Source organism: Ambystoma mexicanum, chromosome 7q (assembly GCF_040938575.1).
Source record: "Ambystoma mexicanum isolate Mex_15411 chromosome 7q, UKY_AmexF1_1, whole genome shotgun sequence".
Taxonomy (NCBI): domain Eukaryota; kingdom Metazoa; phylum Chordata; class Amphibia; order Caudata; family Ambystomatidae; genus Ambystoma; species Ambystoma mexicanum.
In genome coordinates, this window is record NC_090941.1 from 576,976,215 (window position 1) to 577,120,393 (window position 144,179).

The window sequence follows — 144,179 nt, forward strand, 5'->3', positions numbered from 1 at the left end:
CAGACTGTTGTGAACTTTAGGCAAAAAATAAATTGTTGGAATGGTGGGGAATTTGGGTTGTAAGCATGTGCAAATGTCTTCGTCTAACAGGTCTCACTCCTTCCAAGTCTGTAAAAGATTAGATAGTAAAACACTCATAACTTGTGAAGGATCATCTTGTAATTTAGCGTAGCAATTCTTATCCATTAGTTGTCTGTGGGCCTCCTTAATATAGTCATTCCGATTCATCATGACTATATTAGTCCCCTTGTCAGATGGTTTGATTATGTACTCCGTCATTGCACCAATTTGTTTCAATGTGCGTTGTTGTACCGGGGTGAAATTTGTTGTCGTAGGAGACCGTTTCTTCCAGATCTTTTTAAGATCATTAATTACCAGGTCCTGGAAAGCCTCAACATGGCCTCCCAGATTAAACATAGGGTTAAATCTGGATTTCATTTTTAATGCTGTTTTGCCTGGCCAACTGGTATCAGCATTCATTAGTTCAAGTTCTTGGTCTGTATTGTTCATATGGTTTACATTTTCAAATTCCAAATCTTCAAGAATACGTAAGGTGAGAGTGTCCTGGATGGAGATGTCTGTATGTCCTGGATAACAGGCTTTGGGTTTAGGCGGAAACATGGCAAAGAATTTTTTTTGTCTGATTTTCCGCATACATTTATCAAAGTCTATGCGGGTTTCCGCATAGTTGTAGACAGATGTGGGACAGAAGTTCAATCCCAGTTTTAAAACCTGATTTTCAGCCGGGGTCAACTCATGGGTGGAGAGGTTGATTATAGACATGTCTGGTAGTTCAGTGGTGGATGGATTCATTTCTTTGTTCCAGAGCGTGTTAAGCGCTCCGGTTTGTCCACGTTTACTGAAGATCCAGCGCCTTCCCCTCCTTGTCTTTTTCTTCCTCTTTGACTTGAAGCCTTGCCTCGTCCTCTGCCTCTTGTTTTTTTGCCGTTGTTTAGTCTGCCTTCCATACCCAACAGCCTCATCTCTTCTAAAAAATTAAGTTTTCTGGAAGGTTGTTCACTCTCGCCTTCAGTTGTATTGATGTCTGAGGACGATGGTTCTATCGAGCTTGTGTTCGTGGAAGCAGAGGCTTGCGTAGGGAGTTTTTTTCTTAATGTATCAAAGCGTTTGGCAAAGGTCAATACTCTCCCTTGTTCGTAATCGTTCTTATCACGAATACATTTCCTCTGCTTGCGTAGTTTGATGTCTTCCTCAAACGTTTTATATCCCCTTTCCATATTGATGCGTATATGTTTACCCTTTTCACTTTCCTCTAAGTTCTGCAACTGTTCTGTAACTTCCTGTATTTTATCCAGTATTTTATGTCTGTCCATTCTGGCATATTTGATCAAAATATTGAGGAAGTTGACAGAGCAAGCATTGCTGGACTCCACCCATTCTTGTAGCATGGCAGGGTCTTGTTCTTCGAATGAGGGTGTGGTGAGGATACGTAGACCTCTGGGAATGCGTCATACATTGATATAGTTTTGCAGAGAGAATACTTCCCACCATTTACTAATCTCTCTTTTTTGTAGCTTCTCCAATTCTCTTAGAGGTTTCACTTCATTATTGGGCTGTGCCTCTGATGTCTGCTCCTTAGGTGCGTCTTTATTGGGTATGGGTTGCTTCTCACAGAAAAGTGATGCAGCTTGTGCTTTTCGAAGGTTTTCCTTTTCCTGTTTTGTAGCCATAATTGATACACGTTGTGTTGTCAGTGAGGTGTTTGCCCCTTAGAAACTTGAACAAATGTTCGCTCTCGTGACTACAGCCAGCCACAATGTGAGAATGCTGTATTTTCTTTAATGGGCTGTCTTGGAACCACACAAAGCTTTGGTAAAAGAAAGCAGAAAGGAATGGCAAGTTTACAGACCTGCTGCAACCGATGTGTGCTCCACGTGTCCTCTGACGTGCCAAACTCATTATCCACAGCGCAGCATGGTACTGGCCCGCTCCTCCTCTCTGAGTCTTCGTGATGCGTAATCGCTGCAGACAGTCCGGAGCGCACAAACAACTCCACGGTTGGATCAAGTGGACAATGTTGTGCGCTTCTGTAAAATGACCGGGTGCAAATTCCAGCGCTGTTGAACCTCCGGCGCGATAATATGTCAAAATGAAGCTTTTCGAAGGAAAGGCAACCAGTGGAATGCACTCCAGAGAGCAGCTGCAACAGGAGAAAAATTTCCTTGCGGCGATTAAGTGTAAAAGACACCTCAATATTTCCTGGCAGCACATTTTCTTTATTAATATAAATGCATCAGGAAAAGGAACCGAAAAAGAACAACGCGTTTCGCGGTATGCAAACCGCTTGATGACGTAGGTTTTCAAACAACACAGATGATGTACTGCAATTTAACCCCTAACAACTCTCTGATTATGCATAGAGAGTGTCTACCTGCTAGAAGCCGCTTATTTAGCATGTTTTGTCAGGCAGCCATCTTGGAACAATTAGATAGTATACATTTCTCATAGGAGAATGCAGACAACTTCCTCTAACATACGAGACATAGATAACAGTACCGCAATGTTTTAAAATGTATTCACAATTTCAAAACCCATACCGAAAGGGCAGTAATGATGCTGCTTAAAATAAAGCAACTTCATTTATAAAAAAAACCATATGTTTTTCAGATTCCATCTTTTTGTGTGTCCATTATACTCGAGCAGGGATGTGCTGCACTACATGTATGATACCTAATTGTTAAATACTGTGATTGTATATATCATACAGCAAGCTAGTGTGATGCTTAAACGGAATGCATGTAGGTAATAATACCTATTTGTTGGGGCTTGTGCAGATATGCAAAAAGTAAAAATTCAGATATATGTGCAAATAGCATTTTAGCAGCAAAAATATGTATTTACATAGCAGCAATAAAATAAAGTGCATAGTGCTCTCCGTCCATGCATGTACTTCTCCTATGAATATAGGGCTCTGTAGTCAGTTCTTTAGTATGTGGATTAAAGTATCCTAATTGTATAAAATAAAGAGTATCTCTATTAATTTATATTTCTCACCGAGTCTGAGGTACATGCATGGGCTGCTAATTCTTTTTTAAAAACTAGAGCGCTTAAAGTTTCCTCTTATAAAGTGCAAAGTGCGTACAAACATTGCTTAGTTATAAAGTGCTAAGTGCATAAAATATCCAAATTCATAAAATGACCTATAAGTCATATTAGTAGGAAGTTAGCCCATGTACATGCATCCTTATGTTTAAAAGAAGGAAGGTATTACAAATACAGTATAAAAACCTTAGGTATTTTGTCCATATAGAATTGTCACAGATTTAACACAATAAAGCAGGTAAAAACCAGTTCAAAAATCTTTGTGTTGTAGGAGCCACTTAAAATAAGTACCAAAACCTATACAACTACAAGTTAAAAACAATAGTTTAAAAACAAACTAAAACTGTGAGAACAGAACCCCAGACCATTGTTACATATATATACGTATAATAACACCTATATCGTCAAAACTTTAAGGAGTGTGAAAGTTATTAATATGTGAAAATCAGAGACACAATGTACATTTCATTGCTCAGGGCATGGCACGTGCTGTATACGTAACCTTGTCTATACTTGGAAAGAAAAAGGTAAGCATATGTTACATGTGAGACCTGGTCAGAGCGAACCTGAGACAGTATCTACAAAAACCTCATGTGCCCAGGAAGGTATATAGCTCCTCATCGAGGTTATGACCCCTGGGCTTTTTTGTCTCTAGGTCTAAAGTACATCTGGTTTCCAATTGTCGTACTGTTAATTCACGATTGCCTCCTCTGAGTGGTTTGGTGATTGTGTGCATACCAAAAAAGGTTAAACCCTCTAATTTACCTCCATGTTGGTTCTTAAAATGAAGGGCCATAGGGTAAGTCGGGTCAGCATTCTTGATTGCCCTAATATGCTGTAACACCCTTAATTTTAGTTTTCCTTTGGTGCTACCGACATACCACTTGTTACATGGGCAGTTTAACACATATACCACATATTCAGTTTCACAAGTAATTCTAGACACAATCTTAATGTTCTCTCCTAGAATGGGATGTAAATAAATTGATGTTAACAGCATAGGTACATGCTTTACATTTAGAACATTTTTTGGAAGCCGGTCTTTTGATGTTCATCCAACTGGCTCCTGATTGGTCAACTAGAGGACTCATGAAGCTGGGTACAAGGGTATCTTTAAATGAAGACGATCTACGGAATGTGATGTTAGCTTTAGGTGCCAGTAGCTCGCCAAGATGTTCGTCCAGTTTTAAAACATGCCAATGTTTCTGAATTACTTGGCGAATATTTTGGGCACCATTGCCAAAAGTCAGAATCAGACGTGTGTCTGCATTATCTGTGATCTTCGTTTTGACAACATTGGAAACCAATAGTAGGGAACGATCCATGTCCCTAGCTTTTAAAAACGCTCTTTCCAGTACTTTGATTGGATAGCCTTGATATATATATTGAGTGAAAAAACTTTGTTAAAGGGATGGTATGGTTCCAAGTAAAACCGAAAACCCCCTGAAAGTCGCCAGTTATGGTAAGCTAAGCAACCATAACTTGCGCCACCATCGTGCACTGCTAAGACTAACACCCACGACATCAAAGATGACATCACAAATGTCATTGATGACCTCGCTGATGACATCACATGTCTGGCTCACTCTTTTTTCTTTTGCTGACATATCTAGGCCACGTGGTTTTCTTCAGTAACAGTCAGAAACTAGAAATTGTATTTTATTTGTAGACGTATCGTACAAGTAGGTTCTTATAGTAATTCCCTTAGAGTCCAGTCACATCATATGAAACATATACATAGGGCAAGACACAAGCTTTAAAGACAGCATTATTTTCATGCAAATAAATGATTGCTCTGTTTCAAAGCTGCTATTTACCCTATGTATATGTATATTGTTATGTGTTCTTGACTCTTTGTGTTTTGTCTATAGTAATGCAATTATGTAATACATGGGTTTTATTAGCTACTTATTACATATTTCACAGTACACAAAAATCTATTAAGAAAACAATTATCATTTCATTATTCAACATATTAACATTACGAATATTATACCTTCATCTTGTACGCTGCACACAATGCTATGTTTCTGCATTAGTAGCTTAGTATACTAGATAGAACCCCATAATAGAATGCTATTTATATTAATGCATCGTTCAAAGCACTAATTAAGGTATATTTATTGCAATGATCCTTGACACTTTTTTCGCAACATTATAATAAGAATCCCTTGTACACATATTTCATGAAAAGTACATACACATGTGATGTCATCAGTGATGTCATCAATGACATTTGTGATGTCATCTTTGATGTCGTGGGTGTTAGTCTTAGCAGTGCACGGTGGTGGTGTGAGTTATAGTTGCTTAGCTTACTATAACTGGCGAATTTCAGGGGTTTTTCGGTTTTACTTGGAACCATAACGTCCCTTTAACAAAGTTTTTTTACTGAATTTCATAGGTTTTTAGTAGTGCAACTTCACCATAAACTCCCTTTAACAAACTTTTTTTATAGCACGCAGACAATATACAAAGATGGAGTGTAAAAAGCAATTTCTCAGAGATGGCTTTACACAGAATGTTGCAATGTAAGAATTTATGGTCGTTCACAGTGAAGGTCAGCTGCTTCCATTTTTTGCTCACTTGCCGGAGTGGCCCACGACTTGCACTATAAGGTTCTATTGTTTTTTGACCTTGACAGACAGGGATCGTGCTAAAAAACTTCTTTTGAAGGAGGGTTGCAAAAACGTAAAACACGATAAGGATGAAATTTCTGAAACGAAACCACTTTTATATATTATATCACTATGAGAAAGATCGTTGGCACAGACAGAGTCGTATTTTGGGACTGCATTATGTGTAGACAATGGAAAATGCCAATATAATGTAAGTAACCCTTTAGATTATTTTCTACCGGAATATAACAATAGCGTGGCGTTAAAGCCCAGTTAAGTTGTACTTGTTCGTTCAATGTGGCATACTGTTTTGTACCGCGCACTATCACTGCCGAAGTGGTCCCCTGTTGCTTAGAGGGCTCTGAAAAAGGCAGTAGAGAGAGGGTGGATTAATGGGAATAAGTTAACATACTCCGTTGCACTATCCTCGCTAGCAAATAGTTTCACGCCCTAATAAATAAACTGAATATTTTTAATGAAGATCGGCTGGTGACACTAATTTATGTTTTTTAAAACAGGTACATTCTTCCCTACTGTCAATGCAACGATTTTCAGACCCCAACCGATGGTTTTTTTAACTGCCAGGTGCAGCTCCATGTAAGCAACTTCATAACCCTCACCATTTTATGGGACAATCGCCAAGGACCAATATGCCCTTACGCGGTACTAGCGGCTAGAAGCAACATACCAACCATTATGGTGGTCTAATGCCTCGTTGTTGGAGCAGCCTTCCGATTATCAGTGCAACCATTTGCTTCTTTTATCATAAACCAACAGCCTGTGTACCGCAAAGGAACAGCGCGTGGCTTAAGATGAACTTTTGCTGATCGACAGCGAAGACAAATGCAAATCACTGAATATTCTCTAAACATTTCATGTGAAATAAATGTACTTTACCAAATGCACAATCTTGCTGTTTGCTTTTAAACCACAGTTTCATATTCCAAATTGTGGCGCACTGTGTTGTGAGATGATCTAACACCCTCTGTACCACAAAGGAACAGCGCGTGGCTCAAGATGAACTTTTGTGGAATGCAAATCGCTGAATATTCTCTAAACATTTGATGTCAAATAAATGTACTTTACGAAATGTAGAATCTTGCTGTTTACTTTGAAATCACACTTTCATATTCCGAATTGTGGCACGCTGTGTTGTGAGATGATGTGTGTTGTTTTCTGGGTTCTGTGTAAAGTCGCGTAGGACTGGAGACGACTGGGCGCGTTTGACTACACACCCTGTAACGTCACGGAGAGAGGCGGGGAATATGAATGCTTTGATAATGTCAGGCATAGGTGCACGAGATATGATTTAGTGTCGCAAAAGCAAGTCAGCCAGGTCGATGGGGCAAGTGATAGGATTATCACATAATGTCGGCGTACAGCAGCCTGATTTATCATTTGTTTAGTGGACAAAAACTCGGGTAAGGCCCATAGGAAATTGTAATATCAGCAGACATAAGGAGAGTTCTTAGAACACTTTCAACCTGACAACGAACAATACGAACAGCGTTCTCAGAACACCCCCATTTTGTTTAATTGCAAACATTTCGGGACACCGCGAGTGTTCTTAGAACACATTCAACTTGCCAGAGTACAATACAGACAGCGTCCTCAGGAGACCCCCATTTTGTTTATGCACGAACATTTAAGGACACCGCAAGTGTTCTTAGCTCAATTTTAGCTTGCTTGCGAACAAAACGGACACATACTCCGTCCTCAGAACACCCCACCATTTAGTTTATTTAGAAAATTCAGAACAGCCGTGTTGTCCGCAGACAAATCGAACACAACAAAAGCGTCTAGCACATAAAAAAAACAGAACATTGAACCTATCTCATACTCCCCCACCCTCCTCAAACACCCTGACACACCAACACACTCCACTAAATACAATTTTTAATCCAAGTTTCACCGCGCTGTCCGCGGTCGTCAGCGAATGCAAGATGGTGGGCGCCACAGAAAATCTGACACGCTCCAAGCCCCACGCCGTCCAATCAGCAAAAACGTTGCATGTCCGCGGACATCACGCAAGCCGCTCGACCAATCGGGGCGCTGTCTGCGGAGCGAACCGGGAAGTCAGTTCGCGGAGCGAACGGAGATATCACAAATTTTTTTGCCTTACGTTTTGGTCATTTTAAAAAAAACTACTGGATGGACTTACACCAAACTTGCAAAAGCACGCTTTCGGGACTCCTGCTCCTGCCGCAAATGTGGTGTAAATCCATCCAGCGGTTTGGGCTGTTAGGCGTGCGCACATTTTTTTTACATTATGTCTATGGGAAAAAATATAGGTTTTGGGACCCCCCTATAACTTTGCCCCCCCTGGACCAAACCTCTACAAACTTTGCAAATACATTCAGAGTGGACCATATACTTATTTTGCAAAGTTTGGTAAGGATTCGTCCAGAGGGAGCGAAGTTATAAGCCACCCAAAAAATGCTCTTCCTATGGAAACTGGAAACACCAACTTAACCATAACTACATGTGGACGCTACCGCGTTCATGTAATATATATATATATATATATATATATATATATATAAAAATATAGATTTTGGTGGCACTGCCTGAATTCTATTCAATAAATACAGCCAGCCTTCATGATTACTTGATTACTTAGTCTACTTGCGTTGCAGCATCTGTACAGTTATAAAGCGATTTGCATTTTCTTCCGTGCTCTTCGCACGTACAATCATCATTCTGCAGATGAAATGTTACTCAATTATTTACTTTGTCATCAGATTCTATAAGGTTCATATACTTACTTCCTTGGAATTTGTTCTTGGTGCGTCACCTCTGCTTCATACGACATCACCAGTCTCTTGCCTTTATCACTTCACACTTCTTCAAGAACCTCCTTTAAGAGACTGTCATTTCTCCGCGGGTACATCATAAAGGGCTTTCTCAATGGATACCTTGTTTCGAGGATTTTTCATGGGATTGCTACTATTATCAGCGTCGCGCATGACGCAACTTCTGGTTTCCAACATATAGGCAAAATACGAGCGGGACTTCTGGTAGAGGCATTTGGTTCCTCCTCTGCACATGTTATTTATTTTTTACTATTAAGATGTGGTTTATTGGAATTAGGGCAAGTTTGTTTTTCCTGCAGTGATTTCAGTGGGGACCAAGCAGAAAAAAAGGAGGGGTTGTAGGACGAATCTAGGCTCTGCATTTTAACATGTAGCTCTGGAGTGGCAGGAGGTTTTATGAAAAGGGTTGGCGGCAGAGAGGTTGGGCATTCTATTCTTGCACTCATTGATGAAGGAGGCAGAAATGCTGGTTCCTTGGCAAGCTGAGTCCAGTGATTGCAAGATGTCTGAGGCTGAGGCTGTCTATCTCCTGGGTTGGCAATCTTTAGAAGTCTTGAGCCACCTTATCTGTGAATGACCCTGGGTCACTGCCAAGCTGAGTCAGGAAATATCGTCAGCTTAACCTAGGTAATGATCTGTTAATTGAGACATGTGAAGTGGCTGTTTGAGACCATGTAGCATAGCTTAAATAGTTCAGTTCATTTGTAGGCACTGCATTAGTGACATGAATTTTGATGTGCATGTAAAAAACAGTGTTTATATTTCTCAAAGTTTTGCTGTTATTCAGAGTGTATTTTTCCTGCCAATTTTGTTGCACTTTAACCCAGATAAAACCTTGTTCATATTGTGAATCACAATGTGGGCGCACATCTGTGTAAATTGCATAATTCTCGTCTATGGTAAAGAATAAGTTTGAAAAGGTAATTTAGTTTCAGTGTATGTCTTCTACATTCAGTGTCATTGATTTGACAAGCATAGAGAGATAAAAGTGGGATAAGAAATGTCTCCAAGAAAAGTTAGCTTGGGTAATTTTTTTTACTTAGAGAGGCCAACTGCATGTTTTATATTTGTTGAACCATAGCCAGAAGGACATACGTGTGATGTTGTAAATAAAACATCACAGGAGAGCATAATACATTTATTCAGAGTGTATTAAGTCCAGTATTTGTTTATTGTTAGGGACCCTGGTAAAATAATGATCAGGCAGTATTCTGAAATTAGTCTCACCACTACAAAATACTACAAAATACCATGAAATACCATGAAATACCACAAAATACCACAAATAATAGATATAACCCAAAAAGTCTCCTACATTTGGCATGAAAATACTGGCAGTATTACATTGAACTGGTCATTGGGAGGAAATAGATGACATTTTAGTATTTTAATTTTAAAAATATAGTGTTTTATCTTTATTTCCATTACAAATGACTCAGAAAGAGAGAGCAGCACATTAGTTTATCACAACCAGCATTGTTAGTTCCCATATGTAGCGTCATCCATTAAACTTTGATCACCAACACAAAATGTAAAAAGCTACCCTTTCTCAGAGGGGACGCAGTGGCTCATAGCTCAGAGCATGAGTTCACCAATGGCAAGGTTGCTGGTATATTGGTATATTGAGCTGTGTGTTTGGAGGAAATGCATACAATTTAAATGTGCAACCTTTTTTACTGTTATAAAAACATTGTTTTATATTTAGTTCCATTGCAAATTGCTCAGAAAGAGAGACCAGCATCTTTGCTTACCCCAACCAGGATTGCTAGTTCCCATTTGCATCTTCATTCATGACACCTTTCATCTCCATGTCATGATTCAAAAAGATATACTATCTCACAGTGCACCCAGTGGCTCAGAGGGTAAAGTCTCTGTTTTCCAATGACAAAGGTGCAGGTTCATGTTTTCTCATTGCCAAATAAATACTCAAAATGGTTGGTTGATCTCTATGTTGGGAATATAACATTTTTCATTGTCTACTGTTATTAAAATGCTGTTGTTGTCTATTTATTTCCAATACAAAAGGCTCAGAGAGAGAGACTGGCAACATTGTTTATCCCAATCAGCATTGCTAGTTCCCATTTGAATCTTCATGCATGACACCGATGACCATCATGACATAAAGCACAAAGCTACAGGTTAGAGGAAGGGCTTACCAATGCCAACGTTGCATGTTCAAGACACCTTTGTTGCATAAAATTGTTAAAACTGGAAGGTTGTCCTGTGGGTTTGGAGGACATAGGTAAGATGTTTAATTTGTGTTTTTTTTTCTTGTTATAAAAATATGACTTCTCTTTATTTCCACTGCAAATGTATCAAAAAGAGAAAGCTCAGCAGCTTTGTTTATCCAAACTGACATTGCTAGTTCCCATTTTATTTTATTTTTTTATTTGTTTGTGGTTTTTACAACCTTTAAAAAAGACTTTTCATATAAATGTAATTTCATTACAACATAGAATATAAAACAGAGCGAACACAAATACATAATTTTAAAAGGGGGGTAGGTAATCGTTCATAAAAAAGAAACATTAATTCAACTTTGTCCTAATCATAAAAACATACATATATGACCAATAATCAACTTATATCAGATAATATTTACAAAAGTACATTCATTTTTTTTAAAGAAAAACAATTCAAAACTCAAGATGTACAAGATATATAAGGAGAAAGTATACATTTCTAAAAAGCTGGATAGTCATCAAAGATACTCCATTAATAACTAACAAAAGAAATCTTCAAAGATAATACATCTTAAGTTTAGTTTTTCCATTTTTTACGAAATGGCATTGAGTTATTTTGTATAATACGTTTTTGCACAATTGTAGTTTTTCAAGGATATTATTCCTCTATTCGAAGTTGTTTGATTTACGTAGATCAAGAAAATTACACCAAATTGAGACAATAAGGCAGAATGTACTAAATGTAAAACAACACATGAAAGACCTCTTTTCATAAACGGAACTGTCAGACACCTATGGATGTCTTTTTCCACCCTACCAGTTAGCCTTTCTATATCATCATACTTTGAATCTTTTTCAAAACTACCAGTTATCATAACTATCTCCTCGTAACTACTAGTGGGAAATTCATTGTTTGTGAAGTTCAAGCTGCAATTCCAAATAGCTTAGCTAGTTAGCTAAAGCAAAAATTGATGGTTTATGGGTGCCTGTCATCATTCTAATCCATAGATGGTCCAATCCATCTTCAAAAAATGGATTAACAAACTCCTTAAATAATTCAGTGTGTTTTCCCTTGAAAATAGTACATTATAGCACTAAATGTTTGAGCGATTACTTTTTCTTGTAGCAATTTGGAAATCTACACTGGGTCTGCAATCAAGCATCAGTCTCCTTAGACCAATTTGAAGTCCGTTCAAGGGTATGCAGTTGATTCGATTTGAACCTTAAATAAGTGCCCCGCACAACATTACTCGGAAACGAAATAATACAAGAAGGGTATGTAAACCGGTTCCCTAAATATATTGCATACTCTGTATAGGTTTTATAATGAGAGAATAGTTCTATATTAGAGATCCAGTCTTTTTCGTATAGTCTCTTTTCTGATTTGTATAAGAACTAAGACATTTGCAGGAGTTATTGTATACCATAACTTTCAATTCAGTATATAGAGAATTTTTTAGAGGTTCTAGGATTTTTGCATAGTTACATAGAGATCTCCATTTGTGACGACTGGCTAAAGAAATCATCCCAAATTTATGTCGAATGACCGTGTTGGGGATAGACCATGCCAATCGTAATGCCGCTTTCAGAAGCCGTCCTTGTAGCGTGTACAAGCATGCATAAATATCACATAGACACATGTCTGTGCAATACAAAATAACTGGTTCCACTTTTCTAGTAAGAAATTCTATTAAAGGCAATAAAGAATATTTACATTTTTTTTAAATATCACCTTCATTTGCGAAAGAAGGGTCTGCACCTTTTCATTAACAATGTCAGCCCAATGTTTGAAAGATGAACAATTGCTTAAGGTATACCCAAGATAGTTCAATGTTGGAATCTGTTTTATTGGCATATCATTTATCTTCCATCTAAACGGTTTCAATTTATTTCCCGCCGTAAAAATAAACATCGTAGTTTTTTCAACTTTTGGACTGAGATTATGTGTATTCACAAAATTAGCAAAAATATGCTATTTATTTTGCAGACCATAGCGTGTAGAATGGAAAAGGATGAGATCATCAGCGAATGCGAGCCAATGTACTCGCATAGTGCCCAAATGTACCGCATAAGTATCCAGAGCAGCCATAACATATCCAGATTCCTAATATAGAGGTTTAAAAGGGTCGCTGCTAATATGCAGCCCTTTTTCAAACCAACAAACGTGGGAATGTTAACAGTAGTAGCACCTTCTTTGGTAATCCTTATCTGGTAGGATGTGCTCGTATGAAGTTTTAAGATCCAAAGGATAAGCTCTCTAGGAAACCCAAAGCCGTCCATTTTCCGACACAGAATGTTTCTGATGACTTTGTGAAATGCTGCTGTCAAATATATCAGGCCATATAGACCGGAGAAGAGCCCGCATTTTTGGTGTTTGCTATAAGATGAGTAATGACAGTTGCATTGAGAGCAGTGCCCATTCCTTTTCGAAATCTGACCTGAGATTTGGAAAAGATGTCATGCCCGACGATATTTTTTTCCAGTTGGAACAGTAATAAGATCGTAAATACCTTAGCGGCAGTATCAATTAATGCTATGGGGCGAGAGTTCTCAGGTCGCATAGGATCGCCCTTTTTATAGATAGGTACGATGACTGCATTTGCCCAAGACTCTGGTATGGTAAAGGTTGCCAAGATGAAGTCACATTTTATTTTTAGAAACCGGCCCAGAGAGCAGGGTCGGATTTAAAAACACAAGTGGGAATGCCATCCGGGCCAGCAGCTCCAGATGTATTGAGTTTTCCAATAGCCCATACTATATCTGGAAGTGAAAACTGCAATGATGGTAAGCAGGCATCACCTGGAATACAATAACATATTTACTTAAATTTTAATAGTAGGCTAAACTTGTTTTTGATATAGTCGACCCACACTTGCGCTGAAATACAGGATTCTCCCATTTGCTTTTGCGGATCTGATTGCTTCAAAAGCTTCCAGATGTCTTTAGAATTCTGGGCACATATAAATCTAAGCATTTTAATATTTCCTTGATTATGGGCATCAATATGGAGCCATTTGAGATTGTTCTTATCCACTTGGAGTATTGACTTTATTTGTCCAAATAAAAAGAGAGCTGATTAAACTGTTTTAGTAATTTTCTCAGTTCCCTATTTTTTGAGCATTTCAGACTTTTGATCTTTAAATCAAACGAATGTTGGTGTAATACTACATTTTTTCTTTGCGTCAAATGTATCCCTTTGATTATATTAGCAATAAGTCTAGTAATCACAGCTTCATAATGGATCATGAAATTCAGATCTAAATTAGTAACATGCTCAAGCTTAAGTCGTTGGGAAACCATTTTTGAAATTTTGTTACCCAGGGTTTGATTCCAGCACAAAGACAGATTTGTTCTGTCGGTCCTCAAAAGTCCTAGTTGAGGATTTCATGGCAACAGTGGAACAGAGTGAGTCAAATTGAGTTGTATAATTGCATGGTCGCTACCATCCATAGGATGGATGATTATGTTAGAGACCAAATGCCGACTAGTTCTTGAAACCCCAAAAAAAGTCTATCGCTGAGCTCGAACCACCCCGTTTCCATGTATATAAAGGACCATCATTGTCAAAAGGCACCAAAACCAAGTCCCAATTGACAAAGAAGGAGACCCATCGGGCTCCTCTATCGCATGAAATCTGATTATGTGCTGTTTGGACATTCATTGGTCTAATACTGATGTCGGAATTGCAACAGGAATTGAAGTCATATCCAATTATAATATCGCTAGAAGAGTGGGAAACAATAGCATTTTCCAATATTGAGTCCAATTCATTAAATATCATATCTTGTGAGATTTTAGAGGGATTCCAAGGGGTTCCAATACATGTTAATCAAAAGAATTCTGAAACTACAGTGAAATTACCATCAGAAAATCTGAACAAACAATCTGTTTAGCAGTACATGATAGAATATTGTTGACTCCGTTTGCCAAGCCAGCTGAAGGGCGACCAGATGACCCCTGTGAGGCATTTACACAAAACATTTCATAACCAGCCAGTATGAAGTTAGTTAATTTCATGGTCTCCTGAATAAAGACCACATCTGGTCTAGCAGAGGAAGGAGGACGACCAAAATAACTAACCAGGTTCTTGTGAGAACATGAATTCTAGGAAAAAAAGGAAAGCTTTGAATGCAAATCAGGCTATGTTTATTTAGAATTAGATGACATAGATGTAATCGTTTTAATTATAGGCTCCACCAAGGACCAATCTTTAATAGATCCTGCCGTAGTAAAGAAAATGTGCAATATTAGAATTTGGTCCTTGGTCAACAGCGACACCTGGTTGGTTATGTTTGTTCACTCTCTCTAGTTCCAAGTCCTGGTAATTCAGATATTCCAGGGCATGAGGTTTGGTTTCAAAGTGATGCAGTTCATATCCTAGATCAAATAGATCAGACCTATGGAACCATAACAATTTCTGAATAATAGGTGAAGCCAAATAGCTTAACATTCAATTATTATTTTCCCTTGGCAATGAAATCCGATCGAAATCTTTTGATAGCAAATTGCGTAATGCAGGGACCTGGCTAATAACCTCCAGAATGTGTAGACAATTCATACAATTCTTTCCCAGGGTGTCACAACAACCTATCCATCCAATAATATTGTTTGGAATAGGGGGAGTTTTTAAACTGGGTTCAACATCCTTCGAAAAGACCTCTAGTACTGGGTTTCCCTTCAAAGAAGTTTCTAACAGCAAAGGGGCACCACTTGTTACTTTGTCTGTCAAACTCAGAACACTTAAAATAGGAATAGGTTGAATTGGAGGGGAGTCCCCTGTGACCTGGCTCTGAATAATGGAGTTCAAATTATCAATGGGAATAGAACCATTTTGAAAGCATGCCTCATTGAGGATAGTATTATAGAATGTGAGTCAAGTTGTAAAGGACATTCCTATGTGTTAGCACTTGAGGCATGAGCCATAACCTTTAGAGATTTTGAGTAAGATTGTGGATGGCACTCCTGCATTGAAGAACTTGGCACATTTACCAAAGCTGGGGCGTAACAATTTTTCGTCACTTCCACCATTGCACTAACCTCTGGACGGGAGGTTAAATTCCACATTCCTAATGAGGGTTTGCCATATGTTGCGACTGATTGAAATGAACAGCTTCAGCATATGATCTCTCAGCCAATTGAAAATTCAAAAGTGGCCTTTGTGGAACGAGGGATACCACTTGCCTAAGTGAGGTAGAAGGGATAAATGGTCTTGTAAACACATGTTTAATGCCTTGACTGGGATAAATGTTAGACAATAGGGATTGAGAAATGGGCCCTTGCAGTATTTTATCCTGCCCTATGTCTGTACTAGCATTAGGGAAAGATTCATGGATATCCGCTTTGATCTTAATCTGAACACGTCTGAACAGGTCTCAGGGCACTAACAGGTTTTTCAAGCGGTGGAGCTTTAGGTCCCTTTGTGTCATGACCCTCGCCCAAAACCCCCTCTGGCAAACCCATTGGCCAGGTGGAGTCAGGACTCGGGCCTCTAGAGCCTGGCATCCTCTTCAAAAGCCCTCATGTGCCACTCCTGGCACCTATGGCGCCAGGCTCATACACCATGAAAAACAATGTGCTTGGGAACTACTTTATTGTATTGTCAGCCATCATGGAGGCATCCACATAGCTTGGTTCCTAAGAACCAAGCTATGCGGTCTAGTGTTTTGGGTGTGGCAGCATAGGGACTACTTTTACCTGGACTATTTTGTTGGGGCTATTTAAACCACACCCGAGCAAGACAATACGCTTTGCGTTACTTTGCAGCTTTCAACGTGACGCTCACTGTGTCCAGCTATTTCCTCGAACCTCGGAGAAACAGAACCTGCAAGGAGACAAAAGGAACATCATTAGCAGCAGCATCTTACTTGCAGTCTTCATCTTTAAACACTTGCCGCTACTGAGAACAGCTTCCTCGAATCTGCACGCCTCCCGGACAGAACGACCTGAAAGAGGAAGATGGAGGCAACATTAAAGAAAGCGGTAGAGACATTTACAAATTACGAACTGCTCAAAAGGCTTCCCTGGCTGGTCGCCTCCCGGACATTCCACCCAGGCTGAAGAACACCGCGACCTACAAGGAAGGAAAACACAGGTTAGCAAAGGCAAGACTTCGCAGATCTGCGCATAGCGCTTACTTACCGCATCATAGCGCTCTTAATGCGCCATAATTTACCAGCGGGGCTCAACTAAGTTTGCCGCGCTGAAGCTCTACATACCTAAGGGAGAAAAAAGAGACATTTTAAACAAAGAAAGGCATGCAGGATAGCAACAAAACTAAAGAACAGCAATAACCTACCTGAACAATATCAAACGGGCCGGCGTCAGTGAAGTAACTGGACCGCACTCACCCATGAAAGACAACGCGCCCCTGCAAAGAAGGCAGGATGGAGAGCACGCCTAATTCTACCACAAGACAGAAACTTCCCCGCAGACCACATCAGGGCAAAGCTGAGAAGCATACCAGCGGGTAACCCGGCTGGGTGGCGTCCCTGTGGATACCAGGTGAGTGTAACACTTTGGCAGTAAGTTTAGACGTCTCTCTTCTGTTAGTTGGGTCAAGTCTATTATTTCCTCATCAATGGAAATAACATGTGAATCCTTCAGTCCCTTCTTTTGTTGTGGTACAGCAGGTATTGATGATGTATTCTTAATAGCAATATCTTTGCACTTTCTTCTGGTCGCCCCCTGCTTGCCTGTCTTCCTCAGAAGGTGGTTATGACAACGTGACAATGGTATCACTGACTCACTCGATTATATTAGTGAGTGCTGTGGGATTGTTGGGATGAGACACTTCATTACCTGAGGAAGAACTGACATGTCCTTGTGGAAAATTAAAGTCAGAATCTTTACTGGTTTTCCCCTCCATGAAGTGGGAATGTATTTGTGCTTTCATATCTTTCATAACCTGGATTGTGTCTCTCATTTCCTGTGAGAGATCTGCCACTGTGGCCATGAAAGATGTCATCTCCAATAGTTTACCCTTGTTGTTAGACATCATTGCCGTCTTAATTAAAATAAGATGCTGCACCATCTACCAAAATAACGGATAAGTCAGTCTGTGATTTTTGATTGGTATAGGATGGCCTAGCTGAAACAGCACAGCAAGCGAGGATTTTTCCTTTAAGATCCTCATGTAATTCATTGTCCATTTGATGGCAGGTTTCCCTTGTCATCAAGCAGCCCTCTAAATGGTTAATTTTTGAAAGAATAGACGAGATAGAGACTTTTGATTTCTGTAATTTCTAAGTGAGTTACCACATGGCCCTTGTCAAGCGAATCTAATATTCTTATAATTACAGGAAACGTATTAGGTTCTTCCAGTTCGTGCATAGGGGACTGTGCAGAACTCAGTGAGGGAATCAGAATCTTCTGGAGGTTCTGATGAATATCTTTTCCATAATGATCAATCTCCCCAAGATTAGAATTAATTGGTGCAGGAGAGAAAGAGACAGAGAAAGAGGAATTTCGAGGACCATCATTATTAGGCAGGGTATTATGGCCGAGGTGGATGGGAGACAACTTATCCGGAATATACCTTGCAATAGGCTTCAGGGGAAGTTGTTTGTTGCCATCATTTTGTCCCAAGATCCTTGAAGCAGTTGTTAATCTTGGCTTTTTTACACAAGGGTTTCCCTGCGAGTAAAGGGCCACTTCATCAACCCCGTTGGAGGGAGCCTGATACGGGGTATAAGAACCCACAGAAAGCCTAACACGTTTATCAAATTCCTCTACCACTGCTGGGCCAAGGATAGAGAAATCATTAATATGATTAAAGTGAAAGTCCATTGATGTTTGGGAGCGATGTGAAACAACAGATGGCATATCATTATCTCCCATCATGTTCGTTATAGATTGTTCTTGTAAATTCACTTCTTTGAGTGAATAAGTGTAAGCCTGCGGGTTCAGTGGTGAATTAATAGATGTATGAGCGTGTGTTATGTCATTCTGAGCATTCCCTAACTCATATGCATTAACATCGCTAGGGATGAGTTGAAGGGCAATAGATTTACTCCCACATAGAGTATGCAGTGACCTTTCCTTTATAGGGACCTCCCTTTCTATGGCCTTAGATAGATCAGGGAGCTCAGTTATTACGATGCCACCATACAGGGTAGTTTCACCCCGCCATTATTATTCACAACCAGTGTTTCAATGCATCTGCCACTTCGCAGAGTAGCAACGCCCACCATTTCCCTCTACGAACAAAGCAAGGTTGTTAGAAATGTTCGTTAAGAATTCACAAGTTCTACAAACAGGAACACGTGAGTTAGGCAGTGAATTTAATTTAAGCAACAGACGCTAACTCTCTTGACTAAAATAGAAATTTGTATGAATATTCTATCAAAATGTAATTGAAGACAGGATAGGTAAAGTACAACTAACTTACTGGAGCACCCTCCACCCTCAGCTCCGTCGAACAACCTAACAGCCAAAGGACACTTACAGACAGTTCCGGTGCGTGTGCAGTGCGCGTGCCAGGGGTTAAAGTAAGTAAACTAATCCAATGGGAATGCAGGAGAGGCGGGGCTGTCAGTGGGGCTGGGAACGGCACTAGAAGGAAGAAGAGAAGCAAAGCTTCAGTGTTGTAGCAAACATTAATGGAAGCACACTGCAGCCTTAAACACGGACACAAAGAGAGACACAAAGAGTAACTCTGTCCTTACACTATTTACACATAAGAGTCCAGCACAATAGACAAGTCAGGGCGGTTTCATGTCCACGGCACTTCCTCATGCAGATGGCAGTCCCAAAGTTCAAGATTACAAGTATTTGTAAGTTCTTGCACAATACGGGCAGCAAGCAGGAAAGTCCAGCGGCAGAGCCAAACAGCTAAGGGACACTTACAGACACTTCCGGTGCGCGCGCGGTGCACGTGCCCGGGGTTAAAGTAAGTAAAGTAATCCAATGGGAATGCAGGAGAGGCGGGGCTGTTGGCGGGACTGGGAACGGCAACTATTTACACATAAGAGTCCGGCACAATGGGCGAGTCAGGGCGGTTCCACATCCACAGCACTTCCTTACGCTGACGGCACTCCCAAAGTTCAAGATTGCAAGTATTTGTAAGTTCTTGCACAATACGGGCAGCAAGCAGGAAAGTTCAGCGGCACAGCCAAACAGCCAAAGGACACTTACAGACGCTTCCGGTGCTAGTTATCATTACACCTTTGAGCGCGTGTCACAATACAAAACCTTATCCTTTTGGATGGAAGGCTCAGAGATTAGAGCATCGGGTTACCAATTGCAAAGTGGCAAGTTCAAGTCCCATAGTTATCATGAAAAAAATCAAACGAGTAGTCTGAGTTGTGCAGTGGGAGGAGATAGGTTGCCATTTAGGGGGTAATTCATAGAATTTAGCGCACAAGTGGCGCACGCGGCTGCCGCACAGTATGCGCGTGCGATTGTCTGCGCCAGCTGCGTGCGCTAAAATCCATTTCCGCGCACAGCGTATTCATGGATTTCCGCTACCAAAACCAGCCGTGGCGCAGAGTGGCGCAGCAGTTACGCCCCCAAGAATGCCCCTCGCGCAAGGAAAAGCCATCAAAATCCCCAATCCAGCGCAAAGGGCTGCGATAACCCTGGACCAGTATACAGGGCCGCCACACAGCACACGGCAAGCGGGGAACGTGTATTACTGGGGTTCGTGGGAGGTTTTACATGCGAAAGGGCCCTGTGCGAGTGGGGTACGTGTATTCCTGGGGTGGGCGGGAATTATCACACGTGATTGGCCCTGTGCGAGTGGGGTACGTGCATTCCTGGGGTGGGCGGAAAGTATCACACGTGATTGGCCCTGTGCAAGTGGGGTACGTGCATTCCTGGGGTGCGTGGGAAGTTTCACACACGATTGGCCCTGTGTGAGTGGGGTACGTGCATTCCTGGGGTGTATGGGAAGTTTCACACGCAAAAGGGCCTGTGCGAGTGGGCTACGTGCATTCCTGGGGTGGGCGGGAAGTATCACACGTGATTGGCCCTGTGCGAGTGGGGTACGTGCATTCCTGGGGTGGGCGGGAAGTATCACACGTGATTGGCCCTGTGCGAGTGGGGTACGTGCATTCCTGGGGTGCGTGGGAAGTTTCACACGCGATTGGCCCTGTGCGAGTGGGGTACGTGCATTCCTGGGGTGTGTGGGAAGTTTCACACGCGATTGGCCCTGTGCGAGTGGGGTACATGCATTCCTGGGGTGCGTGGGAAGTTTCACACGCGATTGGCCCTGTGCGAGTGGGGTATGTGTATTCCTGGGGTGCGTGGGAAGTTTCACACATGATTGGCCCTGTGCAAGTAGGGTACGTGTATTCCTGGGGTGGGCGGGAAGTTTCACACGTGAAAAGGGCCTGTGCGAGTGGGGTACGTGTATTACTGGGGTTCGCGGGAAGTATCACACGTGATTGGCCCTGTGCGAGTGGGGAACGTGGAATCCTGGGGTGCGCGGGAAGTTTCACACACGATTGGCCCTGTGCGAGTGGGGTACGTGTATTCCTGGGGTGCGCGGGAAGTTTCACACGCGAAAGGGCCTGTGCGAGTGGGGTATGTATATTCCTGGGGTGCGGGGGAAGTTTTACACGTGATTGGCCCTGTGCGAGTGGGGTACGTGTATTCCTGGGGTGCGCGGGAAGTTTCACACGCGATTGGCTCTGTGCGAGTGGGGTATGTGTATTACTGGGGTTCGCGGGAAGTATCACACGCGATTGGCCCTGTGCGAGTGGGGTACGTGTATTCCTGGGGTGCGTGGGAAGTTTCACACGCGAAAGGGCCTGTGCGAGTGGGGTACATGTATTCCTGGGGTGCGCGGGAAGTTTCACACGCGATTGGCCCTGTGCGAGTGGGGTACGTGTATTCCTAGGGTGCGCGGGAAGTTTCACACATGAAAGGGCCTGTGTGAGTGGGGTACGTGTATTACTGGGGTTTGCAGGAAGTTTCACACGCGATTAGCCCTGTGCGAGTGAGGTACATGTATTCCTGGGGTGCGCGGGAGGTTTCACACGCGAAAGGGCCTGTGCGAGTGGGGTACGTGTATTACTGGGGTTCGTGGGAAGTATTACACGTGATTGGCCCTGTGCAAGTGGGGTACCTGTATTCCTGGGGTGCGCGGGAAGTTTCACATGCGAAAGGGCCTGTGCGAGTGGGGTACGTGTTTTCCTGGGGTACGCAGGAAGTTTCACAAGCGATTGGCCCTGTGCGAGTGGGGTACGTGTATTCCTGGGGTGCGCTTGAAGTTTCACACGCGAAAGGGCCTGTGTGAGTGGGGTATGTGTATTACTGGGGTTCGCGGGAAGTATCACACACGATTGGCCCTGTGCGAGTGGGGTAAGCCTGGGGTGCGCAGGAAGTTTCACACGCGAAAGGGCCTGTGTGAGTGGGGTACGTGTAATCCTGGGGTGCGCGGGAAGTTTCACACGCGAAAGGGCCTGTGCGAGTGGGGTACGTGTATTACTGGGGTTTGCGTGAAGTTTCACATGCGATTGGCCCTGTGCGAGTGGGGTATGTGTTTTCCTGGGGTGCACGGGAAGTTTCACATGCGATTTTGCTGTCAGAGCGGGGTACGTGAATTCCGGGGGGTGCGGGGAGTCCTACGCGTGAATTGGCAGTGTGGGTCCTCCCAGGTGTTCCCTCTACACCCTCCACGGCCCCTGCAGGCATTCCACACCACAGGGGACTACCCTGCAACCCTGGGCATGACCTGCAGGCAGCCCATCCACCATGGGCATGCCCCCCAGCCAAGCCACATGTCAGCTTGCACTACCTATCACCAACTCATGTCCCCCTGCACCCCCACCCCCCAGCAGTCAGGGGCACCTTCCAGCAGGCCCCCACTCATGTCCCCTTGCACCCCCACCCCCAGCAGTCAGGGGCACCTTCCAGCAGGCCCCCACTCATGTCCCCCAGCACCCCCACTCCCCAGCAGTCAGGGGCATCTGCCAGCGGGCCCCCACTCATGTCCCACTCATGTCCCCCCTACACGAAATAAAGATGCACAATCATGTCCCACTTCTACACAAAAAAACACATCACGCCACCCCTTTTTCCAATCCACCTCACACTGACATGCCTATCTCAAGACACAAACCAAAACTCAACTATGTACATCAACACATGTCCATCACACACATACACTGGTTGGCATTGCTTGTGTAAACCCACATTTTCACATGCATCAACCCAATGAGCGAATCCCACACATGGAACTAAAATATGAAAATGTATTATGTACATAAATAAATAAATGAAATGAAAGCATACCAAAATATAAAACATGAAATGAAAAGCATGTGAAAAAGAAGAGTGAATGAAAATGATAACCAATCCAAAAAACATTGAAAGAAAAACAGTCCAAACTCTCCCTCCACCAACACAAATCCAAAGGAAAGGTAAAAAAAAGATATCCATTGTTTCATGTTCATAATGAAAAATAAAAAAGAGAAATCAATCCATAGTTCAACTATTTAAAATACATTGTCCTGAAAAAGAAATCCATTACTCCATGTCCATAATGAAAAAAAAAATCCAAATTAATCCATGATCTAACTATATACAATCCACTGTCCAAAATAAAAACCCATTAATCCATATGCGAAATTACAAAAAGAAATCAATCAATTGTCCAATGATGTAAAGGGTCCATGAGCCCAACCAAACAAATGAAACCTACCTAAGAAACTACCTAAAAATAAAACTATATACTAATGTGTGTGGTATTGTCCATTGACCACAAATAAAAGGAAAAGGAAAAGGAAACCTAACTAAAACTATTTACAATGGCAGCGGGCTAGTCCGACGGCTCACTTTTGGATGTCCCATGCCAGGGCATCATCAAACTCCTGCTCAATGTCCTGGAGGCGGTCCTCTTCCAATGCCCCGAGGGTTCGCAGGGACAACGACATGTTCTCCTCCAACTCCCTGCGAATTGCCTCGAGGCACTCGGCCCGCCTCAGAGCCCTACGCATGGAGTTCTCCGCCCTGACCATTGTGTGCCGTGCCTCTTCTGCCTGCTGCCGCTCCGCATCTATAGCATGGCCTAACCGCTGCCACACGGAAGACACTTCCAGTCCTGGGTCCTCCTGCCCTCTGGCCGATGCCTGCCCCTCCGATGTTGAAGGCCCCGAGCCATCATGGCTCCCACCTTGTTGCTGCTGCTGCTGTGCCTCTGCCTGTGCCCTGGCTCTTGCTGCCTGCACATCCTCCTCCGGCTGGGGTGCAGTTGTTGAGGTGGCCCCCCTGCTGGACGTCCGACTCCCAACTGTGGCAGGGATGTGTCCTCCACCAGCCTGGCCGCAGGGTCAGAGGCAGCTCCACAGGGTACCCAGGTGATACATGGGTGGGAAGATGGCATGGAGGACGACTGGCGCGTAGGGGGTTCAGGTGAGGAGGGGGTTGCAAGAAGGCCCAGCACATGGAGGAATCCAACACTGGTGACCCATCCCAGCCGGTCAACGTGGTCAAAGAGGCACCCGAGATGACGTGCAGTCTCTTCACGAAAAGACTGCACGTCAACTCGCATGCCCCGTTGACGCAACGCTATCCCGGCCAGGACAGGCTCAACACGGTCCCGGATAGCCACGTCCGCAGGGAGAGGAAGGCCAGTTGTTGTGCGCTCATTCCCTCCCTGAAAACGGGTCTGGACGTAGGCATCCCTGCTGGTGCCAGATGATGCAGTGACAGGATCAGGGACTGCATTGCACACAGGCACCTCCGCGGCAGCCTGTGCTGCCTCCTGTCCTTGGTCCTGCACTGCACCACTAGCACCAGTGGAATCCCCACCTCCAGACCCCATGTGTGTCCCTTCCACAGCCTCCTCCTCCACCAAACCCCCCACCAACCTGGATGACTCCATGCCATCTTCCTCCGTCGGACCCTGTGGGGTCTCAGCTGCCCCTTCTGCTGGCGAGGAGTCCACCTCCAACCTCCGCCTCTTGGACCTACCCTCGGCAGCTGCTGCCTGGGACACGGCACCATACTCCTCACTCCCCGAAGAGATGACAATCTGGGAGGGGAGCCGGGCCTTGCGTCTCCGGCTGGTGGTGCAATCCATGCCGCTGTGCTCCAAAACACCCTCTCCGCCCTCTTCATCAGTCAACGCTGCAGACAGGGAGAGATAGAACACAGGCATCAGGGCACGGTACATTAGACTGATACACACATGACAGTTGTACATGAGTTGCATTGTCAAACTTCAGACACGGCATCACACTCCACGAAACACATGTCATTTTTACTCACACACATGAGCATTTCCACAGCAATATTGCACCAGGCAGAACCATCCATACACATACAACAGCATGTACAGCCAAAGGTGAGCCTGACATAACATGAGACACTGGGATTGCACTAGGCAGACATGCACACACGCCACCACACTTACATGCATGTATACATCTCCTCCAACTGTCGCAGTGATGAGATCGCCATACATGTCACATCTGACATTCAGCCTTCTACATATCAGTGCCACTTGCATCCATGTTGCATCACAGTTGCACACTAGTCAAATACACGCACATGCACATGTACACAGTGCAGATACATGCATTATGAACTACCATCCATACCACAACCATGCCAATGTACATACACAGAAATTCAAACATGTGTGCTCCCACACCTGCATTTGCCCAGCATGCTTACCAACACATACACCATCAATGTGTCTCACACCTGAGAGGACTCACATGTGGCAGCCTCACGCCCATGTTCATACACATCCCTACAATGCCCGACAAAAACACATGTGCAACCTGCACACTACTGGCACACCACGACACGCACAGCATGCATGTACACTTACCGCTTGACTCCAGACGGGTCTGCCTCTCAAGAAACTGGACGTAGAGCGCTGGGCATATGCGTTCCAGGACCCACATTTGGTGGTCCGACAGCTGGCCCCGGCGCCCCTTGGCATCCACTGCCTTCTAGAGGCACCGGGCCTTGTTGAGGGTCCTGGACCTGAAGTCCTCCCAGCGCTTCTTGACATGATGTAAGTCGCCAACTGCCACCCCCTCCGCGTTGATGGCAGTCACGATGTCCATCCAGATCCTGGTCTGTCCTTCATAGTCAGCGCGCGAACTTCCAAAGAGGGCATCATACTGCCCCAGGACTTGCTCCACCAGGACACCAACTTCCCTGACACTGAAGCTGGTGGCCCTCTGCCTCTCTGGCTGGGGGTTGCCAGTGGTGCCAGATGGTGTTGTGCCCGACATGGCAACCCCAGAGGCAGGAGTGGGTGGGCAACTGGGTCCTGGGGCTTGGCTGTGGAGTGATGGAATCCCAGTCGGGAGTCTTCGGTTCCAGCAGGGGTACTCACAGCAACTGCACGCCTGGCTGACGTGCAGGCAGCAAATATCAGGGCACGTGGGCAGCAGGCAGTCAGGCAGCAGCAGATGGCAGGTGGGAGCGTGCTCCGGGCTCTGGGGGGCAGTAAATCGGCCTTCTGGGCAGGAGCGTGGTCTTCCGTGTGTTTTCGCGTGGCCAGCTTGATAGAGAGTGATTTGGCACGTGAATAAATTGCATGTCAGCGTGTAATTGGAGGAAAGGCCCTTAGCGCGTAAGCGCGTCAGCACACGTGCGCATTTTCATTGGACCAAAGTCCCTTAGCGTGTAAGCGCATAACTGACATTACGCGCGCGGGCGTTTCCCACAACACGGGTGCATACTAATTCAGCACGTGAGAAAACTGCACATCACCGTGCCATTGGAGGAAAGGGCCTTAGCGTGTATGACGCGCAAGGGTGTTTCCCTCAACACGGGTGCATGTTCATCGTACACGTGCAAAAAAAGCGCGTCTGAGTGTCAGCTCGTGACCTTGGAGGAAAGGACCTTAGGGCGTAAGCGCGTAAGTTACATTACGCGCGCAGGTGTTTCCCTCATAGCACGTGATGACAGAGCACACGTGGAAAAACTGCACGTCCGAGTGTCATCGCGTGTAATTGGAGGTAAGGGCCGCGTACACGCGTATGTGACGTGTACATGTGGGCCGGTTTAAAAGCTACGTGTAGGACACCATTTCCTTGTACGTGCTTTTCGTGGAGAGTGAGTGGGTGAAATCTGTACTTGTCGGTTCACACGCGATTACTTCACCGCGTTTCTAGTTCTTACTCCCTGTTACCTCTGACAGCTCTTTCTGATTTTTTGTTGGGCCTGTTTCCTCAAACAGTGTTCACTTCTTCTTTTGTCCTGTCTCCTCAGACAGTGTACAATTCTTCTTTTGGCGGGGGTGTTGCCAACGCGCACCCGCATGTATTTTTCATGTTCTTTTTCCAGGCAGACTGTGAGTCGCGCACGTATTTAACAACTGTGCTTGCCCCGTGTGTCGCGTACCCTTTCAGAGGTCAATGTAGGCTGCGTGTATTACGCGTATGCTTATTTTTGTGTTTCTGGGTGCCACAGCAAAGTGCGGATTCATTATTTCACACACGTGGTCTACGAGAGGTTGCGTGCACGTTATTTTTTGATTTTGGGCTGCCTGTGCGTTGATGACCCGTCATCTTCCCCCAGGGGTCACAGACAGCCTTGTTAGAGCACTAGGGTACGAATTCCATCTAGTACCCTACCCCTTTGACCCCCAATTGCCCAGGACAATAGTTTACTGCAACTCCCATATGCACAACAACATCAGTGCCATGGTTGGGAGGCGACCAAGCGGTAAGGGAGGCAAAGGTGGCTGACCTTCAAGAGGTGGGCGTGGTGGGCGTGGTAGGGGATGTAGCAGGGATTTGCAGGGTGCCCCTATACCCCCATGTGTGGAGGACCAATCAGGGACACCCATGCCCCCCCCCATGGTTGAGGGAAACGTGGCTGACACCATCCCAGCTCAGCCCCTTTTGGACCGGCCCATTGTGGCACCTGACCTGGCACAGGATGACTCCCAGGCTGACTTCCAGGTCAGCAAGTCTAGGCCACGTGTGGCGGTGCAAGTTGTTGTCACAAAGCCACGTGGATCTGGGGCAGCTATGTCATCTGCTGCCCCAAGTATGCAGGGTGGGGAGGCTACAGGGGCAGATGCAGCTCCATCCGCCCCAGCTCTGACTCTCCCAGCCAGGACAGTGTCGGTCCAGGTCCATCAAACTGACGTTCCCCCTGCCAACATTACCCTGCAACCAATGCCTGCACCAAGACCTATGGTCATTGTGCATTCCCACACTCCTACTACCCAGTCCACCGGTGCTTCTGCCCCTACTGACCAGAGAGGCGTAAGCCACTCTGGCTCCACTCCACCTTTAAAGAAGAGGAAGAAGGGTGCTCTGGCATGACAGGCTGAGACCCCAGACACGGCTACACACTCCGGCACGTCAAGGAAGCCTTGCTTTAATGATGCAGAACTTGATGCACTTGTGTCCTATGTGTCGGCACATAGTCACGAAATGCTGGTGACTGCAGGGTCCAAGACCACAACTGGTCAAAGTAAGGCACACTGGCAGATCATCGCCAACCGCATAAGTGCCCTTGGATTTGTGAGGCGCACAGCTGATGATTGCTACAAGCGGTGGAATGACCTGAAACGCAGAGCAAAGAACAAGCTGGCCTCAAATCATGCCGCTACTCTGGTGACTGGCGGTGGGTCTCCACCATAGGACAACAAACTCACTGAACATGAGTCTGTTGCTGGGGCCTTCTTCACAGAGGAACAGATCCAAGGCGTGGGAGAACTACCTGATTACGATGCATGGTCCGGTGAGTGCCCATGCATGTGTGTGTAATCCATGTGTATGTTGTTTGGGTGACGGGTTCAGATTGAGTGCCAGGTGAGGGTGTGTGCACCTGAGTGGTATGGGTCACCCATGTGCTTCCTCCCATACATTCAAGTGCCTTGGATTTGGGTATGACTGTATCCCTTCTGGCCACAGTTGCCTATTAAGACCACATTTGTGCACTTTACCTTGAACTGTTGTCTTGCAACTACATTGGTCTGATTCAGTAAGTGTTCAATCTTGTTGATTGTTTGCACTCTCCCCTTTTTGCTAGACAATTTTATGCCCTATTGCGACATATGTGATATGCTTCGGTCATTGTTTACAGGCCACACTGGGGCACTATTATTACCTGGTTATGTTAATGATTACACCATTCAGGCTGATGGAGTATTAGCCTGCATATAAATTATTGTAAGGGGCTGTTTGGAACATGACAGATGTTTCGTGTGTTGTCAAAGTGACCAACCATTGATCAGCCCACAATGACTGTATTTTTGGACACAGGATGTGTTTCAGTGTGTGGCACATGCATATTTTGAAACAATATTCAGCATTAATCTTGTCATCATGTCGATGTCACATGGATGTGTGACAGTACTCAATCACTGACATATTGCTGTAGTTTAGTACTTTACCGTGGCTATGCTACATGACATCTGTGTGCTGCCATGTGTCATGTATGTGTATTGGACATGCCACTCACAGCCTGATGTGTGATGACAGTGCTACGCAACATGCTACAAATGTGTTGCTTTTCCATCTTGCTCTCCCCAGTGTCTGCCTTTTTGACTCCACTTCCAACTCTTTGACAGTGCATGCATGGCAGGGTTATAGTCATGTGGGACATGTGTTGATCATGTACTGGAACTGTGGCTTGTCACGGCCTATGTGTGTGCTATGGTGCTAATGCCTGTTTCCATTTGTTGTCTTTCATGTTTTTGCAGGTGATGACGCACTTGATGCTGTTGAGGTTGAGGAGATGGTGCAGACCCAGGAGGAATCTCTGGGACGACCGGGCACCAGTGGGGGACGTGGTGTGGTGGTGGGTGAGAACCCAATGTTACTGCAGACCATACTCTCCAGGGGTGTCTCTGGGTGCACCTCCCCAGACCTCTATTCGGGTGCTCAATCGGATGATGAGACGTATGTGCCGTCGCAGGTAAGTGTTTCTGGCAGGGATTCTGTTCTGTCCAACCCACCTGCACCAGGGGGAGAACCCTCTATGGGGATGTCAGTGTTGGTAGGTGCGCCTTTGGCGGTTACAGATGCCGGGTCACACTCCACAGCATCTGATCCTGTTCCTGGGCCAGCAGATCAGAGGGGGAATGCAGTCCTGCAGCCTCAGGCAGTGCCAGCACAGCAAGGTGCAGATCGCCTTGCCCCAAACAGGTCTGGTGCCCGTCGACGTGGTGGCCATGCGCCACCAGGCAATACTGTATGGGAAAACTCCATGTACGGTATTGCAACCCAACAGGCAGCATCAGTAGAAATGATGTCTCAGGCAATGGAGAGGGTGGCCACTTCCATTCTGCCCCCCTGAAGGGCAAATGGAGCAACAACAGCAGGCAACAGACTCCATTTGCCAATCTCACAGGGAAGACATGTTGGCGTCCAACAGGGACCGACTGGCGGTACTGGAGACTCTGCGCCAATCGATATCAATAGAGTCCCAGGCCCCCAGGAAATCCCTGAGGGAAGAACTACATACCCTCAGGCAGACTCTGGTTGACCTTGAGGCTTCCACTAATTTTAGGGCAGAACAGCAGCTGGAGCAGCTCACACGTTCGCTCTCAGCTGAGATGCAGGCAACACGTGAGGAGATCCGGGCATCACACGAGGCCATGCGTGCAGAAATGCAGGCAACCCGTGAGGTCCTGCATGGGGATCTCCGCACATTAATCCTCCAGAATGAGACCTTCCAGACCCGCATGCTTGCTGCCCTGGAGGACCATACCAGGGCTTTGCGTGGGCTGCCTCCCATAGTGCCACCACCTCCTGATGTAGCGGCAGAGGGTGAGGAGAGGGACAGCAGTTCTCCCACAATGGCATAGCCGTGCAGGCCATGAGCCCAAGGAGGTCTTTTTTTTTCGCAACATCCACGCAGGTGGGTGTTGGTGTGCACCCTGTCCTCGAACCTCCTGGGTGGCCTCTCCCACACCCTCTGGCCCCCACATAGCCATTTTGATTTTTTTTGTTTTTTTACAGCGTGTTGCCTTGTGTGGCTCCCATGGGCATCCACTGTATTCCGGCTGGGCACATGCAGGCTTGTCCTGAGTTTGGGTTAGATGCTTGGGTTCGTGAGACGCACACCCCTCCTGCTTCCCATTTCCATGGGCTTGCAAAGGGTGTGACCAAGTGACAGTGAATTACACAGTGACGTTGGGCTCCCATGAGCTATGTGGGCAGTCTGTAGTCAATACTGTGTAGACATTCCTAGTGGATATTGTTGTTGTTTTGTACACTGCATGGTGTATTGATATGTGCTTGTGCATCCATGTCTTCCTCCTAATTTGCAGGTTCCTTCCTCATGTCTTCACAAGGCCGTCTACTTTGCAGATGGAGTTCATGTTCTATGCAGTACACTGAGACATTTGCGTGGCAGTAACACTGTACAGTTGGAAGGGGTCGATGTGCTGGCGTATTCAGGTTGTAAGACTTGCACTACTTTGATTTTGTACTGTCATATTTTGCCACTGTTTCATCCTGTGTTTCTGTATTGTGTTGCTGGGAAGTATTTGTTCATGTGTGCTATTTCTTATTGATTACTGGGAGCATATTGTCTGTGGCCTGTTTCCATTTTGGACAGTGCACTTTGTGACACTTGTGTCATGTGTTGTGCATTCATTTGGTTGCTTTCACATTGCATGACATGCCATGGTGTGTTGGGTAGCTGAGATGGGGAGGGGTTGGGTGACATGGCACTAGTTTCATGTTGTATTTTGCAAGGGGGTAGTCATTCATGCAGCATGAATATGTGTGTCTTTTTATCACACATCATTGGTTGTCTTTAAGTAGGTAGGGATGCACACAATGTAGCACTTCCAGGTGACCAATCTCAGGCTGGTATGGTAGTGACAGTTGACTGTCCCTTATGTCATCATCATTGATTGTCAGCTGGTATGTGCCAGGGCTGTGTGCACTCTGCAGGGGTGTGATTTTAGGTGAAGTAATTAGCCACCAGCTGCGTACGGGCTGCCTCACCACGTGCCCTTTCCCCTCCCATGCGCAGCGGGCGTGAATGTGGTTGGGGATGTGGGGGCACCACCATGTCCACCGGCAGGCCCCGGCGTGTTGCAACGATGTGCAGGACACATGCTGCCACTATGATCCTGCACACTACTGGGGGAGCGTATAGTAGCTGCCCACCAGAACGGTCAAGGGAGCGAAAGTGTGTCTTGAGCACTCTGAATGTGCGCACCACTATGCCCTGGGTTGCAATATGGGCTGTGTTGTATCTTACCTCGGGTGGCGTGGTGGGGTTCCGAATTGGCGTCATCCTGTGGGTGCTCAGAGGGTAGGCACAGTCCACTGGGGAGGTGATGATGGGTATCATTAATGGGGTTGTGACATTACTCAGTATGTGACATGCATGCATGTGCAGAGGCATTTATACTCACCAAGCAGCCATGTTTCGCCATGCCGCCCAGCTTCTAGGTCCCGGTTTAGGGTTGGCATTCTGTAAATGAAACTGTCGTGGGTGGACCCTGGATAGTTGACACATACTGAGGTGATGATTCCCTTGGCATCACATACTACCTGGACGTTGATGGAATGCCAGTGCTTGCGGTTTCTGTAGATGTGCTCAGATGCCCTGGGGGGACGTAGAGCCACATGGGTGCAATCAATGGCACCTAGCACTTTGGGGAATTGTGCCACCCCGTAAAAATCCTGGACGGCAGCCTGCCTTTCTGCAGGTGTTCTGGGCATATATATGTGCCTGCGGACTGATGGGCGTGCAGTCATGATGGCCAACACCTGGTGTAGGCAGCTTGATTGCGTGGCCTGTGACACCCCCCACTATAGCAGTTGTCCGCTGAAATGATCCAGTGGCCAAGAAGTGCAGTACATTGAGGACCCTCTCCAGGGGGCTGAGTGCTTGGGAGCACAGGGTGGGTGATGTGAGGTCATCCTCCCACTCACTGACCAGGTCGAGTATTATGTGAGGTGGAAACCTGTACCTCCCATACACCTGTTCATCAGGCATCCCAAAAAGGCTGGTTCTGGGTGTAAAAATTCTGGGCCTGACTATCCTCCTCCTCCTCCTGCGGTATCCCACGACCACTGCTGCTAGGAACGGTATATTCATCCTGGCGTCTGAGCTTGTTTGTTGTTTGCGCGCACTTTTATGTTGAGCGGGTCCACGTACGCCTGCTTTCTGCTGGCGTACGTGTTTCCGGATTAGCGCATCTTCTTTGGCGCACGCGTTAGCCCCGTTCGATTCCATGAATACGTATTTTGAACGTGCGTGTGGGCGTTCCGCGCATTTTCCTTCTGTACTTCCTCCGTGACGCCCACATTTTCATGCGTTGTTCCCCATTCCGCGTGTCACGCCCCCTGTTCCGCCTACTTTTGTTGTGTGCGCTGCGCTATGTGCGATTTCGCTGTGCGCGTAGCGCACGCTGTTTGGAGACGTGTGCGCCAGCGTGCGCCACGCAGAATTTTGGCACACATCCGGGGATTTACATGCGCACGGACTTCCATGAATCACTGTGCACGGGTTTCTATGCGATTTTCTCACTTGCGCTGCGATTTGCACGCTTTCACACGCTTACGCCGAAAATTTCAGCGCACATTAATTCCATGAATCGGCCTGTTAATGTTTATTACTGTTATAAAACTATTTTTTTATCTTTACTTCCATTACAAATGGCTCAGATAGAGAGACCAGCAGTGTTGTTTATCCTAACCAGCACTGCTAGTTCCATTTTGCATCCTCATCCAGGACACATTGAAGTGCCTTGTCATAATGCAAAGAGTTGCTCTTCTAAACTGAGGGTAGCACAGAGCATTGGTTTACCAATGGCAAATATGTTTTCATTTCCAATACAAATGACTCAGAGAGCAAGAGATTCGAGCACATGTGTTTACCACAACTGGCATGGCTTGTTCCCAGATGCAAGAAATGGTTGAAGCCCCTTCTCTTATCTCCACACATGGGAATATGTGAGCTTGTCCCACTGAAACCTTGCAGACTGCAGCAGGAAGAAGACAGTCTCTCTCAATACTGGATCAGTGCAGGGGTCCGGTTTCCTCATAAACCCCACCCTCATTTCCACATTGTTCCCAGATGCATCTTCATACAGCATATCTTTCTTACATCAAGTAGCTAAAAGGTTAGAGCGTAGTTTTACATGACAAGGTTGCAGGATAGAATTCCATCATTCATATGAAAAGAAAATAAGTTGATAGGTTAATTTGTGTAATGAGAGAAAATAGGTAAACATTTATATTTTTAACTTTTTCATCAGTTGTAAAAAATATGCTATCTTTATTTCCATTACAAATGATTTGGAGAGAGAGAGAGACAAGCAAATGTGTTTATCCCAATAGACATTGCTGGTTCATTGATGCACCTTCATCCATTACACCTTTGACCACCATGACATAATGCAAAAATCTTTAATTTCTGCTCCTTACCTGTGGCTCGGAGGTTAATGCGCAGGTTTACCCATGGGCAGCTTGCAGGTTGCAAGCGAGATCCCTTCATAGCCATGAACCGCAACATGTCTCAAATCTGGCCAGGGTGTTGCTTCATGGTGGGAAATCGAGAGTAGCAGGGCTAATGTTTTTGCAGCATTAATAAGCCCTCGACTTGTATTTATCTCGTCTGTGCAGAAGTTTGTAATGCTTTTACATTTCTCTACAAATTCTGGGATTACTGGTTCACTTAGTTGCTACTATTTTTCCTGCAGCTTTTCTCATTCCCAAGGCCCCGGACCGTATGAAATACGGGACGATAGAGGGCCTGGGAGTTTAGGCGCAGGGTGGGGGGGAAACGGCGCGGAAGCAGGAGGGAGGGGCGTCCAAATGGCACCCCTCAACGCAAAAGGAACAGAAAAGGCAGGAAATGGCACCTGGGAAAGGTGCGAGAAGTAATCAGCAGGGGGCCGGGGGAAGCCCGGCCCCCAAGGGCAGAACAAAAGGGCTCAGGGGTATAAGTAACCCCACGAAAGGAGAAACAGAACAAACCAGGTAAGGAGCTCACCTCTCTCGGGCAAGCTCCTAGGACCTGGATAAGGGGAAAAAAGCAACATTTACCACCCAACCCACCCTACAAAGATAAGGGACGAAGGAGGAAACAGGCAGGAGCCAGAACGCCGAGTACTTTCTTCCGGTACACGGTCCGAGCAAGTCATAGGCGGCATGTGCCCAGGAACGGAGGCCCAAGGGTAACAAAGGCTCGGGAGGAGCCTTGGGCAACTCCAAAACTGGACACAAGGTGCCCAAAAGCTAATAAGGGTGTTACTCTTTTTTGTTATGTATTTTCTGTAAGAAAATAAAAAATGCCTACGTCCTATAATTTTTCCACAACAAAACTGGTCTGCTATGTTATTACTTAGGTAGGGGTCAGGTGGAGGGAGCAAAGGGAGCCCACACTACTCAGCCTAAGTGGCCTTGGCCTAAATGATGATCAGGCTCGCCAAATGCTTTGTGAATTGGACCCACAAACTCATACATCAAGAGTGAAATAATTTTTGGGAAAAAATAAATTTCGGTCATTATTTTTATTTTTCGGAAGTTAAACAATTAAAAAAACGTTGGCGTCATGACAAAAACCCTCATTAGACAGAGACAATATTCTAGACCCCGCAAATGTTTAGGACGTACCATGACTTTAGTAAAGGTACTGCTTTTTTATAGGTCAACAGACATTCGCATCTGCGTGAGCGTAAAAGTCAGTGCGGCGGTGCCACACCATGCTTGTTCAGCTACAAAACGCTTACACCAGCGTCCCCTTTTTTTCTGATGCTTAACTTTTCTAATTCTGTGTGGGAGGCTATTTGCAAGCTCTTTCAAGTTACATCAGTTTTGAGGCTAATGAGGCGGCAGAAAGCAAGCTGGCCCATTCAACGTTGCTAATGACTCCATTCCCTGGAGCCTAATCAAAGACTTGTACATGTAATTGCTGTCAAGTCAGCTCTCGCCACCTGCCATCTACGCAGCACCTGAGCTCCCGTTTCACAGGCGGTGCTGGCAAATGCACCCATCACCATTTCTCGGCGAGGGACTATGGAACTGCCCAGCAACGCTGAACAGACTTTTCCAGACAGAGTACAGGTCAAACAGGCTTGTATGTAACCGGCAAATCGTTTTCCATGGCTACGTCTTTGTTTATGACAGTTGTTAATATCTGAGAGAGCAGTTCAGCTTTTTTGCATGTGTTTACCTGGTGTTTTCCAGGAAAGCTGCGGCGATTTATGCTAACATTTCTTACCGTTGTAGATTGACAGTTAACCTTTAACCCACGGTTTTAAAAGTCATAAAGAATTTTCAGGTGTGCTGATTGAAGTGTTGTTACCTCACTGTTCCCGCTTGTTAAGATCTCGATTGAGTCAGTTGACTGGTACAAGCGTCCACTCTATGGACTCTGTAGTTATGATTAAATTGGACTCCAACTTTGGCGCTGTTCGACGAAACACAACTCAACAAAAAATATATACAGCACTCACAGGGCTCATCCTCGATCACAATAACTGAATAAAAAAGTCATAAGTCTCAATGAACCCGTGTCAGCCTGATAGTGCACTGGGGGGAACGAACAAGTCAAGCCCAACAAGCTCCCCATTGCACACATGTTCACGAGCATTGGCAAAGCCATTCGCTTTGGCTTTTACTGCGGTTCTTTGCATTTTGCCTTTATAGGCACCAGGATGCAAGGGATAGAGTGCAAGGTTTAAAAGGACGATGTAATGAGGGGTGCCCTGTGCACGAGAATGTGAAGGAGAACACAGCAAGGGAGGAAGCGATTGAGAGTGGGGGCCATTGATGCACAATTGAAAATAGGAGCGAGAATGGTTGAGTGTGAGAGGGTACAACATAGAGTGAGAGCATGAGAGAAAGGTGAAGGGGGAAGAAGGTGGGTGTGGGGTTTGGTTTTGTAGTGAGAGTTGGGTGGGGGTAGGGAGAATGGGGTTTGGGTGGGTAGATGGGTTAGAGAGGGCGAGGGTAGGGTGCATGAGTGAGGTAGAGAGGTTGGGGGATGGGTGGGTGGGGTAGAGATAGTGGGGATAGGGTGGTTGGGGGTAGAGAGAGTGGAGGATAGGCTGGGTGGCCGTAGAGAGAGCGGGGGTTGGGTGGATGGGGTAGAGAGAGTGGGCGTAGGGTAGGTGGGTTTGAGTAGCGAGTGTGGAAGTAGGGTAATTGATTGGGGTAGAGGGGTGGGGGTAGCGTGGGTGGGGTTAGAGAGAGTGGAGGTTTTGGGGCAGAGCGAGTGGATGTAGGGTGGTTGGGGATAGACAGAGTGAAGTTAGGGTGGAAGGGTGAGGGTAGAGAGAGAGTTGAGGTAGGGTGAGTGGGAGTAGAGAGAGTGGAGGTAGTGGTAGGGTGGGTGTGTTGGGGTAAACAAAGTGGGTTTGGGGGGTGGGGAAAGTGGCAGTTATGGTAGGGTGGGTGGAAGTAGAGAGAGTGGGGGTAGGCTGGGTGGGGTAGAGAGAATGTTGGTAGGGTGGATGGTGGTAGAGAAAATGGAGGTAGGGTGGGTAGGGTAGACTGAGTGGAGGTAAGGTGGGTGGGGTAGAGTGGAGGTAGGGTGGGGGTTGGGGTAGAGAGAGTGGAGGTAGGGGGGGTGAGTGGAGGTAGGGAGGGTGGGTGGGGGTAGAGAGAATCAGGAAGGGTGGGTGTGGTTAGAAAGAGTGGGTGGAGGTAGGGTAGGTGGGTGTACAGAGAGTGGGTGTAGGGTGGGGAAGGGTAGAGAGACTGGCAGTCTGGTAGATGGGGGTTGAGAGAGTGGGGTATGGTGTGTGGGTGGAGTAGAGAGGTTGGGGGGATGGCCGGGTGGGGATAGAGATAGGGGTTGGGTCGGTGGGGGTAGAGAGAGTTAGGGGTAGGATGGTTAAAAAGAGAGTGGGGGTAGGGTTGGTGGCTGGGGTTAGAGAGAATGGAGGTATGGAGGGGATAGTGAGAGTGGAGGTATGGTTGGTGTTTGGGGGTAGAGAGAGTAGAAGTAGGGTGGGTGGGGTAGATACAATTGAAGTAGGGTGGGTCGGTGTAGAGAGTGTGGAGGTAGTGTGGGTGGGTTTATGATGCGAGAGAGTGGAGGGAGGATGGGTGGGGTAGAGAGAGTGGAGGTCGGGTGGGTGGGATGGCTTAGAGATAGAGGGGGTTGGGTGGTTGGTGGCAATAGAAAATAGGGGTAGGGTGAGTGGGGTTAGGAGTGTGGGTGTATTGTGGGTGGATGGGGTAGAGAAAATGGGTGTAGGTTGGGTGTACAGAGAGTGAGAATAGTGTTGGTTGGTGGGTGTTGGTAGAGAGAGTAGGGGTAGGGTTGGTGGGTGGCAGTAGAAGTGCAGGCAGAGTGGGTCAGGGTAGAGAGAGTGGGGGTAGGGTGGGTGGGGTAGACTAAGTGGGGGTAGATTGTGTGGGGGTAAAGAGAGTGAGGAGAGGGTGGGGGTAAAGAGAGTGTGGCAGGGCAATTGGGGTAGAGAGAGTGGGGGTAGAGACAGTGTGGGTAGGGTGAGAGGGTGGTTGGGGTACGGTGGGGGTAGCATGGATGGGTAGGGGTAGAGAGAGAGGGTGTAGCATGAGTGGGTGGAGGTAGAGAGGATGGTGCAGGGCGGATAGGTTCGGGTAGAGAGGGTGGGGGTCGGTCGGGTAGGTGGGGCTAGAGAGCTTGGAACTAGAGAGGTTGGTGGGATAGAGCAGGCGGTAGTAGTGTGGGTGGGCGTAGAGAGAGTGGGGTCGTGTGGGTGTGTGGGGTAGAGAGAGTAGAGGTAGGTTGGGTGAGGGTAAAGGGCATGGGGATTGGGTGGGTGGAGGTAGAGAGTGTTTGGGTCGATTGAGTGGGTGGGGGTAGGGTGAGATTGCAATGTTATTTGGTTGAGGGCACAAAATATGAAGAACAAAGCAGCCTTGAGAGGAATCATCAAAAGTAGACCAGAATAGCCCAAACAAAACCCAAGCATCACTGTAATAAGGGTTGGGTTGGTAGGTGTAGAGAGAGTTGGAGTGGGTTGGATGGTGGTAAGGAAAGTGGGAGTGATGGAGGTGGAGATAGTGAGCATGTGGTGGGTACGTGGGCATAGAAAGACATCCTCAGAAGGACAAAAACGTCATTGAAGTCATCAGATGGATTGGAGGAGTTGGTAAAGGCAGAACCACTGTGCCCAGTTGGTGAAATGTCTAGCGCACTTTGGAGATGACCGCCATACCCCAAAGCACTGTTACCTGTAGTATCATCTTTGTCTAAACTATTCAGGAGAGATTCTACCATTCTGTTGATTTTGAGGTCAACCTGGAGTGGTTGTATTGTGATACTGTGATATGTTCATGGAACTCAAGGTACTCAATAAAAGCAGACAAAATCGTTGGGCAAAATGTCTTGTGCAATATTATCCATTGGGACCACTGACTGCTCACAGACACAAATTGAAGTCAAACTCTAGGAATGCAAGTAGCTAAAGCCCTTGTTAGGGAGAATTCTCTTAAAGGCTAATTTCCCTTACCTATAGAGTCCCCTAGCAGCTTTGCTGGATTTGAAGAGTTTATTTTTTTCTCCTGCTAAGAGTGAGACTGTTTTTCCCACTCTTAGACAGATGGCGGATGTGTGTTTTAGGCTATTTCTGTGCTTATGGTCTATGGGGTTTTTCTCACCCTCATAGGTATCATCTTTTTACATTTGTGTTACACAGCACCCTCAGTGCAGTAACGCAGGGGTGTCATAGTGGCCCCCAAACATAGACTCCGTACCCTGGGACTGACTACTGTCTCCCAGGGCATGTAAAGTCCCCATTGACTTTACTAGTCAATAGTTTTGAACAAAACCAGTACAACCCATCTTACTATGGAAGTACTGGAAAGGGTTAATAGTTTTTCCCTGGTGTTCATTTTCGAGAGGGTACCGTCCAGTCCCTCCCTCCAAAGTTTCTGGCTGGTGGCAGTGGTTACTACCATTAATATTCGACCGCAATTATTTTCCTATGGGATTTTCCCATTGTTCGAGGCTGCCACTTTTACTGACAGCCTCCAACAAACCGCTGGTTGATTTTATCATTAATTTTACTCCGGTATGGTTTTATTGCCAGATCTTTGATAACATTTCTTTCTCATGTCTTTCTCTGAAATCCTAATCCAGGTCGGGGATTCTTTTTTCGTCCTTTTGGTGGGCTTCTGCACAGAAGCCCTCCTTTCTGCGCCACTGAGTCTGGGGTAGACAGAATGTGTGGGAGGGGGAAAAGGCACCCTGGACAGGGTTACCTAGGCAACCCAAGTCGCACTCTGCCCTGATCGGCTGGGGGGTTATCCCGCCAGGATAACCACCCTGCTCTGTGAGTGACAGCTAGGCTGTATGAATGGGGGTTTTTCTGCATAAAAGCAGAGCTCTGAGGACTGGAGGACAAGACGTCGCCACTGGACCTAAGAAATCCAGGGAGGATAGAAGCTAAAGACATCTGCAACGACTGAACCACCGGTGAAGCCCTGCTGCAGATCCTCACCACTTTTCTCCAATGACCCAAGAAGATCTTCACCTGCAAGAGTCTTCTTCCTTTGAGCTGGTGGGGCCAAGCAGTTCGCCATTCGCCTTCCAGGACCTGCCTTGGTCGAATCACCAGTGCCAAGCACTAGGAGACCGGATAGTCAGGCACCCGTCCACCACAACCGCGATTTAAAGGAGCGTACCTTTTATTCCATTTTGGCATCACCACGGCTGGCTTCATCTGTGGGCAATGCAGTGACTCGAACCTTCCTCCACGACGAGAGCCTCTCTTTCTCTGCTGGATCTCCCGAACTGCAGGAACTGCCAGGAACTACCGCCACCGCAGGAGCCTCATCCACTTTTAAGGTACATTGTTCCGCCAGGCCTCCCATTTCGTTGGGTACTGCTAAAGGTGTTTGAAATCCTTTACTTACCTTCTGGGCTGGCTGCCCCTATCGTCTAACATTATCTTTTGACTTTCTGCACCCTCCTTTCTGAACCGTTAAACAAAGACTTCACTGCAGCTATTAGAACAGTTTGATCCTGGGCACTTTGCCTTGTACCACTGACACAGGCCTATTGACTATGGCTAAATCTGTTACAACTGCCTTCTCTAGATTGCTTTTCCTCAAGAAATGTGTTGGTGCACCTAAACTCTTATAACCTCCTTTTCCTTCCCCTTTAAATATTGTGAAGTGCCATTTTGCTCGGTTTTCACTCTTGCTCAAACTTGTCTATACTTTAAATAGGGAGTTGTGTATACTTTTCTGGACTGTTTTAACTTGCTTTAATGATAGTGATTTGTGTGTTGAACTAAGAATGTGTAAAATAAATATATATTCTTTTTGATACAAAGCTTTGGTCAGTGTTTCCTTGTTCCATAGTATTGTAGTCCTATTGTGTAAACCCTGAATACTGGTCATCTCCCTCGAGATAAGTCTGACTGCTCAGCCACAGCTACCAACTAAATCTGTGTGGTACAGACTGATACCAAAGGGGATTTATTGCATATACCTGTAGTCCTAATCTTCTGTAGTGCTCCCCAAGGGAACTGCATAGGATTCTGCCTAACAGCCTTGATGAAAAATGGATGCCTTTCTTGGATTCTGCTCCTACAGTGGACACATGCGGAAGGGGCATACGCAGTCTCCTAGGCAGCCGCTGAGCCTCGTGACAGCAAGGGCATGGCACAAACAGTTAGAATATGTCCTTTTTAAGAAAGATAGGAGACCAATTTGGCAGTGCTTTTGCAGACCTGGGGCAGATCTGTGGACCTAATTGCTTCCATATACGCAACCCCGTGAAACATTTAAAAAAACATACTCAGCACACTCTGATCATCACGACCTGGGACACCTTAGCATTGATCACATTGCCCATTTTGCAGCACTTTTTGCAGCATTTTTTTAATGGGGCAATAGTACCTCATACACGCCCTCTCCTCCTCCACTTCCTTTGAGATCGATAATAAAAATGTCCCTTACCCCATAACCCTTAAATATATTCTGCAAAAAAATACCACAGCAATGGCAGCCGTCCACCAAACGTGGAAAATGGCAGCAACGGAGTGGGCAGTGTTAAAGACTCCAATCAAACAGTCCCACTAAGTCAGTGCCTTGTCTGGGATTGCTCAAGGGAAGCCCTTATTTATAGGTTTTTATGTCCAGTTCGTGTACTCTGGATGACAACCCTTATATAACACCCCTCTCTTAGAATCCCCTGACCCCACTGAGCCAAGACGTAAGTTTGTTTTGCAAATTTAAAAGGTTTATTTGAGAATTAAACAATATATATATATATATATATATATATATATATATATATATATATATATCGCACTTTTATAATAAATTAATAACTGATATCACACTTGTGAATATGAGCAGTAGTCAGCAATAGGTAATCCTACAATAGCACAGTTCTGGTGACTTATGACTAGGAACAGGGGAATAAGGTATCAGAGAATGCTTCAAAAGCAAAATCAAAAATGGCACACATGTACACCGCCTTTCTACCCATATTCCAGTAAATTTTCATTTTTCTAGCGTGAACCCTGTGTCTGCAATCTCCATAATTCATGGGGTTTTGCCTCAGAACATCGTACGGAATTGAGTTTGGACTCAAATTGTAGGTACAATTTTCATTTTAAGGATCTCCAAATTGTACATTCCTGTCATCTGGTTACAATTAGTTATCAGTGTTTTTATAAAACATATATTTGCCTTCAATTCAATTCACTTCAGTGTTTGGGTCTGCCCCCAGAAACTGGGGGAATCAGGGATCACATGTCTCTTCTTCCAGGCAGAGCTCTGTTTACAGTCAACACTCAAATCAGCATACTCCATTCAATTGAAATAGTCTATTGTGTCGGCTGAGGTCAGCAGGCCAGGGGGTTTCCCAGCCTCTTCCAATGTTAATTGAATCAGCCTATCTTCAGGGAACAGCAGGTGTTTAAATTCTTAATTAACCAAAAAGGCTTTGAAGTTTCCAGCTGTCTCAGGAGGCTGGCAACTCCTGAAGTAAAGTTCTACTGTCAGAGTATAGACCGCTAGCGCTGGCTTGTGTCCAAAGCTGGTACTGCCCCCATTTTTTTAGGAGTTGTCTTGAATTTGACAGGAGGATTTTGCTTGACAGCTCTAATCCTTGCTGCCATTGTTTTGATGGGCATCCTTACAGTAGAGTGGTGATGTGGAACCCCCCTCAAGAAGGTTGAATCTTTAGAGTGGTCTTGTGCCCCTGATTTTAGCAACTTGTTGACATCAATTAAAAACGGATTTTGAACAAATTAAAATGGACATTTTGAGCTTGCACTTCAGAGAAACAGCAGTGATTTCAAGGCGCTTTTGATCTAACAGGCACTGCTATTTTTCCTTTGGCACCACCTTTCACCCCTGGCACTTCCGGTCCATCACGCTTGCACTGGTGGGTGGCAGGTTAGGCGACCATTTTGGTGCGCGCAAAACTGCGCGGTTCTCCTGGTTCTGGGATAGAATGATGGGCGGCGACAGCTCAATCCCCACATCTACCCAATCTATTGATTTAGTTTTGTTCTGGGATAGAATGATGGGCGGCAACAGCTCATCCCCACATCTACTCAGTCTATTGATTTAGTTTTGGTCTGGGATAGAATGATGGGCGGCGATAGCTCATCCCCACATCTACCCAGTCTATTGATTTAGTTTTGTTCTGGGATAGTGTCATGCCGCTGAGTTCCTGGCGTCTATGGAGCCACTTGCGACGCAGAACTTAGTCCCATCCGCCAGCAGCTTTCTGCCACACCCCCTTTTTCCTGGTTTCACTTTCCTTCTGTTCTCATTGGTTGAGCGCTCCGCGGCCCGGTGTTTTAACCAGCCACTTCCGGGTCACGGACGCGTCGCAACGCTTCCGGTTTCGTCCCGTTAGCCCTGAGTTGCTTGCTCGCTGTTGCTCTCTACCTTGGTTACTCGTTTTCCGCCGGTTGGGTCCTCGCGCCCAGTCCGGCTCCCTTTCTGCTCATCCTTCGTTCGTCCGCTGTTTCTGCCTGCCCTTCTCTCGCTCCCTTTGCTTTGCTTCACTCGCCCGCCTCCTCTGCCCTCCTTCCAACTTGCTTACCCTCCCTCCTTCCCATCTTCACTTACCGCTCTTCTTCCTCTTGACTGTTCCGCTTGCTCCGTCCTTCTGTATCCTTCTTCCTCTCGCTCTGCTCCGTCTCTTCCTTGTACCAGTTCCCTGCTCTGTCCATTGGATTTACTCTCGCCTACCACTCGGATATGTTGCTGTGTCCATCCCGTGTACCAGTCTCCTGCCTGTTCCCCCGGACTGCCTTTGCTTACTGTTTTGTTACCTCCACTCATAGCCTCCCGTGTACCAGTTCCTCGGACCACTTACTGGACTGCCTGTGTCCCTGGGGGGTTCACTCCCACGTGTTGCCTCCAGACACTTTCAACCAGCACTCACCCTACAAGGATTCCTGGTTCCACTCCTCCAAAGCACCCGACGATAGCACAGGGGTTTTTTGTGCCTAAGGGCTTTTTCCTCTCCTGGTCTTTCCCGGGGGAGGGGCCCCTTGGTCTCCCTTCTTGGGGGGCACGGTGGCTTCCTCACGGGGTCGTCCCTATCTACATAAAAAAAGGTGCGAGCACGAAGAAAGGAAAAGCAAGGTTCTTGGAAGGAAGAAGAAGGTGAGGAGTCAGTGGAGGGGGAGATCTCGGAATCTACACTGTCGGACGAAGATATCACCGACCCCGGTGACAGATAGAATGATGGGCGGCGACAGCTCATCCCCACCTCTACCCGGTCTATTGATTCAGTTTTTGTTGTCGCCTAATAATTCAACATGGGTCAAAATCCTTGACAAGCTCCCGCCCGACTGCGCTTTGATTTTGAGTCGAGGGGGAGTCGGGTGCAACTGATGTTTTGATCCACGCGCTGGTATGTCCGTATCATCTTCTTCCAATTCCGTAGATGGCACAGTTCAGCATCTTTTCCTCCCTCCAGTTGGATCGATAGGTTCTCCTCGCCGGTCCTGATGGGAATATTGGGTGGTACCCTGGGCCCCTCAGATCTTTGCTCCCGGTCCCTGGGTCGTCTTCCGTAGTCAGTCTCCAGGTTTCATCTCTCCTAGGATGATAAAGCAAAGCGGCAATACACATTCCTAGACATTTCTCCCCCACTATTGATATAGTGGGGCGGCATATACATTTTATAGTCAAAAACATGAACATATACATTTTTTTTAAATCAGGAGGCAAGAACATGTTCAAGAATCATAGAATTTTATAGGCTATATGTGAAATATTTTAGGGTGGAACTGAATTAATCTGGAGCAGTCCCCTCTGGTATTTCAGAGGACTCCTCCAGTTGCTGCAGAGTGTGCCTGGTATGGCAACACTTTAGCTGATTTATATGTACCCACTTGTCTTCCCCTTCCGCCAGACTACCTTTGGGGATGCGGATCTTATACGTTACTGGGGAGACCTTGTCTATAATTTCAAACGGTCCCTTCCATGTAGGCAAACATTTTCGCTGTTTGGCCTGGTTTCTTTGGAAATTGTATAGATAGACCCGGTCTCCCACATTATATACTTTCCTGGAAGTTTTCAAATCGTAATGGGTCTTCATGCTATCAGCTGATCTTTCTAGATTCCGCTGAGCATAGGCAAAAGCATGTTGAAGGTGTTTCCTTAAATTCTCCACATACTCATGAGTTGTGGAGGCATTTATCAACGTCTGCTCTTGGGTCTTGTAGAGCAAATGCTGGAGAAGCACCATCTTGCGTCCAGTCATCAGCTCAAACAGTGACATTTTAGTTGCAGATGAAGGGGTAGATCTGATGGCCATTAGGACCAGAGGTAATCGGATATCCCAACTTGGCCCAGAATCTGCCACAAACTTTTTTAATATGCTCACAATGGTTCTGTTGTATCTCTCCACTGCACCAGAAGAGGCTGGCCGGTAAGCAATGTGTAGCTTCCTTTTTACCCCCAGTATCTCCCACATCTTTGTCATTACCTCGCTGGTGAAATGGCTACCTCTGTCTGACTCAATCCTTTGAGGTAGACCAAAACGGTAAAAGATGTGGTTAATCATCAGGGCAGCTGCTGTTTCTGCCTTGCAGTTTGTGGCCGGGAGACATTGCACCCACTTGGTAAACAAGCATGTGACGGTCAACATGTACTTGTTTCCTCTAGACGAGCGAATTACAGGGCCTACGAAGTCGATTTGCAAATCTGACCATGGCAGTGTCATCCCCCTCTTTTGGAGAGGCGCACGGTGTGTGAGGGATGATGGCTGAAATTGTGCACACACCAGACACCCCTTCAAGTATTGCTCGAGGTCCTGCCCCATGTGTGGCCAGTATGCAACCTCTCTTAAGATTTCCAGTGTTGTGTGAAACCCCCTATGACCGGCGGTGGCCGCATCATGGGCGTGACTTAACATCAGGCTTCGGAATGAGGTAGGAACCACCCACTGATCATGGCCAGCTTGGGATTTCCTTACCAACAAACCATCTTGGATTCGGAACATTTTTGGACATTTCACCAACACGCTTAGGTCCTCTTTCCCAACGTAGTCGGTATTCGTCAGGGGAAAGTTCTCAGGGTCCTCAATGTGTTGGTAAAACTTACCAATTATTGGATCCCCCTTCTGAGCCGTAATTAAATCAGAATCAGGGGTCTCCTTACTCCATTGTGCAGTTGAAAGATCATTGTGAGCATTTGTCTGGGACCTAGTGATAGCAGTGGCCTGGATTTCCCCCAACAGGGACTCTATTTCTATTAGATCCCCTTGGATGGCCCCGGTTTTGGCCAGCTGATCAGCTAAGTCATTTCCAGTTTTGTCTGGTCCCTCTACTTTGGAATGACCCTTGATCTTTTTCCAGTAAATGGTCATCCCATTCGAGGTGACCAGGTCATCAATGTTTTGGATTATCTTCCCATGTTTCAAGGGTTTGTTATTAGCACATAACATGCCTCTGGTTTTCCAATTAATCAGGTGCTCCACGAACCTGTTCCGTACATAATCGGAATCTGTGATTATGACCAGTTCGTGGAGTTGATGTTGGACAGCAGTGAGGATGGCTTGATGCACAGCCATCAACTCTGCTACCTGACTACTTCGGGGACCAATTTTGTACCCGGCGGAGGGTTCTGGGGACTCATTCACCCATGCATTCCCTACGCCGGCCACCAGATCTTTTTCCCCATTGTTGTCAACATGTTAAGAGCATCCATCCACATAGACAGTGGGCATTCCCTCACACTTGTCTTCCTCAAATACTTTGTGTGGGGAATTAAGGTATGCCTCCATGTTGTCCTTGAGTTTTAGACTTTCGTCCTCGAGACAGTTTTCTCTGACACAATCATGCATGTCAGCCAGACCTTGCGCGAGGGGACTCTTCTTGTTTTGGCCATATCTGACCTCGACAGGAAAGACTTGCATTGACAGAATCCAGGAAGTAATTCGGGAATTACTCACATTTCCGGCCCGGATTCTGTCACTTTGGAGGTATTGCATAGGCTGGTGTGGAGTCTCCAGTATGATGTGTTCCCCCTGGATGAACGGGCGGTAATTCTTCAATGCCCACACGGTTGCCAGGAGTGCCTTCTCACAATCATTGAATTTTTCCTCCACAGAGGATAAAGTTTTGCTCGCAGAGGAGATTACTTTATTGACCTTGTCATGTTTTGGTAAAATACTGCCGTCAAGCACGTATTAGAGAACCCTGTCTCCAGGAAGAACTCCTTGTTTCTGACAGGATAAGCTAGGCAAGGCGCTTGTGAGAGGCTTCTTTTGAGTTGTCTTACTGCCTCGGATTGTTCTGGACCCCATTCCCACTTGACCCCCCCTTCAAGAGATGAATCAGGGGTCTGGTGATCTCTGCGTAGCCCTCAATGACCTTTCTGCTGTAAATAGTCAGTCCAAGGAGGCTCCTTAGTTCCCGCAGAGTGGTGGGGTCTTTCAATTTCAGAGGTGCTTCCACTTTCTTTTCCTGGGGACAGAGACCCTGAGGAGTAATCTCATGCTCCAAGAAATTAACACGTGTTCTACACCACTGTGCTTTCTGAAAGGAAAGTTTTGCTCCGGTGGCCCTCAACTGTGTCAGAACATAACGGATCTCCGCTATGTGTTCCTCCACAGATGAACTTTTGATGGGGACATCATCTACATAAGCCAGGTTACCCCTCGCACCCAGGTCGGGCATGGCCTCATGTAGGAAAATGTTGAATTCATTGCCGGAGTTGAGGTATCCGAAGGGAGTCCGGGTCCATGTGTACTGCTGGCCCGCAAAGGTAAAAGCCAGTTTGTATTGGTCCTCCCTACTGACAGGCACGGTCCAGTATCCATTGGTCAGGTCTATTGCAGTGAATACCTGTGACCCCTGAATCTGGGCCAGCCCTTGGTCAATGTAGGGCAGAGGCCATCGGGAAGTATGGACCCGTTTGTTGAGCTCCCTAAGGTCAGCGCAGAGTCTTCACTGGCCGTTTGGCTTCAATATTCCCAGCACTGGATTATTGAAGGTGCTGTGTACTGGACGGATTATTCCCCGGGACTCAAGGTTCTTAATTATTTCAGTAAGGGACTCCATGGATGCGAGAGGCAAACGATATTGCTTCACAAACACTGGAGTCATGGCAGGGTCCGTGGGAATTGTCGTTGTGTGGATGTTGGTGCGACCACAGTCATATGAGTCTATCGCAAAGAGATCTTGGAAATCCAAGAAAACTTGTTTCAACTTTTGCTTCTGTTCCAGAGTCACGCAGGCATCAGCTAGTTTGACTCTCTCTTCCACCATCTGCCTGAAGCCTGGAAAGACTTCTGGTTTTGCTATCTCAGCGGGCTCCTCCAGCTGGGCGGAGACATCCCTGGTCAGAGTGCTGATTTGGACTGGAGGCTTCAGGTGGGAAAGGCAGCCCTCATGGACCTGGAAAATCACCTCATCCCTTCTTAAGTCACAATTCACGTCTTCCTTACCATAAGGGCAAGAAGTGTACACCAGGAAGTTCCCCCCATGCCGGGTAAAGATCCTGTCTGGTGTTGTATTGTCATCACTGTCACTGTCAAAACAGTCCTTGGGGGTTGGTCCTAACAGTTCATTTCCTAAATCAATTCAGAAATCTCAGTCATCAACCGCCATTCCAATAATGGTGCCTGCGGCTAGAGTAATACTCTTTAAGTCGCTGTTATCCACCTCTATTGGAATGGTGTCATGTTCTATGTTGACTAATGTTGTTGGGTTTACCCCTAACCCTTGCTGTTGAAGGCAAGCATTGAGATGAATATAAGCATTTAGGTTTTTCAATTTGTGTCCTCTTTTAACTTTCACTTCCAGGGAGAATTGTCGGGTCCTTTCTGCCTTGCAGTTTGTGGCCGGGAGACATTCCACCCACTTGGTAAACAAGCATGTGACGGTCAACATGTACTTGTTTCCTCTAGACGAGCGAATTACAGGGCCTACGAAGTCGATTTGCAAATCTGACCATGGCAGTGTCATCCCCCTCTTTTGGAGAGGCGCACGGTGTGAGGGATGATGGCTGAAATTGTGCACACACTAGACACCCCTTCAAGTATTGCTCGAGGTCCTGCCCCATGTGTGGCCAGTATGCAACCTCTCTTACGATTTCCAGTGTTGTGTGAAACCCCCTATGACCGGTGGTGGCCGCATCATGGGTGTGACTTAACATCAGGCTTCGGAATGAGGTAGGAACCACCCACTGATCATGGCCAGCTTGGGATTTCCTTACCAACAAACCATCTTGGATTCGGAACATTTTTGGACATTTCACCAACACGCTTAGGTCCTCTTTCCCAACGTAGTCGGTATTCGTCAGGGGAAAGTTCTCAGGGTCCTCAATGTGTTGGTAAAACTTACCAATTATTGGATCCCCCTTCTGAGCCGTAATTAAATCAGCATCAGGGGTCTCCTTAGTCCATTGTGCAGTTGAAAGATCATTGTGAGCATTTGTCTGGGACCTAGTGATAGCAGTGGCCTGGATTTCCCCCAACAGGGACTCTATTTCTATTAGATCCCCTTGGATGGCCCCGGTTTTGGCCAGCTGATCAGCTAAGTCATTTCCAGTTTTGTCTGGTCCCTCTACTTTGGAATGACCCTTGATCTTTTTCCAGTAAATGGTCATCCCATTCGAGGTGACCAGGTCATCAATGTTTTGGATTATCTTCCCATGTTTCAAGGGTTTGTTATTAGCACATAACATGCCTCTGGTTTTCCAATTAATCAGGTGCTCCACGAACCCGTTCCGTACATAATCGGAATCTGTGATTATGACCAGTTCGTGGAGTTGATGTTGGACAGCAGTGAGGATGGCTTGATGCACAGCCATCAACTCTGCTACCTGACTACTTCGGGGACCAATTTTGTACCCGGCGGAGGGTTCTGGGGACTCATTCACCCATGCATTCCCTACGCCGGCCACCAGTTCTTTTTCCCTGTTGTTGTCAACATGGTAAGAGCATCCATCCACATAGACAGTGGGCATTCCCTCACACTTGTCTTCCTCAAAGACTTTGTGTGGGGAATTAAGGTATGCCTCCATGTTATCCTTGAGTTTTAGACTTTCGTCCTCGAGACAGTTTTCTCTGGCACAATCATGCATGTCAGCCAGACCTTGCGCGAGGGGACTGTTCTTGTTTTGGCCATATCTGACCTCGACAGGAAAGACTTGCTTTGACAGAATCCAGTAAGTAATTCGGAAATTACTCACATTTCCGGCCCGGATTCTGTCACTTTGGAGGTATTGCATAGGCTGGTGTGGAGTCTCCAGTATGTTGTGTTCCCCCAGGATGAACGGGCGGTAATTCTTCAATGCCCACACCGTTGCCAGGAGTGCCTTCTCACAATCGTTGAATTTTTCCTCCACAGAGGATAAAGTTTTGCTTGCAGAGGAGATTACTTTATTGACCTTGTCATGTTTTGGTATGATACTGCCGTCAAGCACGTATTAGAGAACCCTGTCTCCAGGAAGAACTCCTTGTTTCTGACAGGATAAGCTAGGCAAGGTGCTTGTGAGAGGCTTCTTTTGAGTTGTCTTACTGCCTCGGATTGTTCTGGACCCCATTCCCACTTGACCCCCCCGTCAAGAGATGAATCAGGGGTCTGGTGATCTCTGCGTAGCCCTCAATGACCTTTCTGCTGTAATTAGTCAGTCCAAGGAGGCTCCTTAGTTCCCGCAGAGTGGTGGGGTCTTTCAGTTTCAGAGGTGCTTCCACTTTCTTTTCCTGGGGACAGAGACCCTGAGGAGTAATCTCATGCCCCAAGAAATTAACACGTGTTCTACACCACTGTGCTTTCTGAAAGGAAAGTTTTGCTCCGGCGGCCCTCAACTGTGTCAGAACATAACGGATCTCCGCTATGTGTTCCTCCACAGATGAACTTTTGATGAGGACATCATCTACATAAGCCAGGTTACCCCTCGCACCCAGGTCGGGCATGGCCTCATGTAGGAAAATGTTGAATTCATTGCCGGAGTTGAGGTATCCGAAGGGAGTCCGGGTCCATGTGTACTGCTGGCCCGCAAAGGTAAAAGCCAGTTTGTATTGGTCCTCCCTACTGACAGGCACGGTCCAGTATCCATTGGTCAGGTCTATTGCAGTGAATACCTGTGACCCCCTGAATCTGGGCCAGCCCTTGGTCAATGTAGGGCAGAGGCCATCGGGAAGTATGGACCCGTTTGTTGAGCTCCCTAAGGTCAGCGCAGAGTCTCCACTGGCCATTTGGCTTCAATATTCCCAGCACTGGATTATTGAAGGTGCTGTGTACTGGACGGATTATTCCCCGGGACTCAAGGTTCTTAATTATTTCAGTAAGGGACTCCATGGATGCGAGAGGCAAACGATATTGCTTCACAAACACTGGAGTCATGGCAGGGTCCGTGGGAATTGTCTTTGTGTGGATGTTGGTGCGACCACAGCCATATGAGTCTATCGCAAAGAGATCTTGGAAATCCAAGAAAACTTGTTTCAACTTTTGCTTCTGTTCCAGAGTCACGCAGGCATCAGCTAGTTTGACTCCCTCTTCCACCATCTGCCTGAAGCCTGGAAAGACTTCTGGTTTTGCTATCTCAGCGGCCTCCTCCAGCTGGGCGGAGACATCCCTGGTCAGAGTGCTGATTTGGACTGGAGGCTTCAGGTGGGAAAGGCAGCCCTCATGGACCTGGAAAATCACCTCATCCCTTCTGAAGTCACAAGTCACGTCTTCCTTACCATAAGGGCAAGAAGTGTACACCAGGAAGTTCCCCCCATGCCGGGTAAAGATCCTGTCTGGTGTTGTATTGTCATCACTGTCACTGTCAAAACAGTCCTTGGGGGTTGGTCCTAACAGTTCATTTCCTAAATCAATTCAGAAATCTCAGTCATCAACCGCCATTCCAATAATGGTGCCTGCGGCTAGAGTAATACTCTTTAAGTCGCTGTTATCCACCTCTATTGGAATGGTGTCATGTTCTATGTTGACTAATGGTGTTGGGTTTACCCCTAACCCTTGCTGTTGAAGGCAAGCATTTAGATGAATATAAGCATTTAGGTTTTTCAATTTGTGTCCTCTTTTAACTTTCACTTCCAGGGAGAATTGTCGGGTCCTTTCTGGGATGGTGACTTCCTCTTTAATCTGAATTTCAACTGCATAAGGTAGCAATTGAGCTGACCTAAATGCTTTTTCTGGATCATCAAATCCCATGGGATTATCCGCTAATCGGGACAAAGCTTTGAAGTTTGTTAGGTCCAAACTAATGGCAAAGCGATTGAGAGTGTCACTGCTTAAGTAAAAGGTGGCAGTGACGTCTCGCATGACCCAACAATTATGGACTATGCTCTTGTTGCCAATGGAGATTTTGAGCATACACCTGTTTGCAGGAGATCTTTCGAATTGGGTGTTTCCAGATCCATTTCCCATTTGTCTATCAGTTTGAATGTGGGAATGGTGGATCTTTTGGGAGTTGGCGGAACATGGATTCGCTGATGAAGCTCTTACCGTTGTTCACACACACTCGAGCGAGAACAGAGTCCTTCCCATCATTTAACTGAACAGGGATGAACCACTGCTCTCCAATCTGCTGAATATCAGCCAGGCTCTGGACTGATTTCACATCTTTCTGGACTATCGGAGTGGGAATGTATGATTGTGGATTAGTAAAGAATTTCAGAGTATTTCCTTCCAGTGTGGAATACCACCTTAAACTGGAAGGAAGGTTGATTTTCAGAAATAGAGAGGACCCCCCATCACCAGTCTGTTGTCCTACTGCTATTACTGTCAAATCTGGAATTTGGTTGTTCTGGAAGTGAAATTCTACTTGGTCAGATTTTTGTTCAACCATGTGGCACGTGCCGTTTAAACTAACATGGTTGACACTCTGCTTTAATTTTATTGGTCGGCTAGTCTGGGTCCAGAGGACCTTGTTTACACAATCTATTAGGGGTGACAACCTTCTCAGGAGGTCATTCCCTAGTAAACAAGGGGTGCCCTGTGGAGTCACTACTATTACCGGGTGTTTCACCTTGTGTCGCCCAATTTTGATGTCCAAATCCGCAGTCCCCTCGACAGGAATTTCCTTCCTGTCAAAGTTCTGCAGTTGTCCAGGAAGAGAGGTGAGAGGAATATGGTAATTCTCCCACCTTCCTGCATTTGGTTCATCAAAGGCCCTTTTGGACAGAAGGGTAGCTTGGGATCCAATGTCCACCAGTGCCAAAATTGTACCCTGCCCCTGTACTTGTACCGGGGCATAGTATCTTCCCTCCTTCTCCTCAAGGGGGCACAGATAATGCCCATTTTTGGACAACTGGTGGGTTAACTTTCTGGTTTTGGACATGGAGAGAGAAGAGATTTGGGCAGAATTCTGTGGAGTGCCTGGGGAATCTGAAAGAAAAAGTTGGCAACTGGGAATGGTTTTGGGTTCTGGGCCGCCCCCCCCCTTTTTGGAGGCAGTCATCAGGATGGGTTTGACCCATGGGATTTTGGTATTGTTGGTTCTGGGATAGAATGATGGGCGGCAACAGCTCAATCCCCACATCTACCCAGTCTATTGATTCGGTTTTAGGTTCCCCTGGTTCCGGTTCTGGGCCGCCCCCCGCTCTTTGGAGGCAGTCACCCGGATGGGTTTGAACCAGGGAAGTTTGGTTTTGTTGGTTCTGGGATAGGATGATGGGCGGCGACAGCTCAATCCCCACATCTACCCAGTCTCGATTGGAATCTCTTGGGACCCATTTTTCCTTGGGAGGAGTTCCCTCATCTCTGAAGGAGAAGATCCTTTTCCCAGGATCTTCTGAGGATCCCTCTCCCTCAAATTGGAAGACCTGTACCTCCTCCACAAAGTGGGTCTGTTTGGGTTCTTTGTTTCTCCTACCTCCCCTCTGTTCCTTGGGTGGCAGACTTTCAGGGGTAGGAGATTTTGTTTCCGGTTCCTGGTTTTCCAGGGGCTGTTTACAAGTTGGGAAGCAAGCTTCCTCCAAGGCTTTACGCCCCCATCCCCTTGTGCCTCCTCCCTGGGAACTGGTGGGTTATCGGGGTGCTGCCCCCATCATTGTTCTGGAGCACCAGGCCCAGAGTTTGGGGCATTCTGTGGTGGCATGCTCATCTGAGGGTTCTGTTGAGCCCTCAATATGTGACCCAGATCTCGTGCCATGTTTTGGACCTGGCGCTCAAGTTGTGAAACCCGCTTAGGCTGATACGGGGTTCTGTTTTTTCCCCTGGGCTGATCCCGGGAAGGGTAGCTATCCCTTCTCTGGTAATACCCTGGGTTGGGAAGATAATTGGGTACCCCTCAACCCTTGGCCTCCCCTCTCCCGGATTAGGCTGTCTGGGCTCAGGACAGTGGGGAAAGAAGGATGGATGATTTTGGGGCTGGAAGTTGGGTGGATACCTGGGGAACAAGTTCTGCCCAGGATTTGGTGAATTTCTGCCCTCCTGGGGGAAGTGCGGAGGGAAGTTCCCTGGGTTGGGCGCTTGGTTGGATCCCCCCCCTTTGGGCTGGAGGAGTCCACACATAACCCAGGATTGGTCTGTTTCCCTTATAATGGGGACTTACATAGTCAGGGGAGCGAGGGACCCCATTTGTGGGACTACCTCCTCAACTCCCTGTCTGTGACTGGCCCGAGGGCCTTCTGGGCTGTGAATTATTTGGTGCAGGCAGGTTTTTAGGTCCCCCCATCTCCAAATCTAAAACGGGGGCAACCTTGACCTCTGCCACCTTGGCAGCAGCAGGGGTGCTGTTGGTTTTGTTTTTTTTTTACTGATTCCTGTTTTCCACCGGTTTCTGCACCTCATAGATGCGGGTGGCTTGCTAAATGACCCAGTCTAAAGATCTTTTCTCGTGAAAATCTCTCACGAGCTGGGTCATTATGTATTTGGGGAGAGCATGGAAAAATGTGTTGATGAATTCTCTGCTGTCCGTGCGCACCCCTCTGGTGGTCTGCGCAAAGGCACACTTCAATTCTTGCACGAATTCTTGTGGGGCCTGATCCTCCCCACATTGCAAATTGTAGGCTGCCCTGCGAGCCTCTTGGGGATTTCTATGCACAGAAAAGTGTTTCAAGATGGCCGCCTTATAGGTGGACCATCTTGAATGATTTTGGTCCTCCATCCCCGCAAAGAAACTGGAGTATTCTGGGGAGAATGTCCATTTGGCGTACTGGATGCAGCTATTGCTGTCCTTCAAATGGAAGGTCTCCATCATTTGTTCAAAGAGCTCCAAGTGTTCCCACACAGAATACTTGGAGTTCTTGTGATAAGGCGTGATGACACTCCTGATTGCCTTAATCTGTTTTAAGGGGTCCTTAAGCAAGGCCCTTTTTGCCTTATTGGCCTTTTTGGTTCGGGTAACCCTGTCCATTCATCCTCCGACTCAGAAGCACTGCTCCCAGAGGTGCCCGTCTGATCTTCCAGGTTTTCCCGAGTTCTGCGAGCCTGGGAATGGCTGGCAGAATGTAGGGACCTGGTCTCCTGTGTCCTGTGACGCTCAGAGGAGTCTTCAGATCCCTCCTTGCTACCAGGATTTTCTGGGTACTCCCCCCCCACTGACCTAACTGGACAGAGGTTTTCAATATGCTCTTAGTGGGCCTACTCTCCTGGGATCCCCACTAAATTGCACTGTGCTTAGGTGCCCATGCCCGGATGCTCGCCCATCCATTCCTGGGTGGTACTGGCCTATGAGCCCCATCCTTTTGGCTGGATAGTAATCTGCCATCCCTGTGGCCCTGTGCTCATGTGTGCCAGGGGACATGAGGGTGGCAGAGTCCAGGGACTGGGAGAGATGAAGGCCTCTGGTACTAGGGCTCCTGAGGTTATGCTCAGGTGTTTCCCTTTCCCAGCGAACTTCATCTCTATCAGCCCCTGCTCCCGGTTGCAATCCAAGAGCCTGGGCTTTCAGTTCCTCAACCATGGCCTTACTAGACTCTATCAGTCTCTCCTGCATGGCTACCTATTGCTGGAGCCTATCATTGTGCTGACAGAGAGCCTCATTCTCTCTCTCTGCCTCCTGATTGGTCCTGGAGTACAGGGCCAGTCTTTGCTGCAGGAGGGTTACCTCCTGAGTCCCATCCCTACTGGCCTGCTCCTTTCTTGCCAGAGCATCTTCCACCCTCCTGGTGTGCTCTAACAAGTTCTGATGCTCTTTTTGGAGGTCACCTAGCCCAGGAGGGCCAGGTGATTTTCTTCCATTTTCCCTTTTAAGTGGCAGACTTCCTGGCCTAAGGTATCCCTTTCCTGAGTAAGAGTCTGCATCTGTGCTGCCAGTTCATCCCTCTGCCGTTGAAGAGCACCAGCTTTCTGGCGCTCTTCATCAAACTCTGCCTGGGTATCCAGGTCTTTCAAAATCATTTTATTGTTTTCCTCTTTCTCTATGTCTAGTTGGATTTGCAGGGTGGCTACCTGCTCTGTGCATGCCCTGTTGAAATTGATCTGTTTCTCCAGCTTTTTCTGGCACTGCAGTAAGGAGTCCAAACTGTCTTGGTGCTCCTTCTGCAAAGCCAGAATTCTGGTATCCTGGTCAGCCTTTTCCTGTTGCAGGATATCCATATCCTCCTTTATTTTAATGATGTACTGTCTACTATCATTTTCTGACTCCTGGCTCCTGTGCAGCCTCTGCTCAGAAGAGTCCAGGTCAGATTGGGCCTTCTCTAATGCCATCAGTTGCCTATTTGCCAGATCTTGGCTTTCAGCACATTTGTCCTGCATGGCTCCCATATATAGATACAAATATGCCGCTATCCTGGCAATCTTATTGTGTTCATCTTTGGCCTTAGGAGTCATATATAGTTCACTCAGGGCCACATGTAAGGGACCCTGATCTCTACAGATATCTGACCCAGTTGTAGTGACCTGTTGTGTGATCGCCTGCAACCATACATTTTGGTCCTGTTCAGACCATTCACCTCTCACAAACAGTTTATGTAAGAGGTGCTCCCTAGCTATCTTCATATCTACCAAGGTCGTCATTCTGGAACTTGATTTCCTTCCTGACTTACAGAAGTTTGTATTTTATTTTGCAAAACAAACCGTTTCCTTAGAGCATTCCTTTGATCTAACCGGATATGTATCCTGTCAGCTGTTGTGTGATCGCCTGCAACCATACATTTTGGTCCTGTTCAGACCATTCACCTCTCACAAACAGTTTATGTAAGAGGTGCTCCCTAGCTATCTTCATATCTACCAAGGTAGTCATTCTGGAACTTGATTTCCTTCCTGACTTACAGAAGTTTGTATTTTATTTTGCAAAACAAACCGTTTCCTTAGAGCGTTCCGGTGATCTAACCGGATATGTATCCTGTCAGCTGGCACACTGTATTAATCTGCACAAGTGATAGATCTAATCCAGAATCCCCGGCTACGAGCCCCCACTTTGTTAAAGACTCCAATCAAACAGTCCCACTAAGTCAGTGCCTTGTCTGGGATTGCTCAAGGGAAGCCCTTATTTGTATGTTTTTATGTCCAGTTTGTGTACTCTGGATGACAACCCTTATATAACACCCCTCTCTCAGAATACCCCTGACCCCACTGAGCCAAGAAGTAAGTTTGTTTTGCAAATTTAAAAGGTCTATTTGAGAATTAAACAATATATATATATATCGCACTTTTATAATAAATTAATAACTGATATCACACTTGTGAATATGAGCAGTAGTCAGCAATAGGTAATCTTACAATAGCACAGTTCTGGTGACTTATGACTAGGAACAGGGGAATAAGGTATCAGAGAATGCTTTATGGTTTCAAGGAGATGCAAAGATGAATAAGAGGCAGTACAGAAATAAACTTGATATGATTTCAGCAAAAGATAATGTGATCACTTTTTCTTCGACAATTCACTCCCCCCATATGCAATGTAAGGAGATGGAAGTAACACGCACGATTCTCAGGAATACACACAAATGCAATACAAAGTTCCAGTTCCTCCCAGCGAGCTTAAAGGAAAACAGGTATGATTTTAAACACAGGCAAAATCCTTTTAAAGGTGGTGGCAATGAAGTGAAAAATATACTCAAATTGCTTTTAATTCCCTATAGGAGGTTCAGGGTGAGTGATAGCTACTTTAAATTAGTTCAGGATCACTTTAGCAATGCTCTATGAATGATTGTCAGGTTGCAAACGAATTTCAGCAAAGGAAAGCAAGGAGCTGCTATTTTGACAAGTGAAGAAATTGAGCCAAATCGCAAATCACGGAAATTTTTCCGAGTGCGTCGAGCGCAATTACGGAAAAACTACAAGGAGTCGGTTTTAGGTTCGTTGGAAAGCTCAGAATCTTAGCTTTAAAATGGCAGTTAAAACTTGCTCCTAGCACCAACGGTTCAAGAGATACAGACGATTTAGTGGAGGTAGATTTTTCAGAATTGAAATTACAGTTTCAGAATGACAGATGCGCTTTGGAAGGTTTTGAATCAACAGGATGGACACGATTTCTGATGATGCAGTTCTAATAGGTTAAAATAGTTTGAATTAGATTATTTTAAACTAAGAGATTGGGTTTTTTCACAGTCCTAAGGCTACTCACTCCTAATTTTGGAAGGACTGGGCCTCGTTACGGATCGGGTCAACAGGTTGGACTGGACTTCTGGTGTGTCGTTCTGAAGTCACAGCGATCTGGGTCAGCTCTGCTCTCTGGGTCTGTCAGGCACCGGTCTCTGGAGATTGATGGATTTGAAGTCTGGATCTCTGGGTGTGAAGTCGTCTGTCAGCGTGCTCCGCAAGGAAATTGGAATTGAATCTCCCTGTCTGGCTTCCAGTGGCTCTTTCTATGTGCTTTGAAAATGGGTGGGTCGGCTAATTCTGCATGCCCAACCCTCTCAAGATTTGATAGGCCAAAGGATTCTTTGGTCCCTGATTCGAGAAAGGATAGTGTGTCAGAGTGATGTCAGCCATTTACGATCTATTGAAGAACCGTCCCTTTGCTTTTACCTTAGAAATCATTTTTCATAACTACACATATTTCCCAGATACACAGTTGTTTGACATTGCATGTACATATTACAGATTACTTAAGGTACATTCTGGCCCAACTCTGATCTTCCTGGGGGCTTGCATTAAAAAATGACAACTTCTTTTCGTTTTTAGTTGATTTACCAATATCATGTACACCGCCTTTCTACCCATATTCCAGTAAATTTTCATTTTTCTAGCGTGAACCCCGTGTCTGCAATCTCCATAATTCATGGGGTTTTGCCTCAGAACATCGTACGGAATTGAGTTTGGAATCAAATTGTAGGTACAATTTCATTTTAAGGATCTCCAAATTGTACATTCCTGTCATCTGATTACAATTAGTTATCAGTGTTTTTATAAAACATATATTTGCCTTCAATTCACTTCAGTGATTGGGTCTGCCCCCAGAAACTGGGGGAGTCAGGGATCACATGTCTCTTCTTCCAGGCAGAGCTCTGTTTACAGTCAACACTCAAATCAGCATACTCCATTCAATTGAAAGAGTCTATTGTGTCGGCTGAGGTCAGCAGGCCAGGGGGCCACTCTGCATTTGCTTAGCATGTCCATGTGATCTCCTGGCTTCTTGTGTGTAGTTCTGAGGTGAGAAGGTTTCCCAGCCTCTTGCAATGTTAATTGAATCAGCCTGTCTTCAGGGAACAGCAGGTGTTTAAATTCTTAATTAACCAAAAAGGCTTTGAAGTTTCCAGCTGTCTCAGGAAGCTGGCAACCCCTGGAGTAAAGTTCTACTGTCAGAGTTTAGACCGCTAGTGCCGGCTTGTGTCCAAAGCTGGTACTGCCCCCATTTTTTTAGGAGTTGTCTTGAATTTGACAGGAGGATTTTGCTTGACAGCTCTAATCCTTGCTGCCTTTATTTTGATGGGCATCCTTACAATAGAGTGGTGATGTGGAACCCCCCTCAAGAAGGTTGAATCTTTAGAGTGGTCTTGTGCCCCTGATTTTAGCAACTTGTTGACATCAATTAAAAACGGATTTTGAACAAATTAAAATGGACATGTTGAGCTTGCACTTCAGAGAAACAGCAGTGATTTCAAGGTGTTTTTGATCTAACAGGCACTGCTATTTTTCCTTTGGCACCACCTTTCACCCCTGGCGCTTCCAGTCCATCACGCTTGCACTGGTGGGTGGCAGGTTAGGCGACCATTTTGGTGCGCGCAAAACTGCGCAGTTCTCCTGGTTCTGGGATAGAATGACGGGCGGTGACCGCTCAATCCCCACATCTACCCAATCTATTGATTTAGTTTTGTTCTGGGATAGAATGATGAGCAGCAACAGCTCATCCCCACATCTACCCAGTCTATTGATTTAGTTTTGTTCTGGGATAGAATGATGGGCGGTGACAGCTCATCCCCACATCTACCCAGTCTATTGATTTAGTTTTGTTCTGGGATAGAATGATGGGCGGCGACAGCTCATCCCCACCTCTACCCAGTCTATTGATTCAGTTTTTGTTGTCGCCTAATAATTCAACATGGGTCAAAACCCTTGACAGCGGGTTGGGATCATCACTGGAATGTTTGTTCAAGTTATGTCCTGGGAAGAGGGAGGTGAGGGAGGGATCCAAAGTAAAGCTTTCCCATTCAATTTCCATAGAGATGTTTTGCAGAAGTATAGTGCAAACATTGACAGGACTGATTTCAAACTATGATGAGAATTGGAAGGTCGGTTAACTGTGCCCAGAGCATTGCTGCAGGTCATGTCCCAGACAGTGACCCTTGCCCATTCCCAGTCACCAGCCAGGTCAATGTACTTGACCTGAGGCAGGGCTGAAGGCAACCCGCAAGCACACCTTCCTCTTGGCATGCCCAAAGTTCACACGCAGTGAGCATACCAACAGTGCCCAAGAAGAATGGATGTCAGATATTTAGGTTTCGTCTAATTCACCCATGCAAATTGATGATCACTTCAGAGAGCACGGTCGAAAGAAAATTGCTGCTGGGCATATGGGAGGGAAGGGAGGGGAGGAAAGGGCTGAAAGTAGCAAGGATTTGACTTTGTGTTGAAAATGGGGGTTGTGACACAAGCATCTGTCTATCCGTGTTGGTGCATGGTGGGATTGCCAAGGTGTCCGGGTGCTGCCACAAACCTCATAATGGTGGGTATAGGGGTGATGTGGGGAGGATCCACTGGCCACCTACACTATGTCATGCGAGTAAGGCAGGGACTTGCCATATTTTCACCTTAGACAATCGTGGCCCTTTCAGGGACTTGGGTTGTGCCGGCCAGGCAGAACAAGACATAGCTCAGTTTCAGCAATCTCATATAAATTTACAGAGCAAATGAGAGGGACCTGAAGTAAGGTCAGAAATTCAAGAGACAGTCCACCAGTCAACACACAAGGTCTTCACTCCTGTATAGTTATGAACAGAAGATCTAAGGGAGACCATCAGAAGGGCAGGGTCAGGAAGTGACGACCAGAGAGAGGACCAGGGACTTTTTGACTGCCCAACAGTAGGGACTAGACAGCCCCAAGTCCCACATCAAAACTGGAAGCCGACCTCAGTGATGTGGCCCAGACACCTGAGCTCCTTTACTACAGATAAATGTTGGAATGAATCGCCATGGTGGAGGAAGCAAAGGAAAAACCACGAAAGGGGAGTGAAAAGCCTATGCGAAGCCCCACATCAGGGCTGTAAGCCATCCCAAGGAGCAGAGCCCTCTAGCCCATTTCCAACCCAGCTAACACACCTGAATTCCATTTCACCCAAGAGAAGCTGGAAGCTGGAGCCAAGGCCCTATACAAGGTAGAATCTATGCCAGATTGCTAGCAGGACAGTCTGAACGAAGGAACTGGAGCTTGCAACCAGAGAATGGAAGAGAGATACTGGAGTCTGTGGAAAGGTGGATATCGGGACATGGAAGAGTGATCCAGGATACTAGCGGATGAAGGAGATAGGAGGCTGCAGGAGAAGCCAAGGAAGCTGGCAAACGTACTTGGTGTTATGAAATTAGGAGAGCCACAGTCTGATAAAAGGTAGACCCATGGGGCTGGGGAGTGAAAGAGGCAGAAGGTTGAAAGGAGAGGGACACAAAGGGCTGGGAAAAGGTGCCACAGGGGTAAAATACCATTTGAAGGGGGCACAAATGAAATCTAAGGAAAAGGTTGGAACTAGGCACGTGGTTGATAGCAAGGAAGGGGCACAGGAAAGTAGTGAGGAGGGGAGTGTTGAATTGGAGAATATTGAAAGCTGAATCACAGCAAATAGTGGGGCAAGAGGAAATCCCAGGAGTAAGGATAAGCAAAGGGGTGAAGAAAGTGTCAAAAATGGTGACAAAGGTGCCAAAAGGAATTAAAAGGTGGGAGAGATAGTAGACAAGTGGAGCACCCAAAGGGGTTGAAGACGGTGCCTGAAGTGTTGAAGAAAGTGAGAAGTAGAGAAGGCTGCTAAAGTGAGAGGACTCAGATGAGAGGTGAATTAGAAAGGGAAAAGAGAGATAAGAAGTTGGTGAGCAGAGTCGAGCAGTCGCTGCAGATTGCTGAGCCTGATCCTGCTGGTCTGTTTTCACTACTTATTGTGAAAGGGTGAGTTACACCATAAAACCCCTGTGGAGCACGTAGCCAAGCAGAGTCGAGCAGTCACTGCAGATTGGTGAGCCTGTTCCTGCCGGTCTGTTTTCACTGCCTATTGTAAAAGGGTGTGTTACAAAATTAAAAACCCCTGTGAAGCGCAGAGCGTGCGGAGTCGAGCAGAGTCGAGCAGTCACTGCAGTCTTGGCAAGTGAGGAATGAGAGGAATGTGCATGAAACAGTTGGTGCAGAGCTTTCCCTTTACCTTTCGATTCATCAGGATCATTTGTGAGAAAGAGATGAACAAAGAAGATAATAAGTGGTCCTTGCACACGCTGCAAAGGTAAACTCTGAGATGATCTGCTATCAGCGTCTTTGAACGAGTTGAGTGTCCCGGGCCCGGCCCAAAGTGGAAGCAAAAGTGTCTCATGCATTATTACAAAAGCGCAGGAGTAGCAACTGGGGCTAAAATCTATGCTGCCTATTAGCATTGCACACAGGAATGAACAAACGCTAGATAGCATATAGTGAGTATACCACATGAGCGAGGAGGGGAGATGCGGGGGAATTACTTTAAACATGGCAGTGCCTGCAATAACTCATACAGCAATAAGTATTGTAAGGAAGGCATGGTATCAAACAGTGAGGACAGACACAAGTGATCACAGTTTAATGGTGTTTATTGAACTTCAATGGGATGGTTGAACAGATATCTAAACCTAAATCTAAGGATGGGAGCAAGCTACGACCATCAATTAATAATAACACAGTCTTTGTGGAGACAAAATAAAAGGTCCTATACTAATAACCTATTGCCAATCCTTCTAAATATAAATGGTGTGGGACAAAAATGTATGCAAAAAGAAAAGTGTTCAAGAAATGATATGTCAGGCTAGTTGATCAGTTGGCTTCCCTGCCCCATGTTTTCAGCATGGGACAATGTGGCACGCTTCAAGTTTTGCACACACTCTGGCTTCTCTGACACGAGGATATAGTGCAAAGCATAGGTATCAGGGACTTCTGTGCCAAAGCTTCTATCCAAATAAAAGGTCTCTAATTGCAGGGGGCCTGATGTTACAAAACAAGCACCAAAGTGACTTTCTTGTCAGGATTTTTACATTCACAATTGGTCACCCTCGTTTGGGCTCGGACCCCTTAAACACAATGTTCACCATTGGTCTCACTCATTAGGGCTCGGATTCCATATTTCACTATCAAAATTGGTCTCCCTCATTCAGGCTCAGACCCCTTATTTCAAATTCACAATTGGTCTCCCTCGTTCTAGCTCAAACCCCTTATTTCACATTCACAATGGGTCTCCCTCGTTCGGGCTCAGACCTCTTTGTTTCAAGAATCGAAAACCTTTCGTTTGTGTGAAAGATTTTGCTTAAACTGTTGCAGGGCGACTTCTATTCATATCATTCCTCATTCACGTTCATTTACTTTCTTTTCTGCCATTTCTTGGCTGGATACCTTGCAGAGATCTTCGAATGAGCACACCTGCGGTGCCGGACCACTCTGTTACTGGTATTGTATCATTCTTCCTTTGGGTTCAAACAACAATCAGCAATTCAGCTTTCCTTACGTCTTTCATCACACATGTTACCAATCTTCATACTTATGCTCTTTATACAATGTTGCTGTTTGCACATCCTGGTTTCTCACAGTATTCAAAATGAATTACTGACTGTTAGAGACACCAAATCCCCTCAAGCAGACAGTAATGCCCTGAAGCCGAGTAATTTTAATTTTAACTTTAACTTTAATACAGCAGCGGAGACAGCTGTGAGAAGCTCATTGACTAAAACAATAAGGGAAGAACAGGTTGGGGGTTCAAACATGCCTCGCAATCAGTTGCTTAGATTCGTGCCTATACCTGGACCTTACAGAGAACCATTTTGTGACCTTGGCTCTGACAGACAGGAGGATAAGCACAAGGACGCAACACTGGCTTGTTTGCAAAATACATCATCTCATACAGAAAACGACTGTGCGTTCTTAGAAGAAATATTTATCCTTCCTGAATCACCTGAATATTGGTGATTTGTTACTTGCAACCAAGCAGTAAACCTTATAAGCACCCCCAAGGGAGACAAAATGAACACTATCAGCCTAGTAACCCAACATTCTAACTTAGCGGCACGACTTTCACAAGATATAGCAGACATCAAAACAACGATCACCTGGAAAAAGAGATTAAGTGATACAGCAAGCATTATGCGCAAGACAACAACTTGCAAGAACAATGAAGTAAGCCTGTACAAATTGGACGCTTTGCTACTACAAACATCTAAGAGACATTTGCGGCCAGTAACTTTTTTATGATGAAGCGGCACAGCCGCAATTGACTGTGGAAACTAGTCAACAAAGCGAAAACCCTGTCGGTAGACAAAGTTGTCTATGTGAGATTAGATCTTCCAGAACTTCATCATCAATCTCCTCAGAAAGTGAGATTAATAGGAACCAACCTACTCGGCATGCACGTGAACATCAGAATTCGGAAAATGTAGTGGCTCCGATTCAGACAAACATAATGTCTGGTTTAACAATCGCCTTGAATCCTTTTACCAAGCTATTTGAAGGGATGAATGATACTATTAAAGACTAAGCCACCCTTTTTGCCATGATCCACACTAAATTAATATTCTTAGAAACCTTCACATCAGAGGTACAAATACGACTGAATAAAGAAGCTGAATTGTGATCCAGTTGGCAGGGAAGGCTATGTGATGTAGCACGGAGTGAGGTGGGCGATAAAAACATCATGATGGCTGCCATTTTAGAATCTGTGAAATGGCTTAGAACTTCTCAAAACCTAGAATATTCTATGCAAAATGTCACCAGTACCAACACTCAGACCTCGACTAAATGTCGCCAACAACTGTCAGAAACTGAACATAGTAAATAACGTGACTCTAAGGGAGAAGGACACACCAGTGGCTGTTAAAGCCAGTCATTGTGTACTAATACATGGAGCGACTTCTTCAAGGACCTCCTCTCATCTGAGCATCCAGCTCCCAGCAAGTCAGGAGAAGGACAGTCTTACACCAGCAGTAAAGAATGTGTCGCAAACAGGATTGAAATCAGTGAACATGAAAGTGTCCTCTATTTTTGAAACCTTAAATAAACCCCAACCGACAATCGAAAAACCAGAAGGAGAGCCTAGTAGAAAGTAAAAAAATCTACAAGTAACAAACAAAATCAAGTCAATGATCCCAGGCCTTTTTAAGAACTTGTCTACCCCTCCGAGAGCCTGTAAAGAAACACCTTTATTCAGTAAGACAGAGAGAAGGAAGGAGACTAATGATGACGATGCACGCTTTATACAACGAGAAGAGCCTGAACGACATTCGAGTAGAACAGTGACTATGCTGCAGTCCGAAGATGAAGATATTTCTGATCTCCTGGCACTGGCTGACCTTTCGGGTACTTTCTGAGGAGGATGATCAAGACAACAGCAAAAGAGTGGACCTATTGACCCCTTCTTCAAGAGAAAGTGTTATGAAGTGTCAAGCAGGGAGGGAGATAAAGAGATCTATATATCCTGTAAGTGTAAATGCAGTTTCAAGTGAAGACCCACAGCTAGGTATTCAAACTAGCTTCCAAACTATGGAAGAAAAAAGACAAGCCTTGATACGGAAAATATTCTGTCCCATCAGTTTCAGTCCTGAAGCACTAAAACATTGTGAGCCAGGATGAAAACCGCAATCTATACCTCAACAACTCCAGTCAGACTGAGAGCGAATGACAGTTGTAGTTGAGAGACTACTGACTTTGAGAGATGGTCTAATTTTAAATTGATCAAATGTATTAAAACTTCTGCATTGCAGCCCTAAACTGAGAGACATTGTGAACATACCAACAGTGCCTAATCAAACCGGATGTCAGATATTTCGGTTTTGTCTAATTCACCCATGCAAATTGATGATCACTTCAGAGTGCAAGGTCTAAAGAAACATGCTGCCGGGCATGGCAGGGAAGGGAAGTGAGGGGAGGGAATGGCTGAAAGTAGCAAGGACTTTACTTTGTGTCGAAAATGGGAGTTGTGACACAAGCATCGGTATATCCTTGTTGGTGGATGGTGGGATTGCCAAGGTGCTGCCACAAACCTCATAATGCTGTGTCTAGGGACGATGTAGGGAGGATCCACTGCCACCTACACCATGCCATACGAGTAAGGCAGGGACTTGCCATATTTTCACCTTAGACAATCGTGGCCCTTTCAGAGACTTGGGTAGTGCGGTCAAGCAGAGCCAGGCATAGCTCAGTTTCAGCAATCTCATATAAATTTATAGAGCAAATGAGAGGGACCTGAAGTAAGGTCAGAAATTCAAGAGGCAGTCAACCAGTCAACACACAAGGTCTTCACTCCTGTATAGTTGTGAACAGAAGATCTAAGGGAGACCATCAGAAGGGTAGGGTCAGGACGTTCCGACCAGAGAGAGGACCAGGGATGTTTTGGCTGCCCAACAGTAGGGACTAGACAGCCCCAAGTCCCACATCAAAACTGGAAGCCGACCTTAGTGATGTGGCCCATACACCTGAGCTCCTTTATTACAGATAAATGTTGGAATGAATGGCCATGGTGGAGGAAGCAAAGGAAAAACCATGAAAGGGGAGTGAAAAGCCTATGCGAAGCCCCACATCAGGGCTGTAAGCCATCCCAAGGAGCAGAGCCCTCTAGCCCATTGCCAACCCAACTAACACACCTGAATTCCATTTTACCCAAGAGAAGCTGGAAGCTGGAGCCAAGGCCCTATACAAGGTAGAATCTATGCCAGATTGCTAGCAGGACAGTCTGAACAAAGGATCTGGAGCTTGCAACCAGACAATGGAAGAGAAATACTGGAGTCTGTGGAAAGCAGGAAACAGGGACATGGAAGAGTGATCCAGGATACTAGCAGATGAAGGAGATAGGAGGCTGCAAGAGAAGCAAAAACAAAGAGGTGATGGCTGGAAGGTTTAGACTGAATCCTAACCACTGGCATTGCTCGGGGCAACCCTCCAGACTATCGTTCTTCGCCTGCCAAGCCATTACAGAAGGGGAAAGACCATATGCAAATCAGGCTTGGTCCCACCCCAAAAGGGGAAGTCCAGCCCGAACTGCTAGGTCACATCCCTTCTGCACGAGACCACAAGCATCCCGAAACATGTTTCACCCTTGTTGGGGCTCATCAGTCAGGAGTAGCTTGGGTCTCTAGGCCCAGCAGGCACGGGACCCACGTCTGGGCATACCCGTCCCACTCGGGGTAACAAAGCAAAAACAAAGAGGTGATAGCTGGAGGGTTTAGACTGAATCTTAACCACTGGCATTGCTCGGGGCAACCCACCAGACTATCGTTCTTCGCCTGCCAAGCCATTAGAGAAGGGGAAAGACCATATGCAAATCAGGCTTGGCCCCACCCCATAGGGGAAGTCCAGCCCGAACTGCTAGGTCACATCCCTTCTGCACGAGACATGAGTGGGGGCCTGGTGGAGGGTGCCCCTGGATGCTGGGGGGTGGGGGTGGTGGGAGACATGAGTGGGGGCCTGGTGGAGGCTGCAACTGCACTGCTGGGGGGTGGGGGTGGTGGGAGACATGAGTGGGGGCCTGGTGGAGGCTGCCCCTGCACTTCTGGGGGGTGGGGGTGATGGTAGACATGAGTGGGGGCCTGGTGGAGGGTGCCCCTGGTGGCTGGGGGGTGGGGGTGGTGGGAGACATGAGTGGCGGCCTGGTGGAGGCTGCCCCTGCAATGCTGGGGGGTGGGGGTGCAGGGAGACATGAGTTGGACATGAGTGGGGGCCTGGTGGAGGGTGCCCCTGCACTGCTGGGGGGGGTGATAGGGGACATGATTGGGGGCCTGGTGGAGGCTGCCCCTGGTGGCTGGGGGGTGGGGGTGGTGGTAGACATGAGTGGGGGCCTGGTGGAGGGTGCCCCTGGTGGCTGGGGGGTGGGGGTGCAGGGAGACATGAGTTGGACATGAGTGGGAGCCTGGTGGAGGCTGCCCCTGCACTGCCGGGGGATGGGGGTGATGGTAGACATGAGTGGGGGCCTGGTGGAGGGTGCCCGGTGGGGGTGGTGGGAGACATGAGTGGGAGCCTGGTGGAGGGTGCCCCTGCACTGCTGGGGGGTGGGGGTGATGGTAGACATGAGTGAGGGCCTGGTGGAGGCTGCCCCTGGTGGCTGGGGGGTGGGGGTGGTGGGAGACATGAGTGGGGGCCTGGTGGAGGCTGCCCCTGCACTGCTGGGGGGTGGGGGTGCAGGGAGACATGAGTTGGACATGAGTGGGGGCCTGGTGGTGGGTGCCCCTGCACTGCTGGGGGGTGGGGGTGATAGGGGACATGAGTGGGGGCCTGGTGGAGGCTGCCCCTGGTGGCTGGGGGTGGGGGTGGTGGTAGACATGAGTGGGGGACTGGTGGAGGGTGCCCCTGGTGGCTGGGGGGTGGGGGTGCAGGGAGACATGAGTTGGACATGAGTGGGTGCCTGGTGGAGGCTGCCCCTGCACTGCTGGGGGGTGGGGGTGGTGGGAGACATGAGTGGGGGCCTGGTGGAGGGTGCCCCTGGTGGCTGGGGGGTGGGGGTGGTGGTAGACATGAGTGGGGGCCTAGTGGAGGCCGCCCCTGCACTGCTGGGGGTTGGGGGTGGTGGGAGACATGAGTGGGGGCCTGGTGGAGGGTGCCCCTGGTGGCTGGGGGGTGGGGGTGGTGGTAGACATGAGTGGGGGCCTGGTGGAGGCCGCCCCTGCACTGCTGGGGGGTGGGGGTGATGGAAGACATGAGTGGGTGCCTGGTGGAGGCTGCCCCTGCACTGCTGGGGGGTGGGGGTGATGGTAGACATGAGTGGGGGCCTGGTGGAGGGTGCCCCTGGTGGCTGGGGGGTGGGGGTGGTGGGAGAATTGAGTGGGGGCCTGGTGGAGGGTGCCCCTGCACTGCTGGGGGGGTGGGGGTGATGGTAGACATGAGTGGGGGCCTGGTGGAGGCTGCCCTTTGTGGCTGGGGGTGGGGGTGGTGGGCGACATGAGTGGGGGTCTGGTGGAGGATGCCCCTGCATGCTGGGGGGTGGGGGTGATGGTAGACATGAGTGGGGGCCTGGTGGAGGGTGCCCCTGGTGGCTGGGGGGTGGGGGTGGTGGTAGACATGAGTGGGGGCCTGGTGGAGGGTGCCCCTGCACTGCTGGGGGGTGGGGGTGACGGTAGACATGAGTGGGGGCCTGGTGGAGGCTGCCCCTGGTGGCTGGGGGTGGTGGGAGACATGAGTGGGGGCCTGGTGGAGGCCGCCCCTGCACTGCTGGGGGGTGGGGGTGATGGGAGACATGAGTGGGGGCCTAGTGGAGGCTGCCCCTGCACTGCTGGGGGGTGGGGGTGATGGTAGACATGAGTGGGGGCCTGGTGGAGGGTGCCCCTGGTGGCTGGGGGGTGGGGGTGGTGGGAGACATGAGTGGGGGCCTGGTGGAGGCTGCCCCTGCACTGCTGGGGGTGGGGGTGATGGTAGACATGAGTGGGGGCCTGGTGGAGGGTGCCCCTGGTGGCTGGGGGGTGGGGGTGATAGGGGACATGAGTGGGGGCCTGGTGGAGGCTGCCCCTGGTGGCTGGGGGTGGTGGTAGACATGAGTGGGGGCCTGGTGGAGGGTGCCCATGGTGGCTAGGGGGTGGGGGTGCAGGGAGACATGAGTTGGACATGAATGGGGGCCTGGTGGAGGCTGCCCCTGCACTGCTGGGGGTGGGGTGATGGTAGACATGAGTGGGGGCCTGGTGGAGGGTGCCCCTGGTGGCTGGGGGGTGGGGGTGGTGGGAGACATGAGTGGGGGCCTGGTGGAGGGTGCCCCTGGTGGATGGGGGGTGGGGGTGGTGGTAGACATGAGTGGGGGCCTGATGGAGGCCGCCCCTGCACTGCTGGGGGGTGGGGGTGATGGTAGACATGAGTGGGGGCCTGGTGGAGGCTGCCCCTGGTGGCTGAGGGGTGGGGGTGGTGGGAGACATGAGTGGGGGCCTGGTGGAGGCTGCCCCTGCACTGCTGTGGGGTGGGGGTGATGGTAGACATGAGTGGGGGCCTGGTGGAGGGTGCCCCTGGTGGCTGGGGGGTGGGGGTGGTGGTAGACATGAGTGCGGGCCTGGTGGAGGGTGCCCCTGCACTGCTGGGGGTGGGGGTAATGGTAGACATGAGTGGGGGCCTGGTGGAGGTTGCCCCTGGTGGTTGGGGGGTGGGGGTGCAGGGAGACGTGAGTTGGACATGAGTGGGGGCCTGGTGGAGGCTGCCCCTGCACTGCTGGGGGGTGGGGTGATGGTAGACATGAGTGGGGGCCTGGTGGAGGGTGCCCCTGGTGGCTGGGGGTGGGGGTGGTGGGAGACATGAGTGGGGGCCTGGTGGAGGCTGCCCCTGCACTGCTGGGTGGTGGGGGTGGTGGGAGACATGAGTGAGGGCCTGGTGGAGGGTCCCCCTGGTGGCTGGGGGGTGGGGGTGGTGGTAGACATGAGTGGGGGCCTGGTGGAGGCCGCCCCTGCACTGCTGGAGGGTGGGGGTGATGGGAGACATGAGTGGATGCCTGGTGGAGGCTGCCCCTGCACTGCTGGGGGGTGGGGTGATGGTAGACATGAGTGGGGCCTGCACTGCTGGGGGGTGGGGGTGATGGTAGACATGAGTGGGGGCCTGGTGGAGGCTGCCCCTGCACTGCTCTGGGGTGGGAGTGATGGTAGACATGAGTGGGGGCCTGGTGGAGGGTGCCCCTGGTGGCTGGGGTGTGGGGGTGGTGGGAGACATGAGTGGGGGCCTGGTGGAGGCTGCCCCTGCACTTCTGGGGGGTGGGGGTGATGGTAGACATGAGTGGGGGCCTGGTGGAGGGTGCCCCTGGTGGCTGGGGGGTGGGGGTGGTGGGAGACATGAGTGGCGGCCTGGTGGAGGCTGCCCCTGCGCTGCTGGGGGGTGGGGGTGGAGGGAGACATGAGTTGGACATGAGTGGGGGCCTGGTGGAGGGTGCCCCTGCACTGCTGGGGGGTGGGGGTGATAGGGGACATGAGTGGGGGCCTGGTGGAGGCTGCCCCTGGTGGCTGGGGGGTGGGAGTGGTGGTAGACATGAGTGGGGGCCTGGTGGAGGGTGGCCCTGGTGGCTGGGGGGTGGGGGTGCAGGGAGACATGAGTTGCACATGAGTGGGAGCCTGGTGGAGGCTGCCCCTGCACTGCTGGGGGTGGGGGAGATGGTAGACATGAGTGGGGGCCTGGTGGAGGCTGCCCCTGGTGGCTGGGGGTGGGGGTGGTGGGAGACATGAGTGGGGGCCTGGTGGAGGCTGCCCCTGCACTGCTGGGGGGTTGGGGTGGTGGGAGACATGAGTGGGGGTCTGGTGGAGGATGCCCCTGGTGGCTGGGGGGTGGGGGTGGTGGTAGACATGAGTGGGGGCCTGGTGGAGGCCGCCCCTGCACTGCTGGGGGGTGGGGGTGATGGGAGACATGAGTGGGTGCCTGGTGGAGGCTGCCCCTGTGCTGCTGGGGGGTGGGGGTGATGGTAGACATGAGTGGGGGCCTGGTGGAGGGTGCCCCTGGTGGCTGGGGGGTGGGGGTGGTGGGGGCCTGGTGGAGGCTGCCCCTGCACTGCTGGGGGGTGGGGGTGCAGGGAGACATGAGTTGGACATAAGTGGGGGCCTGGTGGAGGGTGCCCCTGCACTGCTGGGGGGTGAGGGTGATAGGGGACATGAGTGGGGGCCTGGTGGAGGCTGCCCCTGGTGGCTGGGGGGTGGGGGTGGTGGGGGCCTGGTGGAGGCTGCCCCTGCACTGCTGGGGGGTGGGGGTGCAGGGAGACATGAGTTGGACATAAGTGGGGGCCTGGTGGAGGGTGCCCCTGCACTGCTGGGGGGTGAGGGTGATAGGGGACATGAGTGGGGGCCTGGTGGAGGCTGCCCCTGGTGGCTGGGGGGTGGGGGTGGTGGTAGACATGAGTGGGGGCCTGGTGGAGGGTGCCCCTGGTGGCTGGGGGGTGGGGGTGCAGGGAGACATGAGTTGGACATGAGTGGGGGCATGGTGCAGGCTGCCCCTGCACTGCTGGGGGGTGGGGGTGATGGTAGACATGAGTGGGGGCCTGGTGGAGGGTGCCCCTGGTGGCTGGGGGTGGGGGTGGTGGGAGACATGAGTGGGGGCCTGGTGGAGGCTGCCCCTGCACTGCTGGGGGGTGGGGGTGGTGGGAGACATGAGTGGGGGCCTGGTGGAGGGTGCCCCTGGTGGCTGGGGGGTGGGGGTGGTGGTAGACATGAGTGGGGGCCTGGTGGAGGCCGCCCCTGCACTGCTGGGGGGTGGGGGTGGGGGGTGGGGGTGATGGGAGACATGAGTGGGTGCCTGGTGGAGGCTGCCCCTGCACTGCTGGGGGGTGGGGGTGATGGTAGACATGAGTGGGTGCCTGGTGGAGGGTGCCCCTGGTGGCTGGGGGTGGGGGTGGTGGGAGACATGAGTGGGGGCTTGGTGGAGGCTGCCCCTGCACTGCTGGGGGGTGGGGGTGGTGGGAGACATGAGTGGGGTCCTGGTGGAGGGTGCCCCTGCACTGCTGGGGGGTGGGGGTGATAGGGGACATGAGTGGGGGCCTGGTGGAGGCTGCCCCTGGTGGCTGGCGGTGGGGGTGGTGGTAGACATGAGTGGGGGCCTTGTGGAGGGTGCCCCTGGTGGCTGGGGGGTGGGGGTGCAGGGAGACATGACTTGGACATGAGTGGGGGCCTGGTGGAGGCTGCCCCTGCGCTGCTGGGGGGTGGGGGTGGTGGGAGACATGAGTGGGGGCCTGGTGAAGGGTGCCCCTGGTGGCTGGGGGGTGGGGGTGGTGGTAGACATGAGTGGGGGCCTGGTGGAGGCCGCCCCTGCACTGCTGGGGGGTGGGGGTGGGGGGTGGGGGTGATGGGAGACGTGAGTGGGTGCCTGGTGGAGGCTGCCCCTGCACTGCTGGGGGGTGGGGGTGATGGTAGACATGAGTGGGGGCCTGGTGGAGGGTGCCCCTGGTGGCTCGGGGGTGGGGGTGCAGGGAGACATGAGTTGGACATGAGTGGGAGCCTGGTGGAGGCTGCCCCTGCACTGCCGGGGGTGGGGGCGATGGTAGACATGAGTGGGGGCCTGGTGGAGGGTGCCCGGTGGGGGTGGTGGGAGACATGAGTGGGAGCCTGGTGGAGGGTGCCCCTGCACTGCTGGGGGGTGGGGGTGATGGTAGACATGAGTGAGGGCCTGGTGGAGGCTGCCCGTGGTGGCTGGGGGGTGGGGGTGGTGGGAGACATGAGTGGGGGTCTGGTGGAGGCTGCCCCTGCACTGCTGGGGGGTGGGGGTGCAGAGAGACATGAGTTGGACATGAGTGGGGGCCTGGTGGAGGGTGCCCCTGCACTGCTGGGGAGTGGGGGTGATAGGGGACATGAGTTGGGGCCTGGTGGAGGCTGCCCCTGGTGGCTGGGGGGTGGGGGTGGTGGTAGACATGAGTGGGGGCCTGGTGGAGGGTGCCCCTGGTGGCTGGGGGGTGGGGGTGCAGGGAGACATGAGTTGGACATGAGTGGGGGCCTGGTGGAGGCTGCCCCTGCACTGCTGGGGGGTGGGGGTGATGGTAGACATGAGTGGGGGCCTGGTGGAGGGTGCCCCTGGTGGCTGGGGGGTGGGGGTGGTGGGAGACATGAGTGGGGGCCTGGTGGAGGCTGCCCCTGCACTGCTGGGGGGTGGGGGTGGTGGGAGACATGAGTGGGGGCCTGGTGGAGGGTGCCCCTGGTGGCTGGGGGGTGGGGGTGGTTGTAGACATGAGTGGGGGCCTGGTGGAGGCCGCCCTAGCACTGCTGGGGGGTGGGGGTGATGGGAGACATGAGTGGGTGCCTGGTGGAGGCTGCCCCTGCACTGCTGGGGGGTGGGGGTGATGGTAGACATGAGTGGGGGCCTGGTGGAGGGTGCCCCTGGTGGCTGGGGGGTGGGGGCGGTGGGAGACATGAGTGGGGGCCTGGTGGAGGGTGCCCCTGCAGTGCTGGGGGGTGGGGGTGATGGGAGACATGAATGGGGGCCTGGTGGAGGCCGCCCCTGCACTGCTGGGGGGTGGGAGTGATGGGAGACATGAGTGGGGGCCTGGTTGAGGCTGCCCCTGCACTGCTGGGGGGTGGGGGTGATGGTAGAAATGAGTGGGGGCCTGGTGGAGGGTGCCACTGGTGGCTGGGGGGGCTGGGGTGGTGGGAGACATGAGTGGGGGCCTGGTGGAGGCTGCCCCTGCACTGCTGGGGGGTGGGGGTGGTGGGAGACATGAGTGGGGGCCTGGTGGAGGGTGCCCCTAGTGGCTGGGGGGTGGGGGTGGTGGGAGACATGAGTGGGGGCCTGGTGGAGGCTGCCCCTGCACTGCTCGGGGGTGGGGGTGATGGTAGACATGAGTGGGGGCCTGGTGGAGGGTGCACCTAGTGGCTGGGGGGTCGGGGTGGTGGGAGACATGAGTGGGAGCCTGGTGGAGGCTGCCCCTGCACTGCTGGCGGGTGGGGGTGCAGGGAGACATGAGTTGGACATGAGTGGGGGCCTGGTGGAGGGTGCCCCTGCACTGCTGGGGGGCAGGTGATAGGGGACATGAGTGGGGGCCTGGTGGAGGCTGCCCCTGGTGGCTGGGGGGTGGGGGTGGTGGGAGACATGAGTGGGGGCCTGGTGGAGGCTGCCCCTGCACTGCTCGGGGGTGGGGGTGATGGTAGACATGAGTGGGGGCCTGGTGGAGGGTGCCACTGGTGGCTGGGGGGGCTGGGGTGGTGGGAGACATGAGTGGGGGCCTGGTGGAGGCTGCCCCTGCACTGCTGGGGGGTGGGGGTGCAGGGAGACATGAGTTGGACATGAGTGGGGGCCTGGTGGAGGGTGCCCCTGCACTGCTGGGGGGCAGGTGATAGGGGACATGAGTGGGGGCCTGGTGGAGGCTGCCCCTGGTGGCTGGGGGGTGGGGGTGGTGGTAGACATGAGTGGGGGCCTGGTGGAGGGTGCCCCTGGTGGCTCGGGGGTGGGGGTGGAGGGAGACATGAGTTGGACATGAGTGGGAGCCTGGTGGAGGCTGCCCCTGCACTGCCGGGGGGTGGGGGCGATGGTAGACATGAGTGGGGGCCTGGTGGAGGGTGCCCAGTGGGGGTGGTGGGAGACATGAGTGGGAGCCTGGTGGAGGGTGCCCCTGCACTGCTGGGGGGTGGGGGTGATGGTAGACATGAGTGAGGGCCTGGTGGAGGCTGCACGTGGTGGCTGGGGGGTGGGGGTGGTGGGAGACATGAGTGGGGGCCTGGTGGAGGCTGCCCCTGCACTGCTGGGGGGTGGGGGTGCAGGGAGACATGAGTTGGACATGAGTGGGGGCCTGGTGGAGGGTGCCCCTGCACTGCTGGGGAGTGGGGGTGATAGGGGACATGAGTGGGGGCCTGGTGGAGGCTGCCCCTGGTGGCTGGGGGGTGGGGTGGTGGTAGACATGAGTGGGGGCCTGGTGGAGGGTGCCCCTGGTGGCTGGGGGGTGGGGGTGCAGGGAGACATGAGTTGGACATGAGTGGGGGCCTGGTGGAGGCTGCCCCTGCACTGCTGGGGGGTGGGGGTGATGGTAGACATGAGTGGGGGCCTGGTGGAGGGTGCCCCTGGTGGCTGGGGGGTGGGGGTGGTGGGAGACATGAGTGGGGGCCTGGTGGAGGCTGCCCCTGCACTGCTGGGGGGTGGGGGTGGTGGGAGACATGAGTGGGGGCCTGGTGGAGGGTGCCCCTGGTGGCTGGGGGGTGGGGGTGGTGGTAGACATGAGTGGGGGCCTGGTAGAGGCCGCCCTAGCACTGCTGGGGGGTGGGGGTGATGGGAGACATGAGTGGGTGCCTGGTGGAGGCTGCCCCTGCACTGCTGGGGGGTGGGGGTGATGGTAGACATGAGTGGGGGCCTGGTGGAGGGTGCCCCTGGTGGCTGGGGGGTGGGGGTGGTGGGAGAAATGAGTGGGGGCCTGGTGGAGGGTGCCCCTGCAGTGCTGGGGGGTGGGGGTGATGGTAGACATGAGTGGGGGCCTGGTGGAGGCTGCCCTTTGTGGCTGGGGGGTGGGGGTGGTGGGAGACATGAGTGGGGGCCTGGTGGAGGCTGCCCCTGCACTGCTGGGGGGTGGGGGTGATGGTAGACATGAGTGGGGGCCTGGTGGAGGCTGCCCTTTGTGGCTGGGGGGTGGGGGTGGTGGGAGACATGAGTGGGGGCCTGGTGGAGGCCGCCCCTGCACTGCTGGGGGGTGGGGGTGATGGGAGACATGAGTGGGGGCCTGGTGGAGGCTGCCCCTGCACTGCTGCGGGGTGGGGGTGATGGTAGACATGATTGGGGGCCTGGTGGAGGGTGCCCCTGGTGGCTAGGGGGTGGGGGTGGTGGGAGACATGAGTGGGGGCCTGGTGGAGGCTGCCCCTGCACTGCTGGGGGGTGGGGGTGATGGTAGACATGAGTGGGGGCCTGGTGGAGGGTGCCCCTGGTGGCTGGGGGGGCTGGGGTGGTGGGAGACATGAGTGGGGGCCTGGTGGAGGCTGCCCCTGCACTGCTAGGGGCTGGGGGTGGTGGGAGACATGAGTGGGGGCCTGGTGGAGGGTGCCCCTGGGGGCTGGGGGGTGGGGGCGGTGGGAGACATGAGTGGGGGCCTGGTGAAGGCTGCCCCTGCACTGCTGGGGGTGGGGGTGATGGTAGACATGAGTGGGGGCCTGGTGGAGGGTGCCCCTGGTGGCTGGGGGGTGGTGGTGGACATGAGTGGGGGCCTGGTGGAGGCTGACCCTGCACTGCTGGGGGGTGGGGGTGCAGGGAGACATGAGTTGGACATGAGTGGGGGCCTGGTGGAGGGTGCCCCTGCACTGCTGGGGGTGGGGGTGATAGGGGACATGAGTGGGGGCCTGGTGGAGGCTGCCCCTGGTGGCTGGGGGTGGTGGTAGACATGAGTGGGGGCCTGGTGGAGGGTGCCCATGGTGGCTAGGGGGTGGGGGTGCAGGGAGACATGAGTTGGACATAAGTGGGGGCCTGGTGGAGGCTGCCCCTGCACTGCTGGGGGTGGGGTGATGGTAGACATGATCGGGGGCCTGGTGGAGGGTGCCCCTGGTGGCTGGGGGGTGGGGGTGGTGGGAGACATGAGTGGGGGCCTGGTGGAGGGTGCCCCTGGTGGCTGGGGGTTGGGGGTGGTGGTAGACATGAGTGGGGGCCTGATGGAGGCCGCCGCTGCACTGCTGGGGGGTGGGGGTGATGGGAGACATGAGTGGGTGCCTGGTGGAGGCTACCCCTGCACTGCTGGGGGGTGGGGGTGATGGTAGACATGAGTGGGGGCCTGGTGGAGGGTGCCCCTGGTGGCTGGGGGGTGGGGGTGGTGGGAGACATGAGTGAGGGCCTGGTGGAGGGTGCCCCTGCACTGCTGGGGGGTGGGGGTGATGGTAGACATGAGTGGGGGCCTGGTGGAGGCTGCCCCTGGTGGCTGAGGGGTGGGGGTGGTGGGAGACATGAGTGGGGGCCTGGTGGAGGCTGCCCCTGCACTGCTGGGGGGTGGGGGTGATGGTAGACATGAGTGGGGGCCTGGTGGAGGGTGCCCCTGGTGGCTGGGGGGTGGGGGTGGTGGTAGACATGAGTGGAGGCCTGGTGGAGGGTGCCCCTGCACTGCTGGGGGTGGTGGTGGTGGTGATGGTAGACATGAGTGGGGGCCTGGTGGAGGCTGCCCCTGGTGGTTGGGGGGTGGGGGTGCAGGGAGACATGAGTTGGACATGAGTGGGGGCCTGGTGGAGGCTGACCCTGCACTGCTGGGGGGTGGGGGTGCAGGGAGACATGAGTTGGACATGAGTGGGGGCCTGGTGGAGGGTGCCCCTGCACTGCTGGGGGTGGGGGTGATAGGGGACATGAGTGGGGGCCTGGTGGAGGCTGCCCCTGGTGGCTGGGGGTGGTGGTAGACATGAGTGGGGGCCTGGTGGAGGGTGCCCATGGTGGCTAGGGGGTGGGGGTGCAGGGAGACATGAGTTGGACATGAGTGGGGGCCTGGTGGAGGCTGCCCCTGCACTGCTGGGGGTGGGGTGATGGTAGACATGATCGGGGGCCTGGTGGAGGGTGCCCCTGGTGGCTGGGGGTGGGGGTGGTGGGAGACATGAGTGGGGGCCTGGTGAAGGGTGCCCCTGGTGGCTGGGGGTTGGGGGTGGTGGTAGACACAAGTGGGGGCCTGATGGAGGCCGCCGCTGCACTGCTGGGGGGTGGGGGTGATGGGAGACATGAGTGGGTGCCTGGTGGAGGCTACCCGTGCACTGCTGGGGGGTGGGGGTGATGGTAGACATGAGTGGGGGCCTGGTGGAGGGTGCCCCTGGTGGCTGGGGGGTGGGGGTGGTGGGAGACATGAGTGAGGGCCTGGTGGAGGGTGCCCCTGCACTGCTGGGGGGTGGGGGTGATGGTAGACATGAGTGGGGGCCTGGTGGAGGCTGCCCCTGGTGGCTGAGGGGTGGGGGTGGTGGGAGACATGAGTGGGGGCCTGGTGGAGGCTGCCCCTGCACTGCTGGGGGGTGGGGGTGATGGTAGACATGAGTGGGGGCCTGATGGAGGGTGCCCCTGGTGGCTGGGGGGTGGGGGTGGTGGTAGACATGAGTGGGGGCCTGGTGGAGGGTGCCCCTGCACTGCTGGGGGTGGGGGTGGGGGTGATGGTAGACATGAGTGGGGGCCTGGTGGAGGCTGCCCCTGGTGGTTGGGGGGTGGGGGTGCAGGGAGACATGAGTTGGACATGAGTGGGGGCCTGGTGGAGGCTGCCCCTGCACTGCTGGGGGGTGGGGTGATGGTAGACATGAGTGGGGGCCTGGTGGAGGGTGCCCCTGATGGCTGGGGGTGGGGGTGGTGGGAGACATGAGTGGGGGCCTGGTGGAGGCTGCCCCTGGTGGCTGGGGGGTGGGGGTGGTGGTAGACATGAGTGGGGGCCTGGTGGAGGCCGCCCCTGCACTGCTGGGGGGTGGGGGTGATGGGAGACATGAGTGGATGCCTGGTGGAGGCTGCCCCTGCACTGCTGGGGGGTGGGGGTGATGGTAGACATGAGTGGGGCCTGCACTGCTGGGGGGTGGGGGTAATGGTAGACATGAGTGGGGGCCTGGTGGAGGCTGCCCCTGCACTGCTCTGGGGTGGGGGTGATGGTAGACATGAGTGGGGGCCTGGTGGAGGGTGCCCCTGGTGGCTGGGGGGTGGGGGTGGTGGGAGACATGAGTGGGGGCCTGGTGGAGGCTGCCCCTGCACTGCTGGGGGGTGGGGGTGATGGTAGACATGAGTGGGGGCCTGGTGGAGGGTGCCCCTGGTGGCTGGGGGGTGGGGGTGGTGGGAGACATGAGTGGCGGCCTGGTGGAGGCTGCCCCTGCACTGCTGGGGGGTGGGGGTGATAGGGGACATGAGTGGGGGCCTGGTGGAGGCTGCCCCTGGTGGCTGGGGGGTGGGGGTGGTGGTAGACATGAGTGGGGGCCTGGTGAAGGGTGCCCCTGGTGGCTGGGGGGTGGGGGTGCAGGGAGACATGAGTTGGACATGAGTGGGAGCCTGGTGGAGGCTGCCCCTGCACTGCTGGGGGGTGGGGGTGATGGTAGACATGAGTGGGGGCCTGGTGGAGGCTGCCCCTGCACTGCTGGGGGGTGGGGGTGGTGGGAGACATGAGTGGGGGCCTGGTGGAGGATGCCCCTGGTGGCTGGGGGGTGGGGGTGGTGGTAGACATGAGTGGGGGCCTGGTGGAGGCCGCCCCTGCACTGCTGGGGGGTGGGGGTGATGGGAGACATGAGTGGGTGCCTGGTGGAGGCTGCCCCTGCACTGCTGAGGGTTGGGGGTGATGGTAGACATGAGTGGGAGCCTGGTGGAGGGTGCCCCTGGTGGCTGGGGGGTGGGGGTGGTGGGAGACATGAGTGGGGGCCTGGTGGAGGGTGCCCCTGCACTGCTGGGGGGTGGGGTGATGGTAGACATGAGTGGGGGGCTGGTGGAGGCTGCCCCTGCACTGCTGGGGGGTGGGGGTGCAGGGAGACATGAGTTGGACATGAGTGGGGGCCTGGTGGAGGGTGCCCCTGCACTGCTGGGGGGTGGGGGTGATAGGGGACATGAGTGGGGGCCTGGTGGAGGCTGCCCCTGGTGGCTGGGGGGTGGGGGTGGTGGTAGACATGAGTGGGGGCCTGGTGGAGGGTGCCCCTGGTGGCTGGGGGGTGGGGGTGCAGGGAGACATGAGTTGGACATGAGTGGGGGCCTGGTGGAGGCTGCCCCTGCACTGCTGGGGGGGTGGGGGTGATGGTAGACATGAGTGGGGGCCTGGTGGAGGGTGCCCCTGGTGGCTGGGGGTGGGGGTGGTGGAAGACATGAGTGGGGGCCTGGTGGAGGCTGCCCCTGCACTGCTGGGGGGTGGGGTGGTGGGAGACATGAGTGGGGGCCTGGTGGAGGGTGCCCCTGGTGGCTGGGGGGTGGGGGTGGTGGTAGACATGAGTGGGGGCCTGGTGGAGGCCGCCCCTGCACTGCTGGGGGGTGGGGGTGGGGGGAGCGGGTAATGGGAGACATGAGTGGGTGCCTGGTGGAGGCTGCCCCTGCACTGCTGGGGGGTGGGGGTGGTGGGAGACATGAGTGGGGGCCTGGTGGAGGCTGCCCCTGCACTGCTGGGGGGTGGGGGTGGTGGGAGACATGAGTGTGGGCCTGGTGAGGGTGCCCCTGGTGGCTGGGGGGTGGGGGTGGTGGTAGACATGAGTGGGGGCCTGGTGGAGGCTGCCCCTGCACTGCTGGGGGATGGGGGTGATGGTAGACATGAGTGGGGGCCTGGTGGAGGCTGCCCTTGGTGGCTGGGGGGTGGGGGTGGTGGGAGACATGAGTGGGGGCCTGGTGGAGGCTGCCCCTGCACTGCTGGGGGGTGGGGGCGATGGTAGACATGAGTGGGGGCCTGGTGGAGGGTGCCCCTGGTGGCCGGGGGGTGGGGGTGGTGGTAGACATGAGTGGGGGCCTGGTGGAGGGTGCCCCTGCACTGCTGGGGGGTGGGGGTGATGGTAGACATGAGTGGGGGCCTGGTGGAGGCTGCCCCTGGTGGCTGGGGGGTGGGGGTGGTGGGAGACATGAATGGGGGCCTGGTGGAGGCCGCCCCTGCACTGCTGGGGGGTGGGGGTGATGGGAGACATGAGTGGGGGCCTGGTTGAGGCTGCCCCTGCACTGCTGGGGGGTGGGGGTGATGGTAGACATGAGTGGGGGCCTGGTGGAGGGTGCCCCTGGTGGCTGGGGGGTGGGGTGGTGGGAGACATGAGTGGGGGCCTGGTGGAGGCTGCCCCTGCACTGCTGGGGGGTGGGGGTGATGGTAGACATGAGTGGGGGCCTGGTGGAGGGTGCCCCTGGTGGCTGGGGGGGCTGGGGTGGTGGGAGACATGAGTGGGGGCCTGGTGGAGGCTGCCCCTGCACTGCTGGGGGGTGGGGGTGATGGTAGACATGAGTGGGGGCCTGGTGGAGGGTGCCCCTGTTGGCTGGGGGGTGGGGGTGGTGGGAGACATGAGTGGGGGCCTGGTGGAGGCTGCCCCTGCACTTCTGTGGGGTGGGGGTGGTGGGAGACATGAGTGGGGGCCCGGTGGAGGGTGCCCCTGGTGGCTGGGGGTGGGGGTGGTGGTAGACATGAGTGGGGGCCTGGTGGAGGGTGCCCCTGGTGGCTGGGGGGTGGGGGTGGTGGTAGACATGAGTGGGGGCCTTGTGGAGGCCGCCCCTGCACTGCTGGGTGGTGGGGGTGATGGGAGACATGAGTGGGTGCCTGGTGGAGGCTGCCCCTGTGCTGCTGGTGGGTGGGGGTGATGGTAGACATGAGTGGGGGCCTGGTGGAGGGTGCCCCTGGTGGCTGGGGGGTGGGGTTGGTGGGAGACATGAGTGGGGGCCTGGTGGAGGGTGCCCCTGCACTGCTGGGGGGTGGGGGTGATGGTAGACATGAGTAGGGGCCTGGTGGAGGCTGCCCCTGGTGGCTGGGTGGGTGGGGGTGGTGGGAAACATGAGTGGGGGCCTGGTGGAGGCTGCCCCTGCACTGCTGTGGGGTGGGGGTGATGGTAGACATGCGTGGGGGCCTGGTGGAGGGTGCCCCTGGTGGCTGGGGGGTGGGGGTGGTGGTAGACATGAGTGGGGGCCTGGTGGAGGGTGCCCCTGCACTGCTGGGGGTGGGGGTGATGGTAGAAATGAGTGGGGGCCTGGTGGAGGCTGCCCCTGGTGGCTGGGGGTGGGGGTGCAGGGAGACATGAGTTGGACATGAGTGGGGGCCTGGTGGAGGCTGCCCCTGCACTGCTGGGGGGTGGGGTGATGGTAGACATGAGTGGGGGCCTGGTGGAGGGTGCCCCTGGTGGCTGGGGGGTGGGGGTGGTGGGAGACATGAGTGGGGGCCTGGTGGAGGCTGCCCCTGCACTGCTGGGGGGTGGGGGTGGTGGGAGACATGAGTGAGGGCCTGGTGGAGGGTGCCCCTGGTGGCTGGGGGGTGGGGGTGGTGGTAGACATGAGTGGGGGCCTGTTGGAGGCCGCCCCTGCACTGCTGGGGGGTGGGGGTGATGGGAGACATGAGTGGATGCCTGGTGGAGGCTGCCCCTGCACTGCTGGGGGGTGGTGGTGATGGTAGACATGAGTGGGGCCTGCACTGCTGGGGGGTGGGGGTGATGGTAGACATGAGTGAGGGCCTGGTGGAGGCTGCCCCTGCACTGCTCTGGGGTGGGGGTGATGGTAGACATGAGTGGGGGCCTGGTGGAGGGTGCCCCTGGTGGCTGGGGGGTGGGGGTGCAGGGAGACATGAGTGGGGGCCTGGTGGAGGCTGCCCCTGCACTGCTGGGGGGTGGGGGTGATGGTAGACATGAGTGGGGGCCTGGTGGAGGGTGCCCCTGGTGGCTGGGGGGCGGGGGTGGTGGGAGACATGAGTGGCGGCCTGGTGGAGGCTGCCCCTGCACTGCTGGGGGGTGGGGGTGATAGGGGACATGAGTGGGGGCCTGGTGGAGGCTGCCCCTGGTGGCTGGGGGGTGGGGGTGGTGGTAGACATGAGTGGGGGCCTGGTGAAGGGTGCCCCTGGTGGCTGGGGGGTGGGGGTGCAGGGAGACATGAGTTGGACATGAGTGGGAGCCTGGTGGAGGCTGCCCCTGCACTGCTGGGGGGTGGGGGTGATGGTAGACATGAGTGGGGGCCTGGTGGAGGCTGCCCCTGGTGGCTGGGGGGTGGGGGTGGTGGGAGACATGAGTGGGGGCCTGGTGGAGGATGCCACTGGTGGCTGGGGGTGGGGGTGGTGGTAGACATGAGTGGGGGCCTGGTGGAGGCCGCCCCTGCACTGCTGGGGGGTGGGGGTGATGGGAGACATGAGTGGGTGCCTGGTGGAGGCTGCCCCTGCACTGCTGAGGGTTGGGGGTGATGGTAGACATGAGTGGGAGCCTGGTGGAGGGTGCCCCTGGTGGCTGGGGGGTGGGGGTGGTGGGAGACATGAGTGGGGGCCTGGTGGAGGGTGCCCCTGCACTGCTGGGGGGTGGGGTGATGGTAGACATGAGTGGGGGGCTGGTGGAGGCTGCCCCTGCACTGCTGGGGGGTGGGGGTGCAGGGAGACATGAGTTGGACATGAGTGGGGGCCTGGTGGAGGGTGCCCCTGCACTGCTGGGGGGTGGGGGTGATAGGGGACATGAGTGGGGGCCTGGTGGAGGCTGCCCCTGGTGGCTGGGAGGTGGGGGTGGTGGTAGACATGAGTGGGGGCCTGGTGGAGGGTGCCCCTGGTGGCTGGGGGGTGGGGGTGCAGGGAGACATGAGTTGGACATGAGTGGGGGCCTGGTGGAGGCTGCCCCTGCACTGCTGGGGGGGTGGGAGTGATGGTAGACATGAGTGGGGGCCTGGTGGAGGGTGCCCCTGGTGGCTGGGGGTGGGGGTGGTGGAAGACATGAGTGGGGGCCTGGTGGAGGCTGCCCCTGCACTGCTGGGGGGTGGGGGTGGTGGGAGACATGAGTGGGGGCCTGGTGGAGGGTGCCCCTGGTGGCTGGGGGGTGGTGGTAGACATGAGTGGGGGCCTGGTGGAGGCCGCCCCTGCACTGCTGGGGGGTGGGGGTGGGGGGAGCGGGTGATGGGAGACATGAGTGGGTGCCTGGTGGAGGCTGCCCCTGCACTGCTGGGGGGTGGGGGTGGTGGGAGACATGAGTGGGGGCCTGGTGGAGGCTGCCCCTGCACTGCTGTGGGGTGGGGGTGGTGGGAGACATGAGTGGGGGCCTGGTGGAGGGTGCCCCTGGTGGCTGGGGGTGGGGGTGGTGGTAGACATGAGTGGGGGCCTGGTGGAGGCTGCCCCTGCACTGCTGGGGGATGGGGGTGATGGTAGACATGAGTGGGGGCCTGGTGGAGGCTGCCCTTGGTGGCTGGGGGGTGGGGGTGGTGGGAGACATGAGTGGGGGCCTGGTGGAGGCTGCCCCTGCACTGCTGGGGGGTGGGGGTGGTGGTAGACATGAGTGGGGGCCTGGTGGAGGGTGCCCCTGCACTGCTGGGGGGTGGGGGTGATGGTAGACATGAGTGGGGGCCTGGTGGAGGCTGCCCCTGGTGGCTGGGGGGTGGGGGTGGTGGGAGACATGAATGGGGGCCTGGTGGAGGCCGCCCCTGCACTGCTGGGGGGTGGGGGTGATGGGAGACATGAGTGGGGGCCTGGTTGAGGCTGCCCCTGCACTGCTGGGGGGTGGGGGTGATGGTAGACATGAGTGGGGGCCTGGTGGAGGCTGCCCCTGGTGGCTGGGGGGTGGGGGTGGTGGGAGACATGAATGGGGGCCTGGTGGAGGCCGCCCCTGCACTGCTGGGGGGTGGGGGTGATGGGAGACATGAGTGGGGGCCTGGTTGAGGCTGCCCCTGCACTGCTGGGGGGTGGGGGTGATGGTAGACATGAGTGGGGGCCTGGTGGAGGGTGCCCCTGGTGGCTGGGGGGTGGGGGTGGTGGGAGACATGAGTGGGGGCCTGGTGGAGGCTGCCCCTGCACTGCTGGGGGGTGGGGGTGATGGTAGACATGAGTGGGGGCCTGGTGGAGGGTGCCCCTTGGTGGCTGGGGGGGCTGGGGTGGTGGGAGACATGAGTGGGGGCCTGGTGGAGGCTGCCCCTGCACTGCTGGGGGGTGGGGGTGGTGGGAGACATGAGTGGGGGCCTGGTGGAGGGTGCCCCTAGTGGCTGGGTGGTGGGGGTGGTGGGAGACATGAGTGGGGGCCTGGTGGAGGCTGCCCCTGCACTGCTCGGGGGTGGGGGTGATGGTAGACATGAGTGGGGGCCTGGTGGAGGGTGCACCTGGTGGCTGGGGGGGTGGGGGTGGTGGGAGACATGAGTGGGAGCCTGGTGGAGGCTGCCCCTGCACTGCTGGGGGGTGGGGGTGCAGGGAGACATGAGTTGGACATGAGTGGGGGCCTGGTGGAGGGTGCCCCTGCACTGCTGGGGGGTGGGGGTGATAGGGGACATGAGTAGGGGCCTGGTGGAGGCTGCCCCTGGTGGCTGGGGGGTGGGGGTGGTGGTAGACATGAGTGGGGGCCTGGTGGAGGATGCCCCTGGTGGCTGGGGGGTGGGGGTGCAGGGAGACATGAGTTGGACATGAGTGGGGGCCTGGTGGAGGCTGCCCCTGCACTGCTGGGGGGTGGGGGTGATGGTAGACATGAGTGGGGGCCTGGTGGAGGGTGCCCCTGTTGGCTGGGGGGTGGGGGTGGTGGGAGACATGAGTGGGGGCCTGGTGGAGGCTGCCCCTGCACTTTTGGGGGGTGGGGGTGGTGGGAGACATGAGTGGGGGCCTGGTGGAGGGTGCCCCTGGTGGCTGGGGGGTGTGGGTGGTGGTAGACATGATTGGGGGCCTGGTGGAGGGTGCCCCTGGTGGCTGGGGGGTGGGGGTGGTGGTAGACATGAGTGGGGGCCTGGTGGAGGCCGCCCCTGCACTGCTGGGTGGTGGGGGTGATGGGAGACATGAGTGGGTGCCTGGTGGAGGCTGCCCCTGTGCTGCTGGTGGGTGGGGGTGATGGTAGACATGAGTGGGGGCCTGGTGGAGGGTGCCCCTGGTGGCTGGGGGGTGGGGTTGGTGGGAGACATGAGTGGGGGCCTGGTGGAGGGTGCCCCTGCACTGCTGGGGGGTGGGGGTGATGGTAGACATGAGTAGGGGCCTGGTGGAGGCTGCCCCTGGTGGCTGGGTGGGTGGGGGTGGTGGGAAACATAAGTGGGGGCCTGGTGGAGGCTGCCCCTGCACTGCTGTGGGGTGGGGGTGATGGTAGACATGCGTGGGGGCCTGGTGGAGGGTGCCCCTGGTGGCTGGGGGGTGGGGGTGGTGGTAGACATGAGTGGGGGCCTTGTGGAGGGTGCCCCTGCACTGCTGGGGGTGGGGGTGATGGTAGAAATGAGTGGGGGCCTGGTGGAGGCTGCCCCTGGTGGCTGGGGGGTGGGGGTGCAGGGAGACATAAGTTGGACATGAGTGGGGGCCTGGTGGAGGCTGCCCCTGCACTGCTGGGGGGTGGGGGTGATGGTAGACATGAGTGGGGGCCTGGTGGAGGGTGTCCCTGGTGGCTGGGGGTTGGGGGTGGTGGGAGACATGAGTGGGGGCCTGGTGGAGGCTGCCCCTGCACTGCTGGGGGGTGAGGGTGGTGGGCGACATGAGTGGGGGCCTGGTGGAGGGTGCCCCTGGTGGCTGGGGGGTGGGGGTGGTGGTAGACATGAGTGGGGGCCTGGTGGAGGCCGCCCCTGCACTGCTGGGGGGTGGGGGTGATGGGAGACATGAGTGGGTGCCTGGTGGAGGCTGCCCCTGCACTGCTGGGGGGGTGGGGGTGATGGTAGACATGAGTGGGGCCTGCACTGCTGGGGGGTGGGGGTGATGGTAGACATGAGTGGGGGCCTGGTGGAGGCTCCCCTGGACTGCTGTGGGGTGGGGGTGATGGTAGACATGAATGGGGGCCTGGTGGAGGGTGCCCCTGGTGGCTGGGGGGTGGGGGTGGTGGTAGACATGAGTGGGGGCCTGGTGGAGGGTGCCCCTGCACTGCTGGGGGGTGGGGGTGATGGTAGACATGAGTGGGGGCCTGGTGGAGGGTGCCCCTGGTGGCTGGTGGGTGGGGGTGGTGGGAGACATGAGTGGGAGCCTGTTGGAGGCTTCCCCTGCACTGCTGGGGGGTGGGGGGGTGGGAGACATGAGTGGGGGCCTGGTGGAAGCTGCCCCTGGTGGCTGGGGGGTGGGGGTGGTGGGAGACATGAGTGGGGGCCTGGTGGAGGGTGCCCCTGGTGGCTGGGGGGTGGGGGAGCAGGGAGACATGAGTTGGACATGAGTGGGAGCCTGGTGGAGGCTGCCCCTGCACTGCTGGAGGGTGGGGGTGATGGTAGACATGAGTGGGGGCCTGGTGGAGGGTGCCCCTGGTGGCTGGGGGGGTGGGGGTGGTGGGAGACATGAGTGGTGGCCTGGTGGAGGCTGCCCCTGCACTGCTGGGGAGTGGGGGTGGTGGGAGACATGAGTAGGGGCCTGGTGGAGGGTGCCCCTGCACTGCTGGGGGGTGGGGGTGGTGGTAGACATGAGTGGGGGCCTGGTGGAGGCTGCCCCTGGTGGCTGGGGGTGCAGGGGGACATGCGTTGGTGGGCAGTAGGGCAAGGTGACATGTGGGTTGGCTGGGGGGCATGGCCATGGTGGATGAGGTGCCTGCGGGACATGTGCAGGGTAGGCCCCTGTGGTGTGAGCCACCTGCAGGGGCCGTGGAGGGTGTAGAGGGAACACCTGGGAGGACCCACACGTGCAATTCACGTGTGGTGCTCCCCGCTCACCCCTGGAATACACGTACCCTGATGGAATCGCATGTGATACTTCCTGCGCACCCCTGAAATACACGTACCCTGCTGCTTTTGCGTGTGATACTTCCCGCACCACTGGAATACACGTACCCTGATGGAATCGTGTGTGATACTTCCCGCGCACCCCTGAAATACACGTACCCTGCTGCTTTTGCGTGTGATACTTCCCGCGCACCCCTGAAATACACGTACCCTGCTGCTTTTGCGTGTGATACTTCCCACGCACCCCTGGAATACACGTACCCTGCTGTTTTTGCGTGTGATACTTCCCGCGCACCCCTGGAATACACGTGCCCTGATGGAATCGCGTGTGTTACTTCCCACGCACCCCTGATGTACACTTACCCAGGACAATCGCGTGTGGGACTTCCCGCGAACCACTGAAATACACGTTCCCCGCTTGGCGTTTGCTGTTTGCCAGCACTGTGAACTGGTCCAGGGTTAGCGCACCCCTTTGCGATGATTTGGGGATTTTGAAGGCTTTTCCTTGCGCGAGGGCGTTCTTGGGGGCGTAACTGGCGCTACTGCAGGGTCGCTGCGCCACTCTGCGCCACGGGTGGTTTCGGAGGCTAAAATCCATGAATACGCTGTGCGATGAAAAGGATTTTTTCACAGCGGCTGGCGCAGTGTATCGCATTTTTGTGCGAATTACCATGAATTACCCTGTAAGTGCGCAAGGACAAATTCCCAAGTCTGAGGCAATTGCAGATTCTGCCAAAAGCAGGAGATGATAGATCTGTAAAACATCTGCTACTTGAGTGCAAGGGTCTAACACTGAAGAGGACAAGTTTTTTGTCTGACATTTGTAAAAACGTAGAACCCTTATCAGTGGATGAGTGGCGGATAACATTTTTAATTGGAGAAAACTATTCTATGGGCCTCATTACACGGAAGGCGGTAACCATGCCGCTATTAGCGCCATGGTTGCCGTCGGTATTTTACTGAGTCCGCCATGGTGAATGGCGGAATTACCGCCCTATTCCAAGGTGTGTGGGGGCGGTAATTCCCCATTCACCATGGCACTTCCCCATTCCCATTTTTGCACCCATAGGGCTCAATGGGAATGGGGAAGGCGGTAATTACGGTACCGCAAATTGCGGTACCGTAATTACCTCCAAGGTCCCTTTGCGGGTCCCTACCTTAACGGCTGGTAAGGTAGGGTCCCACAAAGGGACCTCATAGTAAGGCGGTAAGTGTTTACCGGCACTGGTACCCTTACCGGTACAGGTAAACCCTTACCGCCATCCGTGTAATGAGGCCCTATGATTTTTGCGGGAACCAAATTCATGACAGAACTTTTTAATTGTGTAAATGATTGATCCATAAGGAAGTTTTACGTGAATTAAGGTAGATTAATGTGATACATACATTTTAGTTTATTTATAACAAACTAAGACTACGAAAAGTTTGTAATAAACTAAATAATAAATAAAAAAATAAAAGTTGGTGAATGAGTTGTTAGAAGAGGTGGAGGATTAGAAACACATTAGGAAATAGAGGCAGGAGATGGTAGAGGAAAGTAAGGTAGAGGATTGCTGGAACTTCAAAGAGGTGACGAAGGAAGGGCGGGATAGACGTTTGGGTAGGAAGCAAAATCCTGTTAAGGAGGAAGCGGGTGCTGCTACACTAATAGAGAGGCAAATCATTTGTGTTGTAGAGGAGAAGGTGGTGGACCCTCAGCTTCAAAGTTGTACACCTGGAGGGGTAGAGAAGTATGTCTTGAAGCGATTCACTTAGGGTGACTTGATCAGACAGCAGAATAGACAGGACCCTGGGAAAGAGAGGGATAGTGAAGTGCATAGTGACAGCCATGTGAAGACCCTGAGGCAGCCATGTCTAAGGCAAAGCATCCAATGGGCTTGGCTGACAGCCATGTACAGCAAGGGGTGCTCATCGTTGCACTGTATCCAGGGCAAAGCTTATAGCCATGCCCAGAGGACACTCTTCATGTCCCCTCTGTGCCACGGGAATGAATGGGCAACACCCATGGCCTGGGCACAGCTGATATGTTCATTGTGTCTGGTACATGGCCAATGGACATTTTCCAACAAAGTCCACAGGGCATGACTTAAGGCCAGATCCAATGGGCACTGTTCATATTTGCAGAGTGCACTAGGCATTGCTGGAGACCATGCCCTGTGCACACTGTTCTCAGGGCTTGGCAATGGGCTATTCTGAGCAAGAACTGTTACTATCTTAACTGTGCTTCGGGCATGAGTGCAGAGTGACCAAAACAAATGTGTCTGCTGGGCAGGGTACGGGTCATGGGTCAGGCCCAGTGCACACTCTTGGTCTGTTCAACAAAGACCATGCCTGGGGCACAGAGTCAGCCATGCCCATACATCCATTGATGATATTTACACTGTGCCTAGGTAATGGCACAGTGCACAGTGTGCATTTGATATAGTGTCTGTGGCATGGCTAAAAGCCCCATGCACAATAATTCTTAGGTGTAGACACATGATTAATTTTTAGTAATAAAAACCTTTGGAATTCTTTGAAAAATCTTTAGTCCGAGGGACAGGATTGTTAATCTTTTATTACAAACAGTTTAGAAATTCAGTGAAATAACTTTACTTGAAATGATGTTAAAGTTGCAACTCAAAACCTAAAAACGTAGCAAAACAACCCTCCATAAACCGCTTGAGATGTCACACATGATGACATCTGTGGGACAGTCCCATGCCTGAGCCTGCAAGTAGAGGAAGCAGTGGTCTAAACATGGCGCGATTTTGAGCCCAGCAGAGGCACACAGGGGATCCCTGGATCACCCCACCATGCCCTAAATTTCAGGCAAGGCATCATCACTTGTGGCATAATGTTGACATTGCCACCCTCTTAAAAAAAACTCTTCTGTTGCCTGTTGCCATCCTAGAATTAAGAGCCCTTCATATGTTGATCGGATCCAGGACCGGGCTCTAGTTACAGAAGAAAGAAAGACACATGCGCGAAGGAGCATCTCTGCAGCAGACCAACAACATTGGAGGCAGTGCTGTTAATCCCCCAGAAGGAGGAAAGAGGAATACAGAAGCGGACCGCTCAGCAGCACCATCCTCATCGTGTGCATAGATTACAAAATGGTGGCAGAACCTAAAATAAGCTTGTACCATGTTACTGCACCACCCTCTCAGACCTCATTACATTTAGGCATGGCCGATAATGCAAAGCCTTTGCTCCCATTACATTACAGTCTTATCAGTGTAGGCAAATGCACATGTTCAAAAACCAGATGGCCCAAACACATGGTTTGCTCCTTATAACAGAATTGGACAGTCTGATCAAGGTATGGAGTTGGTAGTATAGAGTTTGGAGTTGAGAGCGTGGTCTGGAGGTTTTTAGAGCTGGAGAGACAAGATTATTCGGGAGACTGGAGAGATGGTTGGAGGCAGCAGTAGAGGAGGAGATAAAATAGGGAGTATAGTGGACATGCCATAAGGAAACATTGGAAAGGAGGTCCGGTGGAGTATAGGAAGAGCTTTTTTTAGAGGTGGTTGATGACAACTTCAAGGAGGAGGGAATTCAAATGATAAGGTGAAGGTTGGAGAGAACATTAAGGAGAAAGTTGAAGGCAATGCTAAGGAGGAGGTTAGTGAGAGAGATGAGGCTTTCGAGGTCCTGGCAAAGGTAAGAGGAGAGAACATTAAAAAGGACATTAGAACACATGGTAATTAGGAGGTTGACGGCAGAGATAAGAATAATATCAAGAGAGGAAAAGGTGCAAAACCAAAGCCTGTAAATAGGGTTTCATGTGTTAATATCCCTGCAAAAATATTGTGATACAAAAATATCGGCATATTTTTGCACCGATATTGAGCCATGGACCCTGCGGGGGACACCCCCGCAACTCCCACTCCCACAAATTATCTCCCCCAAAATATATCACCTATGGCGAGATAAACGACCATATGTACGGCAATATTTTTGGTGGGGATAATATGTAGGGATACCGTAAATAGTGAGCCTGGTATGGCTGTAGGCCAAAGTATGTGGTAAACTGTTGAGGCGGAGTAGAACAAGGAGAAGCAGCAGAGAAGGCACAGGACAGGTCCCCTTAGGTAGAAGATCAGTGCAACCTGATGTGTAGGAGAGTGAGGACAAACCATTGGAGAGTAAGGCCACAGCCCAATGATAGGGAGGTGGCAAGAATATAACTTCTCAGCCTGTAGGGAAACTTACATGGCCCGCCTCTTGGTAAAATCTGTGTGCTGTTATCCTTTGATACCCAGCCCTAGATTCTGTTGTGCTCCGGCCTAACACGCAGGTGGACACTTACAACCCAAAGTCCCTGAGTAATGGTTCTTTTATCAAGTTAAGGATGAGAAGCAGAGGGCCACCAGGCCAAGAATACCTGAATCTACAGACTCGGTAGACAAGCAAGAAGTTTGGGGAACAGTTTGAAACACCCAAAAGTGAGTGACTGAGAAGTGCCAACCTATCCCAGGATGGGAATCCAGACAGGGTTGTACCAGTCTTGAGTTACAATAATCTTAAATAAAAGCAGACCTATTGTTGTTTACTCTTGTCCGTCTCACATTGCCTAACCCTGTAAATACCCCTAATAAACCTGTTGAACCATGCATCTCTCTGTATGCTTTGTATTAGCCTTCTCGCTTTGTGAAACATCACAGATCAAATACATGTACCTAGAGTTTCCACACGGCATTAGGAAAAAAGCAGCTAAGAAAAAACTTTAGCACAACAGAATGCTTATGCTTTATTCTATGTGAACATTTGAGATTTCCTTTTATGGTACCTGTCACCCCCTTATGGTAGTGTCAAAGTGCTATGAGGAAAGGAAGGTATGAAAAGAAGGAGCATTCACAGGGGGGCAGGTGGGTCCACAGGTTTAGATGTGACAGCACAAGTTCCAAAAGTAAGACCACTGATGATGTAAATATCTACTACCTTATTAGGTGTATTTCGACCGGTACAGGTGATTATGGGATTCTTATTGTAGGTATATGGTCAGGTGTCTAGTCAGCTGGTAGATGGTCATCATCTGGGCAAGTCAAGGAGTGCCTAGACATGGATTGCCTTGTAGTTAGTGTGATGCTGGGAATGCATTGGAGGAACAGGGCATCCATGTCCTTGTCCTGTACTCCTTTTATCATGTGTGTTCTGTGTTATGTTCTGCAAAGGAGTCCAGTTGGGACTACTGGCAGTGCAGCTCTTCCTCTTTCTGGTCGTGGTGGACAGACCCTTGGGATACCCTTATGGCACCCATGGGTGGGGGTACAACCCTGTACCCCTACTGTATGTTTTTTGGCATCTGTGTGTGGCCCACAGAGCAGGGTATGGGCTGGAGGCAGCTCCATTCTGAATTTGACAAGTGCTCAGAGTATCCTCCATTTTGGGATACCCAGGCCCTGCCATTGGAATCAGTTGATTCCTGATAGGAAACAAGATGGCCCCTGTGGCCTCTTGATTTCTATTGCCTGTTACCTTGTTTTGCCAAAGTCCTGGGAAGCCCTGACTCTGTCCCTTCCCCTGACTGGCTGTTGGGTGGAAGTTCTATATATGGTATTGTGGAGAGGTCCAGGCCAGACTGGCTGGAGCCTTCCCAATGACTGTATGTTGGGGGTACACCTTTGGGGTGCGACCTGGGTGAATGGAGTGTGTGACCAATATACATTTCATGTTATGGGTGCCTGGTTTCTGGTGTATGACACAATGACTGAGACAGCCCTGCCCGGAACTGGTATAAATGCAGTGTAGAGTGCTGAATGACCGGGTGCTTGTTCCAATCCACATTCCGTGTTGTGAGTGTCTGGATGGATAAGAATGGCCTGAATGCACTGTGAGCCTGATTGGCTGCCTGCCTGCATGAATGATTGGTTGCCTGATTGTGACCCAGCAGAGTGAATGAGAGACCGAACTGTATATCTGGGGACCTCTCACTAATGGAAATCATTCAGAAGCTGAAGTCAAAACTGGATGCTTACCTTGAAGCCCATCTGGGAGAAGAAGGCTTTGCTACTGCTTTCCTTCGAAGCAATCCGAAAGCTGTTGTGTCTCCAAAGAACTGATCCAAGAGAGGACCTGGCTAGGAGACCTCTTGCCGAGCTACGAGGGAACATCGTACACCAGATAACCTTCACTAAGGCTCCCTGGAAGTCAGTCATCGAAAGGCTGCCGACTGGAGACGGGGGCCACCGAGGAACCTGAAGCAAAGTACCAGAACGTCAAGGCCATCAATGACCACCCCCATTGACCGAGGTTCGGAGGACCGTTGTAACCTCCTCGACCAGAGCCGCAATGCTCCATTGCTTAAGAACACTTTAAATCAAGGACTCCCTTGCTCATCACCATTGATCGCTTTGTCCCGCCGGAGAAAGTCAAGGTCGCCGACGAACCGAGGAGAATCCACTGGTGGGTTATCCATCACTCGAAGTCCTCAAAGACGCTGAGGAAGATTCGAAAGCCATCCATGGTCATGTCCCAATCGCCGACGCCAACCGCTGATGACGCGAGGCCCTTGCTGGGCCTACTTTCTTCATTGATCTGTTTTGCTGCAATGACCTATCGCGCTGAGGTGCACTGCATGCCTCATCTTCACAGGACGTCCATTACCGATCGTCGACGAGCACCACAAGGACCAAAGCAACTGCCTTCACAACATTGTTCATCCCTTTCTTCAAGGAATCTTGGCGATCCATGGCTCCTGTACTTTACTTTACTTTACTCTATGCTTGTTACGCACCGAAAGCCCGCAGGCATCAGGGCGCGGTGGAGTGCGAAGATGACCACTTACATTTAGTGTTTCTCAAGTAGTTAGCTGGGGGAATGACTACGCTAGGGTGAAAATAGCCAAGGTTACCCTCAATTATTGGAAAAGTCTGGTTTTCAATGCTTTTCTAAAACTGGCATAGTTTTCTTGTTGTCTTAGATGTGCAGGGAGCGCATTCCAGTATTTGGTTGCATTGAAGGGGAAGGACTTGCCCCTTCCCAATGCCTGCTTGCCTACTGGGATGTTTAAGAGGCCGGTATCTGCCGATCTTAAGCCTCTTCGGGGGACATACAAAGAGAAATGCTTCTTGAAATAGGCTGGCGCCTTTCCGAATAGGCATCTGTGGACAATCGTTAGTGCTTTAAACTTGACTCTGTCCTCTATTCTAAGCCAATGTAGTTCCTTCCTGCTATCTGATATGTGGCCCCTTTGTTTTTTCTTTTTAATGATGCAAACTGCATCGTTTTGCATAACTTGGCATTTAGCTAACTCCTTTTTTGAGGCTCCTAATAACAGCGCATTTCCATAGTCCAGGCGCGATAACAGGATAGCTCTGGCTACCGAGGCTGCATTGATCTCGTTAATGTATGGTCTAATAGCTCTCAGGAGACGCAGGTAGTACAAGTTGTTTTTATATAGGCAACTAACCTGTGCTCCTGATCCTAATGAGGCTTCAACCATCATACCCAAGGGTTTTACCTTGGGTACCACTGGTATGACAGTGTCTTTGATACGGAATGTCTTATATTGGGGCTCCAACTTGGACCTGGCCTGATTGGATCCGAATATCATTAATTCCATCTTTGTGTTGTTTAAGCACATCCAGTGCCTCTGCATCCAGTTGTCAATGATATTATATATTTTCTTGATCATGGCACTGTCCACTGCATGGTCTCCAGTTAACCCAAAAATTAGCTGCGTATCGTCAGCGTAATTGGTGAAGATCACGCCAATGTTTTCTAACAGCGAGCATAGACTTCTTATGTAAAGGTTGAAAAGGAGAGGGGACAGACTAGCACCTTGGGGAACTCCAAATAAAATCGAGGTTGCTTCGGAGAAATTTTCGCCCCAATGTATTCTTGCCATCCTGTCTTTCAAGAAAGAGGCCAACCAGGCCTGTGCTTTTGTTGAGCACCTTACAAGTTTATCCAGTGCTGATTGTAGCAGTTGATGGTCTACTAAGTCGAAGGCAGCGCTGAGGTCCAGCAGCATAAGTAACCCCGTCTTAGCTTTCTCTGTCAGTTCTAACATGTGCGTCTGTAGGTCTAGCATGGCAGATTCAGTGCTGTGCGCCGCTCTGAAGCCAGATTGTTGGTCATGTAACACGTCTGCAGATTCCACATGTTTCTCCTGCCTTAAAGGGAGTGCTCTCAAGAAAGATCCATCGACGACCCGTCATCAAACTCTGCAGGTACATTGGGGTTGTAGAACATTTTTAGAAGGAAACAAGACTCTGCTAAACAATATATGGACTGGGCTTGTCAATATCTTATTTACAGGTTGCCCAGGTGGGGTGATCCCCACACATAACTGTGCCTGGGGTTAGGGGCCGAGTATTCTGCCAATTGTTTAACCCACTTATTTTCCTCCCAAGTCTATTGTTGATACCTTTTGCTATTGATTTGTATGCCATTTGAAACTGTCAGCGGTTGGTGCATTTTAATGGAATCAAGAGTAATTGTGGTACCAAATAGAAACTGTGAGGGTCATTCCGAGGTTGGAGGTAAGTAACGGTCCGTGCAGTCATTAGTCCGCTAATAGAGGACTATTACGACTTTGCAGGCACAAGCTTTGCGCCATGCCGGTAAGGGCATTACCGCCATGCCGTTAAAGGCACGAAAAATGCCCTTAGCGGCATCATGCATAGCGCAGATAGCACTACCGGCATGAACCAATGCGGCATTAGCGGTCACCGCTAATAACGGTCACTGTAAATAAGCAGAACCGGAAGTAGCGTTATCGCACAGGAACGGGAAGGAGCACGGTGGCCATCTTTAAAAACACAATCCATTGCTATCCTCACCACACAGGACCTGAAAACCTTCTCCAAACACACCACTATGCCCAAGGCCTTTAAGAAGGGAAGTGCCTGCCAGCGCAAGGAGAGATTCAACGAGGATGAGCTGGAGATGCTTGCCGGGACAATGCAGGAGCATGCTGGGATTGTCTTTGCCAACAGCATGAAGAGGGATGCCATCTTGAAAAAAAGGAGATCTGAGCACTTGTGGCACAGAAAGTTAGTGCTGTTGGAAACAACCCACGCACCACCAAAGACTGCCGTAAGCGCTGGGACGACTTGCGACTCAGAGTAAGAAATATACTCTCAGTCAACAGGAGCCAGGCAATGGCAACATGGGAGTTTTTCCAGCTCACCCATCAAGTTGACCCCATGGGAGGACATATGCACCAGCATGATCGGAATGGAGGGGATAGAAGGTGTTGGCGAGATGGAGTGTGGCACCACAACATCAGCCGATGGAGGTGAGTGTCCTAAGAAAAAACTGTAATGGAGAGTCTGATGAAAGTCAACCAATATGTCAGTCCAAAGAGTCAAGCCATGGTCCAACACACACACACCCCCAGCAAAGTAGGCGGACGCAAAACAAACACATGCAGATGCCTGCAGCAAGGCAATGCCGTACCTGACACATACCACACAAAGATGTAAATGCCATAAGTCACACAGCATGCAGGCCCCAACAAATATGCATGTCAGATAGCATAGCTCTTGGCCAACATGAGTGACCCCGACGTATGCCTGCATAACCAACCCATATATCAAACAACGTGCTCATCCAAACTCAAATGCCAATTGTGTGGATGATCAATTGTCCAAATGTATGTATGATGCCTATCAAAACATCACTCCTGCCGTCCCTCTCTTCGACCCCCACAGGCTCTGACCATGACAGCGATGGGCAGGACGCAACCTCCGCAAAGACCACACCCCGGAAGAGGTCCTGGGATGACGCCAACCGACCTTTGACCTCGAAAGGACAACCCAGGGGCCGCCGTGCATCACCAGTCAAGACCCCCCAGGTTGCCAGTACACTGGTGCCGCCAAGGGCCATAGAGGCCAAAGCACCAACACCCATTGGCCAGCCTGAGGAATCAGGCGAGGCACCACTCTCTGTGGAGTCAAGGTTGGCTGGGGAGCTGGCAGTCACAGCACCCCAGGCTGTGGAGGACCCATAGAATGAGGTATGGGTGCCAGTTGAGGACGATGCATCAGAAGTGCTCCGCACGCCCAGTCCACCGGCATCCCCACAAATATCATCCCTTGAAACTGACCAAGCCACCACCCCGGAGCAGTCTGGGCAGGAGCAAATGGAAGGGCACTTCAGTCCCATATTGCCAAGTATTGAGGCTGAGCAGGCTGAGCAGGACAGCTAGGAAGCCAGGAACCATCAACCTCCAGATGTGCACCCGAAGGGCCGCAGCGGTCAGAACAACTGACTGCCCTAGTACGGCAGTTAGTTGAGGACAACACACTGGATAGGCAGGAGTGGCGGGAGAACATCGCCTCTCTTGGCAGGTCCATCTCGGAGAACACCGCCTCCATGGCCAAAATATTTGCCGAAAACACTAGCCGCCTCTGCAAGGAGGTCTCTGCCCACCACCAGGTACTAGGCCGCATAGCCGATGCCATGGAGGCAGGGCGTCCGGCTTCCCAATTTGAACAGGCGGCCACACCGTCATCCTCTAGCTTACTGCAGGTCAGCACGCACCCTGCACCGGCAAGACATGCCGCCACCTAGTCCAGGGAGTGTGAATTGACAGTCTGGGCAACCTCATGTAGGCAATGGAGACTTGATGGGACATGTGTGGGGGAGTTGTAGCGGGAGGGGGTGAGGGTGTGTGGGGGATTTGTGGGGGGAGGGGAAGGTGGTGAGGGTGTGTGGGGGAGTTGTGGGGGGAGTGACAGGGGGTGAGGGTGTATGGGGGAGTTGTGGGGGGAGGGGAAGGTGGTGAGGGTGTGTGGGGGAGTTGTGGGGAGAGGTAGAGGGGGGAGGTGGTGGAGGGTTTTTGCACTATCGTTATCATTGTTATATTTAATACACCCGTTGCGTCAAAAGCAAGACCTGAGTGGACATTCATCATTGTGCATGTGTCATCTATTCATATACAGTGCATAGTGTGCTTGTACCCACACGCCTAGTGGCCTCTTTCAGAATATCATGTCCCCTCTGCAGCCATGTGTGTCAGTAATATTGTGCAATCACTGACTGATGCACAGCACGTCCCTCCTGTGCATCGGCACCGCAATGATGTGCAGCCACTTCTTCTTCATCCCCTTCATCATCACCAGGTGGTAGCAGTTCAATGTCAGGGGTCAGGGGCATGTTGCATCGGATAAACATGTTGGGCAGCATAACACATGCCATGATGGTTTGGCCACCTTCTCATGCCTATAGTGGAGTGCCCCACCTGACGGCCTAAGGCAGCAAAACCATGTCTTCAACAGGCCAAAGGTCTGGTCAATGACCACACGGGTAAGGGATTGGGATCAATTGTAGTCCTCCTCATGCCTGTTCTGTGTGTTTGGGACAGGGGTTATGAGCCACGGCATCAAGGGATAGACACTGTCACCTGCAGGGGAGGCATTAAAAGCTATATGCCAGTCTATTGATGATGGACAGTTGTACTAGTCACACATGTTGGCAGATTATTGTTGGTCACATGCACATGTCCCTGGTTGTATGGACGCCATTTTTAGGCCCTCAATGTGTCCTGTGCCATGGAATAAGGGTGTTGGTTGCATCTTCAAGAATGTACAAGGTGTGCTCTGCCGTGTTGTAGCTCGTGCATTGTGTACGCATACAGCTGTGTTTGTGTAAATTTAGTGATGTGTTGTGTTCTGTAGGATTTCCTGATGGGGAGCGTTGGCAGTAGGCTCTGCAATGCTAGGCATTCTGCGCTGATTTTTCCCATGGTGACATGCAGCATTCCAGTGGTTGATCCGGGATATCGGGCACAACAATGTGTGATGATCTTTCTTGCGTCGCCTTCCATCTGCACCTGTTTGTAGTGGTATAGTTTGTGATTGTGGTAAACCACCCTCCATGGCATGGAGGCCACCTTTTGTTTCAAGAATCTCCTGGGGAGTCTATGGTAGGGATATGTATTCTGTTGTGTGCTTGAGGAGGGCATCCAGCACTTGATTCAGGATGCAAGTGAATAAGGGTGGTAATATGTCATGCATGTTCCACACTGTGTGCTGGTAGGTGGCTGTGGAACGGAAGTGGAGCACCGACACTAACTTCAGTAGAGGTGGGATGGTGATGCGTATTTCAATAAGGCTGACAATCATGTAACATGTCCATAATGGTGTTGATGGTGTCCCGGTCCAGACAGTACAGGGTGTGGTTGTGCTGCAGGGTTGGGTTGGAGGGACTGGCTCAGATGTTTGGGATTGGGAGCTGCATGCGTGGTTACGCTGGCTGCACTGGTGGGGTATGCTGGGCCTGTCTCACCCTCCTTCTCCTGCTGCGTCTCCTGTGTGGTGCCTGCTGTTGGTGTTGGTGTTGTTGCTGGTGTTGCAATGCATGCATGTCCTCCAGCTGAAGTGTTGATGCTACTATTGGATTGATCTTGGTGTGGAAAGGGGTGTGGTGTGTGGGTGTGCTCCTTTTGGTCAGGCCCAGACTCCATTGCCTCTACCTGTGTTGATGGTGTGCACCTGTGGCAGTTGGGAACACTGCACATGGCATTTTACGGTTGGTCAGAGATGCCGGTATTTACGGCATGCCGGAAACCACTTTTAATGCCTTCATGATGCCGGTATTTGCATATCCGCTTCACTTGTGATCTCCTCCAGTTTACGGCATGCCGCTATTGCCGGTATGATGGCCTGCGTGCCCTCGCCCATGCCACTATTAGAGGCACCGTTATTTACGATGCCGCTAATAGCGATTTGGCTGGTCGGAATAGCCCGGAGAGGTAAGCGATGCCGGTAATCCTTTACAGGCATCGTTTATCCCTTACCTCCAACCTCGGAATGACCCCCTGTATATATTTATAATTATAGTATTGCCTGAGCACAAAGTGTGTTATTGTGATTGTGTATGTAACTTGAACCTTATTTATAAAAAGAACTGTGTTATCACTAACATAGTGTGTGGGGTTGGGGACTACACTGTACTTAAGAACCAGCCAGCATCACCTCCTTAGAGCTTAAGCCTTGATGGCTCATTCATAGCTACCAAATAGAGAATCTTGGCTGGGGTGCTCTGTGCTTTTACTCTGTCATATAGGGGGCAGGAGTACAGAAGACCCCCCTCCAGTCTTTACAGTTAGGCATAGCTACTTTAAATTGATAAGTTGCTTGACAGGTAACCAGCATAAGAGTTTCAGAGTCCCAGGGATAGGATCCGATCTGCTCACAGCACAGATGAGCCTGGGGGAATAGTTCTAGACCTTTCATGAAGTGTGTCATTTTTTACAGTGATTCCTGAATAAAATCTATTTCAGTAGTCAACTTGATAGATGACTACTGTGGGTAGCTTGGAAATCCTTTGGGAAAACCATAGGAAACACAGGACCCCTTTCAAAAGCTTTTGGCGCCGGAAAGGCTGATTTTGTGACAGTGTTTGTTTGTGGAATGAAGGATATATCCTTAATGAAGTTTCCTCAGGTTTATGTAAAATAATTGGAAATCCCTCTCGAGGAACAACCTAACCGAATTGTATTATGATGTGTCTAATAAAGTGTCAGGATTTTTGGAAAAATGACCAGGTCATTTGTTGGTAAATGGAGATAGATTATTTACCGTTGAGGGCTACCTTCCAATTATTTTAATTCAATGCACTCTTCCTAGCAACAAGGAGAGGGATTTTGGAGAAACTCAACTGGGATATAGGAGTTTACCTACTCCAACTAAACAACGTGTTTTATTCTAGGACTCATCTGAGTAGAAAGGTGTCATGGTTGGGCATGTGAAAACATGTCAAGGATATAATTCTAGTCAGAAAACTGGTCTCCTTCAGGTTCTCTAGAAGAAATGCAATCTCAGGTATTTATTACACTACAACGTCTTGGCTACATTTACAGCGACAGAGATATAGTGCTCAGTCACTTTTTCGTTCAACCTCACAGTCCAAGAACTATAGCCTCAAGCCTCTTGTTTAACCAGGTTACATTCACAGGGATACAGACCCATCTGCTTCTTTGACACACTTTCTCTTCACAGGAAGATAGAACATAGCCACTATTTGTATTGAAACCGGGATTATAGTTACCTGCACACTTCTTCCTGATCGCGGGTTATAGTGTCTCAATTCACTAACTATGTATATGTGTATAATGAGTAAGCGATATCCTACCTTTCTCACTTTCTGTAAGGGTTATTGCACTCTTTTCACACTCAATTTAAGGTATAGTGCCCATTTTTCTGTGGGTAATGGGATGTGTACCCTTCTCACTCTTAGCAAGTTATATGGTGCCCTTCCATCTCTGTAGAGGACATGGTGACATTCAAACACCCAATAATGGGTATGGTGCACTGCTCACTATTAGTAAGGGATAGTGTGCCCTTCTCACTCACTGTAAGGGATATAGTGCCCTTTTCTCTGGAAAGCAGTGTGTGTCCCTTCAAGCAGCAATGTGAGTCCAGCTCCTAGGGGCCCACTTACGTCCTGCCTTATGAAACACTTAATAGTAACTTTGATTATCTGTTACTAAGATATATAGGGACAATCTCTCATTGTTTAAATACATTTAGAAATATTGTTAAAAGACTAAGGGCCTCATTACACGGACGGTGGTAACCATGGTGCTATTAGCGCCATGGTTGCCGCCGATATTTTACCGAGTCCGCCTTGGTGAATGGGGGAATTACCGCCCCATTCCAAGGTTGGCGGGGCGGTAATTCCCCATTCACCAAGGCCCTTCCCCATTCCCATTTGAGCCCCCATAGGGCTCAATGGGAATGGGGAAGGAGCAAATAACGGTACCGCTATTAGCAGTACCGTTATTTGCCCTGAAGTCCCTCAGCGAGTCCCTTCCTTAACGTGTGGTCTGGACACACGTTAAGGACGGGACCCACTGAGGGACCTCGTAGTATGGCGCTAAGGGATTACCGGCACTGATGCCTAAGGGCACCGGTGTCGGTAATCCCTTAGCACCATCCGTGTAATGAGGCCCTAAGCCTGACATTTTTGAATTCTATGAAAAGAACAAATACAATTCCACCACATAATAAAAAATAATGTATCTAAATGTTTCCAGCCAGAAGATATAACATGAAAGCTAATAGAGATAAACAGATTATATAGATTTGATGAGGAGATTGTGATCATGTATGGATTAATAAGGCTACCGATCATTAAATGACATAAAGTTAGTGGTTTATAAAAACTAAAAAAAGGTTTGCAGGCAATACAAATTTACAGTTATAAATAGAATGCACAAAATCATCATTAGGGGTATGACAAGACCAACATAGATTGAGGTGATTATCAATAGCTTGGAGATTCTACAAAGAGTGAGGTATACACAGTGTAAAAGTTGGTTTGGGTTTGGTTGGCTGCAACAGAAGTAGTGTAGTATTGTCTGTGTAGTATTGTCTACAGATTGTTTTCCAGATATCAGGGGATATAGGTAAACTCCAATTTTATTCCCAATCTTTAACTTTGTTAGTATTATAATTGTTCCTAACATCTGTTCTGTTCATAATCAAAAACAATGTGTCCGCTTTCATGGTAAAGTTATTTATTATTAATGACATACATTTATAAGTGTCTGCAAAGCATTAGGTAAAGACTTTGAAATAGAGTTGTTAAGAGTATGATAATAGATGAGATATGAAGCAAGTAGGTTACATCTTAAACACAACTGTGAAAAAATAACAGCAACCAAATTATTAAATAAATGACAAATGTGATAAGTGCCATTGGAATTCTATATATGTATGATGGATTGGTCTAGTCCAGGGGTCTCCAAGCTTTACGTTAGCAAGAGCTACGTCAAGTTAATGGCCAATAGGCGGGAGCTACTGGGATGGGGATGTTCATGAACATAAGAATGTACACCAAGATATTTTTGGGGTGGTATATTTGCTTTTCATATAAAAACGGAATAACATATGATAGTAATAATTTCGCAGTATCTTTGTTTCATATTTTATTTATTAGTAGCTTTCTCCTATAAATTGTCAAGCAAATCAGAATATAGGAAACCAATCGAGACTTTCAATATGAGGGCTGAAACTGCATGCTATCCACCAGTGCTCAGTAATCTGGGGTGCAGCTTGAAACAGCAACAACACTCAGATGCTGTCAGATGGGATAAAAGTTTTGATTTCAGGAAGTTCATGCCTGAAAAAGGCAGATTTGCAGAGATAGGCAATCACATTAACTGACAGTGCAGATACCCTCCTTGCCATAGTATTTTCACCTAACTTCACACCTGACATGGCAGACATAACATCAAGATCGTTTTTAAAATATATTTTACAACAGATTCAGCCATGGGAGTCATTGCATCCTTCAAAATTGCAGCATCTATAAAAGTACATTTGCTTTTCTTCAAATAATTAGCAACTTTGCAGGATTCCTCTGTAACAGCATTTGCATTACAGTGTTTACCTACTTTTTAGGATCGCAGATAGCTTCTTCTTGAAAACTATTTTCATAATGTCTGTAAAATTGCAAAATGTCTCTCAACATGACTATTTTTCTCCACTGTAACTTGCTCACTGGAGATTAAAAAAAGCACATTTTCTTTTTACGCTAGCAAAAAAAAAAAAAATCCCAATCTGGATAGAAATGGTACATCTTTTGCATTTTTTTGGATGGTGCGTCTGCATCTGCATCCAAGATTTCACAAGGGTTGTTTATGGATGATATCTGTTCTGGCATAACCCAAGATCTAAAATCTTGTAGATTCTGCAAAGGAATTGGCCAGCCTCAATCTTGGCAGCACATCTGTACAGCCTGTGATACTACTGTTCAATTAAGAATTGTTCACCATGCCAAAATTATGCAAAATATTGAGTTTTTATCTTCTGATCATTTCTGGCACATGCTATTTGACAGCTCCAGGATATCACTAACAACTGCTGTCAAGTGGTGTCTCTAAGGTAGTGCCAGGGGGAGCATCTCCCTCACCTGAAAAACCTTGTTCCGCCCCTTATGCTCATCTACCCAGGTGGCAGGTGTGGGCCTGGGTTGCTGTGCTGGCTGCCTCTCTATGGAGAAAGCCAGCACAGACCAGATGGAGAATACACTTCTGGGCTAACGCCAAACCTCTCTACAATTGAAAAAAAATCAAAAACCTGCATTTGCACCATCTGCACCTCCCACATGTACAACATTATTTTACAACAAAACATACGCCACATACACCCATACATGAAAGAAAAGCACATTGTAAGCTCTTGTTAGCAAAATAAAATACAGTGAGCTGGGAGTGAATCAATAAAATAAATAGTATGGACATTGCATTTGGTAAATGCTTCTGTGATCCCTTTCCATTAACTTATGTTGTGAGTAATATCTGAATCCTGTGAATCCTGCTGCAGCCCCAAAATATTCTATAGGTCCTATTACACCCAACTAGGTCAAACCTTCTGAAGATTAATCTAGGATGTTTGAATGCGACTGCTAGGCTTTTCCCAGTCTGTGTTAATAATGAATATATCTGAGTTTTTTGAGAGACCCCAAGTCAACTGAGAGAAGGGTAGATTAAGACCAGCAAATTATATTCCATCCCTCCATCATGCCCTCCTTAAATCTGCAGATTTTCACGTGCATTGCTTTTGTGTTGTGGTCCTCTTCAGTGGTCGAAGTGTACAAAAACAAGTAGTGGAGCTATATTCCCTACTGGTCTGCACCTCTTCTGCCAACCCCATCGCCACACCCCCTCCCATGCACAATATAAACCCCCAAACGCATGTGCCTGCAGTTTAAGGGAATGTTCAGTGCACTGCACTGAAAGTGCAAGTTTCAACTGCTTCATACACTTTTATTTTAAAACGAAACCATTCCGGAACAGTTTCTTTTTAAAATAAAAGTATAGGAATGGTAAAACTTTATTAAAAGAAGTTTTAGGAGCACCGCTCCCGACCGCTCCCGCCCACTTCGACCACTGGTCCTCTTCCTTTGAGTGCCCTACCATGAAGGGCTGCTGTGAGCTCTTGTTATGGTAATTTATAAAACAATTAGGCAAATACAAGTCTTCAGCTGGTACAATATCAGAGGACCATCATCATTCAAGGAGGGACCCTAGTTCCCAGGTTTAAAAGCATCCTTTAATGTTGATGTGAACCACTTCTTTGGAAGCGAATGGAAGCCCCAGGCGTACTGTACGGTACTGTGTGCACTTGTAACAACTTGCAGAAAAGTTGCAACATAGGAAAGGACTAAGGGAAACAAAGTCCCCCAGTACTGACTGACTTTAAGGACATGTCAGTTGCCCCATAACAAAGTGAGGGAAAACCCAGCGGAGTGCAGCAGAAGGCTGTGCTCCACTGGCAAAAGTCAGGTAGGCTTATCAGACAACAGCAGAAAGTTGGGGGCTTACACAACTGGAGGGAAAATTACACATATATGGGAAACGTTCCTAACAGTAACACCTTGCAACTAATTCTGTAACTTATTCTGTTAAATTCAGACACTTCCAACCCCAGCACTGTACACTCTATGACATCCTGGCACAATATTAAAATTGGTGCCATTCACACTGGTGTATGACTAATAATTGGAATGGTGCTTACAGTTGACGCTCTGGCATCAGAAGAATTTGGATAATGCATTGTTTTTAAAGAATTGTTTTTAAATGTCTTTTTGTTATCCAACTTTCACTGAGCATTGTGCTGTATAAATTCACAATGTTTATATCTCCAGGGTCACTAAAGACTATGTCGCCCACGTCAATTTGGAAAACACATTCACATTGTCCATCCCCGGTACTTTTGCCTGTGGCCACGTCTGTGCACCCTCCGCCCCCCTAAATTTGATTCCTGGAGACACCACTGTTGCTGTGGGCAGAATGATTAATGACAATTTAGTTCTAACAAATAATATTAGTGCAGAAGCCTAATATTAGATATATGTCAGCATAGAAACAATTATTAGGAATCAACCTCAGTGTTTTCTGTAAGCTTTTTATTGTACGAAGTGCCATGTTTGCTGCAATGAAATTTTATATATGTATATATTCATAGTAGCATGTATCATGTTTTTGTCATAATGTATTTATATATTTGTAATTTGTGAAAGGTTTATTTTCTTTTACACCAAAATGTTTTTTTCTTTTGGGGTTGAATGTGCAAAATCAATCTGAGGAGTATTCCAATCAATGTGTTATACAATTTTAAAAACATCTAACAGATCCCACGTTCTACTTTGTAAAAAATAAAATCCACTGCCAGTTCAGCATATCCCCAATTCATGAAAATTGCTCACATGCCAGGCTATGGAATTCAGCCAAAGCCTACTTTGTCACTACCTTAAAAGTGTTTAGGTCAAAATAATTGGCGAAATTATAAAAATGTACATGTGGAAAAAATGTGTACATCAAAGGGCTAAAATGACAGTGTTTTATAGCGATGACTTGAAACAAACATGAATCATATACAAACTCAACTGACTATATGAATCATTATATTAACATTTTGTGCAAAGAGAGTATGAAGGCAGTATATCAGAGAAGAGCTCACAGGATCGCTCACTGCCACTCCTTGCAGGTATCGTGCATGTCATTCTGGTGCAGGACAAATGGGCCATGCCTGGCTTGCATGTACAGCTCACTGAGACATATTTAGGGCTCCAGTATCATGATTGTTGTTTGCAAAAGCATCAACATGTGTTTTACAGTGGCGGTCCCGTCATATCCTGCATACTGTTGGTGACAATGCATCTAGAGCAATTTTCCATGTGTTAGAGAATTACTCATACTTTGTATGGTGGTTTACCTACTTTTCTTTTGCAAAAACAGTGCTCATTTATGGCAAGGCTGACAATCCCCTGCCAGAATTTGAACATATGCATACAGGTTCCCCACAGATCTCTGTAGATCTCTCAGTTTGTGTCCAAAGCCAAATTGTTAATTGGTCTCCCAGCCCATGGCTCTCCTTTATGTTGTCTCCCTGTATTCAGCACCCTGTTTTGTACAGGGCTCTGTTACTTATTAACTAGGTTTGTGTTATGTTAATCCTAAAATATGCAAACGACTGTTCACTTTTCTCACCTAATTACTTAATTCATTCTCTTGTTTCGTAAAACATAGGCTGAAACAGAGCTCTCAAATCATGTCCTGGCATTGGTGCATTCCTGTTTTGTTTTACAAATGTAAGTGGACAAGCACTAGAATGCAGTGCAGCTAGTAGTTTTACACATTTACTTTAGTGTAACATTCCTGTTAGCCCTTGAATTCCCGTATTGGGACATGCATAGATGTGGGCTCCACTATATCATGGCAAATTTCATCTTAACCATAAACACAATTGGAGTACTGCTGCCTTAAAACACAGAACTCAGTATCTTCAAATAACGCAATTCACAGTTTTATCTTAGACAGCAACACATACATAGCTCTAGATGTACCATTTTTTGTGCCAGCTGGGGACACACACACACACACACACACACACACACACACACACACACACACACACACACACACACACACACACACACACACACACATAAAATCTAAAGAAGCAAAGTAAGACTGAAACAATCATAGCCCCAGTTTGACATGGCATGCAGATGTATGCACTCCTTTCCATTCTAATCAGCCATCATTTGCACCTCGTGGTGGCAATTGCCACAACATATTTCCCATTCACTTTTGTTATTGACAGTTAACCCCTTGTTGGGACACTGCTCAGAGCCCATCCCTCCCAGTTGCAGCCCTCCGCTCACAGTGCAGACAGTTTTTATTTTTTTGCTTTGCAGGAACAGGAGAGAGAAGGGGCAGCGGCAGAGGTCCAGCAACTTCAGACACCAAAATAAACACACAGTGCTTGTTTAGGTGTCTGATGCAAGGAGATTCTGGGAAGCCTCAGGTGAGCTGCCAGTGGTCCGCGGGAGCCCCTAGGTCTAGTCTAACTGAAAAAGATATTTTATACCAAATACTTATATAACATCCATTTGGTTATAAGAGGGTTCTAAAATGTGTCCCATGTTATTTTACAAAAGTGTAGTAAAGGGAGATTTTTGGTGTTGCCATGAAGTAGTCTGGTGGAAGTAGGATGAGGAAAGAGGAGCTATTAATTGAATTTCAATCTTCACCCAAGTAGGGACATTAATTAATTGATTATCATTATTTAGGAAAATATCAATTTGTCAAAGAGTAAAAGCTCTATGACAGGTTTGAAAATCAGGAAATGTAACACTCCCATTTTCCTTAGATGGTTTAAGCTTTGTTAATGTGATTCTAGGAGTTTTGTTGTTCCAGAGAAATTTAGAAAGTCGAGTATCAAGCTTGTTAAAGAAAGATGAGGGAAAAGACACTAGGATAATAGATATCGAGTATAAAACAATGGGACAGAGAGTCATTTTAAGAGTCTAGATGACCCCACCAGGTTAAACATAAAGGCATACATTTAGAAATCATATATTTGACTTTATCAATGACTAGAGATATATTGGAAGAAATAGTTGTAACAATATTTTTAGACACGCGAATGCCAAGGTATTTGATATACGAAGGATACCAAGTAATTCCTTGTAAAAGTGTGTTAGTGACAGAACAACCATTGGTTAGCAGTAACATTTCAAATTTGTGATAATCTAATTTAAAAAGAAATCATTTATCACCATTATCAGATTAGAAATAGATTGGACAGGATTTGAAAAATAAAGTGAAATATCACCTGCATAAAAAGATAGTTTAACTAAATCGTTCCCCATAGGAATTCCTGAGACATTCTCACTTGTTCTAATGCTTTGCAGGAGTGCTTCAGGGCTAAACTACAAAGCATGGGAGATAAGGGCCATCCTTGTCAGGTTTCTCTTAAAATAGGGAAAGGTTGTGAACAGAAGTAATTAATACAGAGGTGTGTAGTAGTTGAGGTGTATAGAACTTTAATAAATCTGGAAAAAGTTGGACTTAATCCATGCCATTTGAAAGAGTCAAACATAAAGGACCAGGATCGATGATTAAAGGCTCTCTCAGCATGTAGAGAAAAAAAGACCATGGGGTTTAATTGACTTTTGAACATGAGATAAAATATTGAAAAGTGTTCTAGCATTAGTGGAGGAGGAGTGGCCTTTAATAAATCCTGTTTGATCAGCATGAATAGGAGTGGGGAAGAAATGTTCTAATCTGCTTGCGAAGATTTTTGAAAACATGTTTGAGTCTGACTTAATAAGCACAATAGGGCAGACATATTTAATGAGCAAAAGTTCATAATCAGGTTTGGGAAAAATAATTAAAGAGCTTCTCCAAAAGTATGAAGCTATGTCCTTGAGTAAAAAAGTGATTATAAAGCTCAAGACATTTAGGGGAAAGCAATTCTGAAAAGGATGAAAGAAATTGCTGAAAAGCCATCAGGGCCAGGGTCTTTCCCAATTTTCAGATTCATAATTTTCATTTCTTGCAAGTTAATGGGTTCATCCAGAGGAAATAAGTCTATTGGGTGAGTAGGGGTTTTAGTATGTTTTGTTAAGAACGGCTTTGTTTCAGAGGTTTTTATTGTAGGATCTGCAGAGTAAATATATGAATACAAATCATAAAAGTCTTTAGAAATCTCATTGTTGTTTGTAGTTCTTCAACCACATGGGTCAGTGATAGAAGTGATTGTGGATTTTTCTTTTAATGTTTTAAATATGAGGGTAATAATGTACCAGATTTATTAGAACCTCTGTAATATTTTGCTTTAATTTGGAGCAGAGAATTGCAAGCTTTTTTCTGTACATTTTTAAAAACAAATCTATATATATATAACCTTTAGGTATGTTTCTGTACTCAGCTGGTGCAAATTATCAGTGTTAGGTTGCCCTCTGCTGCCCAAATGGCAAAGTGCACCTCTGTGTGCCCTCCCACTTCAACAACAGTTATTTCAACAAATAGAACAAACACAGTTCTACACGGTCACATTCACCGTCCACTGTCGTAAACATTCAGAATAATTTCAAGTTCCTTCTTTCCAGACACAGTTCTCTTAAACAGGGAACAGTGGTTATAGTGTCAATGAACAGTGCATTACTGGCTCAAAGTAGCAGGCTCTAAAGAGCGAAACACTGTACAACGAATGCCTCCTCACAAGCTAAAACTGAAAGTAGTTGCTGTAATTATGCTACTAGGCAATCTTATGCCATCACAGGCAGTGGAACAAGGTTGAAAATTACATGTCTAAAAAGACACATCATAGAAGCCATTGGTGGAACTTAGATACTGTTCTTATAGCGCGCATACCTCTCATTCCATCTGATACAAATATGCCTGTCAAATTCAAAAGAAGACAGTTACCAATATGTTTAGCCTTTTCAATGATCCTTAGTTAATAAGTCACAGGGACCTATGCCCCCTTCCTGGAAGCGATAAATGATAATGCTGATATTTAAGAAGGTGGACAGAAGTGATCCTATGAATTACCGACTGATATTGACTTTTATGATCTGCTAGAACGGCCTATGTTATGCTGGGAACGGCTAGTTCTATATGTTTAGTCATGCATTGTTTTGAATTATTGTCAGAGGGGTGGTTATAATAAGCTGATTCAAGTAGTTTGATAGACTGAAGTAAGTCTTATGGGATGTTTTCAGCATGTTGCTTTTCACAGGAAACAAATTGCATGATAAAGCTGTAGGAGCAGCTTTAAATGCGTCCCAATTATTATGAATGGATGTGTCCTCAGCACGATTATTAAGAAAGAATTATATGATAAAGTCATTTGTTTTTTTTAAATAAAAATGGGATCTTTCAAAAGAAGTGAATTAAATAATGGGGTTCCCATACAAGTGAAGTAAGGTCTGGGGCATGATCAGACATAGTTAAGGAGCCAATTTCAGAGTTCTGTATGGCAGAAACTAAGGGTGTGTTGACAAAGATGTGGCCCAATCTGGAGAAAGATTTATGTGGTGGAGGAAAGAACGTAAATCCTTTCAAATAAGTATGGCAAAACCACCATGAGTCAAACACGTTTAAGTCATTGTTGAAGTTCACAAAACTCTTCAAACTCTTGAAAACTCTTTTGAATTAACACATTTGCCATTGAATATATGATACATTGAGAAGTCACAGATCTGGTTACAGTTTCCACATATAAGACGATGCAGGTTGCTTTTCAATAATTTTCAATAATAGTTAAAAAAAAACATGGTCTGAAGCAGTAAGACAATAAATGTCTACAAAGACAATAGGTACGTTGTTGATGTTAGCATCAATAATCCAATGATGAGAGGCATTCTTTTGTTCCTTATTTAACTGAAAATGTACTTTCCTGTTCATAAGAATTGCAAAATATGGCAAACTCACATTTTTTATAAGGTTATTATGTGTTTCTTGGATGCAGGAAACGTCCATTGTGGATTTAGACAGCTGAGATAGAATATTTTGGTACATGACTGGATGCATAAGAAATTTCACATTGCTGGTTAAAATGTTAATGCTCTTTGTGTGTGGAGAAAAAAGGAGGTACACCTGGAGATGAAAAGAGAAAAAAATAATAGCTCAAAATAAAATATAATTTGTATATCAATATAAACGGGAGAGTCTATGCAGGAAAATGTTGATAGTATAATGTATGGTGGAAAAACCTGTAGTAAAATATAAGGGAAAAACACTCATTCATTTATGGAATTCCATAAAAACACACGTTATATCTTCTAGTCCTGTCTTCAAGTTCAGTAGTATCTGCCTCTAGCTACATTATCCTTTTTTTGCATATGAAGAGGGAGACCCAAACATGGCCCTGATTACCCCATCCAACTCTCAGCCAGGCGACAGAGAAAGGGAAGATAGTCATCACTTCTGCGTCTTTACTCACCAACGCTGATGTATCACATGTGTGAGAAGGACCACTCACTTAGACAACCATTCAGACTATACCTGGATGACAGTATTGAAGAGATACAGTTGTCATTAATCAAGCAAGTCAACTGACTGCAACCTCGAAGAACGCTGATGACATCACGTCTGACATCATGACATAGCTACATTAGACATAAAGCACACAGGCATCCCTGCACGAAGTTACACAAACAATTTAGTTTCTTGCTGATAGACACAAAGCAAATGCTTATGACTCACATAGTTAGAGGACTGACAAATGTATACATTTTGCTACACGGAAACTGCAAGACGTCTAAGAATACATATGACTGGCTTGCCTATGCTTATTTGAAACTAACAGGTACGGCCATGCAAATAAAGATGGAAGCCACATGTACATTAGAGTGAATGGAAAAAGCAAGACACACTTCAGAATACAGGGAAAGGCTGACAGACTGATTCTGCTGAAGCATGCAGACAAGGCTTCCAGCAAAGACACTGTGCACAGCCTCGCCAAGGACAAGTAGGAAAGGAAAGTATCCAGTAAACAGATGAGGTAGGGCACCTGCAATGGACACAGTCAAGTGTCCTCTTAATTGCAAGCAAAGGAGCTGCATTGCGTGGTCCCTACACACGTGGCCTGAATATACGCGACAGAGTCTATTCATTCGAGGCAGGCGGAGGAAAGCTGTTCCCATCAAACAAAGACAGAAAGATACAACAACTACACAGATTCAAAGCAGAATGTTCTGTCTCTGGGCCTAGGAGACTGGTAAATGATTGGGAACATGCACCATTTCGAGGTCATTCCCACTACCTTGAATAGTTGCACTTCGGCCGGAAACTGTCCAAAGCTCCAAGGCTGAGAAGACCCTTTCTGTCCAATCCCTATTCACCTTCAATGCTAAGCATACACTATCATGCACCGGCAAATCACCTTTATACTAACCTGTAACTTTGTATTTGTAACACATAGAGGTGGTGTCAAGAGGAGCCACCAGATATCGCTTACCCAATCATCATACTAATCCCTTATGGAATACATATATAGTTTTCCTAATTTAACCAATCCCTTCCCCTGTTAGGTTTTTGGGATGTAACTTTGTTTTTGCAATGTCACTACTCAACAAAATGGAATGACAGGCGCCTGGAGAGTGAGAGCACTTGGAGAATTTAGCGTTGTTCATGTATCAATCCCTGTCAATTGAATTGTTAATATAGACAGTGAATTAGTCCTATAGCTGGGTCTCCCATTCTTTGGGTGGTGGATTTCCAGGGCCCAGTTCCTATTGCACATAGACTGCTAATAGTTCTGCTGCCACTATATTACAAGTGGTAGCAGAGGAAGGTCACTCTCACTTGGCATTAAGACCGTCTTTTCCCACTGTGTGCCTGAAGGGATGCGTCGCGACCCGCGAGGACCGGACCGAAAAGCCACACATGGATAATGAGAAGGTTGTCATGAGCCGCCTTGGAGGAATTCCTGCCTGCTCCATGGGACGCCAACCAGACTGGACACCAGAGTGGCAGATTGTGGGAGAGGCAGTGCCCGAGGGGCTTTAACAGATCCACGGAGTGTAAGTATAGACTCAGCCATAAAACACATATTGCTGAGGGGAAAGTGTTGTTTGTTGTTGCAACTCTATGCTTGTTTGAAGGATCCCTGTTTCCAGATGCGTTAGCTGGGTTACGCATACAAAAAAAAAAAGACAATAAAAAGTATCCCTGTTTCTAGGCGGTCAGCTGAGGCGGTCAGCTTAGCTTACAGATGCAAAATAAGAAAAAGATTATAACAAGGAGATCTGTTTTCTAGGCAGTTGAGCTTGGTTTACAGATGACTTATGTATGAATCCCTGTGTATAGGGGCTCACTTAGGGCACGGAAGGTGCTTTCTTGGTTTATATCATTGAGATGTATTCCCATATGTGGAGGTAAAAAAGAAGGACCACATGACTATGCTATTCCCTGTGATTTGAGAGGCTGGAAGACAGCCGTTTCTTATATCATTTGTGTTTTTATGTCTTGGGGTGACGTAATCGATGGGAATGTTTGAATTTTTTTTCTCTTGAGCTTGTGACGTCATGCATAAGGTTGTTGAATAGGACTTGGTGCATTTATGTGGGAGAGGAGGCCTGCAGTAAGGGCATAGATGTGGTGGTAAGAGAAAGCAGAAAAGAAGAGAGAGACAGAGAATGTTAAAAATAGTAAAAATAGAAGGTGATGGGTTCTAACTTGGCAAAATGATGTTTAGATTATTGAGGAGTGTCATGCTATTTGGGCCAGGCTCGAGGAGTATGGAAAGAAATTGTGTTTTGGCCTTTAAGGACAGAGAACACAGTGTGGGCGGTGCACTGAGCATGCTCCTATTGATGGTGGTGAGTCAGAGAGGCTGGTGGAGTGGTTTGAGAATTGTCATGGTTTAGCAGAATTTAACTGAAAATTGATGATAACTGTGAAATGTACAAATTGACAAGTGTGTCAAAAATCATGATTTGAGGTAAAGTATCGGCTTTCAGAAAGTGATATACCATCATGGGGGATACACCCCTTCAACATTTGTGCAAGTCCCTTCCGTGATATCAAGACAAACTATGCAAGCATAGCGTTTAATGGACTTGCAATACAGATGCCAAAATGGCAAAGACATGGCCCTGGGAGGGCAGCCTTTACAAATATGTGCTGTAACACATGACCACATATTTACATGCGCCTATAAAGGGAAGAAACTGAGTAACAGATTAGCTATATTAGAGCTATGGAAAATGTTTCAGGACGGTGAAGAGGAGACACCCAAGAAAGAGTGGCTGCTGAGACAACGCGATGCAGGTGGCAAATCACCCATGATTCCTTTTCCTCCACCTCAAATACAAACCCCACAACAAAAAGTCAGGGATTTTACCCCTTGAAGGAATTAATAGCAGCGTCAAGATGTACCAACCCGTTTATGCATCACCCACGTATAGCAGTGAGGACACGCTTAGTGGTCCAAAGCAGGCAAATAAGAGAATAGAGGCTATAAATGATGAACGTAAGAAGCACAGCAACCTGAAAACAAAATTTAGGGTCGATGACAAAGAGATATTGGGATGTAGTGGGGATAACAATGTGACATTACTGACAAACAAGTGGGTAGGGGGATAGATATTGCTCAAATTGGATGGAAGGACTGTAGACGAGTAAAGACATACGAGAGAGGAAGCTCTGAAACATAAGGGAATTGAAGAAGAATACAAAGAATGGGTAGAGATAATGAAGGAAGTGCAGAGAAGAGAGAGGGAACAGAAAGAGACAGAAGTAGAGAGGGATGTCTCAGTGAGATAGCAGACATTATGATGGGAGCAACACGTCTAAACGAGAATGAGGAAGATGTGATACAAAGGAGAATAAGAGTAATGCATATGAGCAGGAGGGATGGTGTATCTGCCCCAAAGATGAGCATGAGTATAGCAGGGTATTCATTGTGGGGGAAAGTGATTCATTGGGGAAGGGTAAAGGGGAAACGACAAGGGAAACTCATGTTAAGGAGACTTAATCTTGAAGATGATGGAGGAGAGGACAGTGATGACAGTATCAGGACTATGGGTTCAGATGAAGACCTAGGGGAAAGTGACGATGACAAAGGGAGGATGCCTTGTCGACCTTCCAGGGAAATAAGCCTCCTGCTCATATGTGGTACTCCGATTCTCCTTCGTATCGCCTCTTCCACAAGATTACCTCAGCGGTACTGTGAATCACCCTCTATATTCAATAGGGTCCCCCAAGTGGGCCTAGGGAACATATATTTTGGATTTTGGACAGCACAGTCATTCAGTATGTAGACAATATCTTTATTTGCAGTCAATCAGAAGAACTGTGTCAGTGCAGTTGCTGACAGTATTAGCAGAAAAGGGTTACAAGGTGGACAAGGAAAATTTGCAATATTGACAAACTGAGGTGCTGTACATTGGACAGTTAATATCAAGGGAGGGTAGGAAGGTAACCCCAGAAAGATCAGAAGTGATCTTTAGAATGCTGCCAGCAACAACCGGTAAGAGAAATGCATAAATTGTTATGTCTCTGTCATTATTGCAGGGCCTGGGTGTTCAACTATAGCACATATACGAGACCCATTTTAAGCAGGCTCCAGGAAGCCCAGCCGGGGGACGTTAACCTGACATCGGCAGAAGGGATGACTGAAGCATTTGAGGAAATGAAAGGGGCAATATGCATGGCCCCAGTGTTATGAATTCCCAATTATAATGAGGAATTCTCTTTGTTCTCACACTCCAACAGAGTAGTGATAACAGTGGTGCTCACACAGAAGATGAACTTAGGGCACAAACCAATGGCCTATTACATTTGACATTTAGACCCATTGATTAAAGGATACTATCCATGTGAACAAGCTTTGGCTGCTGCTGCTGCATTTGCAGTGGAGAAATCTGTGAATATCACAATGTGGGTGCAGTACCACACTTTAGGTTGAGAATGCCATTTTTGCTATCCTTGAAAAGCCCAAGATCACGTTGACCACACAGAGAGCATCCAGATATGAGGTGATTATCTCAAATCCAGTGATTAAAATAGTGAGGTGCAGAATTGTAAACCCAGCGACATTCATAGCTGAACCAGTAGAGGAGGGAGACTATGTGCACGACTGTACTATGTACACAGAGCAGTATGATGCATTTCCCAGAGCAGGAGAGAAGACCCTCGAATGAAGGCAAGTACACTTTATTGATGAGTCATCAACTATAGACCAGACGACAGGAGAAAAACATACTGGAACGCCAGTAGTAAAAATAAAGCAGAGCGGTACAGTTGATGTAGTAGCATGCACGAGATTGCCTTCACATTTTTCAACGCAAGCAGCAGAATTAGTGGCTCTTATAATGGCATTTGAAGCGCATGAGAACAAGGAGATTACTGTGTATTCCGATTTTGTCTACGTGACGTCCACAGTACATGCCGGACTGTCACGGTGGAAGAGGAGGGGCTTCCAACGTGATGACAGCACACCAGTGCAGTACACTCCCTTAATGGCTAGACTCATAGACGCACTGCAACTCCCGGCAGCCATAGTGGTTGTGAAATGCCAGGCACACACAAGTGCAAGGACTTAATCGCCTGCAGCAACAATGCTGCAGGCACAGAAGCAAAGCAAGCAGCATATTTTACATAAAGAAATATAACACACGCATAAGTGTGCATGACATGATACTGAGAGAAGGGTATAGTTCATTGCCAGTTACCCAAATAGTAGAGTTTCAGTAGAGAGAACCAGTAGGAGACAAGGAGTTATGGGTGAAGAGGGGATGTTCAATATCCCCAACCGATGCATTGTGGTGACAGGAGAGAACAGGAAAGCCAGTAATTCTGGCACCATTGCTGCTGCTTGCGTTCACGCAGCAGTATTATCCTACTCACCTAAGTACAGATGTTCCTGCTTCACATATTGGGGAAGATTGGTTATGTCCCAATCTGGCAGAGTATATAGCCACATTTATGGATAATTGCATAGAATGTAAAGAATACAATACGTGTCACATGTTGTACGTAGTGCAAGGAGCAATACCACGGCCTATTGTGCCCTTACATCTCCACGTAGATTATGTAGACATGATTCAAATTTGCCATGGGTACCATTATAAGATTGTGGTTGTATGCCCTTTTTCTCACTGGATCAAAGCTAGTCCATGCTCACAGCACAATGCCCTCAGTGCAGCGAAATTCCTGGTCGGAGAGGTGTTCACACGATGGGGGGTGTGCGAGATCCTGTGTTCAGAAATGGTAAACAAAACGTTCAAGTACATCACAGCCCTGCTGGGGATTAAGCGTACGTTTTCCTGTGCTTATCACCCACAAGCGAATTGAATTTGTGAACACCTCAACGGCTTGCTGAAGGAAAAAATTGCTAAAATCAAAGCAATGTTAAAAAAGGGATGGCTACATTGATTACCCTTAGCCTTGTTTACATTGTGCAATCAACCTGGATCTGACCACCATTTAACTCCTCATGAGGTAGTGACAGGAAGAGCCATGCAATCCCCACTTGCTCCTCCCACTAGAGCGTTGACAGATGCCCAAAGTACATCCACTGTCTTGGGTGATGAAATGCACAAATACAACGCTTCAATGATGACTAGTGCTTCTTTTATCTCCCGACAGCTTCAATCCCGGCGGGGAGGTCGAAGAAGGATGAGGAAGATAATACACCAGTAACAGACTCTGAGCTGCTTGCATCTTTCTATCCAGGAGATCAGGTTTATTTACGTAACTTCATCTGGTCCTGGTACAAGGCCAGGTTTGAGGGCCGCTATTCGATAGAACAAGCCAGCAATAGGGTAGTTAAACTCATGGGGAAAAAAACCTTAATTACCTTGGAGATGTTAATCCCTCAGAGGTGAGACTTCCTCTGCGCAATATAAAGACAATTTGATGCAAGATGAAGAACAAGATGAAAAAAACCAACTCAGCGAAAGCAGACTCGATCAGTGACTAAAGCTAGACAAGTGCAAAATGAAAAGCTAGATCAGGCACACTATCTTTTCCTCACAATAGAAAATCATCATGAAAGTTTGGACTGATTTTGATTAATGATTCTATACCTGCAAGAACTTTGAGAAGCACTTTTCCAAACTTGCAGCCACATATGGATAAATGATACCTCCTGAAGTGTTCTATAATGCTTTTCATCTTTATGTGGCACAGGCTTATCTCATACTGACTCGATGCGACCCACCTATCATCACACTGGGTAAAAATGCCAAGGTGAAACTTATTTTGGAGTGATTGTTTTATGCTGCACTTGCTCAGTATTACCGCAGAAGAGGTTGACTAACACACTAAAACAGTAATGATGCAATCATAAGACTTTTTCAAATGGCATCATGGACTCTATGGACAATATAAAAGACATCCAGCCATACAGGAAATGGAAGCTGTGACAAGATCTATTATATTGATATTCTTTGCCTTCTGCTGTCTCTACTTCTTTACCCTCTTTGCACTACAAAGGTTTGTATTGTCGCTTGCACATGCTTTGGTCCCTGTTAATACAACCCCTATTCCTGCTCTTACTGAAGCCATATCTGGGCGGATGATCGACCCTGCCTGAGAAGTAAAAAGACTCAGGTGCAGAGCAGATATAGATTTTAACAAGTAAATCCATACCTAGCAGATTCATCCCACGTATCCAACAACATGTGGTACAAGCACGTGAACAAGGTGGGGAGAGAGACAACAAAGGAGAGCTGCTATGTGTGCTCTCTCCTCCCCATGCCATGAGTGCTTCCAGAATATTCAAAGCCACAGGAGTCCCAACAGTCAGAGCACAATGCATTATGCATCTGTCACTCTGCACAACAAGAGGCCGATTCCAAAGCAGATGGGTTAAGATGGATGTCACAGAAGATGTTCCCATATGAAGACAACTATATCAAAACTCAGGAAATGCTATATGACTACTGGAGTACTGACAAGATAATAGAATATGTTCCTGATGGCCCAAACAATGGAGAAGCCAGGATAGTTACAAGGAGATGCAATGCTCAAAGACAGGACAAAGAGAGATAGGAGGAATTCCAGGATGCTGGGAAAGACCTTAGTTACAAGTATAGAGGCAAATATTCACAGGAGAAGGATGGAAGGAAGAATGGTAGGAAGCATAGCACATGTACTTTAACAGTTCCAGTAGAAGCAGTTCAGAAGGAAAATGACGATTAATACAAGGAGTGGGCAGCAAGTGTAGAACTACTCACATGGGTGGAAAACAAAGCAGGTCCCATGCCAATCATACCACTCGGGAATGCTTCCTTGTGTTTCCAGAAAGTTGGTCCAGTGAAGGTTGGAGAGAATAAAGGATGCAAGTGAATATCAAAGATACCAGGGACGAAGGTTGGTAATGCAATGCTAATGGATCACTACTGGGCCTGCTGATCCAAAGCATACATGCAACTACCGCCAAACCGAGGAGGGGAATGCTCTCTAGTACAGCTGAACACATGAACATTAGTAGGGCCTTGAAAAAACATACAAGTATATGGATTCCCTACAATGTATACACACCATAGAAGGAAGAGATCTGTCAAGCTGACAAGAGCAAAGAGAGGAAACTACATGTCATCAAAACTTAAGATGCACGAGATGGGATACCACTAGAACACAGATTATTCAGCAGGAAAGAGATATTCTTTGCATCAATTGTTCCAGCAATCCAGACCAATGTGAATGCCAAGTGGCTCCAGATCACCAGATGGGAACTGTTGCATACAATAAACTCGACCATCAAGGGGTTTAACGCCATCAAAGAAGTGTTGAGAGCTGTCACATTGATGACTTTACAAAACAGATACGTCCTGGATCTTCTTACAGCTATGGAAGGAGGCGTTTGCACCAAAATCAGGCCTTCCTGCTGTACATACAAGCCTTCCCACGATGGGGCGAATGGGACACTACCAGAGGCAATCATGCAATTATCAGACCTGCACACGAGAATAGAGGCAGTGACAGACCCAATAGGATAAGGCAAAGACTAGCTAACAAACATCTCTTCCTGGATAGCTTCATGAATGGCTAGTGGACTGAAGGTGCTGATAGCAGCCTTAGTTCTAGTATTATTTGCCTTCTGCATTTTCAAAGTAGCTATAACACAGTGCAAGAAGACTACTTAAAAGTCAATAGGGATGAAAATATTATTGGACGTATAGACGAAAACAGATGGAGAGACACAGGATCTTGACGTGTTGAAATCACACTTGACACAGTGCCCTCTGTTGCCACCAGGTACAGCGTTCTCTTTTCCCTCAGATCCCGAAAATGGATATGGTGCAACCCTGATGGAGATTGAAGCTATATTACCTGGAGCTTAGATGAGCATGTGAAATACCATGGACATCTGGGAGGAGTGACAAAGATCTGGCTCCCAATACCACATGTGAATAGAGAGGGTCATCATCGCTAATGTATTGCAGGTGTGAGAAGTGCTTCTCACTCAGACAACCATTCAGACCACACCTGGATGACAGTATTGAAGAGATATAGCTGTCATCAATCGAACAAGTACACTGACTGCAACCTCAAAGAATGCCGATGATGTCATGACTGACAGCATGATATAGATACGTTAGACATGATGCATGCAGGCATCCCTGCACAAAGCAGCACAAACACTTTAGTTTATTGCTGAAAGACACTAAGCAAATGCTTATTGCTCACATAGAGGACCCGACACACATATACCTTTTGCTATGCGGAAACTGCAAGATGCCTAAGAAGACTATCACCGACTTGTCTATTCTTAACAGCAACTAACATGGACGGCCATGCAAATAAAGATGGAAGCCATAGATGCATTGTAGTGAATGAGAAAAGAAAGATGAACTTCAGAATACATGGTAAGGTTGCCAGACTGATTCTGCTGAAGCATGCAGACAAGGCTTCCAGTGCAGAAACTGTGCACAGCCAGTAGGAAAGGAAAGATTACAGTTAACAGAGGAGATAGGGCACTTGTGAGGGAAACAGGGAAAAATCCTCTTAATTGCAAGCAAAGGAGCTCCATTTCATGGTCCCTACACACGTGACCTGAATTTATGATACAGAGCCTATAAATTTAAGGCAGGTGAGGGAAAGCTGTTCACATTGAACCAAAGACAAAAGTATACAACAGTTATACAGGTTCAAAGCCAAATGTTCTGTCTCAGGGCCTAGGAGATCAGAGATGGTAACTTATAGGAAACATGCACCACCTTTGGGGTCATTCCCACTACCTTGAATAGTTACACTTGGCCTGGTAACTGTCCAAAGCTCCAAGGCTGAGAAGACCCCTTCTGTCCAATGCCTATCCACCGGTAAGCATACACTAGGTTGCACCAGCCAATTACCTTCATACTAACCTGTAACTTTGTATTTGTAACACATAGAGGTGGTCTCAGGAGGAGTCACCAGATATGGCTTAACCAATCATCATACAAATCCCTTATGGAATACATATATATTTCACCTAATTAACCAATCCCTCACCATGTTTGGGATGTAACTTTGTTCTTGTGATGTCACTAGTCAACAAAATGGAACGACAGGCGCCTGGAGAGTGGGAGCACTTGGCGAATTTTGCGTTGTTCATATAGTGATGCCTGTCATTTTAATTGTTAATAAAGACAGTGGGCCTCATTACAAGTTTGCCGGTCCGGTAACTACGGTACCAGTAAGCTTGCCAGTACCGTAGTTACCGGACCCGCAAACTATGAGTTCTTCTTGCGGTTGCCTTTTTGCCCGCCAGGTCGGACCTGGCGAGCGGACCGGCTTCCGCAAGCAGAGCATGTCAGATGCACCGGCAACATTCTGAAAGGTGTCGGTGCATTTGGCCTCCCCTTTCCCATTGAGTCCTATGGGCCTCAAAGGGAATGGGGAGCATTTTTTACCGCCACCCGGGAATGGGCAAATACTGGGTCCAGCGGTCAGTAATGACCCAGTAATTTCCCATTCCCGGCCGCCGGAATAATTTGCAAGTTCGGCGGCAGCCTGACGGTTTCACCAGCAAGGCTAATGCCAAACTTGTAATGAGGCCCAGTGAGGCCCAGTGAACGTTGTCCTATAGCTGGGTCTCTCATTTCTTGGGGCAGGGTATCTCCTGTAAGAGGATTCAATTCAACACTACAGCTAAGTCAACGCCTAGTCTAGAATACTGAATGAAAACCCTTATTGATATATCTTTATGCCCAGTTCATGAGTTCTGGATGACTTATGACTAGGAACAGGGGAATAAAGTATCAGAGAATGCTTTATGGTTTCAATGAATTGCACAGATGAAAAAGAATGCAGCACAGAAATCGACTTGATAGGACTTCACTAAAAGACAATGTAATCACTTTTCTTTGAAAATTCACTCCCCCCTTTATGCAATATAAGGAGATGGAAAGAAGAGCACACAGTTCTCAGGAATGCAATCAATACAATACGAAATTCAGTTCCCCCCCAGCAAGCTTAGAGGAAAACAGGTCGGAGTTTTAAACACAGGCCCAAAATGCTTTGAATGTGGTTTGCAAGGAAGTGAAAAATATGCTAAAATGCTTTTAATTCCCTCTAGAGGTTCAGGGTGAGTGATAGATACTTGGAATGAGTTCAGGATCACTTTAGCAATGCTCTATGAATGGTTGTCAGGTTGCAAACGAATTTATGCCACGGAAAGCAAACAGCTGCAGATTTTTACACGTGAGCTAACCTTTCAATTCGCGGCAAAATGTCAAATCGCGGCAGATTTTTCCGAGTGCGCCGGGCGCGATTACAGAGGAACTACAAGGAGTAGCACTATCGTTTTGGGGTCCTAGGACAGCCTAGGATCTCAGCTTCCAGATGAAATTTCGTTCCTAACCGAAACGGTTCCGGAGTTATGAACGATTTAATAAAGGTAGATTTTCGGGTTTAAACTCAAGATTTCAGGATGACAGGTGACAGATGACAGGTGACACTTTGACAGCTATGAAGTGACAGAACGAACACAGGGTTTCAATGCAGTTTTGAACTGTTCAGATGTTTTGAATCAGATTATTTTAACTAAGAGATTGGGTTCTGCACAGTTTTGGCGGATACTCACTCCTAATTTTTAGAAGGACTGGGCCTCGTCACGATCTGGTCAGCGGGTTTTCTTCACTCGCCACGGACGGTCTCTGCGCACAGCGTCTGGGTCAGCTCTACTCTGCTGGTCTGGTCTGGGTCTCTGGTTCTGATCAGGTCTGTGGGTCCGGATACAGCGGTCTCCGGTTCAGCTGGTCTCTCTGTGGATACAACACTGCTTTCTGGCAAATGGCAAGAGTTCTTGCAAAGAATTCAAACAGCTCGCCTGGCTGTGAATAGTTTACAATGATTTGAGGCTTGCAAAAGAGGGATTTAGCTTGTAGATGACCTCTCTGCTACCAATTCTGAAGTAAAGTCTTGGTCTCTGAAGGTGGATAGATTGGAGTCTCTGTGTTGGCTCTCTGGAGGTTGATGGAGGTAAAGTATGGATTTTCCCGGCAGAGCGTCCCGCAGCTGATGGAATAGCATGTCTATCTGTCCTGACTGTCTGCTTTTATGTGTTTTGAAAGTGGGTGGAGAGGCTAGCTTTCTAGGCCCTACCCCTCTCCACTTGTCATTGGCCACTTCCTCCTCTTCCCCTTGATTGGGGGAATGAAATGAAGTGTCATCATGATGAGGTCTGTTTATGATACAGATAACCCACCCCTTTCAACTTTACACACAAATCTATATCTGATCCAAATACATACTTCCCCGATAGACAGTTGTTTGGCATTGCATACAGACATCATGCATTTACTGATGGTAGCCCCTGTTCCAATTCTGTCGTTTCTAGGAGCTTGGGTTCAAAAATGGCAACATATATCACTTTTTGGTCGAGTTACCAATATTGGATTTGTCCCCGCATTTACACAAATGTTCGCAAAGCATGTGGGCATTAGGTGGTGGAGTGTCAGATTTTTAACATACATACATTTAGAGTAATATCCTCTTTTCCGCTAAAAACCCCCCTGAACATACCACCGGGTCCTAACACGTCTTCAAATGTGCACAGAAAAATCACAAGAATAATGATATCACTTATAAAATTTTCACAAGTCCGCTCTATGAATGATCCATCTTTTTAGATTTATGTTCTGGCCCCAAAGGGGTGTGGTTTCCCCCCAGCACAAGGTTGAATTTCTGGTTTTTCCAGTTCTGCCAAGCCATCTTGCTCTCACAGGCAGTGCTCCTCCCCTTTCCTTCCAGGAGGAAGCCACTTTTACGACCCCCCCAATAAAACATTTGCCTGAGTCAGGACAGGGCTTTGTTCAATTTCCTGCAGAGCCCAGGTAATTCAATCAGAGAAGTGTCATATCCCTTTTGGTGGGAACAGCAAAAGGCAGCTAGGCCTGGGAACACAGCTGTTGTGCAAGTCTCAACTCCTGTCGGGGGTAGCTGGTGGGCAAAATTCCCTCTCTTTTTAAGCCAGGCCTCAGCTAAATGTCTCTTTGGCTGCCAGTTTTCCTGTCCAAATCAAACTTCCAATTTTTACGCAAGCAGCTAGAATGCTGATTCTAAGTTTAAAACTATGACATTTAAACAATTGCAACCTATGTGACACTCAAAAGTAGGTCACTCATTTCTTTTAAACATTTAGATTTTTAGTGTCTTTCAGTCCAAATTTAGTTAAACTGCTGAAATCCACAGCTCAGCCAGTTTCGCTATGAACATTATTTTAGGCTCATCCTCTTTCCAGATTTTGTATGCCCACAAGACTTTATTCTGTCAAATGTCTGCTGGTGTTCAGTGAGATTGTTGGATATTCTGCAATGTTTGAAATGGGCATTCTGAGCTTGCCTTCAGAGAAACAAAGGGTGATTTTTAAAGTGCTTTCTAGCGAACAGGCACTGCTGTTTTTCTCTTTGGCACCCCATTTCACTCATGGCTCTTCTGACCCAGCACACCCGCACCGGGGGATGGCAAGTCAGGCGACCATTTTGGTGTGCGCACAAACTGCGCGGTTTTCATCGATTCTGACGCACATGTGGGCTTTTTCGGCCATCTTGGATTTCCTAAGCCCACAGCACCAAATGTTGTAGCATAATAGTCCAAACGTGGGTCAGAACACCCAACAAACCCCCCCGCCCGACTGCACTTGGATTGAGTCGAGGGGATGTCGGGTGCTAAGGATGTTGACCCACGTGCTGGGAGGTCCGCATCATCTTCTTCCAATTCCGCAGATGACAAAGTTCAGTATCCTTTCCTCCATCAGGGGTGGATCAGTCGGTTCTCCTCGCCGGTCCTGATGGGAGTATTGGGCGGTACACTGGGCCCCTCGGATCTTTGCTCCCGGTCCCTGGGTCGTTCTCCTTGGTTTCATCTCTCCTAGGACGAGAAAGCAAAAGCAGCAATACCTACTCATAGACATTTTTTCACCACTATTAATGGTGTGGCAAACATATATATTTTATACATACGGAGACGTAGCATTTTTAGTTTGAAAAACAAGATATAATTCAGAGACAGTCGCTCACAAGAAACATAATATTTTAGAGACTATATGTGGGATATTTTAGGTTAGAACTGACTTACTCTGGAGTGGCCCCCTCAGGGATTCCAGAGGATTCCTCTAGTTGCTGTAGAGTGTGCCCAGGATGGCAACACTTTAACTGATTTATATGGACCCACTTGTCTTCCCCTTCTGCCAAACCGCCTTTGGGGATGCGGATTTTATAAGCTACAGGGGAGATCTTGTCTATAATTTCAAACGGCCCCTTCCATGTAGGCAAAAATTTTCGCTGTTTGGCCTGGTTCCTTTGGAAATTGTATAGATAGACCCGGTCTCCCACCTGATATTCCTTCCTGGAAGTTTTCAGGTCATAGTGGGTCTTCATGCTATCAGCTGATCTTTCTAGATTCCGCTGAGCATAGGCAAAAGCATGTTGAAGGTGTTTCCTAAAATTCTCCACATACTCATGAGTTGTGGAGGCATTTATCAATGTCTGCTCTTGGGTCCTATAGAGCAAATGCTGAGGAAGCACCATCTTGCGCCCCGTCATCAACTCAAATGGTGACATTTTGGTTGCAGATGAAGGGGTAGATCTGATGGCCATTAGGACCAGAGGTAATCTGATATCCCAACTTGGCCCAGAATCTGCCACAAACTTTTTTAGGATGCTCACAATGGTCCGGTTGTAGCGTTCCACTGATCCAGAAGAAGCTGGCCTGTAAGCAATATGTAGCTTTCTTTTGACCCCCAGTATCTCCCACATCTTTGTCATTACTTCACTGGTGAAGTGACTACCTCTGTCTGACTCAATCCTTTGAGGTAGACCAAAACGGGAAAAGATGTGGTTAATCATCAGGGCAGCTGCAGTTTCTGCCTTGAAATTTGGGGCTGGGAGACATTCCACCCACTTGGTAAATAAGCATGTGACCGTCAACATGTACTTATTCCCCCGAGAGGAGCGAATCACGGGGCCTACGAAGTCGATTTGTAAATCTGACCATGGCAGTGTCATCCCCCTCTTTTGGAGAGGCGCCCGGTGTGTGAGGGATGTTGGCTGAAATTGTGCACACACAAGACAACCCTTCAAGTATTGGTTGAGGTCCTGGCCCATGTGTGGCCAGTATGCAACCTCTCTTAAGATTTCCAGTGTTGTGTGAAACCCCCTATGACCGGCGGTGGCCGCATCATGGGCGTAACTTAACATCAGGCTTCGGAATGAGGTAGGAACCACCCACTGATCATGGCCAGCTTTGGATTTCCTCACCAACAAACCGTCTTGGATTCGGAACATTTTTGGACATTTCATCAACACTCTTAGGTCCTCTTTCCCAATGTAATCAGTATCCATCAGGGGAAAGTTCTCAGGGTCCTCAAGGTGTTGGTAAAACTCACCAATTATTGGATCCCCCTTCTGAGCTGTAATTAAATCAGCATCAGGGGTCTCCTTACTCCATTGTGCAGCGGAAAGATCATTGTGAGCATTTGTCTGGGACCTAGTGATCGCAGTGACCTGGAGTTCCCCCAACAGGGACTCTGTTTCTATTAGATCCCCTTGGATGGCCCCGGTTTTGGCCAGCTGATCAGCTAAGTCATTCCCAGTTTTGTCTGGTCCCTCTACTTTGGAATGACCCTTGATCTTTTTCCAATAGATGGTCGTCCCATTCAAGGTGACCAGCTCATCAATGTTTTGGATTAACTTCCCATGTTTCAAGGGTTTGTTATTAGCACATAACATGCCTCTGGTTTTCCAATTAACCAGGTGCTTCACGAACCCGTTCCCTACATAATCCGAATCTGTGATTATGACCAGTTTGTGGAGTTGATGTTGGACAGCGGTGAGGATGGCTTGATGCACAGCCATCAACTCTGCCACCTGACTACTTCAGGGACCAATTTTGTACCCAGCGGAGGGTTCTGGGAACTCCTTCACCCATGCATTCCCTATGCCGGCCACCAGTTCTTTTTCCCCGTTGTTGTCAACATGGTAAGAGCATCCATCCACATACACAGTGGGCATTCCCTCACACTTGTCTTCTTCAAAGACTTTGTGGGGGGAATTGAGGTATGCCTCCATGTTGTCCTTTATTTTTAGACTTTCGTCCTCGAGACAGTTTGCACAATCATGCAAGTCAGCCAGACCTTGCGCGAGGGGACTCTTCTTGTTTTGGCCATATCTGACCTCCACAGGAAAGCCTTGCATTGACAGAATCCAGGAAGTAATTCGGGAATTACTCACATTTCCGGCCCAGATTCTGTCACTTTGGAGATATTGCAGAGGCTGGTGTGGAGTCTCCACTATGATGTGTTCCCCCTGGATAAACGGGCGGTAATTCTTCAATGCCCACACCGTTGCCTTCTCACAATCGTTGAATTTTTCCTCCACAGAGGATAAAGTTTTGCTCGCATAGGAGATTACTTTATTGACCTTGTCATGCTTTTGGTATAATACTGCCGTCAAGCACGTATTAGAGAACCCCGTCTCCAGGAAGAACTCCTTTTTTCTGACAGGGTAAGCTAGGCAAGGCGCTTGTGAGAGGCTTCTTTTGAGTTGTCTTACCGCCTCGGATTGTTCTGGACCCCATTCCCACTTGACCCCCCCCTTCAGGAGATGAATCAGGGGTCTGGTGATCTCTGCGTAGCCCTCAATGAACTTCCTGCTGTAATTAGTCAGTCCAAGGAGGCTCCTTAGTTCCCGCAGAGTTGTGGGGTCTTTCAGTTTCTGAAGTGCTTCCACTTTCTTTTCCTGGGGACAGAGACCCTGAGGAGTAATCTCATGCCCCAAGAAATTAACACGGGTTCTACCCCACTGTGCTTTCTGAAAGGAAAGTTTTGCTCCGGCGGCCCTCAACTGGGTCAGAACATAACGGATCTCCGCTATGTGTTCCTCCACAGATGACCTTTTGATGAGGACATCATCTACATAAGCCAGGTTACCCCTTGCACCCAGGTCAGGCATGGCCTTGAGTAGGAAAATGTTGAATTAATTGCCGGAGTTGAGGTATCCGAAGGGAGTCCGGGTCCATGTGTACTGCTGGCCCCCAAAGGTAAAAGCCAGCTTGTATTGGTCCTCCCTACTGACAGGCACAGTCCAGTATCCATTGGTCAGGTCTATTGCAGTGAATACCTGTGACCCCTGGATCTGGGCCAGCCCTTGGTCAATGTAGGGCAGAGGCCATCGGGAAGTATGGACCCGTTTGTTGAGCTCCCTGAGGTCGGCGCAGAGTCTCCACTGGCCGTTTGGCTTCAATATTACCAGCACCGGATTATTTAAGGTGCTGTGGACTGGACAGATTATTCCCCGGGACTCAAGGTTCTTAATTATTTCAGTAAGGGACTCCATTGATGCGAGAAGCAAGCGATATTGCTTCACAAACACAGGAGTCATGCCAGGGTCTGTGGGGATTGTTGTTGTGTGGATGTCGGTGCGGCCACAGTCATATGAGTCTACCGCAAAGAGATCTTGGAAATCCAAGAAAACTTGTTTCAACTTTTGCTTCTGTTTCAGAGTCACACAGGCATCAGCTAGGTTGACTCTCTCTTCCACCATCTGCCTGAAGCCTGGAAAGACTTCTGGTTTGGCTATCTCAGCAGCCTCCTCCAGCTGGGTGGAGAAGTCCCTGGTCAGAGTGCTGATTTGGACTGGGGGCTTCAGGTGGGAAAGGCAGCCCTCATGGACTTGGAAAATCACCTCATCCCTCCTGAAGTCACAAGTCACATCTTCCTTACCATAGGGGCAGGAAGTGTACACCAGGAAGTTCCCCCCATGTCGGGTAAAAATCCTGTCTGGTGTTGTATTGTCCTCACTGTCACTGTCAAAACAGTCCTTGGGGATTGGTCCTAACAGTTCATTTCCTAGATCAATGGAAAAATGTTGGTCATCAACCGCCATTCCAATAATGGTGCCTGTGGCTAGAGTAATACTCTTTAAGTCGCTGTTATCCACCTCTATTGGAATGGTGTCATGTTCTATGTTAACTAATGGAGTTGGGTTTACCCCCAACCCTTGCTGTTGGAGAGAAGCATTTAGATGTATTTAAGCATCAGGGTTTTGCAAATATTGTCCTCTTTTAACTTTCGCTTCCAGGGAGAATTGTCGGGTCCTTTCTGGGATGGTGACTTCCTCTTTGATCTGATTTTCAACTGCATAAGGTAGCAATTGAGCTGACCTAAATGCTTTTTCTGGATCATCAAAGCCCATGGGATTATCCGCTAATCGGGACCAAGCTTTGAAGTTTATTAGGTCCAAACTAATGGCAAAGCGATTGAGAATGTCACTGCCTAAGTAAAAAGCGGCAGTGACGTCTCGCACGACCCAACAATTGTGGACTATGCTCTTGTTGCCAATGGAGATTTTGAGCATACACCTGCTTGGCAGGAGATGTTTGGAATTGGGTGCTTCCAGGTCCATTTCCCATTTGTCTATCAGTTTGAATGTGGGAATGGCTGGATCTTTTGGGAGTTGGCGGAACATGGCTTCGCTGATGAAGCTCTTACCATTGTTCACGCACACTCGAGCGAGAACAGAGTCCTTCCCATCATTTAACTGAACCGGGATGAACAACTGCTCTCCAATTTGCTGAATATCAGCCAGGCTCTGAGCTGATTTCACATCTTTCTGGACTATAGGAGTGAGAGTTTCTGATTGTGAATTAGTAAAGAATTTCAGGGTGTTTCCTTCCAGTGTGGAATACCACCTTAAACTGGAAGGAAGGTTGATTTTCAGAAATAGAGAGGACCCCCCATCACCAGTCTGTTGTCCTACTGCTATTACTGTCACGTCGGGAATTTGGTTGTTCTGGAAGTGAAATTCTACTTGGTCAGATTTTTGTTCAACCATGTGGCAGGTGCCGTTTAAACTAACATGGTTGACACTCTGTTTTAATTTTATTGGTCGGCTAGTCTGGGTCCAGAGGACCTTGTTTACACAATCTATTAGGGGTGACAACCTTCTCAGGAGGTCATTCCCTAGTAAACAAGGGGTGCCCTCTGGAGTCACTACTATGACCGGGTGTTTCACCTTGTGTCGCCCAATTTTAATGTCCAAGTCTGCAGTCCCCTCAACGGGAATTTCCTTCCCGTCAAAGTTCTGCAGTTGTCCAGGAAGAGAGGTGAGAGGAATACGGTAATTCTCCCCCCTTCCGGCATTTAGTTCCTCAAAGGCCCTTTTGGACAGAAGGGTAGCTTGGGATCCAGTGTCCACCAGTGCCAAAATTGTACCCTGCCCCTGTACTTGTACCTGGGCATAGTATCTTCCCTCCTTCTCCTCAAGGGGACACAGATAATGCACATTTTTGGACAACTGGTGGGCTAACTTTCTGGTTTTGGACATTGCTAGTGAAGAGATTTGGGCAGAATTCTGTGGAGAGCCTTGGGAATCTGAAAGAAAAAGTTGGCAACTGGAGATCAGAGCCATTGTGGGTTCCCCTGGTTCCGGTTCTGGGCCGCCCCCCCTTTTTGGAGGCAGTCACCAGGATGGGTTTGAACCAGGGGATTTCGGTATTGTGGGTTCTGGGATGAGATGATGGGCGGCGGTAGCTCAGTCTCCATATCTCCCCAGTCTGAATTGACATCCTTTGGGACCCATTTTTCTTTGGGAGGAGTTCCCCCATCTCTGAAGGAGAAGATCATTTTCCCAGGATCTTCTGAGGATCCCTCTCCCTCAAATTGGAAGACCTGTACCTCCTCCACAAAGTGGGTCTGTTTGGGTCCTTTGTTTCTCCTACCCCCCCTCTGCTCCTTGGGAGGCAGGCTTTTAGGGGTAGGAGATTTTGTTTCCGGTTCCTGGTTTTCCAGGGGCTGTTTACAAGTTGGGAAGGAAGCTTCCTCCAAGGTTTTACACCCCCCTTCCCCTTGTGCCTCCTCCCTAGGAGCCGGTGTGTTATCGGGGTGCTGCCCCGTCATTGTTCTGGAGCACAAGGTCCAGAGTTTGGGGCATTCTGCGGTGGCACGCTCATCTGAGGGTTCTGTTGAGCCCTCAGTATGTGACCCAGATCCCGTGCCATATTTTGGACCTGGCGCTCTAACTGGGAAACCCGCTCAGGCTGATACGGGGCTCTATTTTCTCCCCTGGGCTGATCCCGGGAAGGGTAGCTATCCCTTCTCTGGTAGTACCCCTGGTTGGGAAGATTTTGGTACCCCTCCACCCTTGGCCTCCCCTCTCCCGGATTAGGTTGTCTGGGCTCAGGGAATTGGGGAAAGAAGGATGGATGATTTTGGAGCTGGAAATTGGGTGGATACCTGGGGAAAAAGTTCTGCCCAGGATTTGGAGAATTTCTGCCCTCCTGTGGGAAGTTGGGAGGGAAGTTCCCTGGGTTAGGTGCTTGGCCGGATCCCCCCCCTTGGGCTGGAGGAGTCCACACAAAACCGAGGATTGGTCGGTTTCCCTTATAGCGGGGACTTACATAGTCAGGGGAGCGGGGGACCCCATTTGTGGGACTACCTCCTCGACTCCCTGTCTGTGACTGGCCCGAGGGCCTTCTGGGCTGTGAATTATTAGGTGCAGGTAGGTTTTTAGGCGCCCCCATCTCCAAATCCAAAACGGGGGTGACCTTTACCTCTGCCACCTTGGCAGCAGCAGGGGTGCTGTTGGTTTTGGGATTTTTCTGGGTATTGCTTTTATTTTCTATGGGCTTCTGCACCTCATAGATCCGGGTAGCCTGTTCAATGACCCAGTCTAAAGATCTTTTCTCATGAAAATCTCTCACGAGCTGGGTCATTATATATTTGGGCAAGGCATGGAAAAATGTATTGACAAATTCTCTGCTGTCTGTGCGCACCCTTCTGGTGGTCTGCGTAAAGGCACGTTTCAGTTCTTGCACGAATTCTTGTGGGGCCTGATCCTCCCCACATTGCAAATTGCAGGCTGCCTTGCGAGCCTCTTGAGGATTTCTGTGAGCAGAAAAATGTTTCAAGATGGCTGCCTTATAGGTGGACCAACTTAAATGATTTTGGTCCTCCAGCCCCGCAAAGAAACTGGAGTATTCTGGTGAGAAGGTCCACTTTACATATTGAATACAGCTTTGGCTGTCCTTCAAATGGAAAGTCTCCATCATTTGCTCGTAGAGCTCCAAGTGTTCCCAAACAGAGTACTTGGCGTTCTTATGATAAGGCGTGATGACACTCCTGATTGCCTTAATCTGTTTCAATGGGTCCTTAAGCAAGGCCCTTTTTGCCTTATTGGCCTTTTTGGTTCGGGTAACCCTGGTCCATTCATCCTCTGACTCAGAGGCACTGCTCCCAGAGGTTCCTGTCTGATCTTCCAGGTTTTCCCGGATTCTGCGAGCCTGGGAGTGGCTGGCAGAATGTGGGGACCTGGTCTCCTGTGTCCTGTACCGCTCAGAGGAGTCTTCAGATCCCTCCTCGCTGGCAGGATTTGATGGGTACCCCCCACTGACCTAACTGGGCAGAGGTTTTCAGGATGCCCTTAATGGGCCTACTCTCCTGGGGTTCCCCACTAAATTGCACTGTGCTTGGGTGCCCATACCCAGATGCCCGCCCCTCCATACCTGTGTGGTACTGGCCTATGAGCCCCATGCTTCTGGCTGGATAGTAATCTGCCATCCCTGTGGCCCTGTGCTCATGTGCGCCAGGGGACATGGGGGTGGCAGAGTCCAGGGACTGAGAGAGATAAAGGCCTCTGGTACTAGGGCTCCTGAGGTTATGCTCAGGAGTTTCCCTTTCCCAGCGAACCTGGTCTCTATCCGCCTCTGCTCCCTGTTGCAATGCAAGAGCCTGCACTTTCAGTTCCTCAGTTAAGGCCTTACTAGACTCTATCAGTCGCTCCTGCATCGCTACCTGTTGTTGGAGCCTATCATTGTGCTGACAGAGAGCCTTATTTTCTCTCTGTGCCTCCTGATTGGTCTTGGAGTACTGGGCCAGTCTTTGCTGCAGGAGGGTTACCTCCTGAGTCCCCTCCCTACTGGCCTGCTCCTGTCTTGCCAGAGCCTCCTCCATCCTCCTGGTGTGCTCTAGCAAGTCCTGGTGTTCTTTTTGGAGGTCACCCAGTCCCTGGTGGGCCAGGGGATTTTCTTCCATTTTTCTTCTTAAGTGGCAGACTTCCTGGCCTAAGGTGTCCCTTTCCTGACCAAGAGCTTGAATTTGTGACGCCAGGTCGTCCCTTTGCCTTTGGAAGGCACCAGCTTTCTGGCGCTCCTGATCAAACTCTGCCTGGGTATCCAGATCTTTCAGGATCAGTTTATTGCTCTCCTCTTTCTCTCTGTCTAGTTGGATTTGCAGGGTGGCTACCTGCTCTGTGCATGCCCTGTTGAAATTGATCTGTTGCTCCAGCTTTTTTTTTCTGGCTCTGCAGTAGGGAGTCCAAACTGTCTTGGCGTTCCTTCTGCAAAGCCAGATTTCTGGTATCTTGGTCTGTCTTTTCCTGTTGCAGTATATCCATGTCCTCTTTTATTTTAATGATATACTGCCTACTATCATTTTCTGACTCCTGGCTCCCCTGCAGCCTCTGCTCAGAAGAGGCCAGGTCAGATTGGACCTTCTCTAACGCCATCTGTCGCTTATTCGCCAGATCTTGGCTTTCAGTACATTTATCCTGCATGTCTCCCATATATAGGTACAGGTATGCCGCTATCCTAACCATCTTGTCTTGTTCATCCTTAGCTTTAGGAGCCATGTATAGTTCACTCAGGGCCACACGTAAGGGACCCTGATCTCTTCATATATCTGACCCTGTTTCAGTGATCTGTTGCGTGATGGCCTGCAACCAGACCATGCGGTCCTGGTGAGTCCACTCACCTCTCACAAATAACTTATGTAAGAAGTGCTCTCTGGCTATTTTCATGTCTACTAAGGTCGTCATTCTAGAATTTGAGTTCCTGCCTGACTTACAGAAGTTTGTATTTTGTTTTTGCAAAACAGACCTTTTCCTTAGAGCGTTCCTTTGAGGAGTGCTTTACAGCGTAACACAGCGTGGTGATCCGACCGGATATGTGTGTCTGGTCAGCTGGCACGCTGTATTAATCTGCACAAGTGATAGATCTAACCCAAACGTCCGGCTCGAGCCCCCAATTTGTAAGAGGATTCAATTCAACACTACAGCTAAGTCAACGCCTAGTCTAGAATACTGAATGAAAATCCTTATTGATATATCTTTATGCCCAGTTCATGAGTTCTGGATGACTTATGACTAGGAACAGGGGAATAAAGTATCAGAGAATGCTTTATGGTTTCAATGAATTGCACAGATGAAAAAGAATGCAGCACAGAAATCGACTTGATAGGATTTCACTAAAAGACAATGTAATCACTTTTCTTTGAAAATTCACTCCCCCCTTTATGCAATATAAGGAGATGGAAAGGAGAGCACACAGTTCTCAGGAATGCAATCAATACAATACGAAATTCAGTTCCCCCCCAGCAAGCTTAGAGGAAAACAGGTCGGAGTTTTAAACACAGGCCCAAAATGCTTTGAATGTGGTTTGCAAGGAAGTGAAAAATATGCTAAAATGCTTTTAATTCCCTATAGAGGTTCAGGGTGAGTGATAGATACTTGGAATGAGTTCAGGATCACTTTAGCAATGCTCTATGAATGGTTGTCAGGTTGCAAACTAATTTTTGCCACGGAAAGCAAACAGCTGCAGATTTTTACACGTGAGCTAACCTTTCAATTCGCGGCAAAATGTCAAATCGCGGCAGATTTTTCCAAGTACGCCGGGCGCGATTACAGAGGAACTACAAGGAGTAGCACTATCGTTTTGGGGTCCTAGGACAGCCTAGGATCTCAGCTTCCAGATGAAATTTCGTTCCTAACCCAAACGGTTCCAGAGTTATGAACGATTTAATAAAGGTAGATTTTCGGGTTTAAAATCAAGATTTCAGGATGACAGGTGACAGATGACAGGTGACACTTTGACAGCTATGAAGTGACAGAATGAACACAGGGTTTCAATGCAGTTTTGAACGGTTCAGATGTTTTGAATCAGATTATTTTAACTAAGAGATTGGGTTCTGCACAGTTTTGGCGGATACTCACTCCTAATTTTTAGAAGGACTGGGCCTTGTCACGATCTGGTCAGCGGGTTTTCTTCACTCGCCATGGACGGTCTCTGCGCACAGCGTCTGGGTCAGCTCTACTCTGCTGGTCTGGTCTGGGTCTCTGGTTCTGATCAGGTCTGTGGGTCTGGATACAGCGGTCTCCGGTTCAGCTGGTCTCTCTCTGGATACAACACTGCTTTCTGGCAAATGGCAAGAGTTCTTGCAAAGAATTCAAACAGCTCGCTTGGCTGTGAATAGTTTACAATGATTTGAGGCCTGCAAAAGAGGGATTTAGCTTGTAGTTGACCTCTCTGCTACCAATTCTGAAGTAAAGTCTTGGTCTCTGAAGGTGGATAGATTGGAGTCTCTGTGTTGGCTCTCTGGAGGTTGATGGAGGTAAAGTATGGATTTTCCCAGCAGAGCGTCCCACAGCAGATGGAATAGCATGTCTATCTGTCCTGACTGTCTGCTTTTATGTGTTTTGAAAGTGGGTGGAGAGGCTAGCTTTCTAGGCCCTACCCCTCTCCACTTGTCATTGGCCACTTCCTCCTCTTCCCCTTGATTGGGGGAATGAAATGAAGTGTCATCATGATGAGGTCTGTTTATGATACAGAGAACCCACCCCTGTCAACTTTACACACAAATCTATATCTGATCCAAATACATACTTCCCCGATAGACAGTTGTTTGGCATTGCATACACACATCATGCATTTACTGATGGTAGCCCCTGTTCCAATTCTGTCGTTTCTAGGAGCTTGGGTTCAAAAATGGCAACATATTTCACTTTTTGGTCGGGTTACCAATATTGGATTTGTCCCCGCATTTACACAAATGTTCGCAAAGCATGTGGGCATTAGGTGGTGGAGTGTCAGATTTTTAACATACATACATTTAGAGTAATATCCTCTTTTCCGCTAAAAACCCCCCTGAACATACCACCGGGTCCTAACACGTCTTCAAATGTGCACAGAAAAATCACAAGAATAATGATATCACTTATAACATTTTCACAAGTCCGCTCTATGAATGATCCATCTTTTTAGATTTATGATCTGGCCCCAAAGGGGTGTGGTTTCCCCCCAGCACAAGGTTGAATTTCTGGTTTTTCCAGTTCTGCCAAGCCAGCTTGCTCTCACAGGCAGTGCTCCTCCCCTTTCCTTCCAGGAGGAAGCCACTTTTACGACCCCCCCAATAAAACATTTGCCTGAGTCAGGACAGGGCTTTGTTCAATTTCCTGCAGAGCCCAGGTAATTCAATCAGAGAAGTGTCATATCCCTTTTGGTGGGAACAGCAAAAGGCAGCTAGGCCTGGGAACACAGCTGTTGTGCAAGTCTCAACTCCTGTCGGGGGTAGCTGGTGGGCAAAATTCCCTCTCTTTTTAAGCCAAGCCTCAGCTAAATGTCTCTTTGGCTGCCAGTTTTCCTGTCCAAATCAAACTTCCAATTTTTACGCAAGCAGCTAGAATGCTGATTCTAAGTTTAAAACTATGACATTTAAACAATTGCAACCTATGTGACACTCAAAAGTAGGTCACTCATGTCTTTTAAACATTTAGATTTTTAGTGTCTTTCAGTCCAAATTTACTTAAACTGCTGAAATCCACAGCTCAGCCAGTTTTGCTATGAACATTATTTTAGGCTCATCCTCTTTCCAGATTTTGTATGCCCACAAGACTTTATTCTGTCAAATGTCTGCTGGTGTTCAGTGAGATTGTTGGATATTCTGCAATGTTTGAAATGGGCATTCTGAGCTTGCCTTCAGAGAAACAAAGGGTGATTTTTAAAGTGCTTTCTAGCGAACAGGCACTGGTGTTTTTCTCTTTGGCACCCCATTTCACTCATGGCTCTTCTGACCCAGCACACCCGCACCGGGGGGTGGCAAGTCAGGCGACCATTTTGGTGTGTGCACAAACTGCACGGTTTTCATAGATTCTGGCGCACATGTGGGCTTTTTCGGCCATCTTGGATTTCCTAAGCCCACAGCACCAAATGTTGTAGCATAATAGTCCAAACGTGGGTCAGAACACCCAACACTCCAGGGCCCTGTTCCTCTAGCACGTAGACAGGGAGACTGCTAATAGTTCCCCAGCCACTATATTACACATATTTATTTTCCATGCCTTCCACTCTGTCCTCTGTGCATGAAATTTGAAATTCAGCATCACTCAAACTTCCTGAAATAAATGTCCTCTCATTTTTAAAGAATTGGAAGGCTTCTGGTATAGATAATGTACATATGTCAAGCATTGAAATAGAAAAGAGAATATGAGAGAATTTGCATAATATATCGTCCATACCCATGTTTAAAGAGGAATGGTCATTGGTGAGAATTTAAGTGGTTCTTCTTTCGCCTCTGCCATGTACACAGTAAATAAATGCAGCCACGCAGCTAATGTTATGGTGTTGTTGATGAAATGTCAGTCAATAAAAAAGAATATATTTGCTACACTAATATTAGTGTACATTATGTGTATTGTATTGTATTGTACTATTGTCAATTATCCTTTTACCATTATTATAGTCTCATTGCGCTGTTCGTGGGAGCGTCCTTGGAAAACCGAAGCCCAGAGTTTTGAACGTCATAGAGTACGATTAGGATGCATGTTTGCATTTGGCCAAATAAGGCATTGCAGGGCTGGCCAGGATCCGATAGAGAGCAACCCATGTGGTCAGACATGTGGATGGGTTCTGAGAGGAGTCGGGAGATGGCGTGAGTGCTAGAGACTTCATGTGCTCAGCGTGCCCAAATTTACAAAGCTCTGCACTGCATTCTGCTGTCACAGGTGTTGAGGCATAGTCTGGTGTAAGTAGGCAGAGAATTATGTCAACAGTCCAACCACATTTTGTCATAGTCCTTGCTGTATACTGACGTGTGTGGGTAGCCATGCCTGCGGCCAGTGTCCATTGGAGTGGTGTGTTACATGTACCTTTCAGAAATCGTTGGTGATTTATTGTTTGGGTGTCCGCTCAGGTACTTGGCTGCTTCTATAGATTCTTGCAGCTGTGATAAAATGGTTAGCAACAGCGACAGTCTATGCTCCAACTATTTGCTTATGATTGTACTTCCAGATTCTTCTAGACAAATAGGGTTGCAAGATATCGAATGCTTACGGAACATTTTCAGTTGTTACCTTAACCATTGACGGACCATCCTATACATGCGCACTACCTGCCCATCCACCTTTTCCTGCAGAGTGATTCTGGGCTGCTTCTTGACTGCCCTCCTGCCGTATTGCACTGGGTACCCCCACCTGGCCTACTGGTTCGGGTCATGGCCATGGTGGCACGTCCTCTCATTATAATTCCCTGCAGTGCATCACAATTTGCCCAATTGTGATGGGGGTGGTTCTATCACAACGCTGTGCTTTTACCACTGTGCTTGTGATTTGCCTGTTTTCCCGTACATGCCAGGTGCAGTGACTCATCAATCCTGTTACATTTCATATATGAGGGCTGTGATTCAGCTAGAGGTGCTTGTGGGGAACTGGGTCATGATTGGTGTATGAAAGTGTGCATGGTCCAGTGTCAGCAGTGTGTAGGCCCTGAATGAGAAGTGAAGCTTCAGTGAAGAGCAGCTTCTTACTTGTGATGCATACCTCAATTAGTGGGCATGTAGCTTCTCAGCAGAGTCGGTGGCAGTGTGGATGGCAATGAAGACCCATTGTCAAACATGGCGAACAAGATGAAGATTACCTTGTAATATGCCGGATCATGGGCACTCCATGTCCTTACCGGGACATACTGTACAAGTGTCACTGTTCATGCCACGTTCATTGAAGATGTTAAAGGACTCCCGTCATAAAGCGAACGGGATAGCCATTGAAGTTTTTTTGCAGACGTTCAGCATCCTAATCCAGGAAGGAAGGATGGAGTAGAGCGTTTCAACAGCATGGATAATCTAAGGATATAGGGTTAAGACTTCAAAAAGCTAAGAACAAACCATGAAGTTAGATAGTCTTATTATCAAACTGTTAAACAACATGGATAATGACCCTCAATATATTTAGAAATCCGTTTTCATGCTAGGTAAAAAATAAAAGTAACACAATTGGGTGACCATGGTAGATATTTCTCACATAGACAGAGTGAGGAGAAATTAAGCTGCCTTCTTGCAGGCTGCTGGCCACGCCCCCCTCACCTATTATTTTAATGTAAGAGTTAGGGGCTGGGCAATTTCGATACAGTATGGACAATCCTGTACTCTGAGGTTTCAACTTGGGAGATTGCACTCACTTGTAGGCATGCCAATAGGTTTGGGGAGGAGCTCTGCAGTTATACCTTATACCATCCACACATAGCTCATGTGTCTTGCAATGGCCTGGTAGGCCAGCTTTTCTGGGCTGCAGAGTCTCCACCTAGCCATGGGACAGAGTCAAGCGGCTGAATTTGTCACAGCATCTTAAAAACTCTACTTCTATTTGGGAGACAAATGTAAGCATTCCTACAGATTGCTATCTCTGATTCAGTAATATATCGTATATATCTGCAGTTTGCAAAAATTATGTATGGCAACGTTTCCAGTTGATTAAGTGCTGCAAAAGAATGACATTGTTCTGTGCCTGAAAACAGGCTCTATGCATCCTTATACCCTATTTCTCATGCTCTCTGGTCAGTGGCAGCTCTAAGGGTGCCACTAAATGTGTGATTGCAAATCAACCAAGTTCAGACGGAGTCCTCTGTCTTGGCCATTAGCACCTCCAATATAGCACTCCAGCCCATCACAATGTGTCCTTTGTATGTTTCTATGCCTTGTTAGTGGTGCTGTCAGGGTTCTAAGTGATTTCATTGGCACAAATCATTAAGTGGTCATTTACTTTGTGGTATTTACTTTGTGAAATGTTTTCATTTTGTTCCTTTTAATGTGCATGTCCACGCTCATATCCCCCCTACCACTCCCTTACCCAGCTCCTCCTGACCCATCACCTTATATCGCCTATAACATAGCACATACCTAACTATTTAATTGACATAAAGTAAGTACTGTGAAACAATTTACCACCAAGACATTTCTGTCTATGAAACGAAATTGTACAACTGTGAGTGCAGTGTTAAATTTGCTGTAGATTATCTTCCATCTTCTAAAATAGGTTAATAAGTCCAAGTTGGGACACTGGCATATATAAATCATATGCTATCTTGATGGCATAATTTTAATTTGCACCTGTGTCTAAATAAGACACTAAGGTGAAATCGAGAAAACATTAGCTCCATAAATTGGACCATGGCCTCGCAATTTGGATTTCATTTGGATTTGATCTATGAATCAGGGTGTTTGTTGGCAGTGCAAAGTCACTTTGCACCAGTGAAAAGTCGCTTTGCATAGTGCAAAGAAGTCCATGAATCAGGCCCATAGAAACAAGTATTACGCCACCTGAAGCTCATAACCTAGGCTTTTCTGTCATGAGCTGGCTTATTTTGATGAGCCTGTAAAACGGCCCAGACTCAGTAAAATGAATACAGCCAATTTCTCCATGTGCATTTGTGTCTCCAGTCCATTTTGGTTTGGAGTCCCTGTACAGATCACGGATCAGGAAATCTGCATTGTGCATTTCTGCAGTCTGTGCAGGGAATCTGCCACCATCTCTGCCTGAATTGCCTTTTCTTGTGGATGGAGATGGTGGGATCCCTATGTATTCTACCTGCATGCGTTATGCCTAGAGATCCTGTGTGTTGACAGCTACCATGTTTCCACATAGTGTCCACTATTACTATTCACTGCTGTTTGTCCCAGTGCGGTGATCCTAATGCAGGGGTCTACAACCGTTGACTCTCTAGCTGTATTGGACTGGAGCTCCCGTATATCCTAGCAATAGAATTGAAGGGTGAGGGATCATGGGAGCTGTAGTCCAAAGCATTTGGAGAGCCATAGGTTGCAGACCCCTGTCCTAATGCATTCTCTGCGAGATTCTGTGTAAGGCATGGAAAGCCAGGGATATATGGGTTTCTGCATTGTGCAATGAATGGTGAAAATCCCTTCGAATGAACGTGGACCTAAGACGCGTCGCTGGCCCGCTCCTTATGACAAATTATCTGTCAACATGAAAATGAGGCTATAAATGTTTGCAGTTGCATATTGGCTACACCTATGGAACCTGCACAGCTTTTTCTGTTCACTAAGGAAGAAGTGTTTACACTCCTAGCATGCATGATCTCATTGGTTAATCTTGGGCACCCTATGACCTGTGCATTTTGGAATATTTAATTTAATTTCTAAATAATTGTTTAATAATACAATAACATGTGTGTGATCATTTATTATAACTTACACTTGTAGTGCTAAATTCATTTTGATAAAAAGACGGTGTTGCTAAAAGAGTAGCAAAAAGGTAATGCAAAATCCTTTGAGGGCTGAAAAAGGTTCAAGATTTCCCGCCAGTTAATCTAGGCTCATCGCCAGTGTATTCAAGCCTTAAGCAGAGTTTTTCAGAATGAACCAGTTATATAGAAAAAACACACTATGTATAAAGTATAACTATATCACGATACACCAATCATGTTATGGGTTAAAACCATCAAATAACATATATATTGAATACTTATATTTTGCAACTTACAAAACAAGATGTCAGCAGATATATCATTTTGTTCACCAAACTCAGTTTAACAAATGCTGCTTGCAGGCTCGGGACAGGGGCCTTCAGGTGTTTATTTAACCTTTCCAGGAAAGAAATGTTTAGAAAGGAAAAGCTTTTCCTTGCTAGATATCAGCCTCTTCCTCTCTTTCGGTCTATTTTGCTTTCCGTAACCCCAATGGCCAGAGCGGGTGCTATGGAAACGGAGGTCTCCAGGAAGTTCCCCCCTTCCACTGTTTCCAGGGAGTTGGATAGCTGCCTCACTTCCTGAGGCAAGAGAGGCAACACGCACCTAACTGTACAACAGCCGAACCAGGGAAGGGCTTATCAAAGTGTTGTAGTTTCCATAGAGCACAGTCAGAAGGGCTGTAACGGTTCTGCACGAGTCTTTGTTCATTAGATCACATTACCATGTTTCTTTGTATACCTGGCTACCACAAGTGTGAAACCAATCTATAGTCCCTGGATTCAACTGCATAGATTTTCACGCCCAGTTAAGTGTTCCATTTCAGCTCTCATTAAAGACGAAAAGGTCAAAAAGGGATATCTTCTCTTCCTAAAGCATTAGAATAGATACATACGCAACGCAAAATACCCGTGTCTTTTTGTGCTTTATTTCATTAAAAATGACAGAAGGACCATAAAGACCAGTGACGTCACCTACGGTGCCTTTCTTCTCTGCCTCTCTGTCCTCTCATCGTAGAGACACAATCCTCCTGCTGCGGTAAACTACACATAAACGAAGATTGTACAGGTCTCGCCTACATCCCCACGCTCGATGCCACGTGGCATGGTTATGCTAAGACCCACAGACTCTGACACAAAGCTGGCAGATTGTGACTGCATCCCAAACACTTTCCTGAAACAGACCTAATCCAT